The sequence below is a fragment of the Amblyomma mixtum genome, chromosome 4, assembly GCF_055824585.1.
Source record: "Amblyomma mixtum isolate Tamu chromosome 4, ASM5582458v1, whole genome shotgun sequence".
NCBI classification, from domain to species: Eukaryota; Metazoa; Arthropoda; class Arachnida; order Ixodida; family Ixodidae; genus Amblyomma; species Amblyomma mixtum.
The window spans coordinates 142,486,296-142,590,679 of NC_143015.1; the positions used below are offsets into that span (position 1 = coordinate 142,486,296).

A 104,384-nucleotide genomic window follows, 5' to 3' on the forward strand; every position below is an offset into this window, starting at 1 on the left:
CATACAAAAGAAAAAGCAGAGGGCCCAAAACACTTCCTTGGGGAACACCGGATGAAACTGGAAGAGAGCCCGAACGTCGTCCACCCACTTCAACAAACTGTTTGCGGTCTTTTAAGTATGCAGTAATCCATGTCACTAAAATATCAGGAATGCCAATTTCTTTCATTTTAAAAATTAGTTTATCATGAGGAACTTTATCAAATGCCTTGCTAAAATCCAGAAATATTGCATCGATTTGGCCTTTATTATCTATACAGGAAGCAAATGAATTTATTACTGTAATTAGCTGTGTTACCGTCGAGAATCCTTTTCTGAACCCGTGCTGGAAGCTTGTTAGTACGCGATTTTTTTCTAAAAATTCATTCATACAGTGTGCAACTATATGTTCTAATAGCTTACAGCATGGGGACGTCAATGATATGGGACGGTAGTTCTGCAAGAGAAGACGGTCTCCTTTTTTATAAACGGGAACAATCCGGGCTGTCCTCCAGTCATCGGGTATTTTACCTATTGACACTGAACCGCGAAAAATTATGACAAGAAATTTAGCCAGAGTTTCGGCATAGCGTCGCAGAAATGCGTTTGGAATGTTGTCAGGGCCACATGATGTTTTGGTTTTTAGGTTCAGCAACATGGAAAAGACACCAGGGTAAGTAATAAAATTCACTTCGGCGGGATAATACACTCGGCTATTGTCAGTATATGTGCTTGGGGCAGAAAATACACTTTGAAAATAACTATTAAAATGCTGAGCAATAGCCTTTGGATCGCATACCGTAGTGTTGTCCACCAAAATTTGCGTGACTGCTTTCTTTTTTTCACTAATATAATTCCAAAACTTACTTGGCTCGGTTTTTATAAAATTTTGAAGGGATATGTGTTTAAGAAATAATCTTTTGAATCACGTAACGCACGTGCTAGGTTGTCCAGTAATTCCTTGAGCACATCAGGATCTGCGCGTTTCTTCTTGTGTCATTTTACCCTTCGCCTCATTTGAATTATATTGCGTGTCATCCATGGTGTTTCATTTCTTTCTTTTTTTGTGCCTGTTTGGTACAAAAGTATTGATGCAATACGAAGAGATTTTTTGAAACTGTCCCAAAGTACGCAGACATCGGCGTCATCGAAATCAACAAGGCAAGTTTCCAGATGTTCAATGACAGACGCGTCATTGGCACGCGAATAATCTTTAAAGTAACGTGAAGATGAGGGTTTCTTTTTTGTTTGCCGTGCTAGGGGAAATGAAGCACTAACCAAGTGGTGGTCAGACAGGCCTTGTTCCACAGAAACAGTGAAATTCACAATGTCGCGAGGTACAAACAGTAAATCTAACAACGAATTCGTGGAACCGACTTTACGGGTTGGTTCCTGAACTATTTGCGTCAGGTTGTGGGTAAGCATTATTTTAAACAATATATTGGCTTGCTTTGTGGAAGCACCGAGACACTCAAGAAGTTCCCAATCCACACCTGGCAAGTTGAAGTCGCCGATCAATAAAATTTTACTGTTTTGGTACTGTAAGAGATGATTTTCTAGTTTAGTTAAGAAGTCGGTTCCAGAACTAGGGGGTCTATAAAGAGCATATAAAACAAAGTTTTGTCCCCAACAGGAGAGTTTCACACATAGGCATTCGATATCATGTACGTCATCTTGCAAAACACCTTCAATTTGTTTCTTAATTAGGACAGCCACTCCACCACCCCTAGATTCCCTGTCTTTTCGAAATACAGTGTAAGAAGGAGGGAAAACGTCCTCATCATTTACATCACTGTGAAGCCATGTCTCAGTAATCACTGCAACGTGCGGATCATGGTGTAATAGCGCTATTTCAAGCAAGTCTGTCTTATTAACTAAAATACGCGAGTTAATGTTTATTATGCGCAAATGTTTGCTCTGATCTTGCATATCACGTCATGCCTTGTCCTGCTGATCTACTCTCTTATCCGAGTAGACTATCTTAACGCGTTTATTTTGCGATTTATCCCAGAAAAACATATCTTTATCCACTTTTAGCTTGTCATGAATAAGGGTGACCTTCTTTTTTTGACCCCTCTCTTCTTTCGCGCTATCCCAAAGTAGTTTTCGTGTCAGCAGCGTAGATTGGGAATAATCGTTCTGAATTGATATTCCTGAGCCTTTCAGCTTTGTAACATTTTCCATTATTGTATTTTTTTTCTGCAAAATTCTGTAAATAGAGAATAACAGGGCGTTTGTCGCTCCGACGCCTCAACCTATGAATGCGCCCGATAGATTGGCAACTGACTTGAAGCTTGTCCTCGAAAACTTCTTTGATTATTTTATCTTTCAGCGTAGCTTCTGTTTCGTCAGGTTCCTCAGTAATACCGTGAATGATTAGGTTGGACCGTCTGCTTCGATCTTCGAGATAGATCAGTTTTTTGACTTGAAAACCCATCACATTCTCAATTGATTTCAAGGTTGTTTGTATTTCCTGAGGCTGCTCGGTGAAGGTTGATGTTTCGTTCAGCTTTTTCTCCATTTTTTGTATTAGGCTCTGCAGATCACTTACCATATTTACAGTCTTAACTAGCTCTGCTTTCATTTCACTGATTTCGGCTTGAAGAGACAACTGGCCGTCTAAAATTTGTTCAATAACTTCCTTTTGAGTCGGGCCAGGATTCGTTTCGATGTCGCCACAAAGGATCAACTTGCAAGCAATAAAACATTCATATGCCAAGGCAAGACAACGGTGGGGGCACGGCAAGACCACTATACCTCGGCAATCGCTACGAATGGCGCTAGAATAGCTACCAACCTGCAGAACGTAGAAGAGCGTCCTCGTAAGTGACATGTTCAAATTCAAATTTTCAAATTCACTTTATTTCTGGTAGAAAGCAAGTATACATCATGAGCAAGAGAGTTTAAAAGAGGATGATTCTACCAAGCAAGACGAGGCAAAAGGCGTTTCATCTACGCCTGACAAGGCCTCGCCTCCTGGCGAGATACATTGCACTCTCTATGCTACAAAAGCCGTTGAAAAAAAGTATGTTACACCATTCATTACGTGCAGAAAACAGAAGCATTGTGAACAAGCATTATATGAAATTAAAACCGTAAGTACTACAGAAAACAAGAGAATTTTTCTTAAAAAAAGAAGCTTACGTCACAACCTGCTAGTTATTGTGTCAAAAGGTAAGAACCACAGTTGCATAAATATTTATCTCAACAAAAGATTAGCTCCTAACCAGAAAAATTATTACAGTGTCAAAAGCATGAAGAAGCAACATTTGTATCGACATAACAATGAACACAGCAATACAAACGAAACACAAACCTAAATGAGATAACAAGGAGACAGATCATTTTTTTTTCTACCAGGAGTACTTTTTTGGCCCAGGTCCGCCGTGCCCACTGAAGGTGAATTCCTGTGTCGATTCTTTTATACTCGTGAGCTCCGATGACGTCACGGTGCGATGGATGAATGCAGTCGCTGGAAGAACAGTGTCATTAAATGACGACAACGAGTACGATGCGTTGTCGATGTGAAGTTGATTTCCATCGCAGCCACAGATGTCATCAGGCCACACGTGTCCAGTTCGTAACGCAGCGGAGCCCAGGATAACCTGCAGAACGTAGAAGAGCGTCCTCCTAAGTGACATGTTGGGCCCAGGTCCGCCGTGCCCACTTGTCATACATGGTCGCTTTTAAGGCTGAGGTCCAGCGTGACATGCGGATTGAGTGAAACTGAGTTTGCGCACCAATCAGCAGCCTCTCTCCCTTTGACGTCACTATAGTGAGAGCGTTCCAACCAGTGAGAGTGACTGTCGCCTTTACCCCTCTCACTACTTCGCGTTACGACGCGACGTGGCTGTTCCCGTCAAAAACTTTACAACTGAAACAACGTAAACCTCCACTCACTGACGCGGTACAATATGTAGCTGTGCTCACAAGTAGGATTGGAGGAAAATGAGGGCTTTCCAAGCAAACTGTTTTTGGTCGAACTTGTGGCCCCAATGCAAGACAGGCACTTGGCGACAGCAACAGTGGAGAGATTTAGCATAGTGGATATGTATACTTACGAGCGTATACTGGATGCCAGCTGCTCAAGCGTAGTATCAAGTGCAGGACGTGATGGGACGCACACTTTCCACGGCACATGTGCAACTCGCATCCAGTAATCCGGTTTGCACCTACGTAAGTTAGCCGGTTTACATCTACGTTAGCAGTCTCGACAAGCGAGACGAATACAGCCACGCGTATTTTGTTTAATCTAGGGAGCTGCTATGGCTCCTTGCATAGTCGTAACGCAACGTTCAAAATTCTCATTATGAGGATCGAACATGGCCAGAGCCTAAAGCTGAAAACCCGAACCTAGCCCAGGCTCGCGACTTCAAGCCCGGGAACGGCCCGGGTCTGCGAAATCATCACTATGCTGAGCCTGGGCCCGGCCCGCCAGGCTTGGCTTGAGGACCGCTTCCGCAGCAGTCCAAGAGGTTAAATTGCTCCTTGTGTGCAGGTAGATTCCCTATCACTTCACAAGTAATAGCGCTTGAAGAAAAGTTTGGTAAACACAAAAAGAACCGAAGATAAAGCAGGCTCGCCCGTTCGGCTTTTAGCAGTGACCTTGCCTGTGAGTAGCTCAGAAGATCCGAGAGCCAAACGAATACGGTTGCATGCCCTCGCAATAGACACTTTGCGTTACCTCCACATTTTTAATCAGCCATATTTTACGGCTTACGATGTCTAAATATTAAAACGTCTTCGCAGTCGTAGTAATGAGATGTTTGCTTATGAACACAATTTCGCGAGTTGAAGTCATGGCGCACTGTGTCCGCGTTTCAATGGACAAAAAGCAAAAGGCCCAGCCCTGGGCCTTGCGAAACAATGCATTTTCCGGTCCCGACCCGCACACAAGCCCGGCCGTGTAGGGATTTACCTTGCAACTGGTCCTTGGGCTTGGTTGTTGGTCCTTTTCTGAAGAGCGAAATATGTCTCGTGTCATCGTGAAAGAAAAAAAAAAGCCGGCATATCCGTGGACCTTCATGGAAAGTTAAAAATTATGCGGACGCTTAAGTCACCTCAAATGAGACAAGCGACGTTGCTGCAACAAGTTTGTGTCTTTTCAGTTCTTCCACCACATACACAATGTTGGCATTGTCATCGTAAGTTTATTTGCCCACACATAGTCATTTATTTGCACATACTGCAGCTCCTACAGGGACTATCGCAGGAGTGGACGTCTACAAAACACTGTAGATACAAACAAGACTACAAGAAACGAAAGCAAAGATTAAAACATCAAAGTTGAAAACATAAGGAACACTACACACACAGGGTGCGCGGGGAACAGTCAGTAAAGAAATAAAGAGATTATAAATTATAGTTACATTCCGCCGAGTCCGTGTTCCAAACTGCTGGTCTTGCCCTTTCCCCTTTGTGCGCTTCCCCCTTTTTCCAGTTTGAATTTCCCCGCAGTCACGTGACCTTCCGACATCATGGCCATCTCAGCCAATCAGCGACTTTCGAGGCTAATGCACGACGCGAAATCGTAAAATGTGAAAAGCCTCGGTGCCCTGCCACAGTGCGAAGGTTGCCCTGGATAGTTGGGCAGGGCATAGTCACGTGACGTTGTGACGGGACGCCAAATCGCACGACGTGGTCTGAATTTTGCCTGGACCCGCTTACAGACGTCAAGGAGGGAGGGGAAGCCGATTTTATTCACCGCGAGAACATGATGAGCGCCACAATGAGCCCGTACAGTCCCAGCACCTCTGCGAAGATGAGGATGAGCACCATGCCCACGAAGAGCTTGGGCTGTTGTGCGCACCCTCGGACACAAGCGTCACCCACGCTGCCGATGGCGAACCCGGCCGCCATGCCGCTGACGCCCACGCTCATTCCCGCACCCATGTGCAGGTAGGACGTGTAGAGCCGGTAGTTTCCGCTGATGGAGCTGGAGACCAGGACGGAGACCACGAGGCCGTAGATGGCGATGATGCCCGCCATGACGACCGGGATGAGCGACTTCATGATGAGCTGCGGCTTCATGACCGACATGGCGGCGATGCCGGAGCCGGCCTTGGCCGTCCCGTACGCGGCGCCCAGGGCGCACAGGGCCATGGCGGACACGGCGCCCATGATACCGAAGAAGGGCGCGTACAGGGGCTCGCGGTGTTCCAGCTCGAAGACGGGCACCAGGGCGGTCACGGGACTCGCCGTGACATCGGCGGCATGGTCAGCCATCCCGACTTGCTTTTTTGGCGGAGTGCTGGCCGCGGACAAAAAGGATCCCTGCAGCGCGTCTGCAACGGGCTGCTTCTTTCTCTTCTTCTGCCATTGCACGCGCATGCGCACTGGAGTCAGCATTGTTGTATAATGTGTGCAGAAATAATTTACATGTCACTGAAACTCTTATAGAATGTTCTTATTAAACTCTGAGAAAAATTTATTTCTATTCTGCTGGAAATAAATTACTCTATTCTAATCTAAATCAAACTCCAGGTTTCCTCAATGTCCACATTGCTATGTTCATCAGCGCTTCGTTTTTTTCCTCTTTTGTTCCAGTCCTGGCAAAATCATCACCAGGCAATTTCGGATTCATGGCTGATTCCCCATTGTGGGTGCATGCCATTATAAGCCTGGACAACTGCAATGAACATTTAACAGGGTACGCTAAGACGCGACATCAAAAGCACAGAAGTCTCGCTGTATGGAATTCCTCCCAGAAAAGGGCCCGATGCATAAGAAATGAGCTGGGAAAGAGTATACCGTTGTTGGCTATAGTTGTTACATTCTGCATGCTACGAAGAACAAACAGCGGACTTACAGGGTACTTCGTAGCATGGCGCTCATCAACGTGCCCTTTCCGCAACAACAGAAGTGATGATCACCCTCTAATCGGGATGTTTCAGCCGTCGATGAAGGAAGACGACGAAGAAAAGGAAAAGGAACGCCGCTGCTGCTCTTCCGAGACGGGTTCCAGGCGTGGATGCGAGACCAGCGTGGAGCAGCCAGTGAGCCGCCGGCGTGATGGAGGACAAGGAACCCGCGTACGCGCCCTTCTTCGGCGTCATGGGCGCCGTAGCGGCGATCGCCTTCAGTGCCCTGGGTGCGGCCTACGGCACCGCCAAGTCCGGTACGGGCATCGCGGCCATGTCCGTGATGCGGCCCGAGCTCATCATGAAGTCCATGATCCCGGTTGTCATGGCAGGTATCATCGCCATCTACGGCCTCGTCGTGGCCGTGCTCATCTCCACCGCACTCACCCAGTCCTACAGGTAGGCATGCTCTGATCACGTCGGGGCTCTCTTCGGAAAGCTTCGCAACGACTGCTTTCTTTCATTTTACCAGGAGGTTATTCAGGGTTCTGATTTTTAGAATTTTTTGCAGTGGGTGGAGGGTGAGCTGGTTGGTTGGGGCTTCCGGATGCGCAAAAGCTTTAACCTGGTCCAATATTATCTTTCTACGAGGCTAGACGTTTAAAGAAAAGACCCCACCTTGTGTAGACTGAATCAGTTTGTCATGTCGCTCTTTGGCCGAGCTGCCTTTGGGCCATTAAAATTCAACAGCAGCTGTAGTGTGGGGCCCGAGACGGGCTCAGTGAACGAATACGAGGCACACTGTAGACTGGTGGTGAACAACGTTTATTGGAAGTGGAGGCTGGTATCTCTTTGGGTCACATGACACTGAATAGCAAATTAGGAAGTTTACCCAGGCTCACTAGTAGAGTGGTGGTGAAGAGCAACGTTTATTGGAAGTGGAGGCTAGTATCTCTAGCCTATGCTTCTAGCTTTGGGTCACATGACACTGAACAGCCAATTAGGAAGTACACATACCCACCAGAAGACAGAAAACAATCCAAGAAATTGAAAAAACCAAAATCTACAATACAACAATCATCATTATCAAGGCATGAGAGGACGTTAGGACAACAACACAAGAAGTTCAAAAGCGTGGTGCAGAGGGAGAGAAAGAGAGAGAAGAAAGGAAAGGCAGTGAGGAGGATTTCAGAATTCAGCTTTGCTGATGAGATGATAATGATGATGTACTCTGAACTCTCACTGCAGGCTGTACCAGTCCTTTTTACATCTGGGCGCTGGTATGAGCGTGGGTCTCAGCGGACTGGCCGCCGGCTTTGCCATCGGCATCGTCGGGGACGCCGGGGTCCGTGGCACGGCACAACAACCGCGCCTCTTCGTCGGCATGATCCTGATCCTCATCTTCGCCGAGGTCTTGGGCCTGTACGGGCTCATCGTAGCCCTCATCATGTACTCTCGCTGAGCTACAAGCATCCGTCCCAGGACTGCCGCGCCGAGGTCGGCTGGGCAGCCGGTGTGGCCATGACAGATCTCAGAAAGGATGACAGCAGGACAAGACATGCTCCAGGGACGACATCCATGCAGCTCCTTGGTAGCAGGACCACCACAAAATCACTGATTGTCTTCTCGTCGAGTTGTGCCGTGTACTCGTCGTTGCTGACGACCTGTGGCTGCCGGACAGACTAAGCAGAGTTGCGAAGCAGCACAACTGCTCAACTCTTCTTCTGGAACAGTGTAGAAGACAATGTGGACTTTGCATGCACCGACAGTTCGGATCTTTCATCCTTGTCCGTCATTGTGTTTGACACATGTGGGTAAGAAACTGGCGAGAGTAAGGGGAAGATACTCAGCTCAGTGCTTAGGGTGCATTGGTCGTCAACCATCGAAGTATTTAGCTCCCACGCCAAAGGTGCTGCCGTCCTCCACAGGGTTTTTCTTTTTTTTTTTTGTGTATAAGTGTTGACAGGGACTGCCTGAACATTGTCTACTTCATTTCTTGTTCTGTTTTTTTTTTGAGTGCATGAGAAATAAACCACATTTCCTTTTGTTGGTTACATGATGCGATGACTACTGTCTTGATAAACTCCCTCATACAATTTGCTACAGCTGCCGAAGAGTCTTAGCGGCCTACCTGTGTGCTTGTCAAAGTTTCGAAGCCTGAAAAATAGGGTGTGCAGGAAAAGCTGGCTGTAAAGGAAAATTTCAATGTGAAGGCGGAATTAACCTGGCGTTCATCCTTTAAAGCGGGCACACCTGTTTCAAACTGTTTCAACCGATATGCATATGTGTGCTTACCCTCTACGAATTAGTATGTTAGCACGTTGTCTTAGCTGTATTAAAATCTTGAGTCGTGAGCCGGGCGCACTACCTTTTGACGACTGAACAACTTTTTTTTCTTTATTACCTTCAAAGGCGTGTGAATACAATTCAATGCATGTCATGTGGTTGCTTACAAAACTGCTGATTGATTGAAACCACATTTTGAAACCACAAAACTGCTGCACTCTTAGCTCAGTGAACATTCCAACTTTTTCGTTTGCGTCAGATTTCGAAGCAACAATAGAATTTCATCATCGCAGTCTCTGTCCCTACATTATACATTTTTAAACGTTCGTCTGACTTGGTTAAAGGAAAGCCTTGTTGGGAAAAAAATGAAAACTTAAAAACAATAAAATAAACAAATAAACCAAATATAAAGAACAGTGTCCGTGTCTGTGATGTGGTATAGAAAGAGGACCCCAGGTCGCTGAAGGTACCGATTGATGGTGTCGCGTCATACCCGTAAGGCGGAGCTTAAGTGTCTCTCGAATTTTTATCAACAGATAAGAGTGAAGCATAGCTGCATCGACTCGAGGATCCTCAATGCATGTATAGATAAGAAACTCAAGTTTCACTGGCGCGTCTTGAGAAATACGACTTGTTGTAGCGTTACTCCTTCAAATGGAAGGGATGCGTCAGCTGATGCATTTGACACCGCCGGCGCTGATGACTGTTTTGATCCGCGTGTGGAAGAGTGCGTGACCTTTATCCTGCTTACGAAGCAAACAACAAATGTTCTGCAAGCTCCTGAGCCTGAAGGGGAAAGTCTTCCATTTCTGTTGGCAACCGCCGCAACTTGTAGCTGTGAAGTGGTGTTGTTTGGAGGGTCGCTGCACCGACAGCAATTTTGTAGGATACACCAGGAGAGAGGAGGCATCCAACCCAGCTCATAATTCCGACAGGACCCTTTCGAGCCGGTAATGATGCCCGTGCGTCCAGTGACGTCACACATGCAAAATTTACCCTATAAATCTCACCGATTGAGGCCACGAAATCGGGAATTTTAAAGTTCATTGGCACAGGAACACACCATCACCCAGCTGCGTAGTTCGTCACAAAGAACCAGAAAATTGCGGAGAACGTATCGTGACAGTTTCAGTAAAATCAGAAGAGGTAGAAAAAAAAAGCCGGATTTGCCCTTTAACAGGCGGCTCGCTGCTCTCCGTAGAATTTTCTTGGAGATCCCCCTCGCTCGGCTTGGGCTTCCTCTATCTATTCCGATTCTCTTATCCTTCGGGGCAAGCGCCAAGGGATATGCCCTGAAACCGGTGTTCGATTCTATTCACGATTATATAATTTCATCTGGTAGATTCCTCTGCTAGAATGTGAATTCACAACTTTTCTTTCTCCGTATTTTTTGTATTGTACAAATTCTAGCTCTGCGTCCCAAATTTTTAGATTTAATTATACTCCATTCCCTGTACATGAGTGCGTTTGTAACCGCTATGCACCCTGTCCAATCCCCCGCCGTGGGTATGTGCCATTCAGCCCGAGGACATCATCATCATCATCATCATCAACAGAATGGAGGCAGGCATCAGATCAAGGCCTTGTTAGATGCCGAGGAAATCTAACGTGGTTATCGAACCACTCCGTTCTTTGTGACTTCATGATGATAAGTGGTACAAGAATACGTGTACTCTGGGCAGGTAGTGGCTGCTGATCCGGATCATGAGAGGGAAATAACTAGAAGTGATAAAAATCAGGTGGAGCGCATATGGCAGGTTCTCTCAGATCATGAATGACAGTTTACGAATATTATTTATTTATTTATTTATTTCAGTATACTGCAAGCCAGAGTTGGCCCAAGCAGGAGGGGCATACAACTAAAAAAATTTCTAAAAGAGCATCAGCTACAACACCGCAAGTCAGTAAACAGGACACAAATCCAGAGTCATCAAACAAGATATTAGGAGCCATACAATAAGTTCTTGAGCTCCTTCTCAAAATTCCTAGACTTACATAGACCCGAAGGAAGGCCATTCCACTCCGCGACAGTGTTCGAAAAAAAAACTTCTTAAACCCACTAGTTCGTGCGAAAATTGGTGCTAATGACTGCTCATGTACATGACGTGTTCTCCTAGTGCTCGCCAGCTTCACACAATCAGGAAGATCTGCCTTCAAATTTCCAGACATGTAATTATGAAGCATTACTAGACGGGTAACTTTTCTTCTTATTGCCAAGAACTGTAAATTACTCTTTCGAATTAACGCAGTTGGAGAGCCTATCCTTCTATATTTCCCATAAATAAAACGAACTGCTTTTCGCTGAACACGCTCCAGTTGAGCAATGTCTTTCTTGTTATGCGGGTCCCACACTGCTGCCGCATATTCAAGTCGGGACCTAACACAAGCCTTGTATGCAGTGATTCTGGTACTCACGGGAGAGTTTCTGAGTTTTCTTTTAATAAACCATAATTTCTTTACTGCTGATGAGCAGATGTCAGCTATATGAGTGGACCAAGTAAGTTTGTTCGTGAAGGTTACTCCGAGGTACTTATAGCTTTCTACTTCTAAAATGGGATGATGTGAAGTATATAACTGTGAAATCTGGGCGCTTTTTTTCTTGTGATTCTTAATAATACGGTTTTGTTTGGGTTAATATCCATGCCCCAGCGCTCACACCAGTCTGCAATTGCTAGTACAGTTTTTTGAAGTGACAAGTGGTCAGAATCACTTACTACCTCTTTAAAAATTATACAATCATCGGCAAACAGCCTCACCTCTACATCCTTTTCAACAATATCCACTAGGTCATTCACATAGATTAAAAATAGCAGGGGTCCCAAGACACTGCCTTGAGGAACCCCTGAAGTCACATGCAGCATGTCTGAACAAGAGTCCTGGATTGCTACAAATTGCTGCCTATCTGTAAGATAGGCATGCACCCACTGAATTATAAAAGAGGGAAGTCCAATCGATTCAAGTTTAAACAATAATTTTCCGTGAGGCACCTTGTCAAATGCTTTACTAAAGCCAAAAAATAAGACGTCTGTTTGTCCGGAAGCATCCAGGACTCTTGAAAATTCATGCACTACAGATAAAAGTTGGGTAACAGTAGACATACCTCTCCTAAAACCATGTTGGTAAGCTGTCAAAATATTACGGTCCTCTAAAAATTTTACAATATAACAAAAAATAGCATGCTCTAACAACTTACAGCAATTGTTCGTCAATGAAACAGGGCGATAATTTGTAACTAGTTGGCAGTCTCCTTTCTTAAGAATAGGGACAACTTGAGCCTTACGCCAATCAGACGGTATAACACCTGTTGTCAAAGACAAGTTAAACATATCAGTTAAGTATTGAGATATTTTTTCCGCGTAGCGTTTAAGAAATGAATTCGGAACACCATCGGGTCCGGAAGATTTTTTTGTGTTAAGTTTAAGTAACATTGCTAAAACTCCTTCGCGACTAATTATCAGTTCGTTACTACAAACAGAAGAATAATCATTACTACAAACACACTGAGGTTTAAAATCATCTAGCTTCGTGAAGACACTCTGGAAGTAATTGTTAAAATGCGTTGCAATCTCATTAGCGTCTGTTATAGTCACCTCGTCAATTTTTATCTTCGTGATTTCGTGCCTGGAAGGATTCAAATGGCGCCAGAACTTTGATGGGTCCGACCTCATGAACTCTTCAAGCCTGTTTTTGAAAAAGCTATTTCTGGCTTCTCTTACTTTGTCTGCCATCTTGCTTTTTAATGACTCAAACAGTGAAGTTCCTGTCCTGTGCTGTTTCCTAAGTCTTTTAAGTTTCCGTTTAACATGAATTATCTCTCGATTAATCCAAGGATTTTCACTGCGTTTAACGACTTTCTTGAGCGGAACAAATTTGTCAATACAAAACTTAACTGCATTGCAGAATTGTGTCCAACAACCCTCAACATAACTGTTAACAGAGCTAAGGTGACATTCAAAATAATCAAGAATCGCGACATCATCAGCTCTGCTAAAATCTCTGAAGCTGATCACTTTAACGGTTTTTTCGGTCTTATCACCAGTGATTTTCCCGCAAAAGCATATTAATTTGTGGTCGGAGATGCCGCGCTCTACGTGAACAGTGCAATTACTGAACGACTGGCTCACAAACAACAGGTCCAAGATCGCTGATCCCCGTGTACAGTCATTCCCAAGCGAAAAGTATACAACAGCTGTATCTTACCGATATACACATACGGGACAGAAACGGGGATGCTAACGAAAAGGGTTCAGCTTAAGTTAAGTGTCGACAAAGCAGCGAGCTATGGAAAGAAAAATGATAGGTGAAACGTTAAGAGACTGCAAGCGGGCAGAGTGGGTTAGTAAACAAACGCAGATTAATGACATCCTAGTCGAAATCAAGATGAAGAATGGGGCTTGGGCAGGGCATGTAATGCGGGCGAATTAGATAAAAAGTTTGCGGGGATACGGCGGTTGCAGCTGGCAAAGGACAGGGTTAATTGGAGAGACATGAAGATGCCTTTGCCCTGCAGAGGGCGTAGTCTAGCTGGTGATGATGCTACTAGAAGACGAGAAAGACGATGGCTGATCACGTTCCAGGTGGATGCGTGTCTCGTGTAAGAAGCAGAAGAAGAGCAATGGATTCGCCAGCCGGTCATCCGGACCTCCAGAAGGAGGCTTCCAAGGAGACCAGGGGAAGTGCTTCCAACAACAGCCGCGACGCTAGTCAGCGCAGCACCTCTACCTACGGCGACCCGGAGGAATCTGCCGAAACGACCCTGGGCACTGCGCTGCAGACCCTCGAGGCATCGAATGCAGCCTCCAGGGCGGACCACGAGCCCGCTGCGGATGGTGCCAAGCACTTGATCTTCAAGCCCTCGGCTGTGAGTGCATAACCTGCAAGTCTCATCTACCCATGCATTTACAGGAATGGATGTAGGGGGTGAAGCTGGAAGGGGAGGGGGGGGGGGGAGGGGCTGTTTTGATATGTTTGGCATATCGGGGGTAGAAACTACCACGTCACTGTGATAAAAAAGGCCCACTCTTCTTGTCCTTCCCGTGACAAAAGCGGGGAAGCAATGGCAGTTCCTTCCGCCCCGTGAGAGCGACCACACCAATGCCTACGCGAGCCTGACGATTTTCGAGCATCCTCTCTTCGGCCCAGCTAGATAGGATCCCATCATCATCATCATCATCATCAGCCTGACTACGCCCACTTCAGGCCAAAGGCCTCTCCCATATGTCTCTCCAATTAACCCTGCCCTCTGCCAGTTGCGGCCACCGTATCCCCGCAAAGTTCTTAATCAGATTGACGTAGTGGCCGCGTCGCGGTAAAAGCTTGTCCTCCCTGCTTGGAGGGAGCCTAACCGACTCTGCAGGCTTTCTAAATAAAAGTTGTTCTCTCTCTCTCTCTCCACCCTCCTAACTTTGTGCCGCCCCCTGCTACGCTTGCCTTTTCTTGGAGATAAGCTCCCCGTTGGGTAGCAACTTAAAGTGGGAGTGTTCAGTTAAAAAATGCTGCCAAGTCATCGACGTCATGCACTCGGGGAAAAGTTCTCATTACAAGTATTTCCGAAAAGGGCACGGAGTTGGGTGAAAGGAATAGCCAAACATCAGGACCACTGTCTGTGAAGCACCTGGCCTGATGAAGCTTAGGGAACTACCAATTCACCCACAAAAGCAAAACACTTAGAGATGAATAAGCGGTATAGCTTTGAAAAGTGCTTTGGCACGCTTTGAGGAAAAATCGGCCGTTGGATGCCAAGATCATTGTGCAGGTAATCTACAGGCGGCACAAAATTCACGGGTGATCCTCGTGAATTTAGTCCTACCAGTAAGCACATGTAAAAAATCCCAGGTGGTCTAAATTAATACGAAGCCCTTCACTACGGCGTCCCACATAGCCCATGGGTCGCATCGGGACGTTAAACCACACATACCAATACCAATACTAATAAAAGGCACTGACTGGCCGCGGTGATTGCTTTACGGTAATAAAAAAGAGTGTATGCCGAACTGCCTGATATAGGGCGAATGCCAGGAATGCTAGACTGAGTGAAAATGCAGAAAGCACAAGCAGCACGTAAAGTAACTTCTACTAGTTGCCCAAGTACCAGATACAAGTCTATGAAGCTGGACTGCTTAAGCCCATCACTGAAATAGCGCAACGAACGATGCAACTATGGAGACTCATGCTGCCTGTCTCTCTTGTTGCCCCGTCAGTTGCACTGTTTGAAAATAAAACCCTCTCGTTCACCGTGGACAGTGCATGCCATGCTTTGATACCGTGCGCATGCGCTATCGCTTTACCTGCCATAAACAAGCTGTGGTACAGGAAACACGGAGTGGGAATTTATTCATAGCCATTTCTGTGCCCATTTTAATAAAGAGATTGTGGATGTCTGCTTAGCCAAACACATCAGGCTCTTTATCTGAAATTCACCTCTTGACTGCTCAACTTGCAGGTCTTGAACAGAAAGTGCGTGTCTCTACTTGCAATGAACGCCGTTCTACATTACCGGCTTGTCTGTAACGGACGTATCTAAGCGACGAAGACACACCAGAGGGCAGTAGCGACGCAGGCAGGGAAGGTCACAAGTGCGGTTAGGCCAACACTGTGATGGCCTGTACTTAGTGAGACAAACGTGACCTCCGCCCGTCATTATTGTGACCTACTTTATGCATTGCTTTCTTTGTATGATGCGTATGTTTGGAAGATAATGCCCACTTAGATGACAAGTCTTCACTTTCACTTGCGCGTCTGGCGCAGGAACGCTCCCAGCGGCAATCAACCTCGTGTTCTCGAAACGGTCGCCTGGTGCAAAGGTCATCGCGCCTCTCCTTCGGCGGTGCCGTGCTGCTCTCGCTGCTCGTGCTGTCCACCACCGTCGTACTCGCCTTCAGACAGCTGCGATACATGATGCACGCCGATGAAGGGGAGCCCTGCGGAACCGACGACTGCCTCCTACACGCCAAGTACCTGAAGGGACGCCTAAACGCAACATCGGACCCATGCCGTAACCTCTACGCCTACGTGTGCGGTTCGCGGTCTTCCGCAAGTAGCTCGAACTCTACCGTAGAAGACGAGGTGATGAGGCTCTATTCAGAAGACCTCAAGATGGACGTCCAGGGGGCTGTGGCTACAGGGAAGGAACACTCTTTGTCGTCAAGCGGCGGCAGGGGCGATGACTTCATGAAGCCGCTCAAGGAATCCAACGCATTCAGACTTTGCCTGAACAGGTCGTCGAAACAACCCGAACCATTCACAGAGTTCATGAAGGAGCGGGGGATACCCTGGCCGCAGAAGCCGGATGATGGTGACCTCGTCGTCACGACGACTGAAGTCCTGGATGTCCTTCTTGACTTGACCTTAAACTGGAAGGTGTCCCTCTGGTTCGATCTGACTGTCACCTCGGTGGATCCGAAGTCCGTAACGCTCCAGTTTCAGGAACCCGGACCTTTGGTTCTTTTTAGAAGGCGACAACTGCGAGAGATGGAAGAAAAAAATGGAGATTACGCGAAGCTCGTCAGGGATGTTGCCGCGTTTTTGAGCGAAGACGGCAGTTCGGTATTGACTGACGAGGGCGTTCGGCTTCTACATGAAGATGATGTGGCATTGAGGTCGAAGCTGGATCGCCTTAGCGATGAAGACGGGGAGGACGAGCTGCTTACGCTAAAGAAAATGCAGACGTCGGCGGTCAACGTGACGGTTCCGTCTCTGCTAGCTCTCCTCAGGAAGCACTTGAGCTCAAGCTATTCGCTCACACACTCTTCCACATTCCTCATATTCGACGGTAACCTCCTTTACGTCGTCTTCGTGTTGCTCTCGCAGCTCCCAGCCAGGAGGATCTTCGATTTGATCGGCTGGACGTTTGCTTACACCTACGTTTGGATCGTGAACCCTGACTTCGAGCAATTTGCCGCCACGCCGTCCACAGGCGGCCACGAGACAGACGCTGGCACCAGATCGCTGTGCTTCCTTGCCGTACACGAGTCTTTCGGCTTGCTGCGCATCATGTACAACTTCGCGGCGCGCTTCGATTTAAACGACACCGCCAAAGCGTCTGAGGTAGTCCAAGGCACAATACAGGCTCTCGTCGAGCGGGTTCGCCGTTCTGACATAATTTCTGCCGTCAGCAAGGAGACGGCTGTGAAGAAAATTGACAACATGTCCAAAGATGCCGGTCTCCCGGAAGGGTTTACGGACAATGCCAAGCTAGAATCTCTCTACGAGAAGCTGCCGGTCAACTACTCTTCTTTCTACGAAGCCTGGCTCAGCTCAAGAGACTCGCAGCTTCGCGGGGTTCCCGCTAATCATGTCTTGAGGGGTAGATACCGGTGGCGAAGGGAGAGCGTCCACTACCTTCACTCTACGAACACACTGCTGACCAGGATCGCGGCCTTCTACCCGACTTCGTACTTTCCTCACGGCTCCGTCAGCATGTCTTACGCAGGACTCGGTTTCCAAGTATCCGAGAACATCGCCAAGGCAATCACCGGTCGAGGCCGCGCCATCGACGACACGGGCGCCAAGCGCTTCTGGTGGTCAGCGCAGGACACATGCCTCTGGGACCATGCGAAGTCCGACCAGGAAAAAGAAGCGATTCGTTGGCGCTTCGCGTTGAGGCTCAGCACGTATGCCTTGGAGAGGCGCGCCATGAAGCCATTCATCCAGCTGAAGTCTATGGAGTACATGTCCGGCAAGCAGACGTTCTACGCGAGTTTCTGCAGCCACTTTTGTGACGAGCCGGGAGGCGAGGCGGTCTGCAACGCTGCCATGCTTGAGGAAGGATTCAAGAACGCCTTCCACTGTGGCTCGTGGTGGTCCCGCTTTGCGAAGCGCGAGTCTGAATGCCTGGTGCTGTGAACCTGGTACAGCGTGATAGTAATGGAGTATAAGTAGCGGCTGCAAAGGGAGGGGGGGGGGGGGGGAGTACCGGCTTCGTGTTCTATCTTTATCGTTTTTTTTTGTGCGTATCTTTGCTCAGCAATCCGAGGTTTAACGGTCCATATATGTTGACTATGTCCCGTGCTGTTTGATAAGAGACTATGGGACTTTTTAAATGCTAGCCAGACATGCCTGGAAGACAGTTGCAACAAGAACTATTTGTTCCTTTTAAGAATGATTATACACGCAGGGACAGTTTGCAAGCCCATGGAAGGGGGATGAATTTGTGCGCTATAATCCACGAAACGTAGCATGGCGCCCTAGGGACAGTTTTTTGGAAACAGGGCCAGCAGATGCAAAACTTCTATATTGAATTATTGGTGGCTAACATATCTGTATACCAACACAACGGATCGAAGAAGCATCCTCTGACACAATTTTCAGTCCTACATCGGACACCATTGTCACTGCCACGTCGATATCTGTTTATATTGTGGAGTGATGTGAACTTGCAACTGTATATAGCACAGTGTTGTACAGTACAACAGTCGTATACTGTTTGTAAATGTGCACAGGATACTTCCCTTCATTCGTGCTTCCGGTTCTGCCAGCTTTGTAAAGAAGGAAGTATATCCAGCTTTTCCTTCTAATACCAATTGAATATTTTTTTTATATGTTTGCTCAGACGATGTCTCTGCAGACCGGAATGCTTCATGCTGACAGTCACGATGTGGTTTTGCGTCAAGGTTTAGTTTCTTGGAGATTATACGATTCGAAGCTTTCGAAAATGCCTTGCGTGTACGAGTGCAAACCCTTTTCCATATTTCAATGTACGCAAACTTTTCACTGAGCTGTACTGTTCGAACTGTCTACACACCAGAGTGAATTGGAATGAAACGTCGCTTACAAGCAACTTTGAGGTGCAACAGCAGCAGTAACGTATGTTACAAGAAAACTGCAGAATGTATAAAAGCGCAGCCGTTAACGCTATGACCCAAGAAGTGTTAGCAAATGAATTGCAAGCACGAACAGTGCGCGAGAAAATGATTGGCGTCAGATTGTGCGGAGACTAGCTTCAAGAAATGTTTGTGAGCGTGAAAAGTTCATATTGTGAGTTGACGGGCAGGTGCTTTCAGGTTCAATCTGTGGATAAGAATGATGTGCATGTGTTATGTACGGCCCAATCACTTCCGCAGCGACATCGTTGGGATGCCATTAGCCTTCGTGAGCTTAATAGGGAGCCATGTATGCACAGAAGCAAGCCCAAGTACTTTTCATTGCAGTTTCTAATGGATGGTGTTTTTTTTTTCATAAGCTGGTCCACCAGTACTAAAGTCCTGACCGAAGAGAAATGCATACCAATAAATTTTGGTTTGGTTTATTGGGGTTTAACGTCCCAAAGCGACTAAGGCTATGAGAGACGCCGCAGTGAAGGGCTCCGGAAATTTCGACCACCTGGGGTTCTTTAACGTGCACTGACATCGCACAGTACACGGGCCTCTAGAATTTCTCCTCCAAAGAAATTCTAGCCGCCGCGGCCGGGATCGAACCCGCGTCTTTCGGGACTGCAGCTGAGCACCATAACCGCTGAGCCACCGCGGCGGCATCCCAATAAATTTTACTTAACAGCTAAAATTTCTGCTCGGAAAGCAGAAAGCAGACGGTATGTAGAGTACACAAAGGTTTTGTTTCGTCACCCGCATCAACTCACCAGTTCTACATCGCTATAGTAATTGTGTAAACACGCCATCGATATCGCTAACAAAAAAAAAAATATAGGATATCTCTGGAGATCTTAATTTTTGTTTTTTTCTTGTGTGTAGTAGCAATGATTACCTTTTTTTTTTACTTCGGTTGTTGTGTCGCTGTATTTCAGGAAACGCGTTTTTCCCCAATAAACCAGTTGTGAGAACAGCGCGGGTCCTGTGTCTTCTTTTTCTTCGTGCCTCGTTTATTTGCACCACGTATTTCCATCATGAACATTTAGGATCGAGTCGCGAATACGGTCGATAAGGCTGCTACGGGGGCACCCGTAATGCATCGCTTATGTTCTTGAGGGTGCATCAGACCACTGAAACGAGTGGCCGTTACTGTCTCCGTATCTATATTACAAGCCCTTATGTGGTCCATCCATACATATAAACAGGGCAACGAGAGAGGCCTGGTAGGCGACCCCATCCGACTGCATGGACCTGTAGTCCCTGAGGGCTCTGGTTCAAAGAGCGCGGGCAGCGGCTACCGCCAATGGTGTCCCGGAATAAAGACTACCACCCACGCAAGGGAGCGGTGAAACCCTCCACTCTACTCTAAAACCCACCCTGGTGCATCCAATAAAGTTTTACCACCACCATCTAGGTGTGCCTCACAGTGAAATTGGCTCATTCAGTTGTGACTGTCACAATATAAATGCGATTAAACAATGTTACTCCCCTTGCAGTTTTCTTTGTAGCGCTTACAGCTTAAACTGGTTTTTGAGGAAAGAAAAATGGCGCAGTATCTGTCTCACATATGTCGGTGCACACCTGAACCGCACCGTAAGGGAAGGGAGGAAGGTGGGAGTGAATGAAGAAAGAGAGAAAGAATTGCCGTAGCGGATGCATTCCTTGTACATGAGTGCGTTTGTGTCCGCTATGCACCCTGGCCAATCACCCGCCGTGGGTATGTGCCATTAAGTCTGAGGACATCATCATCATCATCACCATAATTTCGACCACCTGTGGATCTTTAACGTGCACTGACATCGCACAGCACACGGGCGCCTTTCGCGTTTCGCCTCCTTCGAAACGCAGCCGCCGCGGTCGGGTTCGGACCCGGGTACTCCGGCTCGGTATACGAGCGCCTTAACCACTGAGCCACCGCGGCGGGTTCTTTAATGGACTTCGATAGCAAGGCCAATGTCGGAGAAATTTATACTGGGCGCTTGACCGGAGACTTGAAAAGCTCTCCAGTCAGCGCGATAGCTCCTTCGATTCGTGCGGAACAATGGTCTGGAGTCGCAGTTTTGATTAGGTTAGACACGTGGAGGCTAATGAATAGGCTTCAACTTAAATTGAGAACACCGCAGCGAGCTATGGAAAGAAAAATGATAGGTGTAACGTTAAGAAACAGGAACGGGGAACAAACGCGCGTTATTGACATCCTCGTCGAAATCAAGAAGAAATGGGCTTGTGCAGAGCCTGTAATGCGAATACAAGATAACCGATTGTCGTAGCAAGTGGCGACAGAAAGTCAGATGGATGGATGAGCGACTAAGAAGTTTGCAGAGATAAGGTGGCTGCAGCTGGCGCAGGAACGAGTGAGTTGGATAAATATGGCAGCGGCCGTTGTCCTGCAGTGGGCGTAGCCCGGCTGATGATGATGATGACGCTCCTTATGGGCTTGTACATACTTGCAACTCTATTCGGTCCACGTCGTCACTCACTATAACCCCCTCCCTTCTCTTCCTTTCCCTATAGTGGAGTGTAGCTGGCCAGATGGAGATCCATCATGAGTAGTTGTGCTGATGCAAACAACGAATTGCACCTACCCGCACGGCGGTATCGGCCAAAAAACGGGTGGTATATAAAGGCTAATCAGCCAGAGTGCTTCGAGGAGGACACCGAGCACTCTGCGGTCATCTAAATAAACTACTCTCTCTTCTTCTCGAAACTGGTCAACATTCCTCTTGTGACTTCGTGTCCCACATCTAAACTGTCATTTGTAAACCTATGAACACTTGGCGAATAAAAGTCTAACTCGCGCTGTTAGTTTGCAGTAAAAGAAACAGACTTCTTTACTGAAGAGGTTTCTAGAGAGAATGATGTTTGTATGCGATTAGATTTATTGTCCTCCGCTTAGTTTTTTTTTATTCATACAGTGTGCCCGCTCGCATAAAGTGCTTCGACAAGGATGCCGAGCTCTCTACCTTCATTCACTCAAGGCCAACTGTGCGCACAGCGTTGTGCGCAAAGTCGCTATCATTGCCATCAGCGTTGCGCTACCGGAGGAAAAGAAGAAGAGAAAGCAATCGTTCGCGCTATCTCTTCGTGCCTGTCACCCCAGCTGGACCTGACAAATCTATACCAGCCCCTGTGAGTTATCATTCTGTCCTCTATAGGTTCGCCTGCCGCCCCATGTTACGTGTAACATACAGAAACGCAGCGCCATTGCTTCTGCGGCACTTCAAAGAACCGCGAAAAGCGGTCACTAGGCACATGTACGGTCGTCACACGGCGCGACCGAGTAGTGAATAGCGATAGCCTAAATACGCGGCACCCGCTCTGTCCTGAGCGTATTAGTGGCACATGGAATGTGTGTGTTTAACTGTGGGCACTTCCACTTCCTTGCCCATTTCCTTCACTTATTGATAAAGCAGCGTTCACAATGCTGCGGCATTCGCCTATCTTAACCCTAAAGTAGTGGCTATATTGCCGGTAGCCAGCAGAATCGCCCGAAAAACAAAATGCCGGTAGTATCGTCTTATTGGCTCTCTGCAGTCACGTGACCTGCACAACCCAGACAATATTTGTTTCCCCTGGGGTTGTGTCGCCTTTAGGTAGCATTCTGAGATTCTTCGGGGCAGGTTTGTTAAGTGGCTGTTTGGACTTGTTGGTCAGTGATCATGATTAAAGAATGCAGCGCGAAAAGACGAGGACAAACGAAGAAGTGGACAGGACTGGCGCTGAGTCCTGTCCACTTCTTCGTTTGTCCTTGTCTTTTCGCGCTGCATTCTTTCACCAGGTTTAACTGCCGGCGGCCGGAAGTTTATTGAGCAGGGTACTTTGCCGGCAAGACAGCTGAAAAAAAGAGAACTTGGGCAGTGTCGTTTCACTGGCGGTGGGCCGTGATCTGACTGGAATTAGCGAATTGGGTGAAACTGCCGGCACAGTTCCCTTCGGGCTATTTTTCCGGCTGCCGATACAGTAGTCTCGTGCTAAGCCTAATGGTCTCGTGTAGCAAAAAACAAAAACAGAATGTGTCTAGGCGCTCGGCTGTATGACAGGCACGTGCAGTAGGACAATTGCAGCTGAACCCTGAGTTACAACTTTCGCATCATCTGCTTTTTGAATCTTGTGCATCTGTTCTTTTTTTTTCATGGAATTTCTAAAATCTCACTCCATATGTCCTGAAAAGTAATGGAAGTTCAGCACTGCCAACGAGCTTCATGGATTGTGATTAGCTGTCGTTGGCTTTGGTTTCTCAAGAACACCGAGAGGTGTTTAAAGGGAAGAAGCTACCATAAAACCGGTTATACGTCTCTATGCAAATTTCTGGACTAAGGTAAAGTGCCACGAATGGAAACGTCAGTTATTTTATTCGTCGAAACTGAAAGATACAGAATACATACGCAAATTTAGCTGTACGATTTGATCGCGTCGACCATGCAGTTCCATCACGACGATGGTCACCCACAGAAAATTTCGCAATATCAACATAATTTCTCGAGAATAACGAAACTGTTCACCCAGTTTCTACAAAACTTAATACAACGGGGAGACTTGTAAGTGAAAATTAGCTAAGAGTACTAATAGTGACATTTTATTTCGGCAGCTTCGTCAAGAAGTGGAATCTCCCGCTTTGCGTACCTGTACGTGCTGACTGACTGCCTGACATGAGGTAAGTGGTCGCCAAGGTGTAAGACACACGCTCCCAGACACGCGCACGCGGATACGCTGGGTCGCAAACAATTACGAGGGATGGGAATGCTGCGGTGTAGAAGCTCGTAAAAGTATGATAAAAGAAGAAACCGAAGGAAATGAGCGGACTGTGCCGATCATGCGAAAGTTTACTTCGGTTTCCCACCACTCGCCTCCCTACACAGGTGCTAGCTAGTAGGGCGAACCCCTTCACATACGTGGCCTTTGCAGGCTGCTGTCGCACTCGAACTATTCAAGTTATAGTGTACTCCAGTTTACTACGGGAGCAGGAGAAATGGTAGGGTTTTAACCTAGTTAAACCGAGTAGGACATGCGAAAGCACTTGAGGCAACACCACCTCAAAGACAAACCACATTCAAGGTCAAGGTCAAAGTTCAAAGTCAAAGGCTAAGGCGAAAGGTCAAAGGTTGAGGCTTCGCACATACCTCGGGTTTTTCAGTTTTGCTAGTGAAGTAGTACTTTCGCACTAAAAACTTCCAGGACGCTTAAGTTTCGCCTTTAATAGTAGACATCGACAGGGTTATCTGACCGCAGCCGCTTATCGTCAGCCGCTATCAACAGCCGCGCGCAGGGAGGAGGGGGGGGGGGGGAGGGGTGCCGGTTCCACGCGTTTGCAGAGCAGCTGCGCAAGGCCTCCGCCGCCGTCACCCCATCAAAGGTTGAGGCTTCACACATACCTCGGATTTGTCAGCTTTGCTAGTCAAGTAGTGCTTTTGCAATAAAACGTTAGAGATCACTGCGCTGACCCGCATTGGGAGAATGCGTAAGCACTGATCATTCCTTCACACTCGTCACCTCTCTGCTTCACTTAAGACTGTTTGCCTCTCTTTTTACTTCTTCCGATTTTCACGTCTACCGCTATTTTCACGTCCTCGCACTATTTGCACTACCAGGGCTAGTTTGACATCCGAATGGTCTTTCCGCCTCTAATTAATTAATTACTCCAGATCAATCAAATTTGGCGTACAACGACATTTTATCATTTTCCGCCACATGGTTGCGTTTTCCCCGCAATCTTGAGGTCTAGTTCTGTTTTCACGTCCTCGAACTATATCGACATCCGGTACTATTTTGACGTCTAATTGATATTTTTGGCTGTAGTTATTTAACTAATTACTCCACATTGACCAAATTTTGACGTGCATCATCCTCACTTCATTCTATATCACATACAATCATTCTTTTTTCGACACACGAACGGTTCACACGAACGGAGAAATCGCTGCCGACACGCTTTGCGGACACTAAATCGCCGACAACCGCCGCGGTGTCTCAGTGGTTATGGTGCTCGACTGCTGACCCGAAAGACGCGGGTTCGATCCCAGCCGCAGGGGTCGAATTTCGATGGAGGCGAAATTCTAGAGGCCCGTGTACTGTGCGATGTGAGTGCACCTTAAAGAACCCCAGGTGGTCGAAATTTCCGGAGCCCTTCACTACGGCGTCCCTCATGGCTTGAGGCGCTTTGGGACGTTAAACTCCACTAAACCAACCAAACCGACTCTCTTCGTAGGCCCGACAACGAGAAGGATGCCTCTATGGGTGCCGAGTCCCGGCCGCGGTGGATGACCTCTGCGGCTCTGGCCAGCTTCCTTCTCCTGAGCATCGCGCTCACTGCATTCTTCATGAATGCCGGTACGTCGGCGCATCGCCACTGCTTCTAGAGACACGTTAACGCCCCTCGCGGGGACATTGCGCGTAAGATTGTTCCTCAGCTACGTTCAGTTAGTGCTTGTCAGGACTTTACCGCTATTGGCAGTTTTTGTGCTTGAAATACAATGTAAAATAATCATTCCTCTAAGTACCGGGCTAGATATCTGCGACCAAAATGAAAGCGTCTATGTGGCAAAGTGCAAACAAAAAATTCTCTGCCGGGAAGCTCGGAGTCTCTGCGCACAGTAAGACTATAATAACCACCACGACCTCATATTTCGAGCTGCTCACCTCACACCTTTTAAGGCGAAAGCCTTTAATGCCTCATCGTTGTCGACAGAAGGTTGTCAGCAGAGGTGTCACGCTTTTCGGTTGGTCGAAGTGGTTATGACGTCAGAGTGCGCGGATTCGCAGTAATGAGGTCACCCACGGATGCCTGACGCCCCCTTTTGGAGCACACGACAACTAATAAAATAGTTGTCTGCTCCGACAGGGGGTGTAAGGCGTCCGTGGGTGTCCACATTACATACCTCATTACTGCGAACAGAGCCATGGATACAACCGAACTCATCGAAGCAGAGAGAGAGTCGTGCTAAAGAAGCAGTCAAAGTCAGCAGTCAGAGTGTGTAGTTGTAATGTGTAGTCAAAGTGTGTAGTCAAATAAAGCACTAGTACAGCACAAACAGTCTCGCAGTCAATGCCAAACAGTGCGCCAGGAAAGGCTTTCGCCTTGCAGTACTTTAGACAGTCAAGTGCCCCCTGAATTTTTTCCGCCAACTACTAGGTCTCTGGGTGTCTTGTAAAGCCATTTTTTTTTTCTCCGGGCACTCTATTTGTAATCATTTGATTACAGGTTCGCCGATGTCATCTTGTAAGTATCCACATAAATAGCAACCCTAATTCTAGTTCATTGTAGAGGCAAGGCCGCTTGATGGGTTTCTCGAAAACACAAAGTGCACAAGAGGTATATGTGGGGAAGCCTTAGGATGCTTGCCAAGGTTTCGACAAAAGGACTTGTCTTTTTCTGGGCAAAGCGTTCATCATTGGCGGGGTTTAAATAGGGTCTTCACTCCGAGCAGGAAGGCCCGGTGATGGGGAGGAGGTCGTGAAGTGGGAAAGATATTAGGACGGGGAGCCTGAATCTTGTCCAGGCATGATGGCTGCTAAAGTGGATTAACCGGCTGATCTTCAAGACGCATGAACAGCGCTTCTTGTATTATGTTGTTGTACAGAGTCGTATGTTTATTGAATTGTTTGTGCCAAATATTTCGGCTTCTTCTACGTTCCATAAACTTCTAGAGCCGAATGCATAGTCAAGAGGGCCGTCGTACTCGTTCTTACTAATATCGCGCCTAGCGCACTGCAGAAATTATTCCCGTTTCTGCGTGACTGCTCCTAGCCACAAGTAACAGCTTGGGAACTTCTAAGAGCTGCTGCTTCTTCAAGAAGGGTTTTCTGGCGGGCTAGTAGGTGCTTGTCGTTCATGATTAAACTGCGCGAAAAAAACACGGACAGAGACAGAAAACACGTACACACATAGAGCGTCTATGTGTGTACGTGTTTTCTGTCTCTGTCCGTGTTTTTTTCGCGCAGTTTAATCATGAATGCTGATTCTTATTCGCTTGTTAACTCCCTTACGTCATGGTAAGGAGTCCCAGTAAGCCACTGCGTCCTAGTAAGCAGTTGCTAGCTTGAGTCCAGCTTTATATTATTGTTTGAAAAAATCTCCGACAGCAATCCAAGTCACTTGAACCTGATAATACCAGACCTGCCCTAATACTAAGCAAAATATTTTGTGCTTATTCCAGCTCCGCCGCTACGCTTCGCCCAGCCGGCCTCTTCGAGAGCTCCAGGAGCTCCAGCCAGTAAGCACGTCACAGCTGCGCCAGAACGCTTTTTAATGCGAGAGCATTGTATGGCTATGAGCCGCCGCGGTGGCTTAGTGGTTACGGCGTTCGGCTGCTGACCCGAAAGACGCGGGTTCGATCCCGGCCGCGGCAGTCGAATTTCGATGAAGGCGAAATTCTAGAGGCCCGTGTGCTGTGCGATGTCAGTGCACGTTAAAGAACCCCAGGTGGTCGAAATTTCCGGAGCCCTTCACTACGGCGTCTCTCATAGCCTGAGTCGCTCTGGGACGTTAAGCCCCCACAAACCACAAACCATTATATGGCTATGTACAGGTGCCGTCAAAAGTAAATGGAAGGCAATATTAAAGAAAAAAATTAATCATTGCCCCCCCCCCCCCCCCCCCCAATTCATGCATCCTTGAATACATATGTTCAGCGTAATTGTGATTTTTCGAATTGCACTGTGCACCAACAAATATGGACCATTATGCTTTAGATTTAAAGAAATTAATTTTTTTCGACAAAGTCGCCTTTCATTTACTTTTGACGGCACCTGTACACGTCATCAAATAGTGCCCGAAAAATTTTGCCCGCATGTTCATGTCGTTCTATAAGTATATATATAAAACAAGTTTGTTTGCGTTAGGTAGTGGGTGAAAAAAATCTCGCTAACTTCGAAATTTGGTTGATGTGGAGTAATTCGTTAAAAACTCTTAGACGTCGCAATAGCGTCTATAAAGCACAGGCGTCAGAATAGCCACGGCGTCGATATAGTATGTGAAAGTATTGCTTTCACATTGCTCCAATGCGTGTCGCCGCAATGAGATGAAAAAAAAGAAACCAATAAATGTAAAAATCAAAAACAAAAATAAAAAATAAAAACAAAAATGGAGGGAGAAAAAGAGGACACCGAAAGGCTCTCGCATTTCTGCTTTTGAGCAGACTTAATTGCAATTCTGCAATTTTTGCTTACCAGAGAGGCAGTCTTTGTTACTGAAAAAGAAATTAACTTGGACAACTAGCCAAGGTTTCATTGTTTCAGCCTAAGGCGACGATAACTGGTTGGACTAAAAATGAAGGATTCACTTTATAATACCTTGTGGTTATCTAAACATTTCTGAGCGAGGCAGTTCTGCCCTTCGCAACTTTTTCTTTCAATAGTAGGTGTTGGTTCATTTATAACCACCCAGACACAGGTACTGATGTGCATTTTTTTTTCTCCACCATCGGAGTAGGAGCTGGATTTATTGAAGTTAAGTGAATATACAGGACGTTGGTATCTGACGTGCAACTTTATGGAAGCCACGCTATTCCTCCCTCTGGAGTAGGGCTCTTGCCTGTGACACAGGTCTAAATAAGGCGCAGGTCTAAATAAACTGTATTTACTATCTGTACTCTGTATCTGCATTCGTTCCGTGTCCGTCTGCGGAGCCTCATTTGTAGGTGTGTGGTACGCCACATAACTGACTGAATTACGTTGCTTTTTACTTGCTTTGATGGAGGCACTTGCAGAGTTTGCAGAATTTTAAATAGGACGAAACGGGATGTCACCATAGACGCTCATGTAAGTCGTTTCTCGCGTTATCAATCCTTAACGAATGATTACTTCTTTTTATGAACCTCTACTGGAACAGTTCTCATAGGCAGGCAGCGTTGGAAAGATAGTATCTAGCTAAATGGAAGACATCCCGTCCTAACTATAAAGAGATTATCTGTCGGGGATTGTGCCTCGTTGTTCGGGCTTGTGTGTGTGCAAACAAAACTGAAATAAATGCAATTTGTTCTGACTTTCCAGCTCACAGAGAAATGGAGAAGAAAGTGATGACAGGTAACCACCATCGACAACACTGTGACCGCATAAATAACGAAATAAAAACCTTATAAGTTTTTTCTTTAAATGCCTGATGGCGCAGTACAGTTTTTTAACTGCCCGAGCTGACGCGCTGGATTTAGTTTCTTTAAGACGCAGGAAGTCAACTGTCGTGTCCGGTCGCTGTGTTGAATGCAGCGAAGACGCACACGGTACTTTAAGACTTCGTTTATTTAAAGCCGATGAGGGTGCGACCAGCGTCGACCGAGGCAGCAGCCGAACTGGCCGCCCGAAGAAAGGACGGAGCTGAGAAGCGTCCACGGGAGGGAGTGGCTTCCCAGAACAGGAGGAGGGTGCGGGGGCGCACCGTGGGGGGGCATCTGGTGACAGCGTGCGACGAGGGGCAAGCGGTCGTTAGGAGGAGGATTGAGTGGTCGTTAGGAGGAGGATGCGAACTGTCGTTAGGAGGGGAATGCGAGTGGTCGTTAGGAGGGCGCGCACACACACAAAAGCAATAAGGGGACACAACACTTCCTTCCCCCTTAGAAAGTTGCCTGGTATCGTGCAGGGGGTCGGCGCTCACGCGTGGAGGCGCGCTGGCTTTGTGCGCTCGGGGGAGAAACACTTGTAGGCTGGCTGTTGTTCGCTGTGTCTCCTAGGTCTGTCCTGGGCGAAGTCTCTTCTTCCGGGAAAAGGTGCCAGGCTATGTGGGAAGATGGTGCACGTGTTCTCTCCGCTGGCGGACAGCTCTCAGACGGCGTCGTAAATCTACGCAGCTGGTTGAGATGTCGGCGTGCTACTGTGCCATGTATGTTGACGAGCCAAGAGCGCAGGCCTATGCGTCTGACAATTGTAGCTTCCTCCCAGCGTGGCTTTTTCAGAAACTGTCGGGCGAGGACGCGCTGCCCCTCATTAAGCGTGCCGCAGCGCGGAATTGCTTTTTCTTCCCGGAACGTCTCTGCCTTTGGCTCGGGGAGGATGGCTGTGAGCTGGGTTCGCATTTCACGCTCGAACATCATTTTCGAGGGGGTCTCGCCTGTTGTGCTCTGAACCGTCGTGTGCTGCTTGAAGAGAAAGCGCGCAAGGCGGCGCTGCAGCGAGCCTGTCTGATCTCTTTCAAGGGCGCGTTTTAGCTCGGCTACGTAGCGCTCGGCTTGTCCGTTTGTCGCTGGGTGGTAGGGGGCCGATGTAACTGATGAGATCCCGTTGTCGCGATAAAACTTGAGGATCTCCGCAGACACAAACGGTGTTCCGTTGTCCGACACTACCTTGCGCGGCAGGCCGAACGTTGCAAATAGTGATCGGAGGTTGTCAATGACTGCTGCCGAAGTCGTCTGTCCCATTTGCCTTATCTCAAGCCACTTTGTGTAGGCATCTACGACCACAAGGAAAGTGCAGCCCTCAATTGGTCCTGCAAAATCAATGTGCAGTGTGTGCCATGGTGTGTCTGGCTTTTCCCATTCTGGGACAGGAGCTTTCGGCGGGGCGCTCCGGCTGCTCTGGCAAGGCTTGCATTCTCGCACCACTGTTTCGATGTCGTTGTCAATGCCAGGCCACCACATGTAGCTTCTGGCACACTTTTTCATTGCAACGATGCCCCGATGTCCGGCGTGGATGAGAGACATAGCTTGTGCGCGTAGTTCTCTCGGCATCACAACTCGGGACCCAAATATGATGCAGCCGCGATGGGTGCTCAACTCTGTAGCTCGCCTGCGGTAAGCGTCGAAGTTGTCCCCTTTGAGTTTATGCACGTTGCCTTGTTGAACAGCTGTGTAAACTAGCCGGAGAGCTGCGCACTTCTGCGTAGATGCTGCAACTGTGCCTGCTGTAAGCGGAGGTTCTGGCAGTGCTTCGAACATCAGAACGTCTCCTGGTGGAAATGGTTCGTCAACAGTTGCGTCTAGTGGCAGACGGCTTAGCGCATCGGCGTTTTGATGTTTACTCCCATTGCGGTAGACCAGAGCGTAGTCGTACGCTGAGAGTTTGATGGAATGCTGCGTCGGCTCGATGACACCTTGCTGCTCCAGTTTGTCCAACTCTTTTTCAACTGAATCTCGGAGAGCAAACGGCACCGGCCTGGCCTTCAGAAATTTGGGTTGCGCGTTGTCCAACAACTCCAGTGTGACCGGGGGCCCTTCGTTTCCTGGAATCTCTTCCGAGAATACTCTTTCGTATTTCTCTTGCAGTTGCTCAACCATGTTCTGGCTCGGCGTCTGGTGTATGCCGCATATCATCACGCCTAGTGGAGAAAACCAATTTCTCCCTAGAAGGCTTGATCCTGTGCCCTTCACAACAAGCAGAGGTAGCGTATGGGTCTGGCCGTTGTAGTTAACCTGCACGTTGGCAGAGCCCAATAGTGGCAGATTCTGTCCTGACCACGTTCGCAGGTGCGTGTCGTCTTGTTGCAGGGCTGGTGCGTCAGATGGCCATGAAGTTCGGAACGTGTCCTCACTGATCAGAGTACAGGCTGCGCCGGAGTCCACCTCGAACTTAATCAGCTGGTGATGTACGCTTACTTCTGTAAAAATCTTCGGTCGCGTGCCGAGATTCATGGTGTTCAGGTCGTACAACACAGATGGTGTTGCTGATGTTGTTCCATGGAGATCAGATAGCGGCGTATTCTCTGAGGCGTTGACGCTGTGATTAGGCTGGGAAAGTGACTTTATCTTGGCAAGTCTCCGTTTCGTAATGCATGCTCTTTCGATATGCCCTCGCTTGTGGCAAAAATTACACGTGGCTGACTGGAATCGACATCCCTGGGGGTTGTGTTGGTCGTCACACCGCCAGCAGCGTTGTGCCTTTTTGACCGATTTTACAACAACAGAAGGCTTGCGCACCTGGTTGCTTGTCTGGTGTACCGGCTCGGTGTTCCGGCGAATCCCTCTCTGCTGGTGACCGGCGCTCTCCGCTCGAACGGCGATGTCGTAAGCTTTGCTGAATGTGAGGTCCTTCTCAGCGAACAGGCGCTGCTGCAGTGACTCGTCACTCAGTCCGCACACAAATCTGTCGCGTAACATCACGTCCAAGGGAAGCATGGTGGTGTTAGCAGAAGAAGCTGCGTCTCCCTCCTGCCCGGTAGCTGTTGTCGACAGCGTTCCAAAATTGCAGTCGGCAGCAAGCTTCTTGAGCGCGGCTACGTAGGCGCTCACAGTTTCTCCTCCCAGTTGATCTCGTCGTTGGAAGCGAGCCCGGCTGTAGACCTCGGATGGCCTTGGGTCGTAGTGCTTTTGCAGCGCTTTTACGATGTCGTCGTAAGACACTGCCGCTGGTGTGCTTGGCTGAATAAGGGCGCAGACAGTATCGTAGGTCTGCTCCCCGCACAGCGTCAGCAGGTTGGCCCTCTTCAAGGCTGGGTCTGTGATGTTGTTAGCTTCAAAGTAGAACTGAAGGCGTCCAACCCACGATGACCACGATGAGCCGTTGAATTCCGGTATCTGATTGGGAAACCCTCGCGTAGCCATGGCTTGTCAATAGCGTTGCGTAGCGCGGGTCGAATCCACTTTCTCGTCGCCACTGTCGTGTCCGGCCGCTGTGTTGAATGCAGCGAAGACGCACACGGTACTTTAAGACTTCGTTTATTTAAAGCCGATGAGGGTGCGACCAGCGTCGACCGAGGCAGCAGCCGAACTGGCCGCCCGAAGAAAGGACGGAGCTGAGAAGCGTCCACGGGAGGGAGTGGCTTCCCAGAACAGGAGGAGGGTGCGGGGGCGCACCGTGGGGGGGCATCTGGTGACAGCGTGCGACGAGGGGCAAGCGGTCGTTAGGAGGAGGATTGAGTGGTCGTTAGGAGGAGGATGCGAACTGTCGTTAGGAGGGGAATGCGAGTGGTCGTTAGGAGGGGGCGCACACACACAAAAGCAATAAGGGGACACAACACAACTAAGATTCATGCCGACCTTCTCAGCATTAACAGTCGGGAGTGAACTGTGAACAAAGGCACCTCCTATTGACCTTAGTTCGTTCATTGAGCCAGTCGCAGTAGCTTTAGCCCAGAAAATTTTCTAATTCTCTCATACTGTGCTTTATAAACGTTTCCCACCCGCTGGTATCAGCGCCAGTAATATATTCCGACTATTACGCATGCGTTCATTTTTTCGTCTTAATTTCAGCCATAGCATTAGCACCTAAACTAAACATGTCATTAAAGGGCTACTGAAGCGGTTTTAGAATTCGATGAGTTTAAGGTTGCCGAATGGTCGAAACGTGCACGTAAAGCTTGCGAAATCGTTTTGCTCTAGCATTTAAAATGGTGGCATAAGCGGCGAATAAAGTCGTCGTCGGCGTTCAGGCTTCTCTGAAGTGAACAGCGACGGGCAGAGGCCCCGATAATGACGTCACGTATGATGGCACTACGTTTCCGGCGAAGAAACTGTTATTCTATGGAAAAAAACCGACGCCATCGAAGGTGAAGCTCACAATGCATTGTTTGGCGCCATCTGACGACGCACAGCAGCATGCAGACGTAAGCAGCGGACATCTGAAATTTCGGCAACAATGACGTCACTGCGGAGTTTCCCCGCACTCCTCCAACGTAGTGAGAAGCCTAAACATCGTCGCGGTTTTAATCGATGATTATGACACCATTTTAAGTGCTAGTGCAAAAATACTTTTCATGCTTTATCTAGAAGCTTGATAGATTCGAACTCTTGAATAACCTCGAATTCTCAAAAAACCGTTTCAGCTCCCCTTTAAGATAGCGGAGGTTAACACAGTGTGAGAACGCAACCCACTGACAACTTGTTTTGCTATCAAGAAAAATTGCTGGAATTCGTCGCGTAACCCAGCTTTTATCGCTCTTGTTCCAAGAGCGGCCACTTTTTAAACCGAATTTTTTCATCTTGCAGTCACATCTGTAAAGTCGCCGTGGCCAGTAAACAAATGGGTGACCTACTGTAAGTGATTTTGTCTGAATTTCGGATACGCCGCAAGTGCATGCAGGACCAAATGCCAGCATGTCTAGTTTGGACGGCAAATGTCATGTTTTGTTATCTGTTGGTCTCTAACATTCCACTTTTCATATAACTGTACTGTACTCAGGCCCTGGTGCACTTTAACTCGTACCCAATGCACCTTTATTCGAAATGCCCATTCTTTTGCCCCCGCCCATGCTGCGAAAGCCCAGTCGCAGCATGCCTAATGTAAAGAATGCTGACCTTTTATCAGAAAAAAATTTGCAAGCAATTTGTTAAGTGGCGATTATCCGCACAGAAACGCTCAACTGCAAGGATTTCGCAATCCAATTCGAAGCATGTTTACAACCTCAATGTGGTAGGGGCCGTGGAACAATTTAAACTTGAAAAAAGAAAGAGCAACTGAATGATACTAAGAGGAGGTTGCGAGCAGAGGAACCTATAAAAAGATTTATTTATTGATGAGATGCACACTTTCACGAGGCGACCAGCAATCCTCCACGATGGCCATTTCAGTTGACGAGCACCTGAGAGCTCTGGCTACTGCAACTGCAGCCACTCTTCATCAAGTTACTGATGTAATTGTGCAGCTTTTTACTTGCTTTCATAAAGGGTGTGATAGTTTTTAAAGTTTTAAATAGGACGAAACGGGATGTCACCCTAGCCACCTATATAAACTGTTTCCCGCGTTATCGATCCTTACCAAATGAATACTTTCTTCGCTCAACTCCCAATGTCAAGTTTTGTGCGCGTTTGACCTTGAGCCGGCGGAGCGGAGGTGTGGAAGGTGACGTCATACCATGTGCGTCGCTGTGGAGAGGCGCCGCCGCAGCTGCCCTTGCTCGGAGCCTTGCCGCTGCTGTACCACGCGACTAGCGGGGCTGTAACAGCTGCTTCGCTGGCACTCGGTCGCTCAGTCTTGCCATGAATGAGGCGCAAACCATGCGTAACCATGCTTAATAGAGCTTTCGCTCATATCACTAGGCTTAACAAGCGCTAAACCCCTGCTAGTTTTTTAAAGAACATCTTTATTTTATTTATGAATACTGTCAACCCTCATTTGAGGGTCATTACAGGGAGGGAAAGTGAACAGAAAAAAAATGCATATATAACCGTGAATGAACAAGCTTCTCTGAGCATACAATACAAGAGAGCATTGAAACGCTAAATTAGTGCATGTAAGCTGGCAGTATAGAACCGATAGGAACTAGCTGAATGGGTGTAAAGCATCTGCAAAGAAATCCCGTAGTAGAAACTTCTGTTGTCCTCCAGTGCGCCGCATCTCAATCGCCGACCTTTGCTATGCCTTCGTCCTGTCTTGTATTCATGTTATAGGTATCGCGTACACTACGACATACACTAAGATGCTGAAATGTTAACGCGTGATCTTCCCACCCTCTTTCCTTTGTCGCTGCGATCTCAGACGACTCCCCGATCAAGGTGACGCCCAACGTGCTGCTGTGCGCCACCAACGGGCTCGGAGCCGAGAAGCTGGGGGAGGCACTGGACACCTACTGTACACACGTCATCTACACCGGACCGATGGCCATCGAGCGCAGCCAGACCAGTGGAAAGCCATACGTGAACATCCAAGGTACAGGGACTCGCCTACTTCACAATCTGCAGTCCACGAGTACTCTAAGTCGCTAAGTAGTTTGAAGACGATGCAATTGAGCAACAAAGACCTTTTACTTATCTCTCTTCTGAAAGGAAGCTAGGGGCTGTTCTCTCTGTTCGGACTCTTTTCTTTGTTTATTTTTGTCACTTCTGCCATTGGCAGCTACATGCCGATAAGTCGAGGCTCATAGATAGATACACAACTTTTATTTAACAGGATAGAGGTTGTCTTCTCTGCTAAGTCTATACTGGTCTACTAGGTAGTCCAGTTTCCAAGACGACCTCCATGGCCCATACCACGTTTTGCTGTGCCGCTTTGTATTGTAGTAGGCGCCGGGACTGGCACAAGCTTTTATTTATTTTTTTTTTCTGGGGGGGGGGGGGGGGAGGGGCTTTGACCGACATCCCCACATAATGTGATTTTGTGTAGCAACCTCGCTACTATTTGGACATAGGGGACTGAAGTCCCTCTAGTGATTAGTGAAAGCCTGTGAGGGCTTAAGATTGATCTCTCAAGAAACATGTTCGCCGACTTGGGTATCAAAGTGCGGACTTGCTAAAGAGGCACAGATATCTGCTCGTATCTTTCAATATCTTTTTTTATAGAGACGTCTTAAAATAACCATTCTGTCGGTTGTCAGCACTTGTATTGTCCGTCATTGTCGTAAATACTACCATGACCCCACTATCTCCAGGATGGGTTGCTTTTTCCGGACGTTTGTTGTTGTTTGATCATTTTATTTTGACAGAACTGATTACAATACAAGACCGAATAACACACATTGGCATAAAGCACTGCCAAGGTAGACGAGGCAAAAGGCGTTTAATGCACGCCTGACGAGGCCTCGTCTCCGGAATATTGCATCAGGATATATACAAGTGGCCGGTCGCGCCAAGAACAAGAAAGAATAAGGAGGCAGCAAAACTTTGCAGTTACAAAACAATCAGAAAGATGCTGTACAAGACGCCATTATTAGAAACATCAATCACTGAGCAGGCAGTTGTGCAAAGTTGAGTTGTGCAAATGCACAACTCAAGATACAATAGAATACCGTACATAAAAAAAAACAAGAAAAAACAAATCAAACAAATTAAAACAGCATACATCAAAACAGCGTAGTTATGTTTTATCTAGTAAAAAAGTTTTAACTTGTCTCTTAAAACTATTTACTGAGTTGGAGTTAGAGACTATTTGAACAATTTCCTGAAACATGTTTAAAAGTGCAGGGATTTGAAAGTTAACCGACTGCTTCCCATAAGATGTTCTGGTCAGGTTTGAGGTAAACAATACATTTCTCAACTCGTAGCCACAGTGAGCGCGTTCATATGTTGCGAAAAAGCCTGGTTGATCACGTTTGATTTCGTTGTATATTCTGAGTGCTAGTACTTGGCGAAATACGTTAGTAAATGTAAGAATCTTGTTTTCATAGAAAAAACCTTGAGTATGTTCACGTGCTGATAAGTTTTCAATAAATCGAATCGCTTTCTTCTGCATGATATGAAGCCGTTCAAGATTGCCCTTTGAAGTCGTGCCCCATACCAATACGCAGCAGTGTAGTCGTGAGTAGATCATTGCATAGTACAACTGTCGCTTGAACCACGTGGGTAATATGTACCTGAATTTGTTTAGGATACCTAAGGTTTTCGATATATTGGTGCAGATGCTATCGATGTGTGGTGTCCAGTTAAGGTTTTCGTGAAAGATCACGCCTAGAAATTTCTGCTTGCTTACTTGCGTTATCACTTTTTTCTGAAATTCTAGCTTTAGATAGCAATCTGCTGCCTTATTTTTGGGTCGAAATATCATGTAGCTTGTTTTTTCTGTGTTCAGGACTAGCTGATTATGATATAACCAGACAGACAATTGTTCAAGCCATGCATTTGCTTCTGTTAATATGCTGGTTAAGTCGGTTCCTTGAAAAAAAATATTTGCGTCATCAGCGTATAAGATAATATCAGGAGTTCGAGGAATACATACAATGTCATTAATATAGAGAAGAAATAAAAGGGGACCTAAGATAGATCCCTGCGGGACACCATACTGTATCAGTTTAGACGTTGATGTGAAGCTATTGATTTTTACAAACTGGTAACGGTTATGTAAGTAACTTTTAATTAAGTCAAGCGCGATTCCACGAATGCCATAGTTACAAAGTTTATTATATAATATATCATGTTTAATCGAGTCAAAAGCTTTCCTAAAATCTAAAAATATGCCTACGGTGTACATCTTATTCTCAATATTAACGTTAAGAACGAAATAAAATCAATGAATTAACGGCTGCGTTGTACTATAGCCCAACTCAGACAAACATTCCGACGGGGAGGTTGCTTACCTCAGTAGCGTCTAGAGTACGTTTCTCCTTTCGTGACACACCAAGTGACGCAAACGTTGACTGTTGCCTGCCTGGCTGCGCAGACCGCGAGGGCTACCGCGTGTTCAGCGGCCTGACCAAGAACCACGAGCGGTTCCTGTCGTTCCGTTGGAAGGCCTCCTCCTGGAACGAGGGAGACGTCCTGCACGCCCTGGTCGTCCACCTGCGCTACTTCAAGCTGCGCGGCGTCGAGCTGGTCATGGGGAGCCACCTGGAGGGCACCAAGTTCATCCGCTTCTGCCAGGTGCGCCGGGAACGGGCACCGCAATGTGGGGCAGGCGGAAGCAGCTCACATTTGAGTGCAGTGGGTGTCCTGACTGAGCCAGCCGAAAACAAGCGGACTGTTACAACTTTCGTACTTTCGTCCTTTCCACCTAGCAGTTGTTTTCATTGGCGCTTATGACGTGATAGTTTCGAGTGTCGTTGCTTCAAAAATATGCAGATTGTAGCATCATTTGCTCGTGCACTCTTGTCGCTTAGGACCATGTTTTGCTTCTGACCTCCAACGCATGCGTCGCAGGCCTTCGTGCAGCAGATGAAGAACAACGCAAGCCTCATTATAAAAGTGGAGAGGACGGTGGATCTCACCAGGGGTCTCTTCGAGCGGCTGACCAGGCAAGTGGCTCATTCTGCCCCGATGTTTAGAGCTTCAACTTTGTATAGGAACAAGAGAGGGCTGGGCTGTGCGCAGGTGCTGTAATTGGGCTTATTACATCATCGCAGAACCGTAAAGCTGTGCTTTGCAGTTGTGACCTTGTATTTGGACGTCCTGCGAGCGCGCAGCACTCTTGGCTTAGTTTTAAAGTCGATGTGAGAGTATGTGATAGATCTTAAAGTCACGAGCTGGTCCCGGCCGCGTCGGGCGTATCTTCACGGAGGGAAAGTGCAGAAACGACCGTGAGCTGTGCGTTGTCAGTGCACGTCACAAAACGTGCCTTTGCCTTGCAGTGGGCGTAGTCAGGCTGCTTCTGCTGATGATGGTGGTGAATCAGAATCGCTGTATACGTGAGCGCAGGCTGCCCCAGTTCCTGGTCCTGCAGACCCAAGTGGTGCAGATACCGGGGCTGCAGACCAGGCGCTTCCCAAACCCCTACCAGCCCTTCGCCGGCTCCCACACCAGAGACGTGTACATGGTGAGCGGAGGGCTCCTTACAGCAGAGTTCATTTGCAGGCCGCGAGACAAAGTGCTGTGTGCCACAGAGTAAAAAAAAAAAGACTAGTCATAATCAAACTGAGAGTCAGATTTTCGTAATCATTTATTCAGTAATTTTAGAAAAACGATATGCAAAAGTAAGTCCTATATTCGGCTAGCGCATCAGCACCTCTGGTCAGAGTTCGGTGAATGCGGATAGAAATAATGCCGCACCAAACTGTAGCAATAGCAGCAATAAGCAGCAACTAAACCCAGAAGATATATTAACGCGATGCTAATTGGCCGTTTTTATGTGAAATACTGTAGTGTCATATTTGGTTTGATACTACAGTATATTTGGTTTGCGGCTAGAATTTCTTTGGAGGAGGAATTCTAGAGGCCCGTGTACTGTGCGATGTCAGTGCACGTTAAAGAACCCCAGGTGGTCGAAATATCCGGAGCCCTTCACTACGGCGTCTCTCATAGCCTGAGTCGCTTTGGGACGTTAAACCCCATAAACCCTAAACCCCTCAAATTTGGTTTCGCTCGGTCATTTTAGCACCTGACAACGAATTTTTAGACAGAAGTCAGCATTTACTTCCTAGTCGTCATGTAAACCATAAAGAAGAAAATTGGCGAGGGCAGGTGGCAGGCATAGCAGGTGGCACGTCATATGACCTGATGACGTCCTAATTGTCTCGACCAATCAGCGAATTTTTTGACAGACCACGACGCCGGGTTTTTTCCGTAATAAAGGTTCTATTCATTCGTTCATTCTGTGATGATGCTTCTGTTTACGGCTAACGATGATGAAGGTGGACAGCGGGGGGAGGTGGCAGGTGTAGCAGATGGCATGTCACGTGATGTGAACAGATCATAGCTGTCCCGCCCAACCAGCGAATTTTGTGACAGACCACAACGCCGGGTTTTTTTCCGGACTTGATGACAAACCGTAACACCGGCGTTTTACCCAAATTTTTCAGCACATCTGTGAAATCAGGGACGTAGCTACTATCACCAAGTATTTACGCATACTGTGCGACCTATTTGAAGTGCCTTTGAGGTTTTGAAGTGTTAACAAAAGAGAGCTCCATTGTCTTCTGTCTCTTCGCAGCGCCACCGGCTGTGGCAGGTGCACCCGTGGAGGCGCCACTTGCACGCCGACAACGTGTGCTTTACTCTCTCCATGGCTGTCATCAAGGCTCAGAAGGGTTCCGTGAAGAACTCTATGCTCGGTTACTCGTACACCGGCCTTAAGGAGGTATGGCGATGGTTCTTTGTTTTTATTTATGCGTTAGCATTAGAACGGTCTGTGCAAGCTGAGATGGCGACTGCCGTCTGTCAGTAGCCAGTGGCAGGTGCCTCACCTGTCACGGTGAGCAGGTCACAACCTACCAACCGGGCTACAAATGAACTTCGTGTAGTACCCATACGAAATTAGTATACTACCTTCGATATAGCGAACCTAAGTATGCCACATTGGATATAACGAACTTTCGTCTCTGGACGTCGGATGTAACGTTTGTAGTGTTGACCTCGGATATAACAAAATTTAGTGTGTCAACCTCCAAAATAACGAATGTTTGGCTGCTAACGCATTCAAAAGATTCACCGAGGGCCGTATAACAGTTTGTTTTTGCATTGTGCATGTCTTAGCTTTGAAATCCCGTTCGTTCTCTGCCAGGTAGTGACGAGTAGTGACCGAACGTTCCGCGTGTGCAACCTTGGACGCTTATCAGCTGGACGCCCCACTCCAGCTGTATACAGTTGGAGTGGGGCGCCGAACTGATAACACAGTGCAGACTTTAGTGTGCATTGTGCTGTGCACATGTGCTCTCCTTCCTCTTTCATTATGGACATCACACGCGCTCGACCTGTACATATGTTAACGGTGTAAATAGAATACTTGTATACAGTACCTTTCTCCCCCCTATCCTTTCTGCCTGTGCCCTCATCTCTTTCATTTCATTTCTCTAGTCTGCCTGCTTTCCCTTTATTTCCGCTGACCCAGCTCAGGTACTTCCCGTAGCGATGGCATTTGACGGGGCTAGCAGAAATCTTTTCCTTCTTTTTAATTATTATTTTAATAAACCACTACTATTACTACTTAGTTGGATCGGATGAAACTGTTTCGCGATGAGTGCACAGAACTGCCCTACTACTTCTACCTGACATTTATTTATTTATTTACAATACCCCTGAGGGCCCTCCTGCGAGGGTATTACATAAGGGGGGGGGGGGGGGTGGCGATAAAAGCATGAAAATACGGCACAGGCACTTGAAACAAAATACTTGCAATAGAGAAGTATGAAGTAAAGCTAGTAATGTATACAAATAACACAACAAACAATGCAGAATAAAATGCTCAGTAAATGCACATAATACAACAAAAATGCAATCTGTTAGTACATGGTTTGCTTTAACGAATGCTGAAACGATTGTAAGTTAACCTCAGTACCTATGTGTGATGGCAGGTTATTCCAGTCTATTATAGTGCAAGGAATGAATGATTTCACGTAAAGCGATGAACGGCATGTTATGCGTTTTATTTTGTTATCCTGGTCATGGCGAGGAGGCGTGAATAATCGTAAAAGATGAAGCGAACAGGACAGTTCTGCAGGGATTCAATGTTGTTTATGATGTATGCTTGTTGAGGGTCCCCTATCGCAGAATCGTACTCAACTTTCGGGCGGAGTAGCGTGATGTGAGCAAGTTTTTTTTAAGTGTGAAGGCGCGTGTTTGGGATTACGCCTAAGAAGGCCGAGTGCGCGATTCGCTGATGCTAAGACTGTGTTAATATGGTAATGCCAAGTTAGGTCAGACTGAAAGTGAACTCCAAGGTACTTCTAAGTTGTAAGTTCTACGCTATCGTTATTGAGGAAGTAGGCTGTAGGAATTCGAGTGGAACAGTTAGTAAACGAAATTAACTTTGTTTTAGATGCATTTAGAGACATTAGCCAGGAGGAACACCAAGCCGTTACAGCGTCAAGATCAGTTTGAAGGGAATGGCGGTCGTTTTCATTAGTAATATTAGGATATATAATACAACTATCCGCGAATAACCTAATTTGAGACGATACACACCTGGGTAGATCGTTAATAAAAATTTAAAAAAGCAGAGGACCAAGTACACTGCCCTGAGGGACTCCAGATGTTACGGGGACAGAAGACGAGTTAATGCCGTTGACAGAGGTGAATTGTTTTCTATTGCAGAGGAACTGTTTTATCCATGAAATAACGTTTGGACGGAGTCTGTCAATTTGGATAGGAGCCTGTGATGGGAACGCGATCAAAAGCTGTCGGGTAAAAAATGGCCAGGTAATTTGTGAGACTGAGTTGAGCTGAAACGACATTCACTGCCGCTTGAGGAACGTCTACAATGCTTACTGTCGCAGTTCGTGTTCATTTGCACCAAGGCTGGGTTGCATGCATACTTCTTTTTTCTCTGTTCCCCACCGGTCATTATTATTTTGTCTTCATTAGCTTAAAACCGTTTTCACAATTATCTTCCATTCAATGCGGCACACTGCACGAAATAAGAATACAAGAAGACTTCAAGCGTGTATCGAATGCCTTAATGGGGATACAGCGTCAAATTCACGTCGCCTGCCAGCCGAGAATCAGCAAGCCGCGAACGGTGACAGAGAGACAGAAAAATAAACTTTACTTAATAGCAAAGTTGAAAACCTTGCCGGGATGACTGCTCATTCCAAGAGTCCTATGGACATTGGTTCTTAAATAGGTACAAAATATGGGGAAAAATAAAAAGGTGTCATATATTCGCAATGCGTTTCTTCCCGCCTTTGAGTGCTTGAAGAATGCGTAATGAGGTAATGAAGCCCAAAACATCGGGTCTCTTGTTCAAGCTGGTTGCCTGCACATGTATAGGAGTAGCCGCCATCATCGCTGCGGTCATGATTGGGATTCAGAGGCCTCGACCCTTAGAAAAATTTTTTTAGACAGTCTATGACTGTCCATAGGTATCTGTCTATAAAGTCTACGGACTCTGCTTTGACAAATCATGGAGAACAATCTATAGGTTTGGTTTATGGGGTCTAACGTCCCAAAGCGACTGAGGCTATGAGGGACGCCGTAGTGGACGGCTCCGGAAATTTCGACCACCTGGGGTTCCTTAACATGCACTGACATCACACAGTACACGGGGCCTCTAGAATTTCGCCTCCATCGAAATTCAACCGCCGCGGCCGGGATCGAACCCGCGTCTTTCGGGTCACCAGCCGAGCGCCATAGCCACTGAGCCACCGCGGCGGGGAGAACAGTCTATAGGCAATACAAATGCTATAGACAATCTATAAACTATCAATAGACAAAAGAAAATACCTATAGGAAGGCAATAGAGTGTATAAAAGTCTATAGGCTGTTTGCCATTTTTATAAGGGGTCGACCCCCGTCTTGAACTTCGCACTCGGTCAAAAGTAAGACGCCGAATATATGCGTCTTAACTAGCGCATAGAGGACCATTGGGTTCATTTCAATCTCAGGATGATGTTAGGAAGTGATGTCAAACATTTGCTTGGAACCTAAACCTGCCTCGTGTTAATTTAAAGCAAAACGTTCTCTCTCGCAGCCTTGCCAGCAGACGTCCATGGAAAAGGGCGTGGACTGGAAAGCCCTTTCGCGGTTCCGGGAGAATCGCACCGTCTATTACGCGTACGACAACAAGAAGACCATCACCCACAAGGTACGCACGGGGCCAAGTAACTTGCTGGACTTCCTTGCAATGGAATAGGTTATTGCGTGGGCATGTTCAAAATCAACTTCAGACGATGTGCGTGGGGAGAACTAAAGTTGGCAAAGGCGTCAGTGCACTACTCGTGCTACACAATTCACATCTGAGAGCTTGAAAAGCGAGAAGCAAAGATGAGCTGCAACGCCGGGGTTGACCGACCCTAAGTTTTGTTTGTTCATTTTTATAGTACTGATTCGAACAGCTTTCAGTCTACGAGCAAAAATTTCCAAGCTCTAACAGATGGCGTTTAGCACAGCGTTCAGACCGTAAAGAACGCCAGGCGCTCTGAGCTCATCGCACCACATGCAAAACGCCACTTTACAGCCGCGACATTTTTAAGCACAAGCTTTTAGCTTCTATTCTAGGTAAACTAAGGCGAACATCGTGTAAACATGAAACCGAATATGAGGGCTAGGTTATTTAATTTCTCCCGAAACCGCCCGTCCAAATGGTCGTCATCATCAGCCTGACTGCGCCCACTGCAGGGCACAGGCCTCTTCCTTTTCTCTCCAAATAACCCTCTCCTTTGCAGCCGCGGCCACCCTATCCCCGCAAACTCCTTGATCCCATCCGCCCACCTAGCTGCGCTTGCTGCGCTTGCCTTCCCTGCTACGCTTGTCTTCTCTTGGAATCCACTCCGTTACCCTTAAGGGCCAGCGGTTATCTTGCCTTCGCATTACATGCCCTGCCCAAGCCCACTTCTTCCTCTTAATTTTGAGTAGGATGTCATTAATCGGAGTTTGTTTCCTCACCGACTCCGCCCGCCCCCGATCTCTTAACGTTACACCTATCATTTTTATTTCCACAGCTCGCTGCGTTGTCTTTAGCTTAAACTTACCCCGTCTTTGTTAGCTTCCACGTTTCTGCCCCATAGGTGAGTACCGGTAAGATACAGATGCTGTAGACTTTCCTCTCCAATGGTATGCAGAATAAAAACAATCTTCATTGCCGTGCAGGATTTGAACCGGCAGCGGCGCAAACAGATCAGCGTTAGTCTTCCGCTAATATTTGGAAAGGCCGCACAGCGAAAAACTGGTTGTGAGATGAGTTACACACTCGACCGCGGTGTGTAGCGTCTGCTACTGCTGACACCGTCTTCTAAACTTCGGAGGCCGGCCCTGGTCACACGGACACAGACGCGCAATACTTGTCTGGGGGTGGCTCAGTGGTCGAGCGCTCCTCAGCGGAATCTCCGGACTAGGCTTGAGCAGTGGCCGCGGCGGCCGCGTTTTGTTAGCAAATAGCGCTCGTGTGCTGCGCGATGTCAGTGCACGTTGAAGATTTCTTAACGGCGCGGTCGAAGGATTCATCGAGAAGTGAGAGTTACGTCATCCTTTTCTTTCCGACAGCTGTGGCGGCTGTCTCACGAGTTTCCCCGCTACTGCGTCGCCGCCTACGACGTGGAGCGGGACGACTTCGAGGACGTCTGCCCCAAGAAGAGCGTGCCGCTGCTTCGCGTCGTACGGAAGCTCGTCACGGCCATGCCGCAGACGAGAGTGGAGTGACGACGACTGCAGCGCCACCACCTCCCGGCCCCCACGTTTCTGGGGAAGAATCGCTTCTCGGGAGTCCTACCGGAACACAATGGCGGTTCGGATATTGGCAGAGGAGTGGTACAAGCGTGCATGCAAATGCGCCAGGCGGCAGCCTGACGTGAATGAAACTATACTGGAATTTTTGATGTCGAATCTTCTCTGCGTGGTTACTGTTAGAACAGCTGAAAATTTGAAGTCTTCTGCGTGAATGTTGGAGGCTACAGCGTTAGTGCATGCTCTTGGCGCCAGACGCTTCCGAAATAGAACATGCCGATGAGGGAGGGATCAGGCAGGCAGAATCCATCTAAGGCCTTCGATGACTTAAAGAGGAAGTTAAAAGTAGCTTCATTGGATAGGTGGCGCAGCAGTAAAGATAAGAGAGTAATAAGGGAGTACTCCCTTATTGTAATAAGGGAGTACTCCCTTATTACAAATCTAATCCACCTTGGGGGTTTCCCCTAAACATTTGACCAGCACTAAAGATATATTGATTGTTGTAGTGAGATCTTACATTATATAAAAAAATGCGTTCATTTATTCATTGATACCTCAAAGGCCCCTTTACGGGTATGACATGAAAAGTTTCCCGCTCAAAAATCCTTTTGTCCGGAATTGTTGGGTATGAAAGTTTTTAGTGTTTCTGCCTAAATAGAACGGTTGTACGTTCTAGGCATAATTAGTCCACTGCCAATGAATGCTACAAGTGCTAGCATATTTCTGCTGCGTTGAACGCTGTTATACATTGTTTTGTGTTCGTCACTTTTTCTCGAATATTTTGAATTTCTTACAGGACGACATTTTGTATGGTATTTTGTTTCGGCCGAGCCTTGTGTTTCTTGTGATTTTCTTCACTGTTGTAACAGCCTCATGAGGGGCTGCAGTATTTATAATTAGATACAATAATGACTTAACGCCTAATTCTCTTAATGTAGGGCAGGGCCTAATGTAGGGTAAGGAACTCTCTGAATGAACAAACTGAAGTTAATGATATTTATGATCGTATGGCCCTGCAAAGAACCACGGTGTTCAGCCTAATGCACTGAGACTGAAAAGGTGGCGTAGAAATATTTATTAAGTCTCGTGAAGCACAGGCCGGAACAACTAGCCGAGATCACAAATACGAGAAACCGTAGTAAACATCAAAGATGTCGTAAATTCCGGAAATATTGAAATTCATAATAAATTAACTGCTTGCTTTATGAGCGTAACTTAACGGCAGAGAGAAACGCTGGCAAATTAAGAAGCAGTGACCCGCTCAATGAAATGGAAACATGGGAGGTGTGAGAAAATATTTCATATTATTCCGTATTTTCTTAGTGAGTGATCTCTTTCGCAACTGCTCTCAGTGAAGGGTTTTGAACTTTCAGCGAGGATTTGTTGGGAGTGGCCCTGCATGGTAGGCCCCACGAGCAACGTAGCGTTCTTCGAGGTCATTGGAATCGGGGCAGCCTGTGCAAAAAAGGCGAAACTTTCAGTAAAGAAGGCAAAATGTCAGAGTTCGGTCATGGCACTTATACCCCTGTCACACGGGCATTTCGAAGGCCCTCGAATCGATAGTCTATCGACTCGAAGGCGATCGAGCGCTGCTACACGGCCAGTTTGAATGGCCATCGAGTCAAAAGTCTATCGAGTCGACGGAGCAGCCGGGAACTCTATCGAGATTTCGAGGGCCTTCGAGCGTTGCCCAAGGTTGCTAGCATTGCTTCGAACGACAACAAACATGGCGGCGCCCTTCAAAGCCGGACCCCTCGCTTCGGACTGAATTCTCGTTGTTGCTGCCTTTTTCTGTCCCTTCACTGGTCATAAATGGGGCACCGGTCGTTCGCTTCGTCTCATCTTGCCTACAAGAAAACGTATAAGTGATAAATTTGCTTTATTTTTTATTTAGAGTGACGATTCTGCCGCTGCTAGGCCTAAGAGAGTCGGTTTGTTGACAGTAATGGTTCCTGTTTTGAGAACCAGATGGCGCCACTATAGGCTGAGTTTATTTTTGCGTCTCTGCTAGCATACGCTGAACTAAATGTGGGAATGCGCCTGCGTTTAGCTTACGTAAGCGTGCATACGCTCGTGGTACGTAGACAGAATAAATTGATGCTCTTTTCTCACTGTATCTGTGTATGCCGCGAGCGGCGACGTGGTGCGCACAGCGAGAAGCAGCAGCGGCGCGGCCGTTCCAACTCGCCCGGGCGTCAACAGATGAAAACAGGTCCTAGTTTTTGCGGCGAGCGAATCCGCTTCGCTTGCCGGATTTTTCAACGAGTGTGAACGCGCCTTATGACTGCAAAAAAGTGTATTTCAACACTTCGTTAAGTTTCGTCAACATATTTTTGTTATTTACGCGAAACCGAACGTAGCGATTGCGGCGCCACACGATCTTGGCGTAAGACGCGAGAACGATTTCAATGGCCATTGAGATTTGCCGTGTAGCAGCACCACAACTCCCTCGAGTTCGATGGCGATCGAAAATCTCGAAGGCCCTCGACTCGATGGTTATTGAACTGGCCGTGTGACAGGGGTATTATATAGTACGTCAGCCGCAACATACAATTCAAACCTCTCAAAAGATCTCGTACAGAAGATACTCACTTGATGCGTGGTATTTTGTTTCACACCTCCAAAACTACCAAAACTAATAAAAAGCTTATTACTCATTAATGCCGCAGTATTTGCTAAATAAAATATCCGCTGTGTGAATAAAGAATTCTGAGCAATTTCGTGCCTGCACTACATTTTGCAAGTTTGTTAGCTGCAGTCAAACTTGCGTATAACGATGCTATGCGCTGAGGTGTCTACCACAGCCATGCGCGTCAAAAAATGCCAGTAAATTATATGAGTGGCGTAGTTTATGCATAGCTAAAAATACACATTTGATACAAGGTCAAATTGGCCTCGATAGAAAACATGTCCAACATTCTGGGCCAAAAATATCGAAAATTCAAGAACTGTAAGATACTGCTAGGAAATATTGGCGGTAATTGCCCATTCTTCTGATATATAGCAAAATCTTTGTTTTAAAGTGTTTCCATCGATCGCATCGAGAAGTTAAAGCTGTCATAGAAAAGCAACGGGGAAGGCTTTTGACGGCAGCGAAAGCGTTAAAAGAAGAAACATGTAAGACTGCGGACGGGTGATCTACGGATATAGTGACTGTTATAGTGAAATCTTACATTATATATAAAAAATGCGTTCATAAATGGTTTCATAAATGCGTTCATAAATGGTTTCATAAATGCGTTCATAAATGCGTTCATAAATAAATCAATATATTTTGCCAAGAATTGTTGAGTATCGTTGGGCGAACGCGTATGCGAACAAATGCGAACAAAAGACAACCTTTTTTAATGTGTCATTAATAGTTTAGGGGATATGAGAAAAGAGCGATACATAAACGAAACAAGAACACGCATAAGCCGTAATAAACATAGTAGACATGTCCAAATAGAGAAATTTCACAAAGGCTGTTTCAAATATTCCTTTTTTCCTGGAACAGCGTCCAAATGGAATGGGCTACCAAACGAAGTTGTAAATGCACAATCGCGAGAACAATTTTCCGTCTGTCTTGCTAAACATATAAAGCAATAAAGTATATAAAGGGAATCTTTTATTACCTGCCATTTTTCACCCGTAATTTATGACTGTACTTTGTTAACACTGTTTTATTGTTTCTACTGTATTGACTGCATCTTGTTCCTCCTGGTCTGCGTATGCCGCAAGTTTGATGTGTCCACTCCTCTCTTGGTCCAGGACAAACAAACAAACAAACAAACAAACAAACAAACAAACAAACAAACAAACAAACAAACAAACAAACAAACAAACAAACAAACAAACAAACAAACAAACAAACAAGCAAACAAACAAACAAACAAACAAACAAACAAACAAACAAACAAACAAACAAACAAACAAACAAACAAACAGACAGACAGACAGACAAACAAACAAACAAACAAACAAACAAACAAACAAACAAACAAACAAACAAACAAACAAATAAATAAATAAATAAATAAATAAATAAATAAATAAATAAATAAATTCTAATTGCGTTTGCGCTCAGTGTTGAGAGTAAGCCTTGCTACTGGTTAAGAATAGCCTTTTCTGTTGTACTCTAAGTAGGTCTGTATGTTTTCAGGCATGACGGCAACAAAATGTTCAAAACAATTTATTTTGTGACCTTTCCTTCAAAAAAAAAAAAGAAATGCGCTTTAAAGGAGAGGCTGGAACAGCGGGATCATCTTTGGTCTGTTACGCGCTTATCCAAGGAAGGGCTTCGTTTTCTCGCATAAATGTCTACATTATCGCCTTAGCCACATGGCAGCCGTGTTAGATATTCATCTTGGGAAGTAGGCACAAAAATATGGGTGCGCATTGTTCATTTCCCCACAGCGTGGGGATCGGAGAATGATCCCAGGTAATATACTTGATTACTGACGACTAATTTACTGAAATATTTTTGTGGCAAGAACATTAATAACCATACGTCCTCTCTAAATGACGTGAACCGCATTGTGTTCGGAAATTAAAATTTTGCATAAATAGTTGTTTGCTGTAAGTATGCGGGAAATACCGAAGGCATGATGACAGAAAAGAGGAATTTCAATGCAGTTTTGATTCTCTTGCGCCTGCAATAGTTGTAAGGATCACTGACTTATTTTTGGGTTCGATTAATGGGATTCCTCTTGGGTATTGCTTCACGGACCAAGTCATTGCCTGAATAAGTGGAATGTTCGCGCTGTCTTGCAGCGGCTCGTCTTAACTAAAGCGGTTCTTTTTGGATGGCTTTATATGACCGCATGCATAAAAAAGAACGAAAATGTTTTTATTCAGGCAACTCACCAATTAACTGCATGGTGCGCACAAATTCATCCTTCAGTATTCCCAACGTCTTGTCGACCCCTTCTTTACCCTGCATACGGAAAACATATTGAAATCACCGCATTAGGCTCAGCTGCTGATTACCACCAAAAATGAAAGAAAGGTTTTATCGGGAATACAGGTTTATGAAAATAAAATTGTGAGCGTGGATGGCACCGTAGCCGCGATGCTCAGGCCTCTTCTTGTGTATCTGGCAAAAAGACGAAAGTATTTGAGTGCATTGAAGAGGGGAATTCGTCAACAAAAACAATAGGATGGAACCCAAGATTTCAGTAGCACCTCGTCTGGCGAATGTGTTCAATGAATTTCCTCTAGAGTATATTTATTTCCTTGCTTCCAGACATATGTGCCTTCCACGAAAGACATTGAGGTATTTACATTGATGGCTGCTTGGGGATTTATTCAGGGTAAATGGGCCAGTTCACTTCCTAGTCAGTCACGAAGTAGTCCAGCATAGCCTGAGGCAAAAGGTGGACGTAGATTGGGAGGGGAGGGGGGGGGGGGGGGTGCACTCATGCCCTTGTCATCTGTTGTAACGTGATCACCCTCACTATCATCATCATCATCAGCCTTACTGCTCCCACTGCAGGGCAAAGGCCGCTCCATGTCTCTCCAATTAACCCTGCCTTTTGCCAGCTGCGCCCACCGTATCCCCGCAAACTTCTTAATCTCATCCGTCCACCTAACTTTTTGCCACTTCCTGCTACGCTTGCTTTCTCTTGGAATTCACTCCGTTACCCTTAAGGACCAGAAGTTATCTTGCCTTCGCATTACATGGCCTGCCGACGCCAGCTTCTTCCTCTTGATTTCGATTAGGATGTCATTAACATGCGTTTATTCCCTCACCCACTCTGCCCGCTTCGGGTCTCAACGTTGCACCTATCATTTTCTTTCCATAGCTCGCTGGATTGTCCTTATCTTAAGCTGAACCCTTTTCGTTAGCCTCCAGGTTTCTGCCGCATAGATGAGTACCGGTAAGGCACAGCTGTTGTATACTTTTCTCTTGAGGGATATTGGTGAACTACCATTCAGGATCTGAGAGAACCTGCCATATGAACTCCACCCCATTCTTTTTCTTCTAGTTATTTCCCTCTCCTGATCTGGATCAGCTGTCACTACCTGCCCTAAGTAGACATATTCTCTTACTACTTCGAGCACCTCACTACCAATGGCGAACTGCTGCTCCCTTGCGAGACTGTTCAACATTACTTTGGTTTTCTGCATGTTGATTTTTAGGCCCGCCGTTCTTCCTTGCCTGTCTAACTCATTGATCACGCTTTGCAGTTCAGCTCCTGAGTGACTTAGCAAGGCAGTGTAATCAGCGATTCACAAATTACTTGGGTATTCTTCACTAACTCGTCAAATCTTGCTGCATTAATCATCCATTAACTCTTATCCGCAGCTGTTCCCAACCCAGGCCGCAGAACACTTCCTGTAAACAGGCTGTGAATAGCATTAGCGTGATCAATGAGAAATAAAAAATCGGGGGTGCTAATGCAACGTAATTAACACCGCCACTCGTTGACATCGTAAGAAATTAGCGGAGACTGCGAGAAATGTTTTTCTCGCAACAGCACAACTTGCCTTCACTAAGTGGAATGAGCGGGAAAAGCTCGGAATGTTTTACATGCCCGAAACCTGAAGGCGGGTTCGAGGTTTTCGGCAGTCTTCTTCACGTTGCGGGCCACCTTACACTCTCATCCGCTACCATATGCAGCGACACCTACTGCTGTCTGCTTCATGTTTCTTAATCGTGAATAGTGGTGCCTTATCCACTGTTCTTAAGAGTGTACCGGGGAAGCAAATTCGATTTGTTTTTGCACTGAAATCTGCACACTTAGCGTTACGATATGGCATCACGAGAGATGATGGCTCATCATAGAATTGCTGCGCTTGGTTTCGCAGTTTGTGAGGGCACGGAGAAGAGAGGAGGCAGACTGTCTTGTGTTAGTGCAGCACAGAGCAGAGGGTATGATGATGAAATCTAGTGCCAACATGTCTAAACTGCGGCGGAGCCTTGAAGAGCACCTTGTTCGTAAAACCGAAATGCTTGTTATATGGCACACAAAATGCGTTTAAACACAGCGATGATCACTTTGTGAAGAAATTATTCGTGCTTGGATGTGACAAAATAAAATACATGTAAACTGTACGATGGCAAAAGCAGCCTTTACAACAACGGAGTGAGTCCAATAGAAGGAAAAGCGTGTTTTCAGAAAGCGGGCCTGGAAGTGATAACACTGAAATGCGTGGTCGCTATTGATGGAGATCATTTTCAAGGAAGGTCGACAAAGAACTCTGTCCATGGATTCTTAACTTTCTAAAATGGCGGATTTTTCGGAATATCGGTATTAAGGACTCAAAGGATGAAGAAAAAAAAAAGAAGCGCCAGTGGTGTGCTTTTTGTTGCCCCTCCTGCGCACCATTAGCGTTGCAAGTTTGTCACATAGTTTCGTTTTACGATTAAATAATGCAAAGAAATGGAAGTGGGGAGCGTACGTTGTAAGCCAGGCCCCTGAGAGCAGGTCGCCCCACAAATGCAGCCCGTGCTCCGAGACTGAGCGCTTTGACAACGTCCGCTCCACTCCGCACGCCTCCATCCAAGTAGATTTCAGTGCGGTTTCCCACTGCTTGCACAATGGGTGGAAGGGCGTCAATCTGCGAAAAACATGGCTCTGCTGTCTACCTCTGGACAGAAGCTGTCAGTACGCACTTCAACAGTGCGCAGAAATTAGTAGCCTATTGATAGGAATGGGCACCTTGCGAGTAACTGGACAAGCCTTATTCAATTTTTTTTTTCGTTTTTGTGCAGGGAATGGGGATAAAATCGTTACAAGGCGAGAGACGAAAAAATTGGCAGTGGCTCAGCTCGGCTATGCCAGAATATACGTAGCGAAACCGAGCGCAACGGCGAGGCGAGCGGTGTGACGTCATACCAAACGGCGGCTCCACGGCGAGGCGCGCGGTGTGACGTCATGCCAGATGGCGCGGCGAGCGCGCGGCGTCCGCCAGCTGCGGCGGTTGCTAGGCAACGGCTCAAGGTCGGTCTCTGTGCCTCTTCGGAGCATCGATCGCCACAGCGAAATCGCAAGTTCGTCCTCAACGTAGCTTTCGCTACAAAATTCGTGTATGGCGAACGGTAGCTGAACTGTGAAACAACATTTAGGAAATTTCAGAGCGATTAGCTTCAGTTGCTAACTCGGCGACTTCGCGCCAGGCTTGCCCGTTAAAAAGGCGGACAAGAGGAATACTAAGTCAATTGTACAGACTTTTCAAGGCGTATTTGTGGCACTGGACTTCACGCACGATCTGCCTGAAGTTTCATGTATTAGGTTAATGGATACTGAAATTCAGCAAAGCTCTCCACAGACGCGTTGGCAGTACAAAAAGCAAAGAGAGAAGGGCATCTTACGATTTCACTTTGGACACTCCAAGGTCATATAAAGGTCCGTAGCTTATTTTTGCATGTTTCAGGCCGTAAAAAAAGTGCGGTAAACACATTCTTGAAAGAACCTTGATGCCCAAGTCGCCACACTATAACAATGCGGATATCACGACGCCTTAGTGGTATCAGGCGCCAAAAACGTACAAAAAAGCCGGAAAACATCAAAAAAGAGTATTCTAGGAGTATTTCCTGTGGTATCCCTTACATCCACAAAGTTGCGCATTGCCTAAAGAATATAACGAGCAGGCGAGGCATCCCAGTTGTCTTTTCTGCACCCAAGAAACTGGCAGGCCTTTGCGCAAAAACCAGCAAGATTTCGTCTTGTAACCAGTTTAGAGCGATTCTGTGTGCAATGAACAACCAACTAGCCCCAGTCTTGCCTTTTTGCTCTCTCTCTCTCTTAAAATGCATTTATCCTAATTCTGGGAGGACATTTTCTTCAAATTTAAATTTATTTTCAGCACTCTTCTGCAGTCATATTTCTCTCCCTAAACTCTCGCTGCGACACTGAATATAATGTCGACGGTTTCTACATGCTTGCTATTTTTTTCATTTATTTGCCTATTTGTACTGCACAGTACGACATGGCGGTGGCGTTAGGCAGCAGGAACTGGGAGGGAAAACTTCAAGAGAGCAAAGTGTGTATTCAATGGGAGGACATCAAAGGAGAGAACTAGATAGATTCGACAACAACACACACAGACGACGCTAATCAGGATCGTAATGATCGAGGATGTATGCTTCACTTTTTGAAGGTGACGATAATGTTTCCAGCTCTTGGATGTGTATTTCCACGAACAGACTTATCGCTCCTACTGAGCATAATCAATATTAATGACTTAATCTGGTGAACTGAAAATAAGGTACAACTTTACGCCGATAAACAAAGAATCCAGATGCAGCATCCAAAGGTAACAAAGTTTCATAGCAATAATGTGAGCTGTTCATGAAAATAAACTAACACGAAACAGGAAAAGAGACAACTTTCTCACACGCAGGAACATCTATTTTACCTTGGGGGCTCCCCTAAAAACATTTGACCAACACTGTTCCCCTTTGGAGTTATTGATCAATTCCCCCTCACCCTAACACATGCTAGTCGTCTTGGTTTGCTCAGTTGGTAGAGCGACGGCTCAGGTGAAGCGGTGGACCTGCGTTCGAACCCCAGAGCATGATGAATTTTCCTTTTACTACGAATTTTTTTTGTGGAAGTAGTATAGCTTTCCTTTGTAGCCATACGGCTGCGCTTGGGTAGATGCCGATGAGTAATTACTCCCTTATTATAGACGATAATGGGTGCGGTCACCCCCTTCATTTCTTTATGTAGTGTCTAATGGGGATGGGGGGGGGGGGGGTGTTATCATTATTTTACAGTCGAGAAATAATTCATGACTATAACAGTGCATTTATAGCTGTGCGGTACAGTACCGTGTAAAAGCCTGACATTTTCCACCTCACATTTGCATTCTTCCCTGCTCTCACCGAAGTCGTCCATGTGTTTCACGGGCTTTAAATTTTCCAACTATTTGGTGTGTGCTAAAAAAAGTAAAACATCAGCTAGAACAGCCCCTACATTAAACCTCTTCAATGTACCACAGTGCGTTTGACGCATGGCCTTTCACTACAGACACGCATTTAAGGATCAGGTAGGAAGGCAAACCAAGGATGACATTTATGGTTACTTCATGAACTTAAGGAATGTAAGGAATTGCCAAATGTATACTCCAAATTGCTTCTATTGTTAGTCTCGGAGCTCAGTGAAGTATAAAAATGCTGAAGGCCATGTAAAGCCACAGCACTTGATAACGTATGTTGAGGTTTCGGTAAACAATGCTACTAACGAAGAAGAAAATGTTTACTTTCACGTAACTTGCCATACCGTTGCCGGATCGCCGTCGAGTATCCTGCCGCCGTGGTTTGACACGATCACGGCCGCTGCACCGTGGTCCACTGCTTCGACGGCGGCTTCAGCTGCAAACAATCCTTTGATCGCAAATCGACAGAATGGCGCGTATATATGGCAGGCTGTGGTTCATTTCTGGTTTTATGCTGACAAGGACTTTTTACTGCCATGCCTTATGCGATAAATAATTTATCCTGCAAGCATATTTAATTGGCTCTTGAAGGTGATACTGTCAGTGTCAAAGCTAAGAAACCTGACAGTCATTTGCCACTGGCACCAGAATGAAGTTTTAAAGAAAGTAGCCAAATCTATGGCTTCCGCATATACATATACCCTACTGCATATATACCAAAGTAGTGGACACCTCAAAAAGTGGTAAAATTTCAAAAACCTGGTGGTTTTCTTTTTCTGACGTAAAAAAAGAACCCGTGTTCAAAGGACAACTAAAAATACTCCCTACACTGTCCAATCGCCGCAATGGTTCTTGCGCTCCAAGATTGCAAATCAATCTTGAAGCAGTCCAGCTGCTAGATTACGTGGAAATATTTGCCTAATGAATAGATCAATTTCTTTCGCGATTACGGTACAGTTGTTCGGCAATAGCGATGATTTGTAGGTGAATCATTTTTTCTAAATGACTGCGCTTTCTTCTTTCAGCAGCGAGGGAAGTCGACATTCTTAAAATAATAATAATAATAAAAATTATATATTTCAAAAAAATACATAGTACACATACTAGCTTGCCCAAGCCAACAATGGGCTTGTGGGGCAGTGCTCGGCAGAATGGAGCAAGCCAGAGAACAGCACAGTTAATCAATACTGCACAAATTTAGAATGAAACTAAGGAAAGGCAGTGAGAAAGGACGGGGAGAAAAAATAGGAAGAAAAAAAAGAAAAGAAACAAAATTACATATACAAATCGGATAGCAGATTTCACTTCTTTCCGAGTGCTGAAAGATAAAACATTATCTGGCAGGTCGTCAACACATCAGGTACATAAAAGGCATAAAAATGTGTAGCGCTAAAGCCGTTACGCCAGCTGTGAGCAGTGACTACTATTAGTATTGCTGATAAATGTTGCCCTTTTCATCTGTGTTTTTGAGTAATTGGTTTCTAATTGCCTTGGACTTATTAAAAAAATACTACCAAAGGGTGAAATTTGATAGCGTTTGAGCGAGTTCTATTGCCTGAAAAAATCATGCATAAACGCTTTCGTTATAAAAGAAAAGCGAATATATTTTCAAGGCGATCTCAGCCTCCTGGAATAGTTGTTTTTAGCCGCATTTTAGTACGGATGGTCACTAGTATGCCCGACTAACGACTTTACGGCACGCTTCAGCGTAGTGCACGCACTTACGTGTAAGGACACCCTTGGCGACTATTGGTAGGTTCGACGTGCTGCGCAACCACTCAACGTCTTTCCATGTAACTGAAGCCGACAGGTACTTGGCAATGTAGTGATCACTACTTGTGTCGAAACTGAAGGAATGGCCAGGGAACGATGCCTCCAGATTGGCAAACCTGTGCGTCATGAACAAAATGTGCCAAATTCTCACAGTGGAGTTCAGTAGCACTTTTTCCGCTAATCTGCATATGTTCCCACGAACGGATGAGGTGAAAAGTGAAACCGCTGTAGGCAGTTTTGGCTGTGGATAGGGATTTAGCAATAGACATAACTAGCAAAAGCAGAATCCTTTCCCTCTATTTTCCGCACATTCGGTTTAATTCATTTCCTAAAGGCCGACTCTTACAATAATGGTTGTGAACACTGTTTAGAATTGGTATTACCATGCATAGATTTATTTACATTGTAGTACTTTTTATTTCTATAAACATTGGCTAATAAAAAGTAGGTAGCAGGGAATTTCCTTTCATGCACTCCAGGCAACCGCAACTTGCAAGAAAATTCCGAAGCAATTTACACCCCACGACAAATGAATGTACAAAGTGCATGCATGCAAAGTGCATTAAAACAACCTTGTTCGCATAAACGTCGTGATTACTTATCTGCGTTGATAAGGAAATTTGTTGTGGCTAGGTGACTATTTGATTAAATAAAAAACCTCACAGGCTGTTTGTGCCCCGCCGTGGTGGCTCAGTGGTTACGGCGCTCAGCTGCTGACCCGAAAGACGCGAGTTCGATCCCGGCCGCAGCTGCTGAATTTCGATGGAGGCGAAATTGAAGAGCCTCGTGTGCTGTGCGATGTCAGTGCACGTTAAAGAACCCCAGGTGGTCGAAATTTCCGGAGCCCTTCACTGCGGCGTCCCTCATAGTCTGAGTTGCTTTGGGACGTTAAACCCCAATAACGAACCAACCGACAGTTTGTATCAAGTGTATTTGGAATCAAATTATGGAATAGAAAAATAAAAAAAAGATCTATTAGCTTTTTGGCAGGGTGGCTCAGTGGTTATGGCACTCGGCTGCTGATCCGAAAGACGCGGGTTCGATCCCGGCCACGGTGGTCAAATTTCGATGGAGACGAAAATCTAGAGGCCCATATATTGCGCGCTGTCGGTGTACGTTAAAGATCCCCCGTTAGTCGGAATTTCCGGAGCCCTTAACTACGGCGTCCTTCATAGCCTGAGTCGCTTTGGGATGTTAAACGCCTATAATCCAAATTGAACTGGAATATGGACGCTCTGTTTGCCTCCAGAAACCGGTCACATCAATGCCTACGCATATGCATACCTACCTTACTCCTTCTGGTAGGTGAACTCCACTACTGCGGAAGGTGTCACTTTGCCCCATCACTGGTGAGTCCACGGTGACCACGATAGCTCCGTATCTCTCTTTTTCGGCTCTCTTCACGATGGACTCAGTCAGTGAACGGTTCCGGAACAAGTAGATTTGCTGCCAGAGGATTAGGTTTGGCGCACTGGCTCTAACCTCTTCGAGCGTCATTGAACTCATGGCGCTGAGTATCATTAGCGTCCCGGCAGCCTCTGCCGCTGCGAAGTCATTGCACGCTGAAGTAAGGCGTATTGCGGTGCTAGAATCTGTTCTTGTTTCTTAAGTCAACGTAAAAACGCACCAAAAGCACAAGGAGGAGATAGAGGAATGTGGTACTCATAGATGAACATTTATTGAGCCCCCAAAAGCTTCTATACATCAGTCGACGAGTGTTGAACCTCTTCGCTTCAAAAATATCTCGTGAAATGACATACAGCTGTACCGTCCAAGGTGACTTTATCATTCATCTATGCCCACCGCCATTTAGCAGTACCATTTAGCAGTACGCTAAATGTTCGGAGCAACTTTCAAACAAATTCCTTGAGGTGTGTAAGGCCACGCTTCATTAACGCCTAGTTGCGTTTTTAATTACTTCAGCTTGAGGCCACTGCACACCTTCGATCTATGCAGAGTTCTAGGAGTTCCCCGGTCGCGCGTCCTCGTAAACATACACAAAAGCGCGGAAGTCACTAGACACCTTTAGCATACCGTGTACCGTGTTACCGTTACCGGTATCGGATTACCAGAAGCCTGCGCGCAGAGAATGCGCATGCGCAAATCTCCTTGGCGGCAGCAGGTGGCGCCAGGTGTCCAGCAGCTGCGCGAACACCTGACGCATCGGGACCAATCAGCGCGTGCTCACCGGCGGTGGGCGGGCTCCTGATACTCCGCTACCGGTAACACGCTACACGGTAAGCTAAAAGTGCCTATTGTCGCGTTAACAGCATCGCTACCACGGCCGATGACTCCTGGCATTGTTAAGCGCGCGCATCCGCTAGCGCACCAAGAAAGCACTCGTGGAGCGTGCAGAGGGTAGTAGGCAGCAGAGGGCGCCACTCGTTGCCGTTCGGCGTTTACACAGCAGCACATTCCCATACCATCTCCGCGGAAACATGCGAACCTGCTGAGAGATTTGCGAGGGCCCTTTCGTTTGCAGGCATTCTGGCCAGTACCGAATCGTCGCGGGGCTTGTTTCCTGCCTCCGCTATCGGACACTTCCTCGATGAGCCAGCGAATAACTCGCCCTGTCAGTTCGCGAGGACTCTTCATTCTTAGAGAAGTGACACGCTGATGAGGTGGCGAAAGGGGAAGGAGCATCACGCGATAAGGGCGAGGACTCCCGCTGGGAGAGGGTGTTCGGCATTTTTTCTGTGTTTCTTTTTTTTTTTTAGCTAAGCTCTGGTCTCGAGGTTGTGCCCAACCTTCTGGGGCTGTGAATACCTTGTACTAAAACTTCACTGGTTAGCGAAGTCTAGGGTGGGCCTTGAAACATGACCGCCCTAACTTCTTCCCGCGTGAAATATATAAAGATGCAAGAAGAACCATTGGACAGAAGTCTAGTCTAGCAAGAGGCTCCGTGCTGAGCACGTACTTCAAGAACACCTAGGTTTTAACCGAGCCTTTCGTCGATAAGTAACGAGTTCGAGTGCTGTTGCTTTATCTGAGATCAGTTCTTTTAAGTTGCAGTTATTAAACTTCTCTGTGGAACTTCGTTGCTGTACCTCGCAGTTTTCACTGTTGGAAATTCTGTAAATATATTTCCTCGTCTTCATCCTCTGCATTCATCGATCGTCTCACTGCTGGATAACCATGTTTGGAAAGGCCTGTGCCCCTGCGGAGAAACCAACTGGAACATCATTAAATTTGCTGGTAGTTTTATTTCCGGGGCAATTTTTGATGACTGCGTTCAGATTAGCTCATTTTGCCGCTTTATCAGAAGTATTGAGGCTGGTAGTTTAATTTCCGGGGCAATTTTTGATGACTGCGTTGAGATTAGCTCATTTTGCCGCTTTATCAGAAGTATTCAGGTTGGTAGTTTAATTTCCGGGGCAATTTTGGATGACTGCGTTCAGATTAGCTCATTTTGTCGCTTTATCAGAAGTATTGAGGCTGGTAGTTTAACTTCCGGGGCAATTTTTGATGACTGCGTTCAGATGAGCTTATTTTGCCTCTTGATCAGAAGTATTGAGAATTGTGGTGAGCAGTACGTCGCGGCAAATGAGTGCCGTAAATGGACACCTTTTGCTATATTTCGCTAAAACAATTTAACGCTACATCGGCATTCTGTGCTCGACGTAATCAAAGTCCGATATCCTACGAAGCGAATCCTAGAAGCATTATTCTGGTCTCGAATGTGTAGTTTCGTCAAAGCGATCAGCAAAACGAAAAAAAAAAGGCACTGCTTTTGGCCGATGTTAAAAGAAATACCAATGTCTAGCGCATATCTCGTCACAAGGTGATACAACCATAATTGGTCAACTGAGGCCTCCCATAATCTGATCTACAATCTATTCTTCCAGCGCTGTTTAAGTTCACTGCTAATGCAGACCTAGCGGTTCTAAACCGTAAAAAAAATCCAAAATGTGACAGCAGATGATGAGCTGCAAATCGTTTGGGGTACTTGTTAAGCTTCCATGCCACACGAGGAAGGAAACTCAATACGAGGGTTTCAATTGATGCTACATACACAATGCATGATTTTAGAGAAAAAGCAGAACGTGTCGAAAAAACCGTCACAACTCGTTGCAGAAACACTGGAAGTCCGCTTTTCTGCATACCAAAAACCCCTTCACCACGGCGGCCAAACCAGTTTTAGGGACGGAAATAGAGTGCAGTTCTGGAGACATCTATTGTCAGAATAATGCCACACTCTTTTCCTGCATGCTTCAGCCCTATGTTGCTGTCGTGATAAGGGGTTTAAGCTTCCAAGCCGTTGTTTCGCCGGCACATTTCACCGTCCCCAAAGGAAGGGTGAAATGTAACTGTGTTAGAGTAGAGCTCGTCACTGCGGGCACAGCATAATGCATCTAGTAGCAGAAGTGTTTAGCGTTGCACCGTACTTCTCGCCATAGGACTGTCCGCGTCGCCATGGTAAAGGTGTTCTTGCTGTGCAGGAGACCGCAAGGGTCTACTCTGAAATCTACATTTCGTAAGATGCAAAACAAAGAAAATCATTCGCACCTTGCGCTGTGCCCACTTCTCCTACCGCATTCGCCAGCTTGTGAGTAGCACTCGGAGCTATGCCGACTGGAAAAGCGATCTTTTGGCCGAGTAATTCGGTGGTGGTCTTAACTTGTGAAACGTTGACCAGGACTCGAGGTCGGAAGAGAAACCTGCGGTCCACAAGAGGAAGGAACACACACAACTAATATAATGCACAAAAAACAGACTGACGTACAGAATGCAGCAAATTAACAAAGAAGTAAAATTCGCTGTGGCTTAGCTTGGTTAAACCCGGTAATTGCGAAAGCAATATCCGTACCTACGCCATGGTTCAGCTGGTAGTGTAGCTGGTGGTGGTGCTTGTGGTTAGACTTGTGGTGATGCATCGGTTATACAACCCAATTCAATCCAATCCAATCCAAACCAATGCAGTCCAATCCCATCCCATTCAATCCATTCCAATCCACTCCAATCCAATCCAATGTAATCTAATCTATTCTAATGTAATCTAATCTAATTTGATCAAATACAATCCAAAACAATCCAATCCAATTCAATCCAGTCCAATCCAATCCAATCTAATGCAATCAAGGTCAAATGAAGGTCAATGGTGGTCACCGCCGCGGCACGGCAAAGGCGTGAAAGTGCAAGTAGTATTGCTTTCGCAATAAAAGGAATGAACTGTGTTGATGTTTTCCGCTGAGCTGCAAGTAGCTGCCAACTCTCAAGATGAATCGACGGATGATCCCAATAAAAAGAAACAAGCAAAGTGGGTTCTGGAGGCTTGTATTTGTACTGACCACGGCAGAAAGTCTTGTGGGAACGTCTTAGAGCGCTCCTTATCCTATATGGTTTGCATACCTAATGAGGTGGCCTTCATGCTTGCTTTATTAGAAGTAGCATGAAGCCATTGAACTGAACCATCTAATTGCAGAATTTTCTTTAACCACTGTTTGATTAAGAAGACACTTAGAGTGTCGAGGAGCCGCTTAATGCCTGTCGAGCATATGCGTTGTGTAACTGAAATATACATGCCTTGCATTGTACTTCTCTGCTTCAAGGCTGTGGTTGGCTTGGGAGGTTGGCAATGCCAGACTGCTCAGAGCGCAGCGGCGGCATTTTGTATATGAACGTCCTAGTCAGGAACATTTACACAAGCACATCACTATACATAAACACAGCCGCATGAAAAACAAATTAGCTCGCTATGACGTCCTCAACACAAACACAACCATTTCCGTAAGTCTCTGCCCCATAGGTTAACACCAATAAGACACAGACATTATATACGTTCCTTTCGAAGGAAATTTGAAAATCAATAACCCCCGGATAGTGCCTGCCAGATGCGCTCCACCTGATTGTTATTCTCCTGGTTATTTCAGTCTCGAGGACCGGATCTGCAGTAACTACCTACCCGAAGTATAAGCCCTCTCTTACCTCTGCAATGCTTCGCTGTCTATTGTAAACTGGTACTGCTTTACAATACTCTTACGACTACCTTAGATTAGATATCTTCCTATTGATTTTTTGGCCCACTTTTCAACTTTGCTTGTCCAGGTGCTCGACCACGCTTTCAAATTCGGCCATTGAGTTACTTATCAAGGAAATGTCATAAGCATGGATGGAGATTTTTAAGGTATCCTCCAATATATTTGATCACCAACTCTACCCAATAATTTCGCTGAATACTTCCTCTAAACACGCGATCAGTGGTACTGGGGAGATATTGTCGCCTTGGTTGACATGATTGTTGACTGGTGTTTTATGACTTTCCTTGTGAAGCATTATGATGGCTGTGCAACCGATATAGCTCTTTTGCAGCACTTTTACATACTTTTCTAATCCCTGGTTGAGGAATGCCTGTGACTGCTTTCTCATGTGGATGGGGTCTATTGTCGAATGGCCTTTACAAAAGCCAGTCTGAACCTTTGGTTGATGAAGTCTAAGGAGTCCCTAATTCTGTCAGCGAATACATTAGTGAAGACAATGTAAAAAACAACAGAAGTTGGTCGATCTGTAGTTTTTCAAGTCCTCGACATCCGTTTCTGACAGATTAAGATTATCTTAGCGTTCTGTCAAGATTCAAGCACTCTAGAGGTCATGAGGAACTCGATATACAGTGGCAAGCTTTTAAGTACCACCGTCCTTCAACAGATATGCTATTACCTGATCCCCACTAGCTGCTTTCGTCTTTTGTTACTTCGTCTTTTGTTACTGGTTGCATCCCCAATTGTTCTGCTCTCTGCCTCTTTCATTACCACCATTGTTTGGCTGCTATATAAATCTGTGTAGCTGCTTGAAAAGCAAGCGATTCAGGCGTTAGGTCTAATTAGACGAATTGCTCCTAAAACAGGCGGCGCCCGCTGTCATGTTACAAGGCAGTTGGCGTGGGCGGTTGTGCAACCGCGCCTCGTGTACCAAGCCCAATTCCAGCATTTGGCGAGGGCTCAGTGGGATCGCCTTGAAGCCGTTAATCGAGAGGCAATGAGGGTCATCACTTGCCTTCCCCGCATCACCGCGATCGTGGCGCTCCAAGAACATGCTCAGCTGAATACTCTGGATGAGCTGGTGCAGCAAAGACGTGATGCTCACCGGCTTAAGTCTAACCTTACACACGCAACGTGTGCACTCAGGGCGTATGCTTCCTCGCACTCCATTCTACGGTCGCCTCCGCCAGTTCTCCCTCCCTGGCATTTTGTGGAGCTCAGCAATAAAAAACCAACTGATCTACGTCGGCCATCATCTACCCTCGCGGCGGCGTCGTTTCGCGAACGAATTACACCAGAAGACGCCCATCTGCCGCATGGCTCCATTGTTTTATACGTTGACGCAGGCATTCAGGCTTGCGAAACCACTACTGCAATTTACTGCCCTTGCAAGCCTGCCCTGAACAAAACGTCCAGGTTTCGCTTCCCAAAACCTCCTTCCTCCTTCTGTGCGGAGATGCTTGCCGTTCAAGAGGCACTTTGCTCAGTGGCCGCCGTTCCCCTACTACCTACGGCTCGCATTGTCATCCGCACCGACGCCCTTCAAGTCATCGCCTACTACGACGCGTCATTCCCACCCCAGGCATTTGTCAGGACATCCATCGTCTCGCGGCACGCATCCCGCAGCCAATCCGAATTCAGTGGGTCCCACGAGACCTCCTGAGTTCGCAAAGCCGTGCAGATACTGCGACACAGCTTGTGACCCCAACTTCATCTTCGCCTCGAGTCCTAACACTGGATGACACCTCCCCCCTTTTAACAAAAAAGGAACACCTCCGGCGCCGCACACGTGCTCTAATCCCTCCCCTCCGTGTGCGGTAACCCTCCCCCGTGGTCTTACCCGTGCAGAGGAGGTTGCGCTTCGGAGGATCCGGGTCGGGGTTGCCCTAACTCCGTCCATTACACGAAAGTGGCCGCAATTCGAAGGTGTATTTCCCCGCCCCAGGTGTCCAGTCTGCAAGAACCGAAATCTTGAGGCCGACATTCACCACCTGCTGTGGGTTTGCCCGGCGTTGAAGCCGACAAGAATTCGGCACCTGGCGGCAGCGGGTCTTTCGCCCGATAATAGTGCTTCATACACCGCTTGGACACAAGGACCTCATCATCGTTCACTGCTCGATTTCATTAGATCATGGAACCTTTACTCATTCATTTAGGCATCCTCATTTATCATTACGCCGCCGCGGTGGCTGAGCGGTTATGGTGCTCGGCTGCTGGCCCAAAAGACGCGGGTTCGATCCCGGCCGCGGCGGCTAGAATTTCTTTGGAGGAGAAATTCTAGAGGCCCGTGTACTGTGCGATGTCAGTGCACGTTAAAGAACCCCAGGTGGTCGAAATTTCCGGAGCCCTCCACTACGGCGTCTCTCATAGCCTTAGTCGCTTTGGGACGTTAAACCCCATAAACCAAACCAAACCAAACCAATCATTTATCATTACATGCCGTTTTATGTCCTGAGGCAATGAACATCACATTAAAAAAAAAAAATCTGTGTACAACTCCGCGGAAACATTACCTATCGTATACACATGGGTAATGACATGGCCCTCCTTGTTTATTTTGGCCGTAACTCTTATTTTTTCCAATCACTAGCTTCCACATGACCGCATTTTGGAGACTTACTTTTTTTTTATAGCCTGCTTGACTCTCTACATGTTAAACCTTCAATGTCACCTACTTTACGCTTATTGATTGGTTTTGACATTTCTTCCAGCTCGATTTTGTCTATAGGTTAGAGGCTTTCAGTCTTTGGCGTTTATAACAAGCTCTTTGCCTATTGAGAGCACTCGCCTGCATCCTGGCTAGCTACCCTTCCCCCTACTTTTAATGCGGAGTGCGTGACGACATTTGGGAGGTTCCAAAGAATAGGCTATTAAACGTCTAACGAAAAATGGCAAATGCGACTTCAGATTGTACAGCAAGCAAAACACGTCCCTAACCTTTTTTGCATGCAGGAATCATGCGCGTATTATTCTAACATAAGTCGTCAAAGAAGTAGCGAGTTGTACACTCTAAGCCTGTCGGGACCAAAATTACTTCTGCGAGTAGTACTTTCAGTACTGGCTGCGCTACAGCACCCATTTCTCCCTCTTAAAGTAACCAGTACTTCCTCAGATATTAACTCCAGAGAGACATGTGCCATAATTAGGAGACAGTTGAGTAACATTTGATTGAAAAACTTAGTGTTGCACTTAATTAAATATAGGAATCATGAGCCCGATGACAGCTCGAATACTAAAGTTAACCGAAGGGTACCTAATTCGTAGATATGGCTTTCGATCGCGTCCACTTGCAGGCCCTTCTTGAACGACGTCTCGCTCATCAGCCCGGAAGAAAAATGAAACTTGCCTGGTAAATGCTTTCGTGTTTTCCTTCAATGTCTGTTCTCGACCGGCCCCACCGCCGATATATGCTCTCGCGGAATCCTCCAGGTTGGCTTCACCCAAGCGTTCGATATCGTCAAGGGTGGTCACGACTGGTTCTTCGTCTTCCAGGCTGCGTTCCCGGTGGAAGCCAGCGACCCGCTCGTCGAGGCAAACTGCGGTTTTTTCGTTCAGTCTTAACTCTAACATATGCGACGACCGGGAAATGGCACGTATTTAGTCGCCTCATCAGCTGATAAGATAAAAGCCTCCGTTGCTATCGCAGTATTTACTTACGCACAAGGAAGCTTAGAAGAAAGAGTGCTTTCATGCTGTTTTTATTTCTTGAGCCGTCCAGAGATGTCGTTGCGCAGCAACTGTAGAGCACTTAGCACTGAAATACACAGCATAGATATCACCATTAGTCTTGGTCAGATCGGCTTGTGGAGGAACTGGCTAAAGTGCTGCAGCAGCATGTTATAACGCTTGTTTTTCTGTCTTAAGACCTTCTATTATTGGTGCCTTCGCCACGGCTTACGTCATTGAGAAGCTGCGACTAGTGACAGTGCCCCAAAAGAAAACAAATAACGTTACAAAATGCGACCTCTGGCAGCTCAGGTGGCAAAGCGTCTCCTGGGACAACCAGATTCATCGTCACCATCATTATCATCATCATCACCATCACCCTAACTACGCCCACAGCAGGTCAAAGCCTTTGCCAGTTGCGGCCACCGTATCCTCAAACTTCTTAACCTCATCCGCCCACCTAACTTTCTGCCGCCCCCTGCTATGCTTGCCCTGTCTTGGAATCCATTCAGTTACCCTTAAGGACCAGCGGTTATCTTGCCTTCGCACTGCTGCCCTGAGCAAGCCCATTTATTCTTGATTTCTACTAGGATGACATTAACCCATGTTTGACCCATGACTCACACAGCCCTCTTTTTGTCTCTTAATGTTATACTTTTCATTTTTGTTTCCATAGCTTGCTGCGCTGTCTTTAAATTGAACTTTCTTCTTAAGCCTACACGTTTTTGCCCCATAGGTGAGTACCGCTAACATACAGCTGTTACATACTTTTCTCTTGAGGGATATTTGTAAACTGCCATTCATGATCCGAGAGAACCGGCCAAATGCGATCTACCTCATTCTTATTCTTCCAGTTATTTCCCTCTCGTGATCCGGATCTGCGTTTATTTGCAGGGGGAAGTTGTAGCTCTCTTACCTCTTCCTTTATGTCTTATCACGAAGAGGTGAGATGCTGAGGGAATCAGGGGGAAGCTCTGTATTTAAATTTCGCGCTATGAATTCGCGCTTAAGTTGCTCGGAACCTGTGAGGATTTTTGTACAGTTTCGGACGGGTGGCATTTACTGAATCACCTTAATTCGGACTACCCAAAAACGGGTTAAATTAAATTAAAAGCAGCAATACGAGCGACGAAAAACAAATCGTACGTTCACCTTTAATACAGATTTTACCGGTTTGTTTTTTTGAGTCTTTTATTTTTCGTGACAGGCAAGAAGCCTGGACCAGGAGGGGAAAAAAGTTGTTAATGGTGTAATTTTTACTATAGCGAAAATACCGAGTTAGGCAGGAAGCGTGATTCACAGAACAGATAGAGGCTAGATATAGCCAGCAGAGCAACGATTTGGTCGAAAACGAAAGATCACCATTTGCTAGCATCTCGGCGCCGCGAAAACAGAACATCTGTTGGAGGGAGTTTGCACCCAATGCAAAAGCCAGTGGGTTTCTGACGATGCCGGAATTCGAACCTAGTGCCATCAACGTAGGCCTGGTCGTCAATTAGAGCATCAAAAAAAAGAGATAACGGGAAGGAAACGTATAAACAAGAGAGAATTTGGCGGATGATTAGAGTTAAGGAATATATATTGGGACCAGGTGGCCTCGGCAGGTGTAAGAATGGAGTAGTTATATTCCATTATAAAGGACTTTGTCCCGAACCTGACTATTGTCAATGATAAGGACTTAGCATTTTAACCATCGGACTCACCCTCAATGCTGGATTGATATGATTGATATGGAGGGACGGTGTAGTCCAAGCTCGAACAGACGATTAGGAGTGAAGCGCCTTTTAAATATTTGCGCGTGTGTTGTTCCCAGAGGTGGTGCAAAAAGCAAAGCGGTTTTTGTGTGCTCACACAGACGCATGCCGCATTTATCCACTGAAGCAGGTGTCAATACTCTCGTGCCTTTGCAGAAGAGCAGAGTCATTAATTCTAGCCTACTGTGCCTGACATAAGGCTGCACTGCAAAAAGAAGGCGCAATTTTCCTGTCAAAAAAAATTTATTGCCTGCAGAGCAAGGTTGTTCTCATCGCATAAATCACATGCTATTATCTAATCCGAACGCCAGAGAGCACTTCCGCAGTTTCCGTCTACTTAAACGCTGCAGCGCATGAGGCTGCATTGGCGTGACGTGTGCACACATGCACACACCCACAAGAACAGAAAAGCCTGAAACGTACGTGCACGTACGTTTCTGGATTTGCTGCTCTTGTAGGTGTGTGCATGTGTACGCGTTTACAGCTGCAGCCCACGTGTGTCTAGTTAAATTCCACTGTGCCCGCCTTGACTCATCGTGCCGGAAGAGTTACACATGGCTGAAGTCCTCCGCCCTTTCCACATTTGCTTCGCTGTATTTTGTTTACTGGTTTACGTCCACAACACGCGAGTGCACCCTTATAAAAATTTCTATAGACAGTCCATAGACTGTCTATAGACTTTAGTCTATGAAGTCTATAGACTGTCTATAGACAAATCCTTTAGACTGGTCTATAGACCGTCTATAGATTTATGGCCATACACTTTTAGTAGACTTTTGTCTATAGACAGTCTATAGACGAAAGGAAATTGAGGCAGCTATAGACCTTAGTCTATAGAGAGTCTATAGAGAGTCTATACACGAAAGGAAATTCAGGCAGCTATAGACCTTAGTCCATAGAGGGTCTATAGACAGTCTATAGACGAAAGGAAATTGAGGCGGCTATAGACCTTAGTCTATAGAGGGTCTATAGACAGTCTATAGACGAAAGGAAATTGAGGCGGCTATAGACCTTAGTCTATAGAGAGTCTATAGACCGTCTATAGACGAAAGGAAATTGAAGCAGCTATAGACTTTAGTCCATAGATTTTCTATAGACTGTCTATAGACAAAAGGAAAAGTCTATAGGATGGCTACAGAGTCTATAAAAAGTCTATAGAAAGTCTATAGATCATTTTTATAAGTGCATCTCAAATCTGTTCTGTGCTTCGGCCACTCTGTCTCCGTACACTTTACTCGATGCTGCTGCGGTTGTGCTGCGACTGAGACCGCCGTCCCTGCTTCCCTCCCGTGCTTTTTAACTTTCAGTTTTTATTTTATTTTTATAGATTTTTCTTTTGAGCCGTTCTTCTCTCCCGCACCGTTTGCTTGTTGTTTTGGTTCATGTGTCCGACACCTGTACAGATGCCAACCCCTTAAGAGAAGCGAGAATCCTGTATCTTCAGTCTTGAAAAAGGACAGGCTCTCTCTGAAACGTCGACTCCCAATAAATGTTTACCTAAATGAAGCGTTTCTCAATTTTGAATTTTACCTCTAGCAACCAAGTACGCTTATCTTTTTGTGCTATATATATATATATATATATATATATATATATATATATATATATATATATATATACATGACATAGCACAATAAGGTAAACGTACTTGGTTGCTAGTTTAAATAAGATGCGAAATTAAGAAACGCTTCGTTTATTGGGAGTCGACGTTTCGGACAGAGCCTGTCCTTTTTCAAGTCTTGAAAAAGGACAGGCTCTGTCCGAAACGTCGACTCCCAATAAACGAAGCGTTTCTCAATTTCGCATATATATATATATATATATATATATATATATATATATATATATATATATATATATATATATATATATATATTGTGAAGAAGAAGATGGACCCCTTCGCTGGATTGCGTAGCAGTGTTGTATGCATAGGTGATATAAGGCAGCACAATGTCCCAGTCGGTGTGATCGGATCCAACGTACTTCGCGAACATGTCACCGAGGGTGCGATTAAATCGTTCAGTAAGACCGTTTGTTTGGGGGTGGTAAGCGGTGCAAGTGCGATGAATGATTTTGCACTGAGCGAGCAGGGCTTGAACGACGTCAGATAAGAAAGCACGGCCTCTGTCGCTGAGCAATTCGCGAGGAGCACCGTGACGGAGAATGAAGTGCGTCAATAAGAAACCGGCCACATCACGGGCTGTTGCAGCTGGGAGCGCGGCGGTTTCGGCATATCTCGTCAGATGGTCGACCGCGACAATGACCCAGCGATTGCCGGCAGCTGTGTACGGAAGAGGGCCGTAGAAGTCAATGCCAATGCGGTCGAAGGGTCTAAGCGGACATACGAGAGGCTGTAACTCACCAGCCGAACGGTGAGAGGCAGGTTTGCGGCGTTGGCAAGCCAGGCACGATCGGACGTACCGAAGAACCGAGTTGTACATACCGCGCCAATAGTAGCGAAGACGGATTCGAGTGTACGTCTTGAAAACTCCGGCGTGACCGCACTGCGGATCGGCGTGGAAAGCTGTACATACTTCGGTCCGTAGATGGCGCGGGATCACGAGGAGCCATTTCCGGCCAGTTGAATTGTAGTTGCGCCGGTAAAGGAGGTGATCCCGAATCTCGTAGTGGGAAGCTTGGCGGCTAACGTCGCGTGAAGGGGTAACTTGCGAATGGTTGGAGAGGTAGTCAATAAGAGAGGCGATCCATGGGTCCTTTCGTTGTTCGGCGGGCATGTCACTGACGTCGAGCGTAAACACCATGGGGTCCAAGGCAGAGAGGCTGGCAAGGTTGGCTGGAAGCGGCGAGCGAGACAAAGCGTCGGCGTCTGTATGCTTGCGACCAGATCGGTAAACGACACGGATATCATATTCTTGGAGACGAAGAGCCCATCGTGCCAACCGGCCGGAGGGATCTTTGAGCGATGAAAGCCAGCAGAGGGCATGATGGTCAGTGACTACATCAAAAGGACGGCCGTAAAGGTAAGGTCGAAACTTTGTGAGTGCCCAGACAACGGCCAAGCACTCCTTTTCCGTTACTGAGTAGTTAGTTTCAGCTTTCGTGAGAGTACGGCTGGCATAAGCGACCACGTATTCGCCGAAGCCAGAGGGGCGCTGAGCAAGCACAGCGCCGAGGCCGACACCACTGACGTCTGCGTGATGGACCCCTTCGCTGGACGCCGATGAAGAAGAAGCGGTTGTGGAATTGCCTTCGCGCAGATCGTGTCGGTCTTGGTCGCCCCGCTCCATCGCCGACCTCGACGCCGTCCCCGACGTTCTTCTTCTACATTTGGTGGAGGTGCTGCCTGATCTCCTTACCTCACGTATGGCAAGACGAGCTCGTATGGCTGAGGAAGAAAACCCACCGGCCGCCCCGATGCCCCAGCCGGTTGTCTGCTCTGGCTCCTTACGCCAGCGCGACCCTGCGCTCTTTAGCGGCACCGACGACGCAGACTGCGATGACTGGATTGCTTCCTACGAGCGAGTGAGTTCCTACAATAAGTGGGACGACGTCACTAAGCTAACAAATGTCATCTTTTATTTGACCGGCGTTGCCAACTTGTGGTATCGTAACCACGAAGCCGATATCACGACATGGGAGACATTCAAGGCTAACCTTATCACCGTGTTTGGTCGTCCCGCTGTACGCAAGCTCCGCGCCGAACAACGCCTGCACGATCGATCACAGCGGCTCGGCGAAACATTCACAAGTTATATTGAAGATGTGGTCCATCTCTGCAGTCGCGTCAACGCACAGATGTCCGAAAAAGACAAGATCAAGCACATCCTGAAGGGCATCGAACATGACGCCTTTCAAATGTTAACGTCCCGGGATTTGACTACGGTTTCCCAAGTTGTCAACCTTTGCCAGAGCTACGATGAGTTGCGCAAGCAGCGCCTCATCACTCCACCACCTTCCGGGCCTGTGGAACCACTTTCTGGTCTCTCCTCTACATGTGGGAGCTCCACGCTGCTGCAGCAGCTCAAAGACTTCATCCGGGAGGAAGTTGCTCGCCAGATATCTTTACTTCCGACGAACTGCGAGCTGTCCCAAAATTTGGCTCCCCTTCGACAGGTCATTGCCGACCGCGTGGCAGAGGCCCTTCCTTCTGTCGCTCCACCAGCTTCCATCCCTCAGCCCGCACCAGCCGTTGAGCCCCTCGCATATGCCGACGTCCCTGCCGCTTCACCAATGACGCCCGCTCCTGTCGCACCGCTGACGTACGCTGCCGTCGCTGCCCGACCGCGGCCAGCTAGCTACCCTTTGGTCTACGCTACGCCTCCAGGACCTGTACAGCAATTTATTCCGGCGCCACAGCCTTTTATTCCACCTCCTCCGCAGCGCCGCAATCCATGGCGAACAAGTGACAACCGTCCCATCTGTTATTCCTGTGGGTTTGCTGGCCATGTTGCCCGGTACTGCAGAAATTGCACTCACGCCGATTTTGTACCGCACCGAATGTCAGCTTCCTGGCAGCCGCCCCGAAATCAGTACGCAGCCGCCGATCCATCTGCAAGTTCCGTCGCGAATGACCGTGGCTCCTTTTCTCCTCGCCGCTCAACCTCGCCGCGTCGCCGCTCCCTATCTCCGCTGCGACGGCGTCCCAATCTGGCGCAAGAGGAAAACTGATTGCCGCAGTTCCTGAGGCGAGAACTGCGCAACGAGCGAACTGTCAAAGGCCTCACGTATCTCCCGCGAATCTACTTGAAGTTTCTGTTGACGGCGTTATAGTACTGGCTCTGGTCGACACCGGCGCTGCTGTTTCTGCCATGGCTGCAAGTCTTTGCCGTTCATTGCGCAAAGTAACGACACCTATTTCCGGATTCTCACTTTGCACGGCAAGTGCCCAGCCTGTCAACCCTATAGCGGTGTGCACGGCACGAGTCGTCATTCAGGAAGTTGTGTACGCAATAGAGTTCGTCGTTTTGCCTTCCTGCTCTCATGATCTTATCTTGGGCTGGGATTTTCTGTCGCGAAATAATGCGGTGATCAACTGTGCTCGTGCCGAACTGGAGTTTTTTGCGCTTGACGTACCGTTGCCGAACGTTCCTTCTCCGAAAGTCGTCGTTGCCGAAGATATTGACCTCCCTGCGTGCTCTTTCGTCCTTGTGCCCACCGCTTGTGATTTTCCCCGCAGTGCCGATGTCCTTTTCACACCCTCGCCCATCTTTATAAACCGCAAATGTCTTCCCCTGCCTTATGCCGTACTTTCTATATCAGCTGGCCTCACCGCGCTCTGGATTTCTAATCCGTTCTCCTTTTCCGTTTCCCTGCGTCGTGCCGAATGCCTCGGCACCGTACAGCTCATTGATTCCATTCTCACCGCTGACGAAACCACCGCTTCTTCTTCATCGGCGTCCAGCGAAGGGGTCCATCTTCTTCTTCACAATATATATATATATATATATATATATATATATATATATATATATATATATATATATATATATATATATATATATATATATATATATATATATGACAGAAGCCAACAGCCACAGAAACCAAGGGGCACAGGGGATTTTTTATTTATTTATTTATTTATTTTGTGGTGTTGATCAATTTAGAATACTACTGAATATGTTATCGCTTTAGAATACTACTGAATATGTTACCGACGACCGATTCGGAGGTCGTGGGTTTGGATCCTACCGGCGGCATGTGGTTGTTTTTTCTTCTGCTTTTCTAATCAATTTGGTTTAAGCGATAACATATTCAGTAGTATTCTAAATTGATCAACACCACAAAATAAATAAATAAATAAATAACAAATCCCCTGTGCCCCTTGGTTTCTGTGGCTGTTGGCTTCTGTCATATTTATAACGAGCTCCTCATTCCCCTTCCCTTGTTTACTTAAATATATATATATATATATATTGTAATAAAGAGAATTGGGGTTTGCTGCCTCAGCGGCTAGCGCTGCCGAAGGAGAGGAAGATGACAGAAGAAGACAGAAGACGAAGCTGACGAAGCTCGGGTGCGCGCTTGCGAACGCCGGCCTGCTGAGCAGCACTGCTGGGACAAGGACTGTGCCCGACCACAATAATTGTGCGAGTTTCCACATTACAATATATATATATTTGTCATTTATTTCATTGTTTAACATTTTGAGCACCTGTCAGTCGCCGCCTGTGCCTTGGCCAATCCCGCGCAGTAGGTACGCGCCATTAGTTTGAGGACAACTAGAACAACAACACAGAATGTGGTGTTCGCAGCAATAGAAGCTTACGAAGAACATCAAGAGGTTGATTTTATGTTTAAGTAATTTTTTCTGAGGATTCAAGACACAGATACTTTATTTTGTTTATTTACTTGCATGTACAGCTACCTTCAGACTGATGCTGTGGCATGGTTGTAATCGAGACAGATTCTCTAGATCTACAAATCAGATCTACAGTCGAAGCGAGAGTACGCTATTGAGGAGCGCCGATAGTATTGCGAGGCAAATTTACAAAACAATTGGCGTTCGTGCTGAAGAAAATAAGCCCCTAAAGATTGGTTAAGAATGTTAGTATAGGTTTGGACTCAGCAGTGTCTCGAGTCGACCCAGTCACGGAAAAACGACGCACACAATTGCGCTGAGTGTGTGTCGTTTTTCCTTCATTGTCCTCGTCTGCAAGCGCTACTTATCCCAGGAGGCTAGGAGATAAGGAAAGCTCAGGTCGTTGCCCTCGCATGCGACATACGTAACCTGCGCCTTTCTAAATTAAGCTCAACGCGGTTGATATTCAACCATTCGTCAAAAGCACATATACCTTGCAAAAGTTGTTTTTCAGCATCACTGCTTACCTGCTGAAACAAGTGAATAAATTTGACCGATGATACAAATAACAAACCAAATCAACGCATGCAATACAAAAGTGGAGAACCGAGACAAATGATCAACGTGCATCTTGCAAGTATACTGTCCAAAAGCTTAGACTGAATGGCATTTTCTTTTCAAATGATATATATATATATATATATATATATATATATATATATATATATATATATATATATATATAGCTGACGAGGAAAGGGCAATGAGGGGCTCGTTATAAATATGAGAGAAGCCAACAGCCGCAGAAACCAAGGGGCACAGGGGATTTTTAATTTTATTTATTTATTTTGTGGTGTTGATCAATTTATATTACTGAATATGCTATCGCTTAAAGCTAATTGATTAGAAAAGCAGAAGGAAAAACAACCACATGCCGCCGGTGGGATTCGAACTCACGACCTCCGAATTACCCGTCCGGTGCTCTACCGCTGAGCTACGGCGACGGCTGTCAAACCTTCTGCTTTCGAGGGGTATTTATGTTTACAAATAACCTAACCTTGGGAGTGTTCACCAGCGCCACCCACGTTCTTAAGCGGCGGACGTAGCACGTCCTGAGTTACCGCTGATGTGACGTAGAACGTCATCGAACGGAGAGGGTGGAAGCTGCGTGAGAACCCTCTTATGCTTCCTAAGGCATCAAGGCTGCCAGAACCGAGGCCCTCGTTAAGCAATTAAGCTGACGAGGAAAGGGCAATGAGGGGCTCGTTATAAATATGAGAGAAGCCAACAGCCACAGAAACCAAGGGGCACAGGGGATTTTTAATTTAATTTATTTATTTTGTGGTGTTGATCAATTTATATTACTAAATATGTTATCGCTTAAAGCTAATTGATTAGAAAAGCAGAAGAAAAAACAACCACATGCCGCCAGTGGGATCCGAACCCACGACCTCCGAATTACGCGTCCGGTGCTCTACCGCTGAGCTACGGCGACGGCTGTCAAACCTTCTGGTTTCGAGGGGTATTTATGTTTACAAATAACCTAGCCTTGGGAGTGTTCACCAGCGCCACCCACGTTCTTAAGCGGCGGACGTAGCACGTCCTGAGTTACCGCTGATGTAGGTTAGGTTATTCGGCTCAGGGAAGAGAAAAAAAGGAAAAATTAACAAAAAATACACATACAGGACAGGGAGCGGGGAGGGTAAATGTCGTCGCCCGCCACCCACGTATGCGGTCGCGGGGAGAAAAGAAAACAAAAAGGAGAAAGGGGAGAAAAAAAAGAATAGCGGGAGGGGAGAATGGACAGAGAACTGTGTCCTAACTAAGCGGACAGCTAGCAAAGTGTATAGAGACAAACAGTGGCCGACGCACAGCATAGATTTGAGATGCACTCAAATGTTGTCCACTTAAACGTTTGTGTATTTTTTGTTAATTTTTTCTTTTTTTCTCTTCCCTGAGCCGTTCTTCCTTCTGCATCGTCGGCTTGTTTTGGCTCATGTGTCGAACACCTGTACAGATGAAGACCCTTTAAGAAGAGAAGCAAGAACCATGTAACTTCAGTCTTGAAAAGGGACAGGCTCTGTCCGAAACGTCGACTCAAAATAAACGTTTACTTAAAAGAAGCGTTTCTCAATTTCGCATCTTATTTAAACTAGCAACCAAGTACGTTTATCTTGTTTTGCTATATATATATATATATATATATATATATATATATATATATATATATATATATATATATATATATCCTCTGGATTTACTCCACACGTCTATCGTACAGCTACGTTTCGTTTTTATTTTTGTTTTTAATTTGTTGACACGTGCTGAATTTCCTGGCGCACACTCACCGAGCCAGAGCAATTTTTTCGACCACGCATCAGCTGCTAGTGCGCTCCTGTCCTGTCCGTTCTCCTTGTATTTTTACGTGCTTTTCTGTGCGCCATTTTTAGATCGATTGTTATCAACTAGCTCAATTTTCTGCTTTACTAAGTTATTCACGTCCGACTTTTTTAGAACGCGTAAGCAATCATTAGGTTTTGCTCTTCATGTTTTTGCAAAAACACTTGAGGTTCTTGCAGGAAGGTTGGTTGGTTTATGGGGTTTAACGTCCCAAAGCGACTAAGGCTATGAGAGACGCCGTAGTGGAGGGCTCCGAAAATTTCGACCACCTGGGGTTCTTCAACGTGCACTGACATCGCACAGTACACGGGCCTCTTGCAGAAAGGAATGTACAACCTTGGCTCATTGACCTCCATAGACAGGTTGGCAGCAGTGTCTGAAACGGTGTCGCCCATGGGAGTGGCACTCGCTTTCGGGTAGGATTACTCTCTGAGAATGAAGAACGTGCTATTCAGGCAGGCCCCAAAAGCCGGCAGAGTTCTTGAGTGTTCAGGCTTGGCCTGGAGCTAGCGTCATCTTTTGCCTCAAGGGGGGGGGGGGGGGGGGGAGGTGGGGAGGTGAGGAGGTGAGGTGGCTCTCTTTCGCTGCACTGGCGTCGAATGGGACAGAAACGCGAGTGAAAAGCGCGACCACGTCGAAGGACGCCATGCGCTCGTATGTGCTCGTTTGTACGGGGCGAAGGTATTTCGAGGAAATTGCTTGCGTTATGTGCGTGTATAAATGTGCTGCTACCTCTCAGTGGAGAAAGGCTTGGTTGAGATGTTTTCAGAGCATCCGAAGCAGTGAGATGGTGAAGTCGACGATCAGTTGGCTAAAGGCACGAGGTTTGCATATCTGTAGATGTTCGTAAAAGTCTTGTGCAGAGCGATTTCTGCAGATTAGGCGCAAATTGAAGCTCTTTGATACCGGGAACTGAGAAACATACATACATACATACATACATACATACATACATACATACATACATACATACATACATACATACATACATACATACATACATACATACATACATGCATACATGCATGCATGCATACATACATACATACATACATTCATACATACATACATACATACATACATACATACATACAAACATACATACATACATGCATACATACAGGAATTTACATACATACATACATACATACATACATACATACATACATACATACATACATACATACATACAGGAATTTACATACATACATACATACATACATACATACATACATACACACACACATACATACATACATACATACATACATACATACATACATACATACATACATACATACATACATACATACATACATACATACATACATACATACATACATACATACATACATACATACATACATACATACATACATACATACATACATACAGGAATTTACATACATACATACATTTCGCCCAGAAGTCTGTTTGTTTTAGTGTGAAGCAGAGAAATTGGATCCATTTTTAAATTTTCGTAAGCTTGTTCCCTAAGAGTTATTTGACCGGAGTTCCTATTCTTGCCGACTTTTGTCAGCCGAAAAGATGACGATGAATTTTCTTGCAAGATTTTCCTGTGAGTTGATGTGTCTTTTTGGGAAAGGTGGCTGACTTCGTGTCTTTTACATCGTCCTCCAGTAGTTTTGTGAAAAGCCTTCGCCATGTTCAAGTGAACAGGGACGAGTGCACGGTATACACCGACGTGGTCTCTCTTTTGAACAGCGCTCCTGTCACCCTCGCCATGGCTGCAGCAAAACATGCCCTCGAAGAAAACGATGGCCTCTTTCTAGAACAAGTCTTAGGCCTTAACAGGGAGCATGTTCATCATTCTGGGATAAAAAATTTGAGAATTGCAGGACTGGAAGATAACCTTGTGGAAATATTGAAGGCAATGGTTCATTCTTCTGTTATGTAGCAAAATCATTCTTTGAAAAAATTTGTCGGTCGCATCGAAAAGTTAAGGCTTCCATAAAAAACCAATGGGAAACGCTTTTGACGACAGAAAAAAAGCAATAAAAAAAATGTCAGACTGTCGTCAGGCGATCTGCGGATATACTGATTGTTATAGCGGAATCTTTGATTCTATGAAAAAAAATTGCGTTAATAGATGGTTTCCCGCTCACAGATGCTTTTGTCCAGAATTGCTGGGAAGGCTTTTGTTGTTCTTCCTAAATAGAACGGTTATACGTTCTAGGCATCATTAGTTCACTGCCAATGAATGTTGCTACAAGTGCTAGCTTATTTCAGCCGCGTTGTCCGCTGTTATACAGTTTTGTGTTTGTCACTTTATATCGAGTGTATTGAATTTCTTATAGGACGACATTTTGTACGGTATTTTGTTTCGGCCAAGCCTTGTGTTTCTTGTGATTTTCTTCACTTTTGTGATAGCCTCATGAGGGGCTGCAGTATTTATAATTAGATAAAATGATGAGTGAGCACGTAATTCTCTTAATGTAGGGTGCCCTCTAAAAGAACAAATTGAAATTTATGACATTTATGATCGTATGGCCCTGCAAAGAACCATGGTGTTCAGCCTAACGCACTGAAACCGAAAAGGAGGCGTAGAATTGTTTATTAAGTCTCGTGAAGCACAGGCCTGAACTACTAGCCGAGATCACAAATACAATTCAAACTCCAGTAAACATCAAAGATGTCTTAAATTCCCGAAATATTGAAACTCATAATAAATTAACTGCTTGCTTTATGAGCGTAACTTACGGCAGCGCAGAACGCTGGCAAGTTAAGAAGGAATGACCTGCTCAATGAAATGTAAACATGGGAGGAATGAGAAAATATTTGATGTTATTCAGCATTTTCTTTGTGAGTGATATCTCTTCCGAAACTTCTCTGAATGAACGGTTTTGGACTTTCCAGTGTAGCGAGGATTTGTTGGCAGTGGCCCTGCATTGTAGGCCCCACGAACAACGTAGCGTTCTTCGAGATCATTGTAATCGGGGCAGCCTAGACGAAAAAGACGAAAGTTTTTGTAAAAAAGGCAAAATCTCTGAGTTCTGACATGGGGTTAACACACTGTCTGCTAAAACAATGAATTGAAATTTTTCAAAAGCTCTCGTTCGGAAAATACTCTCACTTGATGCTTCGTTTCACAATCCCGAAACTATTAAGGAAAGCTTATAACTCGTCAATGCCGTAATATTCTTTACTGAAACAAGCCACTGCGTCAATAAAAAAATCACTAGATTTTGCACGTTTGTTAGCTGCAGTCGAACTTGCGTATAACGATACTATGCGCTAAGATGTCTATCACGGCCATGCACGTCAAAAAATGACGATAAGTTGCATGAGGGGCGTGAATTACGTATGGCTAAGAATACCCATGTCCTTGATACATGGCTAAGAATACCCATGTCCTTGATACAAGGGGGTAAAACTGGCATCGGTACAGAATGTTGGGCGGGCGCGTATGCGAATAAGTTCTAACAGTCCCCGTTTACACTAAATTTTACGAGTAAACTTTGACTGGATAAGAGCAGCGATGTATAGTGCACTGTAAGTAGGCTTGCATGTTTTCATGCATGAGGGCAACAAAAAGTTGAAATAATTTATTTTGGACCTTTCTCTAAAAAAAAAAACTAATGCACTTTAAGTCATGGGCTGTAACAGGAGAGTCTTGGTCTGTAATGCGCTTGCCCAAAGAAGGGCTCAGTTTTCCCGCATAAACATCTATCGTACATTATGACCTTAGTTACATGACCGCCGCGTCAGGTTCGGTTTGGTGTTAGGTTGGGAATAAGGCACAAAATATGGGTGCGCATTGTTCCTCTCTCCACAGAGTGGGGATGGGAGATCGATCTCAGGTAATATATTCGATGGCTGCAGGCTGGTTTTATTGAAATATTATTTCGAGGAAAGAGCATGTCTTACCACACGTCCTTTGCAAACGTCGTGAACTGCATCATGTTGGAAAATAATTGTGTATAAAGAGTTGGTTGCTGTAGTTATGCGGGAAATACCGAAGACATGGCGACAGAGAAGAGGAATTTCAATGAATTTTTGATTTTCTTGTTCCAGTAATAGTAGTAATATTTATGATTTATGAGGAATTAGCGCCCAAAAGCGGCTCAGACTATGAGGGACGCCGTAGTAAAGGGCTCCAGAAACTTCGACCACGTGGGGTTCTTTAGTGTGCATTGACATCGCACAGGACACGGGCCTGCAGTATTTCGCCTCCATCGAAATTCGACCGCGACGGCCGGGATCGCACCCACGTCTTTCGGGTCAGCAGCCGAGGGTCATAACCAATGAGCCACCGCAGCGACTGTAATAGTTGTAAGAATCATTTAGTTAATCTTTGGTGCGATGTAAGTGTATTCCTTGCGGCTATTGAACTGCGTTCGAGACCACTGCTTGAATAAGCGGAATGATGACAGTCTCTAGCAGAGACTCGTCTTAAACGGCTCTTTTGGGGCAGCTTTACATGGCGGCATGGATCAAAGAAAGAAAATGTTTTTATTTAGGCACCTTACCAATCAACTGCATGGTGCGCACCAGTTCATCCCTCAGTATTCCCAACATCTTGTCGACTCCATTTTTACCCTGTGTAATGGAAACCGCATTGAAAAGGCCGCGTTAATCAATGCTTCTAATTAACATTAAATGTGAAGGAAATGATTTAGGGCAATACATGTCAAGGAAAATAAAAAATGGCTGAGGCCTAGCTAAGGTTAAGCCTAGTCAGATGCGAAGCATATTGATGGCTAGGCTTGGTAAAGTTCCTCGCTTTGTTCTTCAGTTGTTGTAGAACGTTGTCGCCGAGCCGCATATTGAGCACGCCGCTTGGCCAGACGTTCATCCCGCTCTTCATCGGTCTCTGTGGCACGCTGAAGCTTTCGCTTCTCGTTCAAATCAGCCCTGCTTCTAGGCGGCATCCCAACACCTGGCCGCCTCGTAAGTTCCCGGAGAGCGAGGCAAGCTCAGCTTTATACCGCTGCTGTAGCGTCACGTGGTCAGCCGCAGCGCCTCTGATGTGGAGCCTCCACCGCCGCGGCCGACCGCGCGAGCCGGCAGCCCATGTCTCCTCTGCTGTGACGTCATGTTGTCACGTGGTCAGCCGCCGCGCCTCTGATGTGGAGCCTCCACCGCCGCGGCCGACCGTGCGAGCCGGCAGCCCATCTCTCCTCTGCTGTGACGTCATGTTGTCACGTGGTGTCACGTGGTCACGCTCAAGGTCAATGGTAGCTCCACCGTCGCGCTCGACGGGCTTTAGTGTAGCTCTAGTAATATGCTTCGCATAAAATACGCGTAGCCACAGTGCTGAGGCCTCTTCTTGGGCACCCGACAAAAGACGAAAGTATTTGGGTATATTAGGGACGGGAAATTATCAGTAACAGCAATGAGATGGAACATAAGATTTGAATGGCACCTCATCTGGCAGATGAGTTCAAATAATTTTTGATAGAGGGCATCTTACTTCTTCGCTTCCAGCTAAAGGTGCAGTCTTTGCCAAAAGTTTAGAGCCCAGGGGGTTCACTTCCAAGCTTTATACTGGGACTCCAGGAACATTCATGGAAGTCCTACCTATTGCCAGAGGCAGTACCAGAAATCTTCTCATGTCCAGGAAATTTGGAGCGCTAGAGATCCATTAAGAACGACACAGTGTGGCTCAAAAGAAAACCCCCTGGGCTCCAAACTTTTGACAAAGGCTGTACGTTCCACGAAAGACATTGAGGTTTTTACAGTGATGGCTGATTGGGGATTTATGCAGGGTGAACACAGAAGGCGTCGCGTGTCGAATAAAACACTCGGATCAGTTCACTTCCTAGACAGTGACGAAGTGGTCTAGCGTGGCGTGAAACATAGAGTGAACGTAGTTTGGCAGCTGGGTGCCCTCATGTCCTTCTCACCTGTTGTAACGTGATAAGTGTGAATGAAAAATCGGAGGTTTGGTTGTTCGGTTGTGTGGTAGCTCCTAATGCAATGTAATTGACGCAACCCCTCGTTCACATCTTTAGTAATTGGGGATACAGCGAGAAATTTTTCTCACACTCGCAGAACTTGCTTTCACCACATGAAATGAGTGGGAAAAGCTCGGGATGTTTTCACATTCCGGAAACCACAAGGCGGATTACGCGGCTTTCTGCAGTTTTCAGGTTGCGGGTAACCTTACACACTCATCCTGCACCATATATGAGGTATGCTGCGGCACGTGACGACACCTGCTTTCTGCTCCGTGGTTCTTAACCTTGAATAGGAGTTCCTTGTCGAGCGCTCTTAAAGGTGCACAGAAGAAGAATCTAAACTCGTCTTTTTGCCGCTGGAACTCGATCTACACGTTCCTAGCGTCCTTAGAAACTTCAAATTATTGTCCAGTGTGGCCGATTCCCCTAATTTAAATCGGATTAACGTCCGCCTCCCGCCATTTTTTTAAAATTCCCCGCAGACGGTGGGAGGAGTCGACCAACGCATGGAGTGCCTGTGAGGAAGTCGCGTGGCGACTTTGCTTTCGCTTTTATTTTGTTTATTTCAGCTTTCCGTGAATAAATAGGGGATGAGAATGAAATATAGTTCCAACAAGTATAAACTGAAGCGAAGCCTTGAAAACTACAATGGTTTCTATATGATACGCAAAATGCTTTTAAATACGCCAATGATCACCCTGTGAAGAAATCCTGCTTTTTGCTGGCTGTGACGAAAAGAAAAGACATGTAAACGGCACGATGGCAAAACCAGCCATTACAAGAGTAGAATAAGCGCAGTGGAAGTGAAAACCTTTTTCGGAAAGCGTGGAAGTGTGGTATCTATTAATACAGATCGTTTGCAAGGGAGAGTGACAAAGGTCGCTCTCTGTGGATGCTGAAATTTCGAAAGTGGTGGATATTCGGGAACATCGGTTTTGTATGTATTATACTTATAGCGCAATCGCTCAAAAATTCTTTTAGTCAGTCTATAGACTGTCCATAGACTTCTGCGCATAACGTCTATATACTCTCTATAGACAATTCCTAGAGAACAGTCAGTAGACAATATAAATTCTATCGACTGTCTATAGAGAGTCTATTGATTTGTGGCCATACGCTTTTAGATTTTTGTCTCTAGACAATTTATAGACCATGAATAGACAGAAGAAAATATCTATATGAATTCAATAGAGTCTATAAGATTTCTATAAACTGTCTATAGACCAGTTTTATAAGGGTCAAATGACTCAAAAAATGAGGAAACAAAACACGCACCAGCGATGTACTTTTTTTTCCTCGCCCTGTGTGTCCTTAGCGCTACAAGCATGTCACATAGTTTTGCTTTACAATCAGTCAACGAAAAGAAATGAAAGTGGGGAACGTACATTGTAAGCCAGGCTCCAGAGCGCAGGTCGCCCTACAAATACAGCGCGGGCTCCGAGGCTGAGCGCTTTGGCAGCGTCCTCTCCGCTGCGCACGCCTCCGTCCAAGTAGATTTCAGTGCGGTTTCCAACTGCTTGCACAATGAGCGGAAGGGCGTCAATCTGCTAAAAAATGTGTCTCTACGTGTGTACCTCTCGAGAAAATCCAGCAGTTCGCACTTCGACAGGGCACAGCACAACATTTAAAATTAGTAGTATATTGGGAGCAGCGGGCGCCTTGCGAGTAACTGTACAAACCTTATTCGATGACTCTGTTTTTGTGCAGGGAATTGCGCTAAACTGGTTACAAGACGAGATACGAAAAAAAATTTGTGTATGACGAAGGCGAGCAGAACCGTAAAAACAACGCCTAGAATCTAGGAGCATTTAGTTTGCTTGGCTACGTCGGCGACTTCCCTCTTGCCCGTTGAAAGGACGGACGAGATGAACAAGAATTCAGTCGTAAAGATTTAACAAGACGTATTTAGAACACACGACTCTGCGTACGAACTGCCTGCAGTTTCAGGTTTGGGCTCTTTGATAATTAAGTCAAGAAAAGCGCTCCACAGACGTGTTGGCAGCATAAGAAAAAAACAACAAAAAGTAATCCGACATTTTTTTTACTCTATACACTCCAATCTTATAAAAAGATTCATCGCTTATTTTTCATATTTCCAGCCATAAAAAAGTCCGGTAAACACATTCATGAAAAGAACCTCGATGCCCAAGTGGCCATGTTAGAAGAATGCCGACGACTTAGTGATTTAAGTCTCCGAAAAGGTGCTAAAAAAAACGGCCAGAAAATATCGGACAAATAATAGCCTTCTAGAAAAAAGAAGAGGCCTTTGGTATCCTGTACACCCACAAGGTTTCTCATCGCCTAAACAATAAAACGAGCAAGCAAGGCACCCCAGTTGTCTTTTCTGCACAACAGAAATTGCAGGACTTTGTGTGAAAAGTAGCAAGATTACAACAGAGGATCACTCCTTGATGGGAGATTGTGCGCGAAATAAGATTTATTGACTTCGACAATTAAGGAACTCGTGCGCCACATTCCACTTCCATGCGGCCGGCAATGCCAAAATCTGACAGGCAAATGGCAGGCAAACACGCATTTAAGCAACAGGTAGGAAGCGAACCAGTCCTTACAGGTAAACTCGCTCTGTGAACTTAAGGAATTTAAGGCGTTACCAAACGTATCCGAAAATTATTTACATTGCTAGTCCTTGAGCTATAAAAATACGTCGACTTCGTGTGCTGTGAAATCAATGAAGTATGAAAATGCTGGAGGCCATGTAAAGCGACGTTTGTTGGCGCATGTGGAAGTTTCTGTACACAATGCTGCTAACAGGACAATGTTTACTCTCTCGTAAGTTCCCATACCGTTGCCGGATCGCCGTCGAGTATCCTGCCGCCGTGGTTTGACACGATCACGGCCGCTGCACCGTAGTCCACTGCTTCGACGGCGGCTTCAGCTGCAAACCGGCCAACCCTTCCTTTAATAGCAAATCGACAGAATGACGCGTATATATGGCGGGATGCGATAGAGTTCTGGTTTTGTGTTGACAAGAAATTTTTTTGCTAAAATGAATTATGGTTTCAATACGATAGGGAAGGAGCCCATTGCTATTTGGTTTTGCAACAATGTTGAATATGGGCGGAACGAAGACAAATGAGCGTGAGAGAATGCCAATGATGCATCGTGTGCAAAATAGGCTTAGGCGCGGTGTAAGCTTTTGTTGTGTTTAGCGGAATATGTGCCCTTGGCATTCAGAAAAAAATTACCACAGGAGCGGCTAACTTTTCCTGTATGCATATATTGCCAAGCTGCCCATGCTGTAAAAGAACGAGTAACAGGTTTGGTTTGGTTAATGGGGTTTAACGTCCCAAAGCGACTGAGGCTATGAGAGACGCCGTAGTGAAGGGCTCCGGAAATTTCGACCACCTGGGGTTCTTTAACGTGCACTGACATCGCACAGTACACGGGCCTCTAGAATTTCTCCTCCAAAGAAATTCCAGCCGCCGCTGCCGGGATCGAACCCGCGTCTTTTGGGACAGCAGCCGAGCACCATAGCCACTGAGCCACCGCGGCGGCAGTAACAGTTAGTTCTAAACCTGTAGAACATGCAGGGATGTTTTTGCACATAGAGCTACTTTGGCGTGTGTTTTCCCAAAATATAGAAGGAGCAAGAGTGTAATGAAATATAAGAACCTTGCATAACTTTTTACACTTGATCTGTAAGAGGTCTCATGAGGATCACTTATGCCATAAATAATTTTTCCTCTAAGCTGATTTAATTGATTCATCAAGGGATTATTCAAATGTCTAAGGTAAGAAACTTGGTAAACATTTGCCGCTGCCAGTATAATAGAGATTTAGAGACAGCAGCCAAGCTAGGCGGCTGGTACATATATGCCTTACTACATATATACGCAAGTAGAGGGCCCCCAAGGTGGTGGTATGAACTTTTAAAAGCTAAATGTTTTGTTTTTCTACGAGAAAAAAGAGCAGGTGTGAAAAATAAAAATAAAAGGTGCTCCCTACATAACACATACTTGATATGCTCTCCACAACTTTCTTGAGTGATTACAGAAATGCAAAATAATTTTTTAGTGGTGCAGCGGTTAGATTACACCGAAATATTTTCTTAATGTATATATCACATTTTTCCTGCAATAACGAAACAGTTGTTCGACAATAGCTGGGATTTATTGGTAAATATTGCTTTCTAAACGAATTCGCGTTCTTATTTCAGCAGCAAAGAAATTCTTCATGCTTAAAATGTGTAGCGTTCGCAGTTAAAGGTGTTACGCGTTGTTTGAGCAATTTTAACTATTTCTAGTGCTGAACATGATGCATATTTAATCTCCAAATAAGTTAGCGAAGTGATGTCTGAAAAATTTTCAGGCATTGGTTTCTAATTGCTTTGAACTTAATTTTTTTAATACAGAAAAGTAAAGATGAGGTAGTATTTGAGCGAATTCTGCAGGAAAAAAATTGGCTGTGGTTTAGCTCTGGTTAACCCTAGTTGAATTGCGAAAGCAACTCGGCACGTAGGCTACGCAGCGTCTCATTCCGACGCTCTCGAGAACTCAAACCGGTCTTTTCGGCAGTTAAAGAGTCCACTCCTGGACGTGACATCACTTCTTCTAGCCGCCTCGTCGTTACGAAGCTTCACGAGTCGTGCGGCGCGTTCTTCTGCCGTCTCTTGAGTGCGTTGTCTCTTCCTCGCTTCACTCTTTCGCATTTGCCTCTCTTTCGCGCTCTCGATAACGACTAGAACCCATTGAGGCGAAGCACACACACACACACACACACACACACACACACACACACACACACACACACACACACACACACACACACACACACACACACACACACACACACACACACACACACACACACACACACACACACACACACACACACACACACACACACACACACACACACACACACACACACACACACACACACATAAGTACCCCCCGCGAGGCGACATCTCCTCTCCCTCTACCCCAGCGGATCACATCTGGTGGAGCGAGCGGCGATGACAGCGGCGTCGACGGCGGCGCCATCTGTTGGAGCGCGGCTGCGGCGTTGCTAGGCAACGGCGGCTCAAGGTCGTTCGTGGGCCACGGCATACGGCTGAAGTGCGACCACGCGACGAGCCCAGCTGGCTGGCGTAGTGTTGCTTTCGCAACAAAAACCATCAACACTTTATTTACCTAAGAAAAGCGAAGATGTTTTCAAGCTGATTTCAGCCTCCTTGAACAGTTGTCTTTGGCAGCCTTTCAGTAAGGACGGTTCCTAGGTTGACCGGCTAATGGCCTTACGGCACTCTTCAGCGTAGTGCATGCACTTACGTGTAAGGACACCCTTGGCGACTACTGATAGGTTCGATATGCTGCGCAACCACTCCACGTCCTTCCATGTGACTGAAGCCGACAGGTACTTGGCAATGTAGTGATCACTACCTGGATCGAAGCTGAAGCAATGGCCAGGGAACGATGCATCCAGATTGGCAAAACTGTGAGTAATGAACAAAATGTGCACAGGCTGAGTTCAGTAGGAGTTTTTTCTCCTAATCTGCATATGCTCGCATGAACTCACGAGGTGGAAAGTGATACCGCTGCAGGAAGTATTGGTTATTTTATTTATTTATTTATTTATTTATTTATTTATTTCATAATACTGCAGGCCAATAGATTGGCCCATGCAGGAGGGGCTATACAAGGCATTGAAAATGACAAATACAAAGAAAAATACATACGGTTACAAACAATGAGCACAATAACAAAATACAAGGCTCATTCACTCGAGAAAATGCTTCTCAAGAGCTTTGCTAAAATTTGAGGACTGGAAAATGGCCTCGAGAAGAGAGTTCCAGTCGGAAACAATCCGCGGAAAAAAACTGTGCTTGAATGAGTCAGTCTTTGCAAAAATGGGTTCCAGCAAATGAATTCGTGAATGGTGTGTTCGGCGCGACAATTGTTTGAGAATTACAGGGCGGGGTATGTTTAGTTTATGTGTTAAAAGGTTATGCATAAACAACAGACGGGAAATTTTTCTGTGTACTTCAAGTAATGGAATATGGTTGGTTTTCATTAGTGTTGTAGGTGAGTCTAACCTCCTGTATTTGTTATAAATAAACCTAACCGCTTTCCTTTGCACCATCTCTATCTTGTATATGTCTTTCTTTGTGAATGGATCCCATAATGCCGAAGCGTACTCTAATTTGGACCTAATGAATGTTGAGTATGCAAGGAGTTTAACTTTACTTGGGGCATCTTTAAGCTTCCGCCTTGAGCAGCAAAGCTTGGAAAAGGACGAGGAGCAAATGTCTGCAATGTCTGAAGTCCATGTTAAGTCATGAGTTAACGTTACCCCTAAATATTTGTATTGTGTAACCTCGTGGATTAAATGATTTTGCAGGGTGTAAGAGAAAGAACTAAAATGTTTTTTGCGCGAAATACGTAAGAGAACAGTTTTATCAAGGTTTAGTTGCACATCCCATTTTACGCACCACTGATGAACAGCTAGAAGCGCATTTTGCAACATGGAGTGATCGTTCTGGTTATTTATGGTATTAAAAAGTATGCAATCATCTGCAAAAAGCTTTAAAGAGACATTTCCGGGGATGGAAGTAGACAGATCGTTGATATAGATTAGGAAAAGCAGTGGCCCTAAGACGCTGCCTTGAGGTACACCTGAAGTAATTGGAAGATCGTTAGATCTACAGCCATTAACGTCTACGTATTGTTTTCTATGTTTAAGATAAGCACGAATCCAGTTGACAAGATAAGTAGGGACGCCAATACTATCTAATTTAGAAATGAGTTTGCCATGAGAAACAGTGTCGAAAGCTTTGCGGAAGTCTAAAAAAAGAACATCAACCTGCCCGGATTTATCAAGAACAATTTGGAATTCATTAACCATAGAAACCAACTGCGTCACGGTGGACATACCCTTTCTGAAGCCGTGTTGCAAAGGGGATAAAATGTTATTTTCAGCTAGAAACGAATTAAGGTACCCTGAGACTATGTGTTCTATTAACTTACAACAAGAAGAAGTAATTGAAATTGGTCTGTAGTTAGAAATACTTAGCTTGTCCCCTTTTTTATGGATTGGTACAACGCGGGCCATTTTCCAGTCCTCCGGCAACATCACCAGAAATTAAAGAGACTTGAAATATCTGTGTTAAAAACTCGGATACTTGTGTTGCAAAACGTTTAAGAAAAGCATTTGCAAGCCCATCAGGACCAGAACATTTCTTATCATCAAGTTTACGCAGCATCGACAGAACACCATTCACAGAAATAGCCGGTACGTTACCAAGATCTTCACCTCGAATTCTAGCTGTGGTTGCCCTCTCTGTCAGAAATACGCTTTGAAAGTAAGAGTTAAAACCTTCTGCAATCACTGTGCAGTCGGTCACAATGTCGTCATTAATTCGAACCTCGCTCAACTGCTCATTCTTTCGACCTAAAAAATTCCAAAACTTTTGGGGATTGCTTCTGATGAATTCGGGGAGCGTCATGTTAAAATAATGAAACTTTGCTGATTTTAACTTTAAGGCAAGTTTCTGTTTCAGTAGTTGGAACTGTTGTAATGAAGATATCTTTTTCTTCCTAAGTCGCTTCACTTTGCGTTTCAGTTGAAGAATTTCTCGGCTTATCCAAGGATTGCGACGAATGATATGAACTTTTCTAAGTGGAATAAAATGTTCGGTACAGTACTGCACTGCATTCTTAAAGTGATGCCACAAACTATGAACGTCATTCCCGGAAGAGCTGCTTAACAGCGACTCTAAGGCGTCGATGACTGCATTATCATCAGCACGAACGAAGACCTTTATCATTTTAGCTGGACGCACCCCCGAAGCACCAGTCGAAGCACAATAAACATAACTTGCAAAAGCAAAATCCTTTCCCTCTATTTTCCTCACATTAGTTTTAATGCATTCTCTTCAAAGCAAAATGGCCGACTCTTACAATAATGGTTGTTATCATTGTTTAGAATTTGTATTACCATGCATCAAATTATTTACATTGTACTACTTTTTGTTTCTATAAACATTTGCTAATAAAAAGTCGGCAGCGGGTTACTTCGTTTCACGCACTCCAGGCAATCGCGAATTACTAGGAAATCTTGAGAAATTTATACTCACGACAAATGAATGTACAAAGTTCATGCATGTAAAGTGCATTAAAACAACCTTGTTCGCACAACGGTCGTCATTCCTTATCTGAGTAGGTGGGGAAATTGGTTGCAGCTAGGTAGCAATTTGACTAAATAAAAATCTCACAGATTATTTGTGTCAAGTTGATTTCGAATCAAATTATGGTATAGAAAGATTAAAAAAAGATCTTCATTAGCTTTGTTGGTAGGAATGTGTAATTTTTCTACTTTCCGCGTATTGCTGTTGAGAGATGGTTACTATAAATAAAAAAAAATTGACCATGCGGACAAATGTATAAAATACTCAAGCTTTGTTGTACAACACTCTAAAAGCACCTAAAACAACGTTGAACTGAAAAGAAACATTATCAAAGACGTCTCCTTAGCCGAGCATAATGAGTGGGTTTGTTAGAGCATTTAAATTTCAGTGATCTCAATCCAAGCTTCACTTGCTTTCCATTTTAAGAGCTAGAGAGAAATGCAACATTAAGTGGAGAACGTTTACGCCAGTACTCATCAACGCATTTTGACTTGACGACATACATGGTGTGTTCTGAAAGTAGTAGGACTCATTTTTTTAAACAAAATTTATTCAAGAGAATAGTACAAACGATTACAATTTTTGAAGGTAGCACCCTTCCGCACCTACACGCTGCTGCCAATGAGTTTTCCAGTCTTCGTACGCCTCCAGGAACGCCTGGACCAGAAGGCTGTTTAGCTCCCTCGTCACGGCCTGTTGAACCACCTCTACCGATCCGTGATGTTTCCCCTCGAGCGTCGATTATGTTCCCGGGAATAGAAACAAGTCTGGCGGGGCCAAGTTGAGGCTGTAGGGGGGCTGAGGCAGCGTTGCCGCCTTGTGCTGGGCAAAAAATTGGGGTCCTCATTCACATGATGAAGAAGATCTTACCGGTTGGCCTTTTCCTTCTCTGAAAACACTCCCGGCACCAACTTCGCGTACGCTTTCCTCATGGATAAGTTTTCTGTCACGATCTCAAAAACTTGGGTTTGAGGAATGCTCAAGTCATCAGCAATCATTCTGATACTCATTCTACGATCACTGTTAAGTAAATGTTTCACTCGCTACACATTTTCGTTGGTCTTGCTGGTCGAAGGGCGTCTGGAGCGGTCGTCTTCCCCCACTCTTTCCTTACCTTCTCGGAAAAGCTTATGCCACTCAAAAAACACGTGATCTACACATGAAAGCGTCACCGTAAGCCTCCTTAATCAGGTTGTGAGTCTCTTTGCCCGTTTTACCAAGATTTACTCAAAATTTGATCGCGTATCGCTGATCGAGTAAACGCTCGACGATTCTGCATGACGAGACGTTTCGACAGGGGTTCACAGTACAATCGACCTCCTCTCTTCAACGGCCGAGAGCCTACTGCCGATTTTCCCCAGCATTCCCAATATCCCCCTTCAACGATCCTGCACGCGCAGACCACCTCTCGTCCGCCCGTTTGCCCAGGAAAAAAACAGTCCTACTACTTTCAGAACAGACCCTGTATATTGTGACTGGTTGATAGGAAGTTGATAAAGTTTTATTTCTTTCCATAAACTATTGCAAGTAGCAAGTTAGTATGAAATAGCATCATATCAGTAGAGAGAGGATGAATGCTTGGAATAGTCAAGTATTATTACCTCGCGCTTCAAGGCAAATAAAAGACCTCTATACACAAAGCAAACTAAGATGACATTCTGTTGCATGAGCAGTAAAGGTTTTGTAGGAAGTTCATTTCAATGACGGGTTCTTAGCAGACATTGCTCTCGACGCCCTTCCCCCTCTCAGATATCTTCAAGATTTCTATGGTTCTATTACACCGCGAAAAGTAATTTCTCTGAATGTTGTTCGTAAAAAGAGTCAAATTTCAGAGCATACCACCAGGATTTGAAGTCAGTGGTCGAGTGCAGTATTGGGACGCCGGAAAAAAATACATATAACGCTCACTTTGTTTCTTGAACCGAAGAAAATTTTTTCCTAAAAATGCATGACTATTGTTCCTTCGTAAAATGCGGCAAACAATGCTGTTATAAAATTTATCGCATATTTCGAGTTTTCTAAAAAGTGCGCAGTTTTTTGCATTGAGAAAAAGTGTTAGGCTGTCTGGGACTTGCAATATTTTGCTAAATATATTGCAATCAAATTTAATGGATTTTCCTAGTGCGTATAAAAGTACAAGTAAGCACGTACTATTTATTGGACGCCATCCCCAGTGGCTGACGTGTCTTGCATAATCAAGTAGAAATTCACTTTAGACGCGTACTTTGAAGTAATACGGTACAGTAGGCCTCTTTGCGGCCTTTCAACAAGAAATTGCACTGCCGTCCTAGTCATTGTGAAAATTTTTAGGTCACGTGACCAGAGAGATCACTGTCATTCGTAAGCTCACTTACATTTACCGAGCTAGCGATGGAAAACGACAAGTTGATTTCTAAAAGAACCGGATAGCAGTCGGCCAGTTCATTTTAGCTAAGTAAATTTCCTCGTTACAAGCCATCCCTCCCTTCGTTGGATTCAGTCCGTCACTGATAAAACACTCAACTGGACAAGCCCGCCGCGGTGACTCAGCGGTTATGGTGCTCGGCTTCTGACCCAAAAGACGCGGGTTCGATCCCGGCCGCGGCGGCGGTCGAATTTCAATGGAGGCGAAATTCCAGAGGCCTGTGTGCTGTGCGATTTCAGTGCACGTTGTTAAAGAACCCCAGGGGCTCGAAATTTCCGGAGCCCTTCACTACGGCGTCCTTTGGGATGTTAAACCACCATAACCCAAAGTGAACTGGAATATGGACGCTCTATTTGCTTCCTGAAACCCGTCACATAACCGCCTACGCGTAGGCATACTTACCTAACTCCTTCTGGTAGACGAACTCGACTCCTGCGGAGGTTGCCACGTTGTCCCGCCACTGGGGAGTCCACGGTGACCACGATAGCTCCGTATCTCTCTTTTTCGGCTCTCTTCACGATGGACTCAGTCAGTGAACGGTTCCGGAACAAGTAGATTTGCTGCCAGAGGGTTAGGTTTGGCGCACTGGCCCTAACCTCTTCGAGCGTCATCGAACTCATGGCACTGAGGATCATCAGGGTCCCGGCAGCCTCTGCCGCTGTGAAGTCATTGCAAGATGAAGTAAGGCGTTTGCGGTGCTGGAATTTATTCTTGTTTCTTAAGTCAACGTAAAAACGCATCAAAAGATACAAAGAGGAGACAGAAGAATGCGGTACTGATAAGAGAACATTTACTGAGCCCCACCAAAGCTTTTTTACATCAGTCGACGAGCATCACGTCTCTCTTCGCTTCAGTAATACCTCTTGAAATAATCTCCAGTTGTACCGTCCTAGTTCATTTTTGTATCATTAGTCTATACAAAACAATGCACTAAATGTTCTGTCCATAAGTCAAACAAAATCTTTGAGGTTGTCGTACTTACGGGGAAATTTTCGATGACTGCGTTCAAATCAGCTTATTTTGCCTCTTCATCAAAAGTACCGAGGAAAGTGGAGAGCAGTGCATGGGGGCAAATGAGTGCCACAAACAGGGCACATTTTGCGATATTTCACTAAAATAAAAGGCGATCAACAAATTAATAGAAAAAAGGGCACGTCTTCTGCGTTGTTAAAAGAAAAACACACCCAAACCTGGCGCATATCTCATCGCAAGGTGATGCAACCATAGTTGATCTGCTGAGGCCTCCCATAATGTGACCAGCGATCTATGCTTCCAGTGTTGTTGAAGTTCACTGCTAATGCAGACCCAGTGGTGCGAAACCTTAAAAATGCCCCAAGATGTGGCAGCAGGTGATAAACTGCAAACCATCCATAGTATCTTTAAAGCTTGCATATCACAGGATGCAGGAAAGTGAATACTAGGGCTTGAATTGATGCTACATGCACAATGCGTGATTTTAGAGACTAAGGAAGAAGATTTCGAGGAACCCCCATTATCTGCTGCCAAAAATCTGAAAGTCCGCTTCTATGTATAGCGTAAAAACCAGGGTGTCGAACCGGCATTTTTTCGGGTTCGGTTCGGGTTCGGATTCACGCCTTTCGGGTTCAGTTCCGGGTTCGGCTCTAGAAGGGCATTCCGTTCCGGTTAGAACCGGTTCGGACCATCTCGAACCGGTTCAAACGGGTTCAAACGGGTTCAGGACCAAAAAAAAATTAGAACGCAGATGGGTTTCAGTCAACCTTGCTATGCGTTTTCTTTTTTCTGGCACATCGGTATACAAAATAAAAAAAATGCAAAGAATTGTTTACGAGAACATAAAACCGGGCTAGTTGGTAGGGGTTCATGCTTAAGCAGCGCAGTAAACAGGAAAAAAGGAAATCTGGAGACGACACAGACGCTGACTAACAACTGGTTATTACATTCTTGGAAAAGTATATGAAGGCGCAAGCCACAGTGAACAATCCAAAAAACAGACGAACGAAGATTAAAACTAAAAAACCATACTGCGCGTGCACATCATAGTCGAGTCATGACATCTTTTTCAACAAAATTCGAAGACTATATTCCATAGTAGACGGCGCTCCTCTATCTCCTGGACCTCACACAGATGCCATGAAAGCCTGACTCTTTATCTACGAAATTGATGGATGGTGAAGCAACACGCTCATCTTCTTCCTTCCTGAACATAAAGGCCTCTACCATCGCCCTACAATATCGATCAGGGTGCTTAAACAGAAGACTTGTCTTTCTAAGTGGGGAAGCAGTGGGCATTTCTTCGAACATGACAGATGGGTGAAAAAAGTAGCGGTGTCGTACAACTTGGCTTTGCATTGCCGCGAGTGCCACAATTGCTTCCCTCAGTAAAGAAGACAAGTGTCTTGTTTAATAACCCTGTTTGCATTTGTAGGATGTTGGTGGAGACTTTTATGATCAGGAAGGAAGCAGATGAGTTTTTTGCTTCATCATCTGTCTATTTTGCAGATAAGGAGTCAGGCTTTCATGGCAATTGTGTGAGGCTCACGAGATAGGAGAGTGCCGTCTACTATGGAAGATAGTCTTCGAATTTCGTTGAAAAAGACATCATGACTCGAATGTGATGGGCATGCGCAGTATGGTTTTTAAGTTTTAACCTTTGTTCTTTTGTTTTTTGGGGTTGTTCCCTATGTCCTCGCCCCTATATACTTTTCCGAGAAAAAATAACCAGTTGTTAGTCAGCGCTCCTGTCGTCTCCTTCTGCCGTGTTTAGTGCGTTACTTAAGAATTAATAAATTGTTTAATGCGAGATGTTCTCAATTTACCCATTTTATTTTATTATCCGCAGCAAAAGTATGAATTTACGGCAACAACCGCAAAATGAAATGAACTCGAAATTAATGAAAATCGGCTATGTATACGCCATAATCCACCTTATGAGGTGCAAGGCGAAAAGCCGGTGGATTTTGCATCTACAAAGCCTTCCTGCTTGAGCAGTTTGGGAGACCCCGTCGCGCGAGTAATAGGTTTCCCCTGAAGCTTGAGTCAGTTGGGAGCTTACTGTTCGCAGTGTACTTACAGGGCCTCAAAATTGCCGCCGCACGCGCCCTGTACGTTCCCGCGCACTACTGAGAAACGAAACTGTCATGTAGCGGCACCTACATGCAGACAGAGACCTTTCCGTCGCCCCGAAACCGACTTGCCAGTCCCCCCCTCCTTCACTATAGCATGGTAAAAAAATGTGCCAGAGTCCCTCCACCGCCCATCCGCCGCCCAACGAGAGGATCCAGAACTTAGCAAATATATTTCATTTAAATCACCTATTCGACATCACCTTTGTGACTCACGTTATATATCCCGAGCCCCTATAGCTCAGTATCTTCAAAAACACGGCTAATCGTGGCTTCTCACTATAATGGAATAAGAAATTAAGACATTGGCTTAATATGGTGACGTCAACCTCTTTTTTTTTCTGATAAAAAGACTATGATAAAAAAACACACGCTTGGACGGGTTGAGAAAGCTTCGTTTTTGCACGGACACAAATTGGCAACATCTGCATTGCGACGTTGAGCTGCAACACTCTTGCAAGTGCAGCATTGTGCGAGGAAGTAGATATTCTTGCACTACATAGGATGTTTGTGACTTTTCCTGGGGCGCTATCAAATGCAACCTTTGTGTCAACAGAATTTTTGGCGCCCTTGATGGAGTAATAAAGAGTGGTTAATCTGGCCTGCACCATTTTTCCACCAACTTGTTTCAGCCATTTATTTTCAAAGCTACAAACAACTCCTTTCTGGCAGCTGTGCTTAATAGCCGACTAAGTGCTCGCCTGTATTTGCTGGACATGCTCGCGAGAAAGCTTCCTGCTGATTCATTCGCTTTTCTCACTCTTCGCTTTTACTTACCTGTACGGCCTCTCCACAAGGGAGATGGCAAATGTTGCGATCGGTCCTTACTTCCTCTACCCTTACATATACAGCCTTACCTAGACTTTCTTGATACTAGTGTATCATCAGCGGATGTACTGTGCAGCCCACTTTAATGGCCGCACATATAACGAACGCTTGCTTATTACGAGCAGGTGTGGTGCTCCTGTGAAAATATGCATAAGGACAACGCATATTCGTCGCAGATACAGCGAACAACTCTGGCCACACCCCTGGGTTACAGCGAACGAGGTGGCGCGGTGAACTACCCCGAAGTTGTAGAGGTAGTTCTTCCGCTAAGCACGCAGATGAAATAGCGCCTCTCAACCTTTACGACACCGCCCCGGAAAGAACATGTCAACCCAGAAATGGAATTAAAAGGCGGCACTGGCGGGCGCAGCGCTAACCGGAAAGTCCGGCATCCGGTAACACTGTAAACAGTGAAGTAAACACGGTAACGATATGCTATAACTCTCTATTGAAATAGTAAGTAACCGCCGGACAAACCCGCGTCGATGGCCTACGAGGGCAATCATTGCCTACGCGTTCGCCGGCTGGGCAAAGCATCCCGAATGGAAGAAGCGAGGTGCGCGTGAGAAAGGGGCATCGTCGAAAGCGAAGCTGCTGACCATGGTCGAGGATCAACTAACAGCAACGATTTCACAATTCTGAAATCTTTGCTGGCCATGCCGGTCACGTGGCATGCATAGCCTGCCCAGTCGTCTCTATCTTTAGCGCCGCTACTATGTGCAGGCATTGTCATACAGCGGACAGTGCAACGGATGCATTCTGCGCCACAATTGCTGCACTACTTCGTCGCTGCATCAGCCCAGGTACGGTAGAAGAAGCTCGAAAACACGCGTGACCAGGAACATGCAGATTTGTGGCAACGCGCTTCGTGGATCCATAGCCGACCAGATGTTTCCTCGGATAACTACGTTCCTGCGGACCACAAAATCGCAGAAGCTCCTGCTCTGACGGAGACGTTGAACACCAAGCGCGAGCTCTCCCTACTGCCAGGAATCTCAATTATGTGGCCGACCTGCCACCAGTTTCCATGCACACTTCATCCATGATTAGTGATACCCCGTCTCTGAATTTGATAGTTGGCAGCAAGGTCTCGGCGAGGATTAAATGACCGCCCTATATAGCCTGGAAAGAGCTTCGACAGGCTCTGCTTAGCACAAGTAGGCCGCAGTTTTATAAGAAATAAACGCCACTTTTAGCGGCCTTAGTGTTTTTGCCTGTTGTAAGAAGAATCCACTTGCTAAGAACATCAGATATAATGAACTGAACTCGCGTGACCGTCAGGTTCGTTAGAAGTGGGCTCGACTGTAGATTCAATCGGCCACAAAAACCTTTTTCACGCTTCAGACATGGGCCTTACATATTAGGACGTACCGTCTTTGCAAAAGTTTACAGCCCACCGCGCCGTTTATTTCAATGGTGTGGTGGGCTGTAAACTTTTGCAACAGACAGTACCTTCACGCCAAATGGACATTTGTGCCGTGGTCAGTGCATTTCTACCTGTGCGAGCAACGAGAATCAATTTGAGCAATAAAATGATATTTTTGTCCCGATGCTCTGTTCTTTTGGGACATACTTAAGCAGTCTCTTAAAAAAACTCATTGACATTTGATTATAACATTTATGGCTGCGATGAAAAACTTCGGAATTCCGTGCGAACTCCTCGTGTTCATAGGACTGTTTAGCGTGTGGAAAACCCGCATGATGGATGAACACGCAGAACCGCCGCGTTCGACGAGGTCACTGTTCAGATAACAGTGCACTTCAATGCAGGAGGAATATGCTGCGCAAGTTCAATCTCCTGACTGGTTCCCCTTTCTTGACGTGCGCACCGTCTGGAATTTCCATATGCGGGCAGAGAAAGGGAGTTATGCTGGCATGAGGCTTTGAGCCGGGCGCTGGCGACTGGCAGATATTTTTTCTTAGAAGCAGATCGATTTCAACAAATCGGCATAACGAAATCACTTCATCGCAGTTACATTTCATCGCAGCATCTTTCTGGGCGTAAGCAATATCGCATTCCAGCGAGCGCATGTATTTCTGCATTGCCCTTTTGTGCAATCGGTATTTAATATTTTTTCTTATTAGTACATCTCCACCGTTGCCAAGGGCCCGCCTTTCGTTGCATATTTCCGTAGCGCACAAACAAGAATATGCGGATTCTAAAAAAAAAACGAAACTTCACCAATTAATACATTATTCTTTTGTTAACACTAGTAGCAATACCTCGGGTTTAACGTGTCGAGCATACATTGGGGCTATAGGATAGACGGTGCTATGGCGGGCTCCAGATTGACGACACCAGCTGGGGATTTGCAACGTGGGACAGAACTCATTGGTTTTTGTATTTTTGGAATCAGCAGCCGAGCTCCACAGCCATTGAGCCATTTTTTTTCCTTTATTGCCCTACAGACCAATCGTGAGGGGTTTTATTTAGAACCTGCTGTCGGAGACGATGAGCGCCTACAAAAGTAAATGTTGCACTATCAACGGCGCTGGCTCAGTGGTTAGGGCACTCGGTTACTTATTCGGTGTACCCGGGTTCGAACCCGGACCCGGGGGCCACGTTTCGATGGAGGCGAAACGCAAAAGGTACCATGTGCTGTGCGATGTCAGTGCACGTTAAGGATCCTCAGCTGGTAGAAATTATTGCTGAGCCCTCCCCTACTGCGCCTGTTTCTATTTCTTCTTTCACTCTCACCCATGGGTCAGGTGTCCATCAAGAAGTGAGACAGTTACTGCGCCTCAAAAACCACCATCACAACGTTGTTGGAGCCTCGCGCTAATATTTCATCTATTTGTGGGAAATGACGCAAAGAAAAGGAAGGCAGTCTCATTGGGTGCTGAAATTTTATAGACACCCAGTTTTGTTGCGTGTTTTCTCCTTTCAAATGACGCCATAGTTTTTAGAATACATGGTTCACCGTGTGGTATTCCCCTACTGCCAATAAATAATTTAGAAAATCATTTTTTCTCTCATGCTGTTTCGGTTTTATGAACCGAATGATGGCTTTGACGTGAGTTCAACATTAGGTCACGAGAGGCACGGGAAAACTAGTATAAACGCTGATACGTTGTGTATACTCACTATAGCACTTTAATCAGCCGGCGGCTCCAAGATCTATGATTACAACGAACGACGTATCAGCAGTTATACTGCCGTTTTATTGCACCTCACGCGACCTAATTTCCACTACACGTCACAGCCACCGTTATGTTGGTGAAACCGAAACAGGGTCAAGAAGAAATTCAAATATAAATTATTTATTACGTGTTTGGTGAATACCACGGGGAGCTCCATGTACCCCAATGTCTAACGCATCGTTTGAAAGAAGAAATCACGCAAGCAAAAATTTGGTGTGGATAGTACTTTATTGAGTGGGAGCAGTCCTAGCAATCTGATTAAATATTTACGCGAATATGTAAAAAGGGAGGAGTAATTACTCAAGATTTCACATAAACCTGACGTACAAGTCTTTAGAATGGGCGGTAGTACATTACAGAAACGTCAATTATGCTTCTTCCCAGGCCTCAGACTTCCTGTAAGTTTGCTGTCGCATATACTGGGTACCATTTTCGTGCTTCCCAGTGCAGAGAGCTACGGATGGGTAAATATATGCGCTAGATCATCTCATTTTGTGCGTAAACATGGGGTATGCCGGGATGCAAAAACGTGGGGCTGAACCGGGTCCCGAACCGGTTTGGAACGGTTCCTCTGAATCGTTCCGGTTCGGGTTCAGTTCCAAGATGGCGAAAAAAATATGGGTTCGGTTCGGTTCCGGTTCCGGGGGAAAATTCGGGTTCGGTTCCGGTTTCGGGTTCGGGTTCGGTTCCGGTTCGACACCCTGGTAAAAACCTTGACCACGGCGGCTAAACCGGTTTTAGGGACGGAAATAGAGTGCAGTTCTGGAGGTACCTATTGTCCGAATAATGCCGTACCCTTTTCCCGCCTGGTTCAGCCATTTGTTGCCTTCGTGATAAAGGGTATAACTCCCAAGTCGTTGCTTTGCAAATACAGTTCACGTTCCCTAAAGGAAGGGCGAAAGGCAGCTGTGTTAAAGTACAGCTCGTCATTGCGTGCACAGCCTAATGCACCTAGTAGCAGTCTTTAGCGCTGCACCCTACTTCTCCCCCTAGGACTGTCCGCGTCACCTTAAACCGCAAGCGTCCAAAGTAAAATCTACATTTTGTAAGAGGCAACAAAGAAAATCATTCGCACCTTGCGCTGTGCCCACTTCTCCGACCGCATTCGCCAGCTTGTGAGTAGCACTCGGAGCTATGCCGACTGGAAAAGTGATCTTTTGGCCGAGTACTTCGGTAGTGGTCTCAACTTGTGAAACGTCGACCATGACTCGAGGTTGGAAGTAGAACCTGCGTTACACAAGAGGAAGGAAAACAGACAACTAATATAATGTACAAAACGCGGACTGACGTACAGAATGCAGCAAATTAGCAAAGAAATAAAGGAATGAACTGTGCAGATGTTTTTCGTTGAGCTGCAAGCAGCTGCCAACTCCCAAGTTGAATCGACGGATGATCCAGTGGCGGTCTTAAGGAGCGAGGGGAGGGGTGTGGTGGGGGGGGGGGGGGGGCAAAAGGGAAAAGAGTTTGCACATCTTCCCGAGCGTGCGTTTTCGGGCTCTCAGGGCGAGATGTGATTTTTGACGTATTACTGGGAAGTTTTTTCCTCTTTGATGCGTTAAGTAGTTCCTCACTTTGTACATTAACCGTGTTAGCGGCAGTCCTATTTCACACAATTATACAGATTGATAGTTGTACGAGTACAATTCGTAGTGATTGTCGAGGTATCGTGGTCCTGCCGTGCCCTCACCGTTGTCTTGCCTTGTCTTGACGATGGCGGCGGTGCCATTCCCCTGCTGTTGCGGTGGCCAGCAACCTTGTCAGGGCGCCAAGGGGCCACCCACTCAATTTTTATCCGCCTTGGGACACAGCTACGCCAGCGAGGGGATCAGCCGCGGTGGTTCAGTGGTTATGGTGCTCGGCTACTAGTCAAAATACGCGGGTTCGATCCCGGCTGCGGCGGTCGAATTTCGATGGAGACGAAATTCTAGAGTCCCGTGTACTGTGCGATGTCAGTGCACATTAAAAGAACCCCGGGTGGTCTAAATTTCTGGAGCCCTCCACTACGGCGTCCCTCATAGCCTGAGTCGCTTTGGGACGTTAAACTCCCCTAAACGATAAACCTTTTGTTGAATTGACAAAGAGCACCGATCAGCCTCTTTGTCGAAGGGAACCGAGGTTGTAACAAAGCCCTTTCCCCGAACCGAGTGATGAAGGCCGCTAAACCCGTTCGTGAAATGCCCGGTCTAGGGTGCCTCGATGCAGCGCGCCACCGTATGTGCATATGTATCAGCAGCGCGAACACCACACAGGAAGAAGAAGGAGAAGAAGGTAAAGAGCGTATGTGGCGGCGCTGGCATTCAGGAACACTAGCCTGGCCATGTGCTTTGACCTTCCTGGACACGCCGTGGTGGTTATCTCAGCGGACGACCTGTTTCCTCTGGTATCAAATGAATATTGCTCACGTAACCATTAACACTGAAAGCATAAATTATGGTATAACGTCTGTATCGATGGCCATTATTTTTCGACAACAAAGGGCACAAAATTGTTGTAAACTAAAATGTAATAAAAGTTTTCTATTTGTTTTGTTTATATACAGAAGTCGCCCCCCCTTCTAGAACCGATCTCTGGTACCGCCACTAGGATGATCACAATTAAAGAGAAGAAAAGCGGGTTCTGGAGCTTGTATTTGTACTGGCCACGGCGGCAAATCTCACGGCAACATTTTAGAGCGCTCCTTATCTTATCTTAGTGAGGAGGCCTTCATGCACCCTTGAAGCAAAGCATGAATCCTCCTAAAAATATTCCATTAAGTTAATCGAAAACTTACGGTAGGTAAAGCAATCTTGGGCTTCAGCACAGTGAGTTCGCGTTGTAGAGACAACTCATCAGGGAATGTTTCGCAACTGATTTAATAGTTTTAGACTTCAAATACACAGTTCCTAAACTATCGCAGCTCCATAATTAATTTCACCAACGTTTCAAAGCAAGGCAACCAGCAGATAAAAATACGCCCTGTGAATTGTTGGTTGATAAACATAGGAAACGTTTTGCGTGGTTCTTTATAATTCTGCTGACCTTGTTGTTCCAAGCAGCAGAGCGGTTAAACGAAACTGCGCATGCTATCCCGTAATAAAATGTAACCCCAAGATTAGGCTATCAAACGTCTAACGGGATACTGCAAGTATCACTTCAGACTGTAGAGCACGCAAGCTACCTCTCTCACCTTTTTGCATGCAGAAACCATGCGCGTACTCTAGGATAGGTCATGAGAGGAGCAGCGAAAACTAAGCGCTGCAGTTAGTACAATTTAGGAACATTAGCTGAGTGTGTAGTAGATATATCCCTGCTACCATATGCTCGCTGCCTACTCTGATACGAGGGGTACCTAAGTCGCTGCCGTAGATAGGACTTTCGATTATGTCCACTAGCACCACTCATCAGCCTGAAAACATAAAATGTAACTTGCCTTGTAAATGCTTTCGTGTTTTCCCTCAATGTCTGCTTTCGACCAGCACCCCCGCCGATGTATGCTTTTGCGGAATCCTCCAGGTTGGCTTCTCCCAAGCGCTCGATGTCGTCAAGGGTGATCACGACTGGTTCTTCGTCTTCGAGGCTGCCTTCCCGGCGGAGGCCAGTGACCCGCTCGTCGAGGCCAACTGCGGTTGTTTCATTCAGTCTTAACTCTCTCAGCGTCCGGCAAATGGCGTGTATTTTGTCACCTCATCAGCCGATAAGATAAAAGCCTCTGTTGCTACTGCAGGATTTACTTACGCAGAAGATAGCTTAGAAGAAAGAGCGCCTTCATGTTGTTTTTATTTCTTGAGCCGTCCAGAGATTTCGTTGTGCAGCAACTGTAGAGCACTTAGCACTGAAATACACAGCATAAGTATCACCATTAGTCTTGGCCAGATCGGCTTGTGGAGCGAATGGCTAAAGTGACAATGAAGTATTTTGTAACACTTGTGTTTCGGTCTTAAGACCCTATATTACTGGCGCCTTCGTCACGGCTTGCGTCATTGG

At 46.0% G+C, this 104,384-nt stretch overlaps 4 protein-coding genes, 1 non-coding gene and 1 pseudogene across 5 annotated transcripts; 3 read left to right on the forward strand and 3 right to left on the reverse strand.

The window, feature by feature from the left end:
* Nucleotides 1–5,676: 5,676 nt before the first annotated feature.
* Nucleotides 5,677–6,201, reverse strand: LOC149348534 (V-type proton ATPase 16 kDa proteolipid subunit c pseudogene; annotated as a pseudogene).
* A 786-nt stretch (nucleotides 6,202–6,987) lies between these two features.
* On the forward strand, nucleotides 6,988–8,690 carry LOC149348535 (V-type proton ATPase 16 kDa proteolipid subunit c-like). The gene is made up of 2 exons (XM_089585848.1): nucleotides 6,988–7,235; nucleotides 8,025–8,690. The coding sequence occupies exons 1-2, from the start codon at nucleotides 6,988–6,990 to the stop codon at nucleotides 8,236–8,238; spliced, it is 462 nt and encodes a 153-aa protein (XP_089441974.1). The 3' UTR covers nucleotides 8,239–8,690.
* Nucleotides 8,691–13,677: 4,987 nt separating this feature from the next.
* Nucleotides 13,678–17,906, forward strand: LOC149348536 (neprilysin-2-like). The gene is made up of 2 exons (XM_089541786.1): nucleotides 13,678–13,923; nucleotides 15,810–17,906. The coding sequence occupies exons 1-2, from the start codon at nucleotides 13,678–13,680 to the stop codon at nucleotides 17,904–17,906; spliced, it is 2,343 nt and encodes a 780-aa protein (XP_089397912.1).
* A 5,611-nt stretch (nucleotides 17,907–23,517) lies between these two features.
* On the forward strand, nucleotides 23,518–45,159 carry LOC149348537 (uncharacterized). Its single transcript, XM_089541787.1, has 10 exons — nucleotides 23,518–23,522; nucleotides 25,074–25,195; nucleotides 27,022–27,078; nucleotides 35,204–35,374; nucleotides 37,817–38,016; nucleotides 38,293–38,387; nucleotides 38,788–38,905; nucleotides 40,019–40,165; nucleotides 43,493–43,606; nucleotides 45,004–45,159. Exons 1-10 carry the CDS (start codon nucleotides 23,518–23,520, stop codon nucleotides 45,157–45,159), a joined length of 1,185 nt encoding a protein of 394 aa, XP_089397913.1.
* Nucleotides 45,160–46,243: 1,084 nt separating this feature from the next.
* On the reverse strand, nucleotides 46,244–71,463 carry LOC149348538 (uncharacterized). Its single transcript, XM_089541788.1, has 9 exons — nucleotides 71,424–71,463; nucleotides 66,142–66,331; nucleotides 61,327–61,478; nucleotides 58,109–58,364; nucleotides 56,773–56,936; nucleotides 55,392–55,483; nucleotides 52,567–52,725; nucleotides 50,029–50,098; nucleotides 46,244–46,638 (listed from the first exon to the last, which is right to left on the reverse strand). The coding sequence occupies exons 1-9, from the start codon at nucleotides 71,461–71,463 to the stop codon at nucleotides 46,553–46,555; spliced, it is 1,209 nt and encodes a 402-aa protein (XP_089397914.1). The 3' UTR covers nucleotides 46,244–46,552.
* A 3,946-nt stretch (nucleotides 71,464–75,409) lies between these two features.
* On the reverse strand, nucleotides 75,410–75,481 carry TRNAT-GGU (transfer RNA threonine (anticodon GGU)). The gene has a single exon. It is a non-coding gene; the product is annotated as a tRNA-Thr (tRNA).
* Between the last annotated feature and the right edge of the window lie 28,903 nt (nucleotides 75,482–104,384).

Coding starts and splice junctions, on each gene's coding strand:
- LOC149348535 (XM_089585848.1), top strand. CDS start 6,988: ATGGAGGACAAGGAACCCGCGTACGCGCCCTTCTTCGGCGTCATGGGC. Junction 7,236..8,024: donor GCACTCACCCAGTCCTACAG/GTAGGCATGCTC, acceptor CTCTCACTGCAG/GCTGTACCAGTCCTTTTTAC.
- LOC149348536 (XM_089541786.1), top strand. CDS start 13,678: ATGGATTCGCCAGCCGGTCATCCGGACCTCCAGAAGGAGGCTTCCAAG. Junction 13,924..15,809: donor TGATCTTCAAGCCCTCGGCT/GTGAGTGCATAA, acceptor CGTCTGGCGCAG/GAACGCTCCCAGCGGCAATC.
- LOC149348537 (XM_089541787.1), top strand. Junction 38,388..38,787: donor CTCTTCGAGCGGCTGACCAG/GCAAGTGGCTCA, acceptor ACGTGAGCGCAG/GCTGCCCCAGTTCCTGGTCC. Junction 38,906..40,018: donor ACACCAGAGACGTGTACATG/GTGAGCGGAGGG, acceptor GTCTCTTCGCAG/CGCCACCGGCTGTGGCAGGT.
- LOC149348538 (XM_089541788.1), bottom strand. CDS start 71,463: ATGGAGCGGGGCGACCAAGACCGACACGATCTGCGCGAAG. Junction 66,332..71,423: donor CCGACACGATCTGCGCGAAG/GCAATTCCACAA, acceptor AAAAAACCGCAG/TTTGCCTCGACGAGCGGGTC. Junction 50,099..52,566: donor TCAGGGGCCTGGCTTACAAC/GTACGCTCCCCA, acceptor TTCCGTATGCAG/GGTAAAGAAGGGGTCGACAA.